The 144,179-nt window shown below is 39.6% G+C and overlaps 2 protein-coding genes and 1 non-coding gene across 6 annotated transcripts; 1 reads left to right on the top strand and 2 right to left on the bottom strand.

The window, feature by feature from the left end:
- Positions 1 to 16,734: 16,734 nt before the first annotated feature.
- Positions 16,735 to 26,075, bottom strand: LOC138426605 (tripartite motif-containing protein 64-like). The gene is made up of 6 exons (XM_069565316.1): positions 25,554 to 26,075; positions 24,955 to 25,050; positions 23,666 to 23,896; positions 22,885 to 22,907; positions 21,394 to 21,491; positions 16,735 to 17,441 (listed from the first exon to the last, which is right to left on the bottom strand). Exons 1-6 carry the CDS (start codon positions 25,962 to 25,964, stop codon positions 16,948 to 16,950), a joined length of 1,353 nt encoding a protein of 450 aa, XP_069421417.1. The 5' UTR covers positions 25,965 to 26,075; the 3' UTR covers positions 16,735 to 16,947.
- TRNAW-CCA (transfer RNA tryptophan (anticodon CCA)) lies at positions 18,738 to 18,809 on the top strand. Its single transcript has one exon. It is a non-coding gene; the product is annotated as a tRNA-Trp (tRNA).
- A 6,902-nt stretch (positions 26,076 to 32,977) lies between the features above and the next one.
- Positions 32,978 to 105,384, bottom strand: LOC138427298 (glutamate carboxypeptidase 2). Of its 4 annotated transcripts, XR_011251946.1 has the most exons (20): positions 105,122 to 105,384; positions 102,289 to 102,394; positions 95,812 to 95,998; positions 90,514 to 90,615; positions 78,797 to 78,922; positions 77,384 to 77,570; positions 73,068 to 73,161; positions 60,440 to 60,538; positions 60,086 to 60,171; positions 58,671 to 58,790; positions 54,510 to 54,592; positions 53,278 to 53,341; positions 50,163 to 50,230; positions 47,613 to 47,704; positions 45,102 to 45,192; positions 42,188 to 42,452; positions 41,841 to 41,922; positions 36,830 to 36,922; positions 34,304 to 34,890; positions 32,978 to 33,534 (listed from the first exon to the last, which is right to left on the bottom strand). XR_011251946.1 is itself a non-coding variant. In XM_069566643.1 (19 exons), exons 1-19 carry the CDS (start codon positions 105,237 to 105,239, stop codon positions 34,701 to 34,703), a joined length of 2,253 nt encoding a protein of 750 aa, XP_069422744.1. In that variant the 5' UTR covers positions 105,240 to 105,384; the 3' UTR covers positions 33,822 to 34,700. The 4 variants fall into 4 exon arrangements, 3 of the variants coding, with proteins under 3 accessions (XP_069422744.1, XP_069422743.1, XP_069422745.1); XM_069566643.1 differs by lacking the exon at positions 32,978 to 33,534 and having other exon boundaries at positions 33,822 to 34,890; XM_069566642.1 differs by lacking the exon at positions 32,978 to 33,534 and having other exon boundaries at positions 33,822 to 34,890; positions 77,384 to 77,582.
- Positions 105,385 to 144,179: the final 38,795 nt, after the last annotated feature.

Here is a 144,179-nt window from a genome sequence, read left to right on the forward strand (position 1 = left end):
TCTGTCTTATATACAACGCACAGAAACTACGGACAGAACAGTGATCCAGAATAGAGTCACTCTTTGTTTCACTCTTTGTTTCCTTCTACAGTGCATTTCCCAAAACTACACTTGGGAATCCTGGCAATACACACGTAGTGCTCTATGTACCATAGGAATATTTCCAAATCTCAAAATAAAACAGAAGAAAAACTAGAATCCAAAATAAAAATTCCTGAATACTTTCTACAGTAAAACTGAGTGAAAGTCCCAAAATAAGTGGAGATAAATCAGGGATATCTAAGATCCATGGGGCAACAATTTCTGTAGAGAAGGAAGCAAAAGGAAGAAATAGAGTAACTGGTCAATTTTAGAACCCCAAAACTTAGTGACAGAAATACATTGAAATGTTGGCAGGTTACTTTAAGAATGACTACTTAACCCAAGTAGGGTGAGTGGAAGCTGACATAAGGAATCCGCAGTAACATGTGAAGTGGCTGGTACTACCTGTTGAGGCCTGATAGAGGCCATGACTAAAATAGGCCAGAGCAAGCATCCCGGAAACAGCTGAGACACTGCCCAGGTGGGATCAAAATTACCCCCGCCGGTGACGGGAGGATTCAGCCTGTCAGCATGTTCCCCATAGCCTGGTCTGTGCCAATTGGGACAAGGATAGAAATCTCCTAAGAAAGCCCATGCAAGCAAAAATCTAGCCAATTAGTAGATGCAAAGAAACCCTTGTAACCAATCCAACCTTGCCAATTTCCTGTCTCTGTCCTAAACCTATAAATACTACTGTAATCCAGGGCTTGGGTCTCTGGCTTTATTCCACTGTGTTGGATGTGGCCGGGGCCCTGGCTCAAGCTAGCAATAAATTCCCTTTTTCGTTTGCATTGCCGTGGATGTCTTGTTCTCTCAGTTCTGGGGATTTGGACCTAACATTTGGGGGCTCATCCAGGATCCCCTGACTGAGAAGAAAACCTTCCAGGCATAAGGGAAGCCTCACAAGGAGGAAGTATATCTGGACGCCGGCATCAGGTCAGGGGGCGAAAGAGTCGCCCGGCCAGCATAAGTCCGAGGCCCAGCTTTCGAGCTGGAAGGCAGCTGGTTCTGTGAGCCGTTCTATAAAGGAATGGGGAAAAACGTTTTTCCTGATCCTGAGTCTGGTGGGCAGTGGACGCCCTTCGGTAAGGTAACTTTAGGGAACAGGACAACAGCAACCCGGGATAAACCTAGTTCAGTGTTTTCGGACGATATTTGTTTGTCTACTGTCTGTCGCTTGTCTCTGTGTGCCGGCGCCATGCTTGCTTTTTGTGTGCTTATTGCGGGTGTTGCCGTCATGGGACAGAGTTATTCTACACCACTATCCGTAATGACTGACCATTTTTCCGATTTTAAGACCAAGGCTCAGAATCTATCAGTGCTAGTAAAGAAGAGCAAGCTAAGAACCCTATGCTCATCAGAGTGGCCGACATTTCAGGTCGGCTGGCCGCCGGAGGGAACTTTCGGCCTGCCCGTCATCCAGGCTGTTAAAGAAGAATAATGGCTCCTGACCCTCGGGGCCATCTGGACCAAGCTCCTTACATCCCGGTCTGGGAAAATTTAGTAGAAGACCCTACAGTTTGGCTGAAACCCTTTATTCACAACCCCCCCAGTGCTTCTGTTCCACAGGTCCTGGTTGTGGAGGCCCTGAAGGAAGAAGACCATGAGGCATGGGAGAGCTGGAAGAAACCGATACTCCAAGAATCTTCTCTATACCCTAGTCTGATTTAGACACTGAAATCTTGCCTCCCCCATATATCCCACCACCCTTGCTCCCGCAGGTACCTCAGGTGTCATCCGGAGAACAAAGGGGGAACTCAGAACCCTCGGCTCCGCAGCAGGAGTGGGGGCCAGCCCAGAGAACTCACAGAAGGACCCAAGGGGGTGGAGACTCGTCCGACTACAGGAGCCGAGAGGTACCTTCGTCCACCGTTCCGGCGCTTCCTGTCCGTGTTGGGCCGGCAAATCCTGATGGGAAACGGACCTACCAATACTGGCCTTTCTCTACAAGTGACTTATATAACTGGAAAGCTCAAAACCCCTCTTTTTCTGAAAAACCCCAAGGCTTTATTGATCTTTTAGATTCTATCCTGTTTACTCATAACCCTACTTGGGATGATTGTCAGCAGCTGTTGCAGGTGCTTTTTACTACGGAGGAGCAGGAACGAACTTTTTGTCGGAGGCATGGAAACATGTCTTAGGAGTGAATGGAAGGCCCACAATGCAGTCCCACCTGGTTGAAAAAGGGTTCCCCTTATTGCGACTGAACTGGGATTTTGAACGTGCTGAAGGTAGGGAGCGTCTCCGAGTGTACCGCCGGACTTTCCTGGCTGGCCTCCGGGTAGCCGCCAGGAGACCAACTAATTTGGCTAAAATAAATCAAGTAAGGCAGGAGCCGAATGAGAGCCCGGCAGCCTTTTTAGAGAGGTTAATGGAGGCTTTCAGGCAGTATACGCCCATGGACCCTCAGGCTGATGAGTCACGTGCAGCAGTTTTGCTAGCCTTTGTTAATCAGGCAGCTCCTGATATCAGGAGGAAGTTGCAGAAGATGGAGAGGCTGGGAGAACAGACAATACAGGATCTGGTAAGGGCAGCTGAAAAGGTGTTCAATAACAGAGAGACCCCTGAGGAGAGGGAGGAACGAATTAGACGGGAGGAAAGGGAATGTGAAGAAAAGATCAGACGGGAAGAAAGGGAATACAGAGCTGAGGAGAACCGGAGGAATCAAAATGAACTGGCTCAACTCCTTTTTGTGGGGATGATAACGGGGCCCGATTCCCAGAGAACTAGAGACACCCGGTCAGGAGGAGGGGAGAAACCAGCTAGACAGGCCCTACGGAGAGACCAGTGCGCCTACTGCAAAGAGCAGGGACATTGGAAAAATGAGTGCCCCAAAAGAGACCTGAGGACAAAGACTACTAGAAAGGAAGAATCTCCATTGGGGACCCAAGTCTTACATGCAAGAGAAGATAGCAACTAGGGGGGTCAGGGCCTGGCACCTCTCCCCGAGTCCTGGGTAACTATTAATGTAGAGGGGAAACCGGTCAGCTTCATGGTGGATACGGGAGCCCAGTACTCAGTTCTCAATCAAAAATTTGGGCCGATGTCCAAAAAGACTAGCTTGGTCCAGGGAGCCACTGGGACAAAGAGATATTACTGGACTACTAAATGAAAAGTGAACTTGGGAGCCCAACGGGTGTCCCACTCATTTCTGGTGATCCCAGAATGTCTGGCCCCTTTATTAGGAAGAGACCTATTGGCCAAAGTCAATGCGCAAATTCACTTTGACTCTGGGGGGATAACAGTCACAGACGGGCTTGGACAACCAATTCACGTTTTATCCCTGGCACTGAGAGATGAATACAGACTATATTCACCAAAGCCCCCTGCAGCTGTGGATCCTGCTATGCGACAGTGGATTCAGAAATACCCTCTGGCCTGGGCAGAGATCGCGGGAGTAGGACTGGCTAAACAAAGACCTCCCGTTGTTGTTGAATTAAAAGCAAACGCTACTCCTGTGAGGGTGAAACAGTACCCCATGAGCCAGGAGGCCCGGCAAGGAATCATGCCACACATCCAGCGCCTCCTAAAGGCAGAAATTCTCAAAAAGTGCTGGTCCCCATGGAATACTCCCCTATTACCTGTGAAAAAGCCCTGGGGAGCAGACTTTAGACCAGTCCAAGATCTTCATGAAGTCAACAAACTGGTGAGTGACATTCATCCCACTGTCCCTAACCCATATACCCTGCTGAGCAGCTTGTCACCAGACTATGTTTGGTATACAATCTTGGACTTGAAAGATGCCTTTTTCAGTTTGCCTCTGGCTCCCCAGAGTCAGGAGATCTTCGCATTTGAATGGACTGATGAGGACAGCCAAACTGTGGGACAGCTGACCTGGACTCGCCTTCCACAGGGATTCAAAAACTTACCGACGTTGTTCAGTGAGGCTCTGGGCGAAGATCTCTGTGAGTACCGAACCAGCCACCCCAATGTTGTTCTGTTACAGTATGTAGATGACCTCATGCTGGCTGCTACTACTAAAGAGGTATGCCTAAAAGCTACAGGCTATCTCCTCCAGACTTTGGGGACATTGGGGTACCGGGCAAGTGTGAAAAAGGCCCAAATTGCTAGACAGGAAGTCATTTATTTGGGATATAAAATAAAACAGGGGCAGAGATGGTTAACTCAGGCTATGAAAGAAACTATTCTATGGATCCCAGAGCCAACGACTCCCTGGCAGGTGAGGGAGTTTTTAGGGACGGTTGGGTACTGCAGGCTATGGATTATGGGGTTTGCTGAAAAGGCCCGACCTCTATATGAAAGAAGCAGAGAAAATAGAGACTGGACTTGGACTGAGCCAATGAGGCGGGCATTTCAGGAACTTCAACAGGCGTTACTGGAAGCCCCAGCCCTTGCTCTTCCAGACCCGGCTAAGCCGTTTCAACTGTTTGTGGATAAAAAGCAGGGAGTAGGAAAGGGGGTCCTGATGCAACAATGGGGACCTTGGAGGCAGCCTGTAGCATATCTCTCTAAATGACTGGACCCAGTGGCTGCGGGATGGCAGCCCTGTCTCCGTATCATTGCGGCTGCTGCTCTCCTTGTCCATGATGCTGACAAGCTGACTTATGGACAGAGCCTCCTGGTCTACACTCCTCATGCGATAGAGGGGATCCTCAAACAGCCACCAGGTAAGTGGATTTCTAACGTTCGCTTAACCCACTACCAGGCCCTGCTGCTGGATGCTCCCCAAATATCCTTTCAGACACCTTGTTTTCTAAACCCTGCCACTCTGCTGCCCATCCCAGAGGAGGACGGGCCCCTCCATGACTGTGTTGAAGTGTTAGCTGAGGTAACCGCCATACAAAAAGACCTCAGCGACTTGCCATTAAAACAGTGAGCTGATATGGTTCACAGATGGGAGCAGTTATATAAAGGAGACAGAGAAAAGCAGAGGCAGCCATAGTAGACGACACTGGGAGGGTCATCTGGGCTGAGGCTTTACCCCCTGGAACATCCGCCCAAAAAGCAGAACTGATAGCTGTGATACAAGCACTAGAGAGGGAAAAAGGAAAAAGAGTCACGATTTATACTGACAGCCGATATGCATTCGGCACTGTGCACGTTCAAGGCCCTGTATACAAAGAATGGGGGCTTCTGACGGCAGAGGGGAAAGAGATTAAAAATTTGCCTGAGATTCGCAGACTCCTGGCAGCGGTCCACTTGCCCCAGGCAGTATCCATAGTACATGTCCCAGGACATCAGAAAGGAGAGGATGCCCGGGCCCGAGGGAACCGTGCTGCCGATACAGCAGCCTGTGAGGCAGCTGCTGGAGACTACAGGACCCCTGTACTGACTGTAGGATTGCCACTGCCGGGGATGGAAACACTTCCCCCAAGCCCCATATACTCCCCCTCTGATTTACGCTGGGTGCAAGATAATACCACGCGTCCTGCTGGTGAAAACGGATGGTATTGGGACCAAGATGACAACCTGTTGCTCCCTGCCAACCTAGGCAAGCATCTCTGTACCCATTTACATCAAACCACCCATTTGGGAGAAAAAAAGACTTTGACACTCCTACAAATGGTGCAGCTGCGGTTTCCCCAACAGAAGAAAACCATCCAGGATATAGTCCGCACCTGCAAGGCCTGTCAGATGATGAGACCGGGAAAAGGACAGCACGCAGGTATAAGATATCGGGGGGTGGGGGGGAAGGCCAGGACATCACTGGGAGATAGATTTCACTGAGGTAAGACCAGGCAAGTATGGGTATCGTTACCTGCTAGTTTTTGTTGATAGGTTTTCTGGGTAGGTAGAAGCTTACCCCACTAAAAAGGAGACAGTGGTAGTGGTGGCTAAGAAACTCCTAGAAGAGATTACACTTAGGTTTGGGCTGCCGGTATCTATCGGCTCTGACAATGGACCTGCATTTGTGAGTAAAATTGTGCAGGGACTGGCCTCAGTCCTGGGGACCAAATGGAAGTTACATTGCGAGTACAGTCCCCAGAGCTCAGGACAGGTAGAAAGAATGAATCGGACCCTAAAAGAAACTTTAACAAAACTGGCAATTGAGACTGGCGGGGACTGGGTGACCCTCCTTCCCTTTGCGCTTTTTCAGGCGCGCAATACCCCCTATAAACTAGGTCTGACTCCCTTTAAAGTTGTATATGGAAGTCCACCCCCCATTTGTCCAGTGTTTAAAGGAAAGAGTAAACCACCTCTTTCATTACGTGCCTTCCAACAGGAGATGCTAGCTTTGAGTAAGGTGCATAAACATATCTGGTCACTGATACAAAAAATTTATGAAAGCCAGAATAAAGGGATGATCCCGTCCCATGATATAGGACGGAGGGATTGGGTTTGGGTTAAGAGACATCAGTCAAAGACCTTGGAACCAAGATGGAAGGGCCCTTACGTTGTTCTCCTTACCACCCCTACTGCCCTCAAGGTGGACGGAATTGGACCCTGGATACACTGCAGCCACGCACGGTGGGCCATCCCCGAAAAATGAGAGGGCCCAAAGAGAATGGAAGCCGATACTGCATCCCTCCAATCCCTTAAAATTGAAACTCGCCCAGCAGCAGGTCTTGGATGGATCAACCTGACTCTTCTGATAATAGCCACCTTCCTGGACCCTGGGACCGTCAGTGCTAACCCTCATCAACCAATGAACCTGACTTGGATGATTCTGAGTGCAACTACGGGAGAAGTAATTAACTCCACCTCGGCCATTCATCCCCAAAACACCTGGTGACCGGACTTGGTGTTCGACCTCTGTATTTTGGCCGCGGGATCATGGGACATCAGCGAGTGGGAGGGAAAGATGCCCAGCAAGCCTGAATGTGGGGCTGGCATTAATAGATGTAATACTCGACCCCCCACTAACTCAGGGCCTGAGTGCAGCCACTTCATCCAACAGGGAAGCTTGTGGAAAACACCCTTCTATGTGTGCCCCGGAGGAAGACAGGACCAGGCGACCGTCAATAATTTCAGGGGGGCTAATGAGTTTTACTGTGCCAACTGGGGATGCGAGTCAACGGGGACAGTCCATTGGGAGCCCCCATTCGTGGGGACTTGATTACCTTGGGTCACATTCCAGGGCCTGCTGAGTTAACTGGGGGACATAGAAGGGGGTCCCTCATAACTGGGCCTTGTATAAATTTTCTTTGCAACCCGGTAAGGCTCAAATTCTCAACTGAAGGGAAGAGGTTCCCTGGTTGGGAAGCCCGACAATCCTGGGGCCTTCGGTTATATCAGTCAGGATATAACAGTGGGTTGCTGTTCACTGTCAGGTTAAAAGTAGGACCCATACAGATCTGTCCAACTCGGGGCATAGGGCCCAATTCAGTCCTAGTGCCACGAGAGCCTACCCACACTCCCATTAGGCCTGCACACACCCCCGCCCAAGCACCCACCCAAATGCCTTCTGGGTCCTACATTACTAATACAAGCAACTCCCCTCCAGTTAGCTGTACAGGACCTAGCATTAAAGACCGGCAGGACCCATTATTTAGTATGATAATCAACTCCTATCGGGTTCTAAATTCCACATGCCCGGATCTGACTAGCAGTTGCTGGTTATGTTATGACATCAAACCCCCTTATTATGAAGGTATAGCTGTCCCAGGAAGTTACAGTCCAACACCAAACCACACAGCTTGCCGATGGCAGCAGAAAAGAAATGCCAGATTAACCCTCCAACAGGCAGGGCCTTTGCATAGGAAATGTCCCCCAAACCTATCAACACCTCTGCAAGTCTATAAATTCTACAGTGACAAATAGGTACCTGGTGCCTCCTCAGGACAATTGGTGGGCCTGCTCCACAGGTTTAGCCCCTTGTGTTCACGGGCGGGTGTTAAATAATTCCAAAGATTTCTGTGTATTGGTACTATTAGTCCCCCGACTGTTCTATCACTCCAATAATGAAATCCTCCTGAAACTAGAAGCTTCACACCGGACTAAGAGAGAGCCAGTCTCAGCCTTAACCCTCACAGTCCTACTGGGGTTAGGGGCAGCCAGGGCAGGAACTGGGATATCCTCTTTAATAATGCAGAATCAACACTATTCTAGCCTAAGAGCAGCCATTGATCTTGATATTGAAAGGTTAAAAAGCTCAATCAACCACCTTGAAAAGTCCCTTACTTCATTATCAGAAGTGGTTTTGCAGAACAGGAGGTGCCTAGATTTGATCTTCCTGCAACAAGGCGGATTATGTGTGGCCTTAGGAGAAAAATGTTGCTTCTATGCAGACCACGCTGGGGTGATAAAAGAGTCTATGGCAAAAGTGAGAAAAGGATTAGCACTGCGCAAGAGAGAGTGAGAAGCCCAACAGGGATGGTTCGAGTCCTGGTTCCATCAATCTCCTTGGCTAACAACACTAATTTCTACCTTGCTCGGACCACTCATTATACTCCTACTCATTCTTACCTTCGGCCCATGTATTTTAAACAGATTAATAACCTTTGTAAGAGAACAGTATCAGTACAGTTCGGGTAATGGTATTAAGACAACAATACCAGGCAGTGAATGGAGAGGAGGATTCCTCTCCATGATCAAAGGACAAGGAGGGGATGTTGAGGCCTGATAGAGGCCATGACTAAAATAGGCCGGAGCAAGCATCCCAGAAACTGCTGAGACACTGCCCAGGCGGGATCAAAATTACCCCCAGCCGGTGACGGGAGGATTCATCCTGTCAGCATGCTCCCCGTAGCCTGGTCTGTGCCAATCGGGACGAGGATAGAAATCTCCTAAGAAAGCCCATGCATGCAAAAATCTGGCCAATTAGTAGATGCAAAGAAACCCTTGTAACCAATCCAACCTTGCCAATTTCCTGTCTTTGTCCTAAACCTATAAATACCACTGTAATCCAGGGCTCAGGGCTCTGGCTTTATTCCACAGTGTTGGATGTGGCCGGGGCCCTGGCTCAAGCTAGCAATAAATTCCCTTTTTGCGTTTGCATTGCCGTGGATGTCTTGTTCTCTCAATTCTGGGGATTTGGACCTTGGGCATAACACTACCCAATTCCTATAAGTCTCCAACATAACCAAATAAAACTCTTTTCCAGGATCAAACTCCATACTGAGGAAAAAAGTACTGGGAATAAAATATGTAGGGAGCAAGACTGAGGTGGTGGAAGCAGAGAAAGTCTCATGAAAGAAGTGGGAAAAGGAAGCAGGAGACAGCAAAAAGTGAAGAGTTTACATGACTGAACACCTTATTCAAACAACAGAGAACTCTAGACTGATGCAGTGAAGAAAGCTTTCTTGACCCTTGTTCACCTGATAGAAGTCCAGGGAAACTAACAGCATATGTACTTAGTCACTCAGTTGTGTCTGACTCTTTCTGACCCCATGGACTGTAGCCCACCAGGCTCCTCTGTCCATGGGATTCTCCAGGCAAGAATATTGGAGTGGGTTGCCATGCCCTCCTCCAGGGGATCTTCCCAACCATATATCATCAAAAGAGCAAGTTTTCCACTTCATATCTAGGAAATGTTCAGAGGAGAGAAAGTACCTTTCCAAATATAATAGGACTTGGTACTTACTGTTCATGAAGTGACTCTAGAGTCCGTAGTAGAGTCCTTGAGCCAGACCTCCGTGAGGACTGCACTTTGTCCTCCTATCTTGGGAGAACATGGCTCTGAGAGGCCCTCTCTGCTCCTCGGCCCCAGCAACCTGCAGCCCCACAGCCCCGTCTCCCCAGATCCTTCTCCACCGTGTGCGGGGCCACTTCCAGCTGTTCCTGAAGGTCAGTTCTGCAGCATTTCATTTCCTCTCTTTCACACACCGTCTCTAGTCCCTGAGGTCACTCCCTCTAAGGAACCATCTATAAGTCATTTTGTCCTGGCTTGGCAACAGCAAACTATTCTAAGAAATCATTACAGAAAAAAAAAAAAGTATATATAAATATATATATTATATATACACATATATAAAACCTCCCCTGAGGGCCCAGGCTTTCTTATTCCTAATTGTGGGCCACACACCCAGCTCTCACTAGGCTTTAATATTTTTCTGTTGAATGTGTGATGCAAAGGACCCAGATATGTCTGGGACCACAAGGTATTTCCAGTGATCTACCGTGTCTACTCCTGACAGAGTCATCAAACTTAACATTCCCCTGTGGTAAATTATATATTGTATATAACACCCAGATTAGACATTTTCAAACCCCATGCAAACACTAACAGGGAGGATAGTAATGGGTAGCTTCAGTCTCCAGGGTAAGGGTTACCAGATCTCTCCTCCTACTGATCCAGAAAGGACAAATACAAATAGGGATTTATTTTCTGCCCTTGCATTAAGGTGGCTGTCATTTTTCTGGGAACTGGCAGTGAGAGTTTCAGGAGACAGGACAGAGAAATTGAGAACACTGGGAAAGGGAAGGGAAGGGGAGGGGAGGGGAGGGGAGGGGAGGGGAGGGGAGGGGAGGGGAGGGGAGGGGAGGGGAGGGGAGGGGAGGGAAGGGGAGGGGAGGGGAGGGAAGGGAAGGGAAGGACTAGGACTCCCACCTAGAGTCTATAAACACTGTCCTGGCCCATTAACTTTTGTGACTGACTGTTCTGCCTCTCCTGCCTCATTCTCATTATTGCTTTCACTTCTTCATCTTGGCTCCTGTATCAGTCACCCTCTGTGTGTTGTGATGCTAAGTGTGTTTTGCATAGCTCTCTCAAATGACCTCACCATCCCTATGGATCCCATTATAATTCACTAACCCACATCTCTAAACAGAAGATATTCCTCATGGTCCTAATTTGCATTTTTAAATATCTATAGGGCACATCTTCTTCCTTGGTGGCTCAGTGGTAAAGATTCCTGCCAATGCAGGAGATGGGAGTTTAATCCCTGGGTAGGGAAGATGACCTGGAGAAGGAAATGGCAACCCATTCCAGTGCATTCTTGCCTGGGAAATCCCATGAACAAAGGAGCCTGGCAGGCTACAGTCCATAGGGTCACAAAGAATTGGACCCAGCTTAGTGACTAAACAACAACAAAAGTGGATTAAGCACTAACAAAATGATGATGAGAACAATATTTTATAGTATAGAATCAATGTGATATTTTACTAAAAGGTGATTTATTTGTGGTCTGTAAACCAAACCTTCATAACTCTCACAATCACATGGTGCCAGTCACATGACAGCTCCAGTGTCACCTCTGGTACCTCCAGGTTAGGATGACATGTTCAAAGCTAAGGACACAGAACAAATGTCAATTCATGAACATTCTGGAACAAGAGTTCAGGGCAGTCTCCTGGAACTGGACATGATAGGTTAAAAGGGTGGACTCCTCCTTCCTGATGTTAAGGAAAACATTCATTGTAATTCTCCAACACTCCCACTTTAATTCAAAGGTGACAAGATCTATTTCCCTCAGTGAAACATTATAAAGTATGGATTATAAAGCACTGGTATGAGCTTTGCTAATGTTGCCCCAAAATCCCTTATACATAGCAACCCTCTCACTCTTTTCTCCAACTCTCAGACCTTTCTTCTACTATAGTCATATTTGACCTGGAACAAATTCAGGAGTAAGGGTGACTGGGATTGCTCAAATCTGAGAAACCCCTTCACCGGTGCACTCTTGCGTGAATCAAATAGGTGATATCTGATTGCCTTCAAATTCTCTTTAATGTAGTGAAAATAGTTTAAGACTAAGTATAGTGTTAATGTAAATGAGATGTATTTGAAATGTATGTATTAATCAAGAAAAATCATATGATATAAATAGTACAGAATATACATTGTTTCTCATATTAATTTCTCAACTACAAACAAGTAAAAAAATCATTGATGGTTTATTGCAGATTAATGTCTAATACCAAAAAAAAAAAAGGCATTTTTTTTCTTCCCCAAAATTCTGGAAACTTTTCTTTTTATTTTCTGCCAACTACATCCTACTTCACCATCATGCTCAAGTTTAATAATCCATTTTGAGGATAATTTTGATCACTGGCACTGTATTATCTTTGTAATTTCAAACAATATGAGTAAATATTTATTCTATATCAGTGTTTTCTAAAAGTCTGTAAGTTACAAGAGGAAAAGACAAGTTTTGAGCTGTAAATGGTTATAAATGTAGACAAAAACAAATCTTAAAGTTTATATCATGGCATAAAATAATTCCAATCCCTGCAATTATAACTGTGTAAAAGAATAATTTAAAAAAAAAAACAATAATAAAGAAAAACGAAGCTCTCGGAAAAGTTTAGGAGTATATATTTTCAGAGAAAATTTTCCTTACTAGTTTTCCTAAATTTTCACATCATTAAACAAAGAAATAAATTGGAATGTGTTAGGATTCATAATCATTTGTATGGAGACACCATTGAAAATGCAAAGCAGTAATAAGAGTAGACATTTGACACATCTCCATCCAATAAATGACTCTATAAAGGAGACTCTATAAAATAGAGACCCAAAAGTCAATTAAAAAGAAGAAAAAAGTCAATTTGGTAGAAATATGCAGGGAAGGATGATTTGAGCAAGCATTTCACCAAAAGGGGGCGCATGGCTCAGACGGTAAAGTATCTGCCCGCAATTCAGGGGACCAGAGTTTGATCCCTGGGTTGGGAAGTTCCCTTGGAGAAGGAAATGGCAACCCACTCCAGTATTCTTGCCTGGAGAATTCCATGGACAGAGGAGCCTGGTACGTTACAGTCCATGGGGTCGCAAAGAGTCAGACACGACTGAGAGACTTATTTCACTTCACCAAAAGGGGGTATCCACGTGTCTGATAAACCTATGAAAAATTGTTCCACTGAATTTGTCATCAGGTCATTTCAAGCTAAAACCACAATGAGGGCTTCCCTGGTGTCTCAATAGTCAAGAATCTGCCTCTGCCTGTCAATGCAGGAGACAACGTTTGCTCCCTGATCCAAGAAGATTCCACATGCCACAGAGCAACTAAGCCCTTTTGCCACAACTAATGAGCCACCATGCTAGAGCCCATGAGCTGCAACTACTGAAGCCCACATGCCCTCCAGACCATACTCCACAACAAGAGAATCCACAGAAATGAGAAGCCTCCTCACTGCAGTTTGAGAGTCATTTCCCCACCACAACTGGAGAAACCGCCCGCAGCAAGGAAGACCCAGCAGCAACAAAGACCCAGCAGAACCAAAAAATAAAGTTTTTTTTTTAATTTCTAAACATTAATAAAACCACAACGAAAACACAAAATGACCAAAAAAATAAGACAGATAATGACATATGTTATCAAAAAATTGGAGGAAACAAAGTAATCATCGATTGCTTAAAAGTATGAAAGTTGACGTAGTCTCTTTGGAAAAATGTCAAGTATATGCTTTATGAGTCAACTATTTCACTCCTAGTTACAAACTGGGTATCACTTCTCTTTCAATAAAAAGGTATGTATAATGTCTTCATGATAGCAGAATCTATGCTCACTCAATTGGAAATGAACATGTTCTTCAGTAGTAGAGAGAGTCAACTGAAGTATATTCATAGAATGAACTATTATGAAACAAAATAATAAAAACGCTGCATGCAACCAAGTGGATGAATCTCATCAACATAATTTTAAAGAAAAGAAACTACACAAAAAAGAGTATATGATATGTGATTTCATTTATAAAAATTTTCAAAAATTGATAGTGTCAGTTCAGTTCAGTTCAGTCGCTCAGTCGCGTCCAATTCTTTGCAGCCCCATGAATCGCAGCACGCCAGGCCTCCCTGTCCATCACCATCTCCCGGAGCTCACTCAGACTCACGTCCATCGAGTCCGTGATGCCATCCAGCCATCTCCTCCTCGGTCGTCCCCTTCTCCTCCTGCCCCCAATCCCTCCCAGGATCAGAGTCTTTTCCAATGAGTCAGCTCTTCACATGAGGTGGCCAAAGTACTGGAGCTTCAGCTTTAGCATCATTCCTTCTAAAGAAATCCCAGGGTTGATCTTCTTCAGAATGGACTGGTTGGATCTCCTTGCAGTCCAAGGGACTCTTAAGAATCTTCTCCAACACCACAGTTCAAAAGCATCAATTCTTTGGCACTCAGCTTTCTTCACAGTCCAACTCTCACATCCATACATGACCGCAGGAAAAACCATGGCCTTGACTAGACGGACTTTGTTGGCAAAGTAATGTCTCTGCTTTTCAATATGTTATCTAGGTTGGTCATAACTTTCCTTGCAAGGAGTAAGCATCTTTTAATTTCACGGCTGCAATCACCATCTGCAGTGATTCTGGAGCCCTCCAAAATAAAGTCTGACACTGTTTCCCCATCTATTTCCCATAAAGTGATGGGACCAGAAGCCATGATCTTTGTTTCCTGAATGTTGAGCCTTAAGCCAACTTTTTCATTCTCCTCCCTCACTTTCATCAAGAAGCTTTTTAGTTCCTCTTCACTTTCTGCCATAAGGATGGTGTCATCTGCATATCTGAGGTTACTGATATTTCTCCCGGCAATCTTGATTCCAGCTTGTGCTTCTTCCAGCACAGTGTTTCTCATGATGTACTCTGCATAGAAGTTAAATAAGCAGGGTAACAATATACAGCCTTGATGTACTCCTTTTCCTATTTGGAACCAGTCTGTTGTTCCATGTCCAGTTCTAACTGTTGCTTCCTGACCTGCATATAGGTTTCTCAAGAGGCAGGTCAGGTGGTCTGGTATTCCCACCTCTTTCAGAATTTTCCACAGTTTCTTGTGATCCACAGAGTCAAAGGCTTTGGCATAGTCAATAAAGCAGAAATAGATGTTTTTCTGGAACTCTTGCTTTTTCCATCATGTTGAGAGACTACTATAAAAGGAATATTTTAGGGTTAGCAATGGGGAACTATATACTTTTATTTCATTTCCATTTATATGGTATTCAGATATGGTTCCCTGCTTCCAGTGACTTTTGTTTTTAACTAATCAATTTTTTTTTAATTGGAGGCTAATGACTTTACAATATTGTGGTTGTTTTTGCCATACATTGACATGAATCAGCCCTGAATGCACATGTGTTCCCCATCCTGAACCTCCTCCCACCTCCCTCCCCATCCCATCCCTCAAGGTTATCCCAGTGCGCTGGCCCTGAGCACCCTGCCTCATGCATCAAACCTGGAGTGGTGTTCTATTTCACATATGGTAATGTACATGTTTCAATGCCATTCTTTCAAGTTATCCCACCCTTGCCTTCTTCCACAGAGTCCAAAAGTCTGTTCTTTATCTTTGTGTCTCTTTCACAGTCTTGCATATAGGGTCATCGTTACCATCTTTCTAAATTCCGTATATATATGCCTTAATATACTGTACTGGTGTTTTTCTTTCTGACTTACTTCACTCTGTATAATAGGCTCCAGTTTCATCCACCTCATTAGAACTGTTTTTTTTTAATAGCTGAGTAATACTCCATTGTGTATATGTACCACAGCTTTCTTATCCACTCATCTGCTGATGGACACCTAGGTTGCTTCCATGTCCTAGCTATTGTAAACAGTGCTGCAATGAACATCAGGGTACACGTGCCTCTTTCAGTTCTGGTTTCCTCGGTGTTTATGCCCAGCAGTGGGACTGCTGAGTAGTATGGCAGTTTTATTTGGATTCCAGTGACTTCTAAGGGCACTTTTTCACCATATCATCACAAAAGAAGATAGGATAACACCACTGAACAGCATTTTCTAACCTGTGCTCAAATGGTCTCTTCTAATTACTTTGTTACTCAGTGAAGCCCATTTATTTTCCTTACTAAATGTGAAGTGTTGAGCTTAGTCTATTACTTTAGCTACATTTTAGAAAACCTTATCAGTGGTAGAATAATTCTTGTTTATATGAATTCCTTAATTCAGGCATTTTTCATTAATCCACCTAATACTTGAATTCTATATGCTGCATTGGGTAGTAAAAACATAAAAGATAAATATATAACATAATAGACATAAAATGCTAGGGATGATGTCAACAAAAGAGAGGAAATTGATTTACAGATTTACAAAAAATTCAACTATTTTGAGGTTTAAAATATTGACTGTATAATTCTATTTTAGGACATCTATTGTGGATCAGTAGATAAGAATCTGCCCTGCAATGCAGGTGAAGGTGGGTTCAACACTTGGTCAGGGAACTAGGATCCCACTTGCCCCAGAGCAACTAAACCTGCTTGCTGCAGCTACTGACCTTGCCTGCTCTGGAGCTCACATGCCACAACTAAGACCCAGTGCAGCCAAACAAATAAGTAAAGTATTTTGGAGCTTCCCTCATAGCTCAGTTGGTAAAAAATCTGCCTGGCATGCAGGAGACCCGGGTTTGAATCCTGGATTGGGAAGATCCCCTGGAGAAGGAAATGGCAACCCACTCCAGTATTCCTGCCTGGGGAATCCCATGGACAGAGGAGCCTGGCAGGCTACAGTCCATGGAGTCACAAAAGAGTCAAACATGACTTAGTAGCTAAACCACCACAAAAGGTAAATATCGTCTCTTCTTTCTTGGAAATTTCCATTAAGTACTAAAATTATCTACTAATTTGAGGAAAGTTTGCTCAGTATTATGATGAGATGGTATATGCTTAGAGGGTTTGTAAACATTAATGGGCATTGGAAATTTGGGGGGTGATTGATATGTTCTGGAATTAGATATTTCTGGTTTCACACATTTTCATATATTTCTAGAAGACATTGAATCATGTGGTTTAAATGCAGTGATCTTTATGGTATATAATTTTTAGTTTAATAGAATTGTTACTTAAAAAGGAAGAAAGGCAATAGATTATATTCTATTAAATATTCCATAAAAATTTTATTAAAAGAAAATTTAATTAACAAATTAATGCATAGAGCATGGTTATGCCATTTTGTAAACATACAATCATTATATTACATTAAGTAACAATGTGCTTGGACAGTCAGGTATCCTGTGGCCTCACATGAGGTTAAGGACAGCAATATCCCCAGAGAAGTAGTTTTAATAAATGGTCCCAGAAGTGGGCAACTCATGGAGACCTAAGGCAAAGAAAAGGCTTCAGAGGGGAGGAGAAGGGGGAAGGAAGGAAACTATATATGAGGGAACTCCTGAAAACATCATAGAAACTCACAGCTCCATTGTCATAATCCAGAAACACGCCAATCCTACCCAGAGGCCTTTTCACATACTGAACTGAGGGTCGAGCGTTGGTGAAGAGACTATATTGATCATTCACATTCATAGAAAAGAGAAGAAATGCTTCTTCAGAATCAATGCTGATAGTGGTATCACTTGTCAAGATGTTTTTACAGACTCCCAGAATCCAGTTGGAGGACTGCGTCACATCTGCCTCCCAGTAATGCCTCCCGGAGGTGAAGGCCCGAGCTCCCCAGGCCACAAAACTCTCCCTACCCCGGGGCTGTCTGGACATGCCATGGTCATCATCTCCAAACATCAGACTTGTATTATCCTCAGAAAGGCTCACATTATGAAAGGTCATTTTTTGACGCAGAACGTTATCCACTGCAGAGAGAACAAAAATCAGGTCAGCAACTGAGATTTCCATGTCATGAGAGATAGAATCTCTCAACTCAATAAATTCTTACATTTTCCTTCTTCCAAGGAAACAAAAAACAAAAAGCAGATGGAGTTCAGACTGGTTTTCTGTGAAGAATAATTATTATTAGTATCTAGAGCATATAGAAACATCTCAAATCAATTAGCAAAAGGAAAAAAAGACAGATATATGGAGAACTGTGTGAAATCTGATTTAATGTCAGTCTCTTGATACTTTGCCTCAGGACTAACCTAAACATTCTTTTTTCTTTTGTTTAGAAATCGTTTCTTATTTCCTTTGTCTTTAATAGCATGAAAAATGTGGATGACACGTTACTATCATATGGACATTTTTGGGTTTTATTCTGTACCAATTATTTTCAAAGGCCTAAAATTTTATGAAAAGGCATAAATGAATAATTTGGGACCTTCTAAAACTATGTTCTGAACTCATTCTATGAGGCCACCATCACTCTAATACCAAAACCTGACAAAGATGCCACACAAAAAGAAAACTACATGCCAATATCACTGATGAACATAGATGTAAAAATCCTTAACAAAATTCTAGCAATCAGAATCCAGCAACACATTAAAAACATCATACATCATGACCAAGTGGGCTTTATCCCAGGGATTCAAGGATTCTTCAATATCCACAAGTCAATCAATGTAATACACCACATTAACAAATTGAAAAATAAATGCCATATGATTATCTCAATAGATGCAGAGAAAGTCTTTGACAAAATTCAACATCCATTTATGATAAAAACTCTCCAGCAAGCAGGAATAGAAGGAACACACCTCAATATAATAAAAGCTATATATGACACCCCCACAGCAAACATTATCCTCAATGGTGAAAAATTGAAAGCATTTCCCCTAACAGGAACGAGACAAGGGTGCCCACTCTCACAACTACTATTAAACATAGTTTTGGAAGTTTTGGCCACAGCAATCAGAGCAGAAAAAGAAATAAAAGAAATCCAGATTGGAAACGAAGAAGTAAAATTCTCACTGTTTGCAGATGACATGATCTTCTACATAGAAAACTCGAAAGACTCCACCAGAAAATTACTAGAGCTAATCAATGAATATAGTAAAGTTACAGGATATAAAATCAACACACAGAAATCCCTTGCATCCCTATACTTTAATAATGAGAAAATAGAAAGAGAAATTAAGGAAACAATTCCATTCACCATTGGAACAAAAAGAATAAAATACTTAGGAATATATCTACCTAAGGAAACTAAGATTTCCCTGGTGGCTCAGAGGTTAAAGCGTCTGCCTCCAATGCAGGAGGCCCGGGTTCGATCCCTGGGTTGGGAAGATCCCCTGGAGAAGGAAATGGCAATCCACTCCAGTATTCTTGCCTGGAGAATCCCATGGGTGGAGAAGCCTAGTAGGTTACAGTCCATGGGGTCGCAAAGAGTCGGACACGACTGAGCGACTTCACCTTACCTTACCTAAAGAAACTAAAGACCTACATATAGAAAACTATAAGACACTGGTGAAAGAAATCAAAGAGGACACAAATAGATGGAGAAATATACCATGTTCATGGATTGGAAGAATCAATATAGTGAAAGAAAGCATACTACCCAAAGCAATCTACAGATTCAATGCAATCCCTATCAAGCTACCAATGGGATTTTTCACAGAGCTAGAACAAATAATGTCACAATTTGTATGGAAATACAAAAAAAAAAACCTCTAATAGCCAAAGCAATCTTGAGAAAGAAGAATGGAACTGGAGGAATCAACCTGCCTGACTTCAGGCTCTATTACAAAGCCACAGTCATCAAGACAGTATGGTACTGGCACAAAGACAGAAATATTGATCAATGGAACAAAACAGAAAGCCCAGAGATAAACCCATGCACCTATGGACACCTTATCTTTGACAAAGGAGGCAAGAATATACAATGGATTAAAGACAACCTGTTTTACAAGTGGTGCTGGGAAAACTGGTCAACCACTTGTAAAAGAATGAAACTAGAACACTTTCTAACACCATACACAAAAATAAACTCAAAATGGATTAAAGACTAAATGTAAGACCAGAAACAATAAAACTCGTAGAGGAGAACATAGGCAAAACATTCTCCGATATAAGTCACAGCAGGATCCTCTATGACCCATCTCCCAGAATACTGGAAATAAAAGCAAAAATAAACAAATGGGACCTAATTAAAATTAAAGGCTTCTGCACAATGAAGGAAACTATAAGCAAGGTGAAAAGATAGCCTTTGGAATGGGAGAAAATAATGGTAAATGAAGCAACTGACAAACAACTAATCTCAAAAATATACAAGCAACTCCTGCAGCTCAATTCCAGAAAAATAAATGACCCAATAAAAAAATGGGCCAAAGAACTAAATAGACATTTCTCCAAAGAAGACATACAGATGGCTAATAAACACATGAAGAGATGCTCAACATCACTCATTATCAGAGAAATGCAAATCAAAACCACAATGAGGTACCATTTCACACCAGTCAGAATGGCTGCGATCCAAAAGTCCAGAAGCAATAAATGCTGGAGAGGGTGTGGAGAAAAGGGAACCCTCTTACACTGTTGGTGGGAATGCAAACTAGTATAGCCACTATGGAGAACAGTGTGGAGATTCCTTAAAAAAACTGGAAATAGAACTGCCAAATGACACAGCAATCCCACTGCTAGGCACATACACCGAGGGAACCAGAATTGAAAGAGACATGTGTACCTCAGTGTTCATCACAGCACTGTTTATAATAGCTAGGACATGGAAGCAACCTAGATGTCCCTCAGCAGATGAATGGATAAGAAAGCTGTGTCACATATACACAATGGAGTATTACTCAACCATTAAAAAGAACCTATTTGAATCGGTTCTAATGAGGTAGATGAAACTGGAGCCTATTATACAGAATGAGTAAGCCAGAAAGAAAAACACTAATACAGTATAATAAAGCATATATATGGAATTTAGAAGGATGGTAATGATAATCCTGTACGCAAGACAGCAAAAGAGACACAGATGTTTAGAACAGTCTTTTGGACTCTGTGGGAGAGGGTGAGGGTGGGATGATTAGGAGAATGGCATTGAAACATGTATATTATCATATGTGAAATGAATCGCCAGTCCAGGTTTGATGCATGATACAGGATGCTCAGGGCTGGTGCACTGGGATGTCCTTGAGGGATGGTATGGGGAAGGAGGTGGGAGGGGGGTTCAGGATGAGGAACACTTGTACACTCGTGGCAGATTCATGTCAGTGTATGGCAAAACCAATAAAATATAGTAAAGTAAAAATAAATAAATAAAATATTATTTTATAAATAACAAATAAAATAAAATATTTTTTAAAAAATTAAAAAAAATTAATAAAAGTATGTCTGGCTAACCATGTTCACATATCCTTCAGCTGTTTTGAGATTGATCCAATAGCAATACAATTATTCTACTTAAGCCATTTTAGTCTTTCTTGTTGATTTTTTTTTCTGATAACAAATATTCTTTTACAATGCAGTTTTTTATAAAGGCAGTTATAACATAAAGCATATTAGAACCCAGCAAGGACATATTTAACTTTCAAGAGTGAAATAACTGAGTAAGCAAAATATTGATTGATATTTTGATTGACTGATCTTCACAAAACTAAATTCTATTTCTTTATAATCACATGAGCAACCTGGTTGCTCTTTTATTGCTCTGTCTATGACATAAACATATGTCTGGCTTTAAATCATCAGTAAACTCTAGGTTGCAAAGCTCAATTGTGATTGTATTAATATAGGCAGAAAATACGTAGCAACTTTGTAAAGTTATGTACTAACTTGATGTCAGAAAATGTAAAATAACAGAAGAAAGTTCCTTCCTAGGAAGCTCTCATGAAATGCAGTCCTGATCACCACAGGGATGACTCTTACCTCTGAAGTTGTTCAGTGTGTCTAGGATTCCAGTGACAGGCCAGCAAGTGAGCTCTGGGTTCACTGACTGAGGTTTCTGCATTTCTACCAAGTCAGTCCTGTAACAAATGACATCAATATATGTCAAGGCCAAAGGCTAATCATATGAACATTAAAAAAAGAAAAAAACAATTTTATTCCAGGATATGTTGTCAGAATTCTCTTATTTTTTGGTTAATTGCATATGTATTATATTCTACACACTTGGGAATATAAAAATGTTACTATATTCTTTTCTAAATGTAAGTTATGTCAAATTGCAACTTCCCCATTCTTCCAAGACATGATTTCAGTTTTCAAATCATTGAATTTCATTCCCTCCCTCTATTCCATCTCAGGTAATGCAAAGATCCTGGGCAGTTTACAGAGACACAGAAAATTCAGGAAATTCCTTTGAGACTTAAGATAGCAAGTAGTTATCAAGGATACAGTCTATTAATACAAGGAAGAGTTCACTGAGTGAGACACCTTTGTTCTTGTCAGCCCAGAAAGGGAATCCAATTAAAGCCTGGCTTCTCTGGTCCTGGAAGCCTAATATCCCAGAGAACACCAGGAAGTCCCTCTCTGAGGTCCTGCTTACAAGAGGGCTTGCTGTGATGAAACAGGCTGTCACTGCTACTGGTAGGAACAAAATCATAGCCCTTTTTTCCATTCTTAGGGAATCTCCCTCTTTACTCTCTTATTCATCTTCCAGCTCACTATGGTAGGTGCTTCCTTTTTGACAGCTTAGAAAATTCCCTTCACTAAAGTTTATTGTGAGCTTCCCAGATGGTGTTAGTGGTAAAGAACCCCCCTGCCAATGTAGGAGACATGAAACACGGGTTTGGTCCCTGGGTCAAGAAGATCCTCTGGAGTAGGGCATGCCAACTTACTCCAGTATTCTTGCCTGGAAAATTCCATGGAGCCTGGAGGGTTTCAATCCATGGGGTCACAAAGAGCCAGATACGGCTTAGTGCATATATGTCAATTCCATATTCTCAATCTATCACACTCAAACCATTCCTCCACTCTAGTTCTGAATGGAAAATGCTTAGAAAAAACTTTCAGAAAGTTCCAAAAGGTAAAACTTGAAAATGCCAAATAACAATGAACTATTTACATGTCATTTAAATTGCATTTATCTATTAGGTGTTGCCTTGAGAATCCCATGGACAGAGGAGCCTGGTGGACTTCAGTCCATAGGGTCAAAAAGAGTCAGACAGGACTGAAGCAACTTAGCACACACAAACATACACACATAAGTAGTCTACAAATGACTTAAAGTGTATGGGAACATGCTTATAAGATATCTGCAAATACTATGCATTTTCAATAAGAGATTTTTCATTCTGGAATTTAGATATTCAGGAGGAGCTGAAAGCAATTTCCAATGGTACCAAGAAAGAAATGTGTAACACACTTAATCAAACAGAGAAAGTTGATCAGAATTAAAAATCATTAACTTATACTCACATCTCTAATACATTTCCCAAGGCCTGCAATGGAAAAAAAAAAAGATGTTAATCATGAGAGTTCTGTCCTTCCACATCTTCTGTACTGTTCCTGATTGTTCAATAAGGTATTGTCTTTCTAATTTTCTTCTAAGGAACAATCAGAAGCCATGTTAATAACAGAGCTTAAAGTAAAACATGATGGGCTTCCTCAGGGCACATTAAGGAAGGAAGGAGGCCAGGGAGAGTGTGTTAAATGATGCAGCCACATCTAGGATTCCAATGTCACTCATTGCCCATGCTACTCCCAAGGAGCAATTTCACCATCTATGATAACAATTAAAGCAAAACAGGGAACCATGTAAGACAAACTCTAGAGTGCCTTGAAACTAATGACCAATTCTGACAATCTTGCTTAGAAAATGGGCAAAACCTCAGTGTCTGCACTAAGTTTGGGATAACAACCAAGTGACAAAGGTTTAGGATAACATCTACTGAGATTTATTCCAAGAAGTTAACTTGACCCCTGGTCACAAAATATTGCTGATTTTGGATCATCTGTCTGAATAGTACTCTGGATCAAACTGAACATATCTGGCCCTATGTTAGCTAGAAAAAGGGCAAAAATCTTCCTAAGATTACCAGGATATGATAAAATAGGAGATTAGACAAATATAATAATGGGGGTCAGGGAGCACCATCCCTTAGCTGAGAGTAACAGTATATGCAGGGAACATTTCAGTGTCACAGCAGCTCGTCTAGAAGAGTGTCTCTCTCTCTGAGGACGGACCCTCCTTTCTCACCTGGAGCAGCTCCATGTCCGGCTTGCGGCACAACTCACTCAGCTCTCTATACGTTTCTTTCAGACTTTCTCTCTGTTGAGTCATTCTGAACACACTCTCCTTGAGTTGGTGACAAATTTCATTTGCTTCTTGCTCCAGGGCCTCCAGGTGCAGTTGCTCCTCCCTCTGGAGCACTGGATGCATCCTCTGATATTCAAGCTTGATCATCTCTTTCCTTAAGGCCACAAACTTCTGATGGGATAGTGGATTCAAAGCATTGATTAAGTTCACATTTAAAAGAAAATCTCAAATATTATTTCCTAAATATTATCAAAAAAAGCTCTTGAAAAATTTTTGCCTCACACATCAAAAGGTCTTGAATACTTGTTGGTCCTTCTGGTCCATCCTTTCTCTTAGTGCTTAGTCTCTGCCTGTGTATAAATCAAGCTATCTGAGGGGTCCCTGGCTCTCTTCCTAGGAGAATTCTTCAGGGTTCTTCAGTCCAGTCCCTCAGTGGGGTCCAACTCTTTGCCACCCCATGGACTGCAGCACGCCAGGCCTCCCTGTCCACCACCAACTCCCAGAACTTGCTCAAACTCATGTCCATTGAATCAGTGATGTCATCCAACTGTCTCATCCTCTGTCATCCCCTTCTCCTCCAGCCCTCAATCTTTCCCAGCATCAGGGTCTTTTCCAATAAGTCAGTTCTTCCCATCAGGTGGTCAAACCATTGGAGTTTCAGTTTCAGCTTCAGTCCTTCCAATGAATATTCAGGACTGATTTCTTTTAGGATGGATGGGTTGGATCTCCTTGCAGTCCAAGGGGCTCTCAAGAGTCTTCTCCAAAACCTCAGGGTTCTTACTCTATCAATTATTTCCTTTCTAACCTGAATGTTGTTTTTCTCTTTTTTTTCTTTCTCTGATTTTTCCAAGTATTCTTCTATGAGGCAAATCCCACTTAGTAAAATTTTTTAAATATGCTCTATTTTCCCTCTAGGTACTACTCTCCTCTCTTTCTCAGTCACACTGAGTGCAATATTGTCTTATACTTCACATCTGAGAACATTCATTCAAACCTTCAAAACTTGCCCTAGGCATACTTTTCATGTTTTGGTTCTCCAACACACCAGTATTCTTCGAACTAGAATGCATTGGCCTGTTCTAATTGTGATTACTGATAGGTCATTTGAAAACAATACTTTTCCAAGAAAGAGACCAATATCCTTTAAGGGGAACTTATAGTGACCTAAATGTCTAAGCTAGCATTCTATCGATATCTATACAAATAATTAGGAACATTTTTATTCTTACCTTAAATGACCGAGCCTTTTTAGCTTCCTGATTCAGAATGAGTTGCACTTTTTCTCTCATTCCCCATAAATAATCCATTCTATTCAGAAGTTTCTCCTGAAAAATATCCATGAGATTTAGTGATATGGAAGATGATATCATAAGTTTTATCCCTTTATTCATGAGCAAAGGCAGTTGTTGGTAACACAGAAATCTTGAGTTAGAGTATTGTGGTCCAGTTTTCCCACATGAATCTAATTTGACTGGAACATTTCAGTGTCAAAGTGACAGAAGAGCATTCTAGAGAATTGGGGGGACTTTACAGATGATGAAATCCATTTCCTAAGAAATTGCCACTCAGACTCTAATACAGCACGAGGAAGAAAGCCTCAGGCTCCCATCAGAAGCCTATGTCCCTGGTGCCACCCACCCCGGGATGCTGCATTTCCACGTGTGTGGACATTTGGGCAACAACACTGAAAGGACACATTATATGTGAGGATCCACATTCAGAAATCCCACCTCCACTATCTCCACCCCCATCACCATCACAGCTTCCTCATCCTCCTCTCTGACTTAGGAGCCTCTAGATCCCAAACTGCTCGAGAGGCATCACCTACCCGGGACTCCTCAGCAGCCCTGGGTATCGGACTGTGGCTGTGAGCTGCGTGCTCGGGGCGTTCAGAGCAGGGCCCACAGAGCAGGGTCTGGTCAGCCTCACAGAAGAGGCCTTTGGCTTCCTGGTGTGTCACACAGATCTGCTCCTCAGAGCTGTGGTTGTGGTCAGCTCTGGCCTGTCTGGCAAGGGAAGCCAGCCTCTTGAGGGCAATGTTGGTTTGGAAATCAGGCCTCTCTGATAGTCCCCTGCACTCAGGGCAGCTCCTTGGAGTCTGGCCTTCTTCCCAGCAAAGGCTCAGACAGGGACGGCAGAAGCTGTGCCCACAGTCTATGGTGACGGGGTCCAGGAAGCAGTTCATGCAGATGGAGCAGGTGAGTTCACTCTGGAAGGCTTCCAGTGTGTCTGAATCCATGTTTCTAAAAATGAAAGAGAGAAATATAGAGTATAAGAGAGAGAAAGTCTTTCTTCTGCCCTGATCAGGGGAAATAAAGTCTTTGGACCAAGTCTTGTCTTGAACCCCTAATTAATTTCCATATTTACTTACCCCCCCCAATACAAATCTAGAAATGTTGAATAGAGAGAGGTTGGGATCATGGTTTGATACAAATGATGAAATTAGATAGAGAGCCCCTAACATCTTTTTTCGTATAAAATAAACCATGATCTCAGTCATACCTAAATTACATGGAAAAGCTAAAGATTAGATCAGAGGGTAAATGTTACGATGATTCCAGAGTTACTTTTATTAGCTGATTGGTGTAGAAGTACATATGTATTCTCAGTCTGTCTCCATCTTTCTCAACAGCTCTTCATGACTCACTGACTAGATCCTGAGCCTGCACACACTTCATCTCTATGCTGATGTTCTCTTTTGCTTTGAAGTATCATATGTGCTTTTTTTTTAAAGACAAGCAAAATTGTTTGCAAAGAATTTAAACTTAATATAATCAATGCTGGCTTTAATTTTGAAGTTCCAAAACTATAAACATTTCAGTGTTTGCTTCCAACTTAAATAGTAAAACTCCTTCCTTTAAGACAAAAAAGAAATAAAAAAATATGTTATTTCTAGTTCAGGAAAACTATTTTTCCTGGAATCAGTTTAGATCATCAGAGTTGGTCATATTTTGAACTAGTGAACATTCAAGCTACAACAATAATCACTAAAAATTAATCAACTGGTTTTTAAAACATAAGAAAAATGTTTGAATGTACACAAGGTTTCCTGTCTACACTAGAAATTCCAGAGTTGTAGTTAATGGAAACAATTTAATATCCTCTTTGTTTCTACTATTTCTCTCTTTGACAAATGCCACTTCTTGGGAATCCCTTTTGGTTGATTGGATCCACTCTGAAAACTGCAATTCCAGACTGCAAACTAATGGTTTTAAAAAGGTAACAATTATGACCTTTACAAGAAGGTATTCTGATTAATTTCACCCATTTAACTCATGCTATTCTTTGTAAAGACTACGAAATGTATACATCATTTTGAACATTTTAGGAGTTCTACAGATTTTATAAATACTCATGTCTTTAGGAATGTCTTTTAAGATCCAAACACATCTAATGACCTAAAAGGTAATGGAAAATATAAATTTTAGATTAAATAACTTAATATTACAGATAAAATATCTGCCACAGATATTCTCAATATTGGTGTCATCTTCCAAACCTAAGAAAACTACTTGCTTACTTGAACAAGAGCCAATCTAATCGTTAATTAAATTCAATATTTAATTAAAACAAATATTTAAATGGAAAATATTTGGATAAGGGAAAGTAAGCATGAAGATGTAATTTCAGTTATCACACATTGTAACTAAGTATTTGGTTTAACTACATGATTCTTGTTATCTTCCCTGTCTTTGAGAAGTTGAATGTAACAGGCTACTTCTTTCCAAGGCTGAAAATTTAGCTTTGGTCAAAAAAGACAGAAAGTAAACTCTTGCTTAATTGAACAATAACATCAGGTTTAAGATGCCTTTGGAAAAATTATGAGCAGTGATGTGCACAGTTATATTTATAGGTAAAAATTATTGACAGGGCCATTACAGACTTCTGATCAATGACTACAAAATGTTCAGTAGTACAGAACCTAACACCATGGACTAAAATGCCCATCAAATAAGGACATAGTTTGATGAAGAGGAAATACAGTAAGCTCAGTCACTTCAGTCATGTCCGACTCTGTGCAACCCCACAGACGGCAGCCCACCAGGCTCCCCCGTCCCTGGGATTCTCCAGGCAAGAACACTGGAGTGGGTTGCCATTTCCTTCTCCAATGCATGAAAGTGAAAAGTCAAAGTGAAGTCGCTCAGTCATGTCCGACTTGTAGCAACCCCATGGACTGCAGCCCACCAGGCTCCTCCATCCATGGGATTTTCCAGGCAAGAGTACTGGAGTGGGGTGCCATTGCCTTCTCCGTTAGAATGGCCTAGAAACTGGCAAAAAATTCATTATGAATATAATCACTTCTATACTGATAACATTAATGATCATGATAATATGAAAACAATAGGAGAACCTAATATGTGTTGCTTACTATTTCTAGGCATTGGATTAGCTCCTGTTATATAGGTTAACTATTTTAATTTTCTGAACAATGCTAACCAGTTTTCTATTTTTACCCCCAATCTGTAAGGAAGTGACTTGACATAGAGTGAGTAAAATAAGCAATTTGTTTACAAATCTCACATGGAATAAATGCTTGATTCAGTGATCACATAGAGATATTACTGTTGAAATTAAAAACAATCTTTTGTGTCCATAATTACCGTTACAGCTTACTTAAGTGAATATAGCAGAATCATTGTACCTTCATCAAACTCACCTTTGGGTTCTGTTAATGAAAATTTCCAATCTTATTCAGTAAGTAACTCTGTTAAATTCAGGATGGAGTTTAGGTGCTCACCTCCTTGTGGCAGAAACTCAAAAGTATCCACAGACCAGCCAACTCCAAACACAACAGCTCTGACGTCTGGAGAAAAAGAGCTTGGATCTTTGCTGGATGCTTTATATATGCTCTGAGGACCACACCCATTTCTTAACAAGCTATAGTTATGAGCCCTATAAAAAGGTATAGGTGCACATGATTAGATTTGGAAAAGTTGATTGATTAGATTTTGGATGCCATTGATTGAAGTCAAACCTTTGAAACCTACTTAATCCAATCCCCATGATCCAAGCTCTAGTAAAATGTAATGACATTACTTTACACTTGTAATCCATGAAGTTGTAGTTTGGGAAATAAATGAACTCCCCAAATATGAATTTCATCTCTCAATTTAATGAACTAATTATAGCCCTAACTGCATTGACTCATCACTCACTAGATTTATTCATCTGTCTGAGTTTGCCTGCGTTCCTTCGGTGACAATTCTTCAGAAAGTGGAATCCTTCACATTCCGTTTTTCAACCCCCAAGCTCCTCAATAACACCACTGCTCTGGTCCTTACAACCTTTCACTCTTTTGTGACGACTATTCTCAAACTTCTCTGAACTAAAATTCTCTCAAATTTTATTCTTTTCATTCAGTCCTCCATGAAATTCTTTCCTCTAAGATTTGAGTTTTTTTGTTTGTTTTGTATGTGTGTGTTTGGTTATGCACTATGGCCTTTTTTCTGTCCATAACTGCACACACAATAGGTGTTAATGACTGCTTTCTAAAACTGTCCCTTTACTTCCCTCCATATATGATTTCACTCCATTCAAGAATAGAAACATTGATACTATGTTGCAAAATTAGTGATTACATCATAGTTGTATACTATATGATTGACTAAGAAAGTCCTAGACAATTTGAGGAAGAAATATTATATTGACGGTTAAGTATGGGCAGCTATCTTTTAAGGTTTTCTCTATTTTTTACAGTGTTTTCATTCTAGCCTTCAAAAACATTTTCTTACTTTAACCCAAGATGGGTCATAGTGCTTCACTCAAGAAAGGAGAATAGACATGAAAATTTATTCACTTTAAAATTTTTATTGAAATATCATTGATTTACAATGTTTAGTATGAGGTATACAGCAAAGTGAATCATTTACACATATACATATAGCCACTTTTTAAAAGAAAATTTTCCCATATATATCAATACAGAGTAATGAGTAGAGTTCCCTGTGTGATACAGTGGGCCCTTATTTATTATCTATATATTATAATGGATATGTCAATCTCTCAATTTTTCTGCCCCTTCTTATAAATTGCTAATCATAAATTTGTTTTCTACATGCGTATCTCTTTTTTAAATAACTTCATTTGTACCATTTTCTTAAGATTCCACATATAAGTAATGTCATATGATATTTTTCTTTTTTTTCTCTGACTTCTTTTCTTCCTTGTCCTGACAATATCCAGGTCCATCCATGCTGCTGCAAATGGCATTTTGTTCTTTTTTATGGCTGAGTAATATTACATTGTATATATGTATGACATCGACATCATCTTTATCCATTCATGGAAAGGCAAAAATATATAACACTGAAAAATGAAGCCTTCAGGTCAGTAGGTATCCAATATGCTACTGGAGAGGAGTGGAGAAGGACCTCCAGAGCGAATGAAGAGGCTGAGTCAGAATGGAAATGAAGCCCGGTTGTGGATGTGTCTGGTGGTAAAAGTAAAGTCCTATGCTGTAAAGAACAATACTGCAGAGAAACCTGGACTCTTAGGTCCCTGAATCAAGGTACACTGGAAGTGGTCAAACAGGAGATAGCAAAAGTGAACATTGACATTTTAGGAATCAGTGAACTAAAAGGGACTGGAATGGGCAAATTTAATTCAGATGACCATTATATCTACTATGGTAGGTAAGAATCTCTTAGAAGATATGGGGTAGCCATCATAGTCAACAGAAGAGTCCAAAAGGCAGGATTTGGATGCAATCTCAAAAATGACAGAATGATCTCTGTTTGTTTCCAAGGCAAACCATTCAACAGCATGGTAATCCAAGTCTATGCCCCAACCACTAATGCTGAAGATGAGGCTCAATGGTTCTATGATGACCTACAAGACCTTCTAGAACTAACACACAAAAACAGATGTCCTTCTCATCATAGGGGACTGGAATGCAAAAGTAGGAAGTCAAGAGATACCTGGAGTAACAGTTAAGTCTAGCCTTGGAGTACAAAATGAAGCAGGGGGAAGGGTAACAGAGTTTTGCCAAGATAACACACTGGTCTTCCACCATCTTCCAACAATACAAGAGATGACTCTACATGTGGACATCACCAGATGGTCAATACCAAAATCAGATTGATTATATTCTTTGCAGCTAAAGATAGAGAAGCTCTATACAGTCAGCAAAAACAAGACTGGAGCTGACTGTGGCTAAGATCATGAACTCCTTATTGCCAAATTCAGACTTAAATTGAAGAAAGTAGGGGAAACCACTAGGCCAGTCAGGTATGACATAAATCAAATCCTTCATGATTATACAGTGGAAGTGACAAATAGATTCAGGGATTAGATCTGATACAGATCTAACGTAAGAGCTGAACCATAAAGAAGGCTGAATGCTGAAGAATTGATGCTTTTGAACTGTGGTACTGGAGAAGACTCTTCAGAGTCCCTTAGTAGCAAGGAGATCAAACCAGTCCATCCTAAAGGATATCAACCCTGAATATTCATTGGAGGAACTGATGCTGAAGCTGAAGGTCCAGTATTTTGGTCACCTGATGCAAAGAGCTGACTCATTAGCAAATACCTTGATGCTGGAGGCAGGAGAAGGAGGCAACAGAAGAGGAGATGTTTGGATGGCATTACCAAGTCAATGGACATGAGTCTGAGCAAACTCCGACAGATAGTAAAGGACAGGCTGTTGTCCATGGGGTCACAAAGAGTCAGACACAACTGAGTAACTGAACAAAAATCCTTAATATTATTCAATTAAAAGACTGTATCCGTTTTTTTTTTTTTTTTTAAATTTGTGCAGTTGTATAACAAATACATAGTGGAGACTGCCGTGGTGGTACAGTGGAAGAATCAACCTTCGAATGCAGGGGACACAGGTTGATGGGTCCTGGAAGATTCCACATGTCTCAGAGTGACTAAAGCCCATATACCACAACTACTGAGCCCAAGGTCTAGAACCTAGGAGCCACAACTCCTAAGCACGCATGCTGCAACTACTGACCATATGCCTAGAGCTTGTGTTCTGAAACAAGAGAAGTCACAGCAATGAGTAGCCTGTGTACCACAATGCAGAGTAGCCCCTGCTGCTGCTGCTGCTGCTAAGTCGCTTCAGTTGTGTCTGACTCTGTGCAACCCCATAGATGGCAGCCCACCAGGCTTCCCCGTCCCTGGAATTCTCCAGGCAAGAACACTGGAGTGGGTTGCCATTTCCTTCTCCAATGCATGAAAGTGAAAAGTGAAAGTGAAGTCGCTCAGTCGTGTCCAACTCTTTGCAACCCCATGGACTGCAGCCTACCGGGCTCCTCCATCCATGGGATTTTCCAGGCAAAAGTACTGGAGCGGGGTGCCATTGCCTTCTCCAGAGTAGCCCCTACTTGCCACAAATAGAGAGAAGCCCATGCAGCAATGAAGACTCAGCACAACCAAAAATAGGTAAGTTAAATTAGGAAAAAAATTTTTTTTAAGAAATGCATAGTAGGAGGAAAATAGATGTTGAGTGCCAAAAAGAATAAGCTGTCATTGCTGGGACTTGAATGTGTTCAGAATCTTTGCATATCTTCTCCATACTTTGTTCTTTATCTCAGGTAGCCAGACACTACAGCCTGAGATTGCAAAACTTTTACACAACTTGGTTTCCAGCAGGCTGTGGAACGACATTAGAGGGTAAGAGAAAGAGAGAAGCCGCTGTTATTTCTTCTCTTCCTCTCTACCTCAGGCACCATCTCCTTCATGGCTTCAGCCTGGAACTGACTCTGAGTCTGACTCTAAGGATAATTAATATCATTACCACCCTATCTCCACAGCCTAGTTTGGTGATGGCTTTCTTGCTGATGCTAATCTCTGGGTGGTTCCACTATCTCTTGTTTCTATTGTCGCCTCTTATTTCACCAGTATAACCAATCCCTTGCATTACATTCCCTCTTTTTTAAATGCCCCAGAATTTTTTTGAGCTTTACCGATCCATTTTGCATTTCATATTTTAGAGCCTCAAGACCACAAATTAAAATATGAATCAGGGACTTCGCTGGTGGTCCAGTGGTTAAGAATCCACCTTCCAATCAGAGGACCCTTAGTTGGGAAACTAAGATCCCACATTTCACAAAACAACTAAGACTCAATGCAGCCAGTAAATAAAATTTTTTAAAATGTTAATCGGTTCCAGGTAACAAATTATCCTTTATGAAATGAAGTAAATGTAACGTAAGAGAAGTAATCTCTTCTAAAATGGACTAAGTATGCCCTATTTGTGCTTCTCAGAGGAGAGCATAATCTTTTGTCTCTTTTTTGTTCCAGGGGTTTTTGTTTGTTTGTTTTAATTTTTATTTTTACTTTATTTTACTTTACAATACTGTATTGGTTTTGCCATACATTGACATGAATCCACCACAGGTGTACATGAGTTCCCAAACATGAACCCCCCTCTACCTCCCACCCCATATCATCTCTCTGGATCATCCCCATGCACCAGCCCCAAGCATCCTGTATCCTGCATCAAACATAGGCTGGCGATTCATTTCTTACATGCTAGTATACATGTTTCAATGCCACTCTCCCAAATCATCCCACCCTCTCCCTCTCCCTCAGAGTCCAAAAGTCCGCTCTACACATCTGTGTCTCTTTTGCTGTCTCGCATACAGGGTCATCATTAGCATCTTTCTAAATTCCATATGTATGTGTTAGTATACTGTATTGGTGTTTTTCTTTCTGGCTTCCTTCACTCTGCATAATCGGCTCCAGTTTTGATTTACATATCACTCAGAGCAGTTCCTGGTGGCTTCCTGATGGTTCAGACTGTAAACAATCAGTCTGCAATGCAGGAGACCCAGATTCAATCCCTGGGTCAGGAAGATCCCCTGGAGAAGGAAATGGCAACCCACTCCAGTATTCTTGCCTGGAAAAATCCCATGGATGGAGGCACCTGGCTAGCCCATGGACTAGCAGAGTTTAGCTGACTGAGCAACTAACAGTTTCACTTTTCATCGCTGTCAATCAGCAAGTTTAAATATTTGTTTAAACTAGCTAGAGAAGGGAATGGCAACCCACTCCAGTACTATTGCCTGGAAAATCCCATGGATGGAGGAGCCTGGTAGGCTACAGTCCATGGGGTCACAAAGAGCTGGACACCACTGCGCGACTTCACTTTCACTTTCAACTAGCTGAAATTTATTTAAAGGTACATCTATAAATTAAACATGTTAAAGATATATGAAGTATTGCATTTCACTACTACTTTCCCTATTGATTCAACTCAGTTATCCAGTTATATGAAACACTTATCTTTGCCTTTCAGGTATGGTGGGTGAACCAAACAAGATAGTCAGCCTTGTCCCCCAGAAAACATACCACATAGTTGTGTGTGAGTCGCTTCGGTCATGTCCTTCTCTGAGACCCCATGGACTGTAACCTGCCAGGCTTCTCTGTCCAGGGGATTCTCCAGGCAAGAATACTGGAGTGGATTGCTGTGCCCTGCTCCAGGGTATCCTCCTGACCCAGGGATTGAACCCACATCTCTTAAGTCCCCTGCATTAGCAGGCAACATTTACCTTCAGGGTGACTAGACCAGAGCTGCCCAACTACTGATCGAATACAGCAATCCTCTCAGCCCTGGGAGGCCAGGCAGACCCAGATCCCGGGCTTGACGAAGCCCTGTGGATTTTCCCCTGTGTTCTGTAACAAACTGATGCTCTCTACATGTGCAGTGACAGGAACAGATCTGGAAGTGTTGAAGGAGACATGATTCTCTGATAATGCCACCTAAGTGTATTAAAATTTTAGGCACTTCTTACTTTCATCATTTAGTTCAACTTCAAAATAACTTTCTATAATTTTAGAAGAAAAATATCTATCTTTCTTACTGATCTATAAGAAGAAGAAAAGAAACACCAAGGTAGATGTATGTATCTATCTATACCTATGTATATATATGTACACAACTTTACCTTTCAGTTTATCAGTACATCCAACATGATTCTTTCTGATACATCATACCAATTCAGTATGCGTTTTATGAAGAAATTTCTTAGGCGACTTCTCTCAGAGTCCCTGCTGCAGCCTGCACTGTGAAGGCTGCAATAGAAATCTGTCTTTTCACTTCTTCCCAGGCCTTGGATGGGTCCGCTCTGTTTTCAATATCAAAGAGAGCGTCGTAGATCCCGGGGAATGACTCCCCCATGTACTTGTTGTGGCTGCTTGGAGCATAGATGATATGCCTGTTGATAGAAATAGTTTGCTATCAGTTGCTCAAATTACATATACAAGGGAAGAAACAAGGGCGCTCTACAATTCATGGATTGTATAACTCTAATTGCCACTTGTCAACTAGACTTCCAAGTTCAATCTCCAAAGACTATGAAGTATGTGGTAATTAACTATATTTTGACTTTAGACAATGACCTAAAGTGGCTCAGAGCAACAAAAATGATGACAATGATAGCAACAGCAGCTTGTCACCTACTATGTATCACACTTAGCATTAAATTATTAACCTATAATTTTTCTAAAGGGTTTCCCTGGTGGCTCAGTGGGTAAAGAATCCACCTGCAATGCAGGAGACTGCCTGCAACACAGCAGCCCTGGGTTTGATCCCTGGGTTGGGAAGATCCCCTGGAGAAGGAAATGGCAACCCACTCCAGTATTCTTGCCTGGGAAATGCCACTGACAGAGGAGCCTGGCAGGCTACAGTCCATGGGGTCACAAAAGTTAGACATGACTTAGTGAGTAAACCACCATAAGTTTCCTAATTCTTGAAAATAAAGTCTACAAAATTGATATTAGCATCTTAAAGAGGAGGAAATTGAGGTCTGGGAGATGAACTGATGAATCTCAGTGTATACTGTAAAGAAGTGATGACTTCAAAATACCATTCTATCTTCTGAAATGCAGAATAATAGGGTCTCATTTGTGACCTAGCCAGTTATTGTATGGACTTCCCTGGTGGCTCAGAGGTCAAGAATCCGCCTGCCATTTCAGGATATGTGGGTTCAATCCCTGGGTTGGGAAGATCCCTTTCGGAGGAGGGCATGGCAACCCACTCCATGTTCTTGCCTGGAAAATCTGTGGACAGAGGAGACTATGGGGCTGCAAAGAGCTGGGCATGACTTAGTGACTAACAACAGTAATGACAACATGTCACTATGTTTTTCTCCTACTTAAAAAGGAAGTCGTGCTGCAATACGTAGCACCAACCGAGAATCATTAAAAAACAGTTTTGTAACATTCAACATGACCTTGGAAGAGGCTGCTGTTTTACTGAAGGAGCTAGTGAAAGTGAAAGCAAAGGTCATTCAGTTTGTCCAGCTCTTTGCAACCCCATGGACTGCATTCTTCAGGCCAGAATACTGGGGTGGGTACCCTTTCCCTTCTCCAGGGGATCTTCTTCCAGCTGAGTCACAAGAGAAGCCCAAGAATACTGGAGTGAGTAGCCTAGCCCTTCTCCAGCGGATCTTCCCAACCCAGGGATTGAACCGGGTCTCTTGAATTGCAGGCGGATTCTTTACCAACTGAGCTATGAGGGAAGTGCACATAATAACCTTGGAAGAGAAGGACAAGTTCCACAGTAAAAAGACAAAAAAGGAAAGGGGCACAGTGCTGCCACCAGGGGGAGACCATTCACTCTGTTTGGATGACACCCTTAGTCTTAATTCCAATTCTTCACAAATAATCCCTGCACATAAACATGGGATCATTTCTGGCTGGTGAATGATCCAATTCTTTCTGAATTCTTAGTAAGATCAACCTGGGGACAGTTGATGGTTATCAGAAATAATTAATGATTATCAAAAATTAGGGGAAAAATCTATTAACATTAAGATAATAAATAAGTATATATTTATTATGCCTTATGTATATGCATAAGTACACATTTAAAAGAAAATAAAAAGGGGCTAAAGGTTATGTATACCAAAGGGGAGATTTTTATTTTCTACTTCTGACTTCCTCAGTCTTCTAAATTTCATACAATGAGCATATACTCTTTTATATATGGAATCAATCAAAAAAGATAATAAAAACCTATACTAATCATTTTATATAAATTTACTACATATGTTTTGGAATTTTTTGTTTGCAAGAAATCAAATACATTTTTGCCACAATGCAAATAATAAGAAAAAATTTTATTAAAATGAAGAGCCATATTTTTATCCTTACCTATAGAAAGGCCTGTCTGGTAATCCTAAAGGATCAGTAAATGCTCGTTCCAAAAACATCAGTTGATCATTCATAATTCTTAATAATATTGGGCTAGAAAAGGAAAGGCATAAGTTGCAGCTTCACGAAAATAGGTGCACTACCCAGCAAACTAAACATTCAAAACACATCTAAACACAGCTAATTTTAAATTCCTATAACATGCAAATTAAGAACAGTAGCATGCATAGTTATATTTCTTTAAATCCCATAAAGTAATATTCTGCTGAGGCTTATAATTAGGTCAGAAAGAAAGAAAGAAATATCATATATTTAATCCATATCTGAGGAAACTAGAGAAATGGTACGGATGAACATATCTGCAGGGCAGTAACAGAGAGTGCAGGGAATGAAGTGTGGACACAGGGGCCTGGGCAGGAAGGCATGGATGAACTGGGAGATTAGGATTGGCATATATACACTACCATGGATAAAACAGACAGCTATTGGGAACAGCTACAAAGCACAGAAAGTTCAGTTCAGCGCTCTGCTGACCCAGATGGGTGGGACGGGAGCCAGGTTGAGAGGGAAGTCCAAGAGGGAGGGGATATATGTATACATATAGCTGACTCATTTCTTTGTACAGCAGAAACTAACACAACATACAATTGTAAAGCAACTATACCCCCAACTTAAAACACAAACCAAAACAACCACTAAAAATGTTCAGTGTGCCAATGGAAAAAATTATAGTAATTTTTATTTACACTGAAATCGCTAACTATAAACCTAGGTATTCAAATAATAGGCAAGACTTTTTCATTTTAAGTATCCTAATAATCTGTTCATAAGTCATTTAAATATTGAAATGGATTAGTATATTAATATTTAGTAGGGTGCCTAGAGACTTATATTTACCAAATGATGGCTAATAATATTTTATTGTTTTTAAAGACAAACCTACATGAACACAGGGATGTTGCTGATTTTGTCCTTTCAACGATATTTGAATGCCTGTCAGGTATCAGACTCTTCCTGCTTACAGAGTTCACATTTCAAAGTGTGCAGGAGAGTGTTACTGTAATAAAAATGCCTCAATATACCTGAAAATTTACCAGCAATCCTGGAGTAGGGCAGCAATATGTTGTTAAATTCAATATATTGTCATAATTTAATTAACTAATTAAAAATAATCACTACCATAAGGAATCAAATTACTTTATATAAAAATGAATTATCTCTAGCTTTGTTATGTCTTAGTTTTAATAAGAAAACCATGTGACCATTACTATTCTGAATGTTTATAAAATATATTCCTTTTAATCATCTAGGCAATCCTTCAAGTTATGCACGAATAGCAGCCCCATTCTATAGATGAGATATTCAGATTCAGTAGAGAAATAACTTGCCCAAGTTCACATCTAGAAAGTTTTAGAGTGAAATAGGAGCTCAGTGGGCTTCCCAGGTGGTACTAGTGGTAAAGAACCCACCTACTGATGCTGGAGATGTAAGAGACATGGGTTCTATCCCTGGGTCAAGAAGAGTCCCTAGAGGAGGGCGTAGCAACCCATTCCAATATTCTTGCCTGGAGAATCCCTATGGACAGGGGAGCCTGGTGGGCTACAGTCCATGGAGTCACACAGAGTTGGACCCAACTTAAGCGACCCAGCAGCAGCAGGAGTAGGAGGTCAGTACTATTCCTTCAACTGCAGTATGTCAACAAAAGGCAAATTGAATAATTAAAGGCCACAGAATTTGGATATGAGCTATTTTCAACATTCATTTATTTAGCATCAAGAACTCAGGTTAAGTGATAGTATAAAGGTAAACCGTGGGCACAGACTTTACCTGTGAACAGTCCACATTAACTAATAAAGAGGAAAATTGAATGAACCATAATTTGAAAAGGTATCACAACTTTCTGAACCAAATTCATAAAGCATTGCTAAGAACACTGAAGGGTTAATAGGGTAGCAGAGATGTGCCTGCAAACGGGTCTCTCTGCTCAGGCTGAGTGTCCTTGCATACAAGGCGTTCTGCCAGAGTCTGGACACAGCCTTGAGTTTAATGGTCCCTTGCAAACGAGGGAGCATTCCCTTCTTGAGATAAGAAGGAGATGAGGGCTTTGGGCAGACTCTTCAGTAGACAGAGATTTCACTCCCCTTTGCTGTACGATAACATGTATGCACCTGCACTGTGCTGAAAAGGCTTATTCTTACAGTCTGAAATTCTGCCTAAGGACGGCTTTATAATAATAAACGGCAATTAGTTTGCCCAGTTGTTCCTCTGGCCAGAGTGGTGTCCTGTCTGTCTTTTGTATGTCTTGTATGTTCTGTGTCATTTCACTCGTAGTAACCAACAGAACACAGAAACTCATGTGAATATACACACACACACCCCATTCGGATGTTCCTTGTTCAACACAGTAAGTCACTTGAGTCGTGTCTTACTCCGTGAGACCCTATGGACTGTAGCCTGCCAAGCTCTTCTGTCCATGGGATTTTCCAGGCAAGAATACTGGAGTAGGTTGCCACTTCCTACTCTAGGGGATCTTCCTGACCCAGGTTTCGAACCTGAGTCTCCTGCATCTCCTGTCTCCTGCATTGGCAGGCAGATTCTTTACCACTAGCGTCACTTTGCAGGTTTCAAACTAAAACATCCCTGGGAGATAAATACTCAGAGCACCAGACTTATGTAAACAGGATCTATTTCCACCAGAAGTATGCTGGCCTCCCTACGGAGACTGGAGGAGGCTAGGTCTTGAGGTTGAAAACTATGTTACCATAAAGGTACCAAGAAGTCAACACTCTGTTTTCTTCAATGGGTTAAGACATTGATTGAAGAAAAGCAGGATTCATGAAGTGTCTCTTCCACAGATTTCAAAGTTTGGTTAAGAAATTCTACATCCACTTTATTTTAGTCAGCACTTACTCTTATTATGTACAAACCACAGCTCCAGGTGTTTCAGGGTATGCATACATAATATAGAGATACAAATTGTACTTTAACTATCACCTAGAGATAATAAGATAAATCCAGAAATACTCAAGGAAGTGAAAGCCCAGTGTGCTAGATTACCATACTATGCCACCAGGCAGTTCCCCCACAAGGAAGAAACATCATTTATTTAATGAAGGAAAATCAGGCAGTTCCCCCACAAGGAAGAAACATCATTTATTTAATGACAGAAAATCAGGCAGTTCTCCCACAAGGAAGAAACATCATTTATTTAATGACAGAAAATCAGCTTTATAGACTGGAGTGGGTTGCCACTTCCTACTCCAGGGGATCTTCCCAACTATACAGTGTTTGACATTACTCTAAAATTTATTTATCATTGGTTATTTTTACTTAGATAAAAATTTGAAAAGAATTATAAAGTATAAGGGAAAAAATCTTCACATTCACCTAAGGATAACACGATTATTATACTAATTGCTTTTTTGTAATATTTTCTGTGTATTCAATAAAATAGTGTATATGAACAATTTTATGACCTTTTTGTTTGCTTAACATATTATTATACCTTAATAAATTTCTTTTATAATTATCAATTTTAATGTTTATAAAATGTTTAAATTGGTGGACATCCAATTGTTTAGTAATTTCTGTCCTGATAGGTATTACGGCTGCTTTGAGTTATTTGATATTATAATTTGATTTTTTCTATGAGAAGCCATTTCATTCTCTCAGACTTGAGACCCTTTCCTGAAGGAAAAAATTTCAAGAAATAGAAATACTACAGCAGAGTGTAAGAACACTGTCATTGCTCTTAATAGCAATTTCAATGCTATCAGAAAAAATAAAGCCCAACAGCATCAGCTTCAGTGTACTGCCTGCAGCAATTTGCACAAACAAATTTTAAATTGCTACTCACTTGATATGAAAATAATACATTTTTATTTGTGGTTTTGGAATTACTAGTAAATTTGAATTTTTTTCTATTTCTGTATAAATGATATGTTATTTTTTAATTCTCCTGTCTAGTGTCAATATTTTCCACTTTGTCTTTTGGATTCTCTAATCAGTTTTCAAAAACAAATTTCTTATAATATCTGTATTACCCCCATTCATATTTTCTGGGTATTTATTACCCACCATCCAAACTTCCCAGTCTTTTATCTTTGATTTGGATTATTAATTTTCATATTATTAACCATTTTAATATTCTCAAATCTGACTGCATTATCATTCCTAAACTTTGAATCTCATTTCTAAGATATTTCTATTTTTATTAAAAAATTCTTCTATACCTGTTGTTTATCTTTGCATAGAATGTGAAGTGAGATTTTGGATTCACTTTTTTTTTTTTTTACCAATTCCTGAAAGAGCTTATACAATATTATTATTATTGAATACTTTTCTCATTTGATTTTAATGTATCCTTCATTACAAATACTTCCTTATATATCACTGGTCTAACTTTTGATCTGTCTGCACTCTCTCTTTCCATGTATTCTTGCATCAGTCCCCAAGGATTTGATATTTATATCATCATTATGTATTTAATTGATATTCACTCTCAAAATTCTACCTTATGGAAAAAAAAATAATGGCTTTATCTTATTTGCTATTCTGGATATAGAGAATTTTTCCAGATGGCAGTGTAGATTATGAAGTGTTTGTGGGAGTAATGACATTAAGAAGAGGGAAGAAGAAGGTGTGTTTTGGGAAAAGAAGTGTTTGGTTGAAATATGATGTACAGATGTTGAAACAACAAGATAAAAAAAAAAAGCAAGAAAATTATAGTGAAAGACCCTTCAATGTTAAGGTGGAAATTTTGTTACTACTACTCAGTTCATAGTAATGGAGGCACCAGCATTCTCAACAGCACATATGTAACCTGAATGTCAAAAATATATCTTTAAGAGATATGGCAGCCCTGTATAGGGTGTGTTAAAATAGAAAGAAAGCAGAAAAACACTTTCCAAAGATAGTTCAACAATAAGACATCAACTAGTATTTCTTTTTTATTATATACAGTGGATGCATAGCACATCTATCTGTCTCTCTGTATATATGCAAAACATACTTGTTTTTATCCAAGTCTTGCAGTCTCTCACTGAAATTAGAAGCAATCTCTGTAAAATTCTTCACTGCAGAAAAGAGTGAATCTAAAAGAGAAATTAGAACCTAATGAAACGGCATTGCTCTATAGTTTAAACAAGGGGAACCATACAGGAAGCTGTTCCCTTTTGTATTTAACAAGGTAATTATATTTTGTATATTGCAAGATAGGCATCAGTGAGACAGAGGAAACATTTATATGCATAAAATATTTGATCATGTGGAATAGCAATAAATAATAAATGGACCTAAGGTAAGTCATTATATTTTAGAGATTAGATTGAGAGTTTTGAAAGAGGAAAGGTAGCATACCAAATGACACACTGTATGTTTTCATTTCTTGTGGATGCTTCATTGAAATATTGTAGATTTTATCAGCATACTTTCTTAAAACAACAGCATAATCTCGACAGTCGAAGGGCAGCACTATGGAATTGGCTATTTCGAAGATGATTCCACCTCGAACCTGGGCCACAGTGAGGTGATACTTAAATGCTGGATCGTAAAATTTTTCCACTAATTCATACGTTTCATAGATACTATGATACAGTGGATAGCTACTGAATGTGCTTCTTTCCTACAAAAAAAAAAATCCAAAATGTATCCCTTGTAAGATAACTTATATAAAATGCATAGTACCACAGTTACTGTTAGTAAGACTGTTTTTGTCAGTAATGAATAAAGGAAGTATCTAAGTACTTCAATAAGCCACTTACTAAATGTTTATTATTATATTATTAAAACCTGCCCCAGGTTTTCACTAGTAAAAAAGTATGTGTATATAACATAAACAATACTGTAAAAATGATCTTGGAAGAAACCTAACATTCTTGCCTTTAAGAAAACAGGAGATGTAAAAATCTTCCTCAAATAAAGACAAGATAATGCTGCATTTGTTTGAAAATAATTTAAGAAGACAGAGAATTGTTAGAGGCAAGAAAATAAGCATAACATATCATATACAGCAAGGGTGCAAATTATTTACTGACTGAAATTTCATGAATCAGTAATTTTCTGACAAGCAGTGTGCTGATGAGTGAGAGTCTAAACAGTGAGGGTTCAGTAGTAGGTCCTAAATCTCACTAAAGAGAGAAGCAACGCTCAGATGGTTATAAGAATACAAGAACATACACAAAAGGCAAGAGGGAACAACTTTTCAGATTCTGAGTTGCTGATTTATGCCTTTTGCCCACTTTTTAAAGATGCTTGCCTTTTTTTTTTTTAACTGATATAATAGAACACTTTATATAGAGGTGTATTGAGAGTGGGACTCTGGAATTAGCCTGCCAGAGTCTGAATCCAGGCTTCAGAACTTATTACCCCAAATAACTCTGGCCATTTATTAACCCCAGAATTACTAACCTTTCTTGCTGCAGTTTTCTCATGAGAAAATGTAGATGATATTTACATCTACCCTCAATACCAACGCCAGCGGTGAGCGATTTTCTGTCTAGGCAGAATAACCAACCCAAGACAAAAGACTACAGACCCTCAGTGTTAGCTGTCTCCCACCGAAGCAACTAGAACAGGCACCCCCAGTCCCTCTCTTGTGAAGCTTCCCCTTCAACACACACCACCTTGCATATGAGCTCTCTCTAGTCTCACTCCCAAACAAGCGAGATAGCCAAAGATGGCCAGGCATTTGAAGACACCTTTTAACTTGAAAGTTATAGATCCAGCCTGCAAACTAGAATAAAATCATCTCAGAGTAAGGAGGTACTACAGGGAATGGAGAAGGACATGGCAACCCACTCCAGTGTTCTTGCCTGGAGAATCCCAGGGATGGGGGAGACTGGTGGGCTGTTGTCTCTGGGGTCGCACAGAGTCGGACATGACTGAAGTGACTTAGCAGCAGCAGGGAATGGAGGAAAACTTAATAAATAATACTAATAATAAATGAATGGCATAGTTGAAGAAAACATTGCAGAATGTAAAAAATGACACAGATAGGAATGCAAGAGAACAGATAAAGGCATTGGAAAAGAATCCCCTAGAGGCTAAACAAATTCATAAGAGTTGAGAAAGAGAAAAGAGGGAATAATCAAAGAAAAAACATTTCCTCCAACTACAATCCATAAGTTTCCAGGATGAAGGGTATAACTTGTGCCCAGTTCAGCATATTAAAATATGACATAATACACATTTGTTCACCAAGGGCAACACAATCATAAAGAATAGATACTAAAATTTTCCTTTGAAAATAAAAAGCAAGAAACAACAGATCAGGGAGCAAATAACATCTCTCAACAGGCTGGGAGACAATAAAGCAATAAGATCAAAATTCTAAGGGTACAGAATTTGCAACAAAATTTTTCTTCCCAGTCAAATCATTGAAGAATTCTGTGTAGTGTAACAAGCATGCACGGTATTTAGCTTTCGTTAACTCTTTTCAAGAAGTGCCTGAAAGATGTGATCCAAAAAAAAAAGAGGTGAGTAAGTAAGAAAAAGGAAGTCATAAAATCTGGGAAACAGAAAATTCAAAGTATGAGTGAAATGAAGATGTTCTCAGCTTTCTTTTAAAATTTAGGCAAGAACTGTGCCACAGGCAGAAAGAATAACCAGAGAACCCAGAGAAGCAGAAGAGCCCCAACAGGGAAAATGAACTCTGCCAGATCACCTGATGAGTTTGTATATACTAGAAGTCTGTAGATACATGGAGGAAAAAAAAAAAAAAGCCTTCTAATCAACAAGCAAAGCACAAATATGATATTGAAAACAATGCCATGAAGGAAAGTATTTGGGGGTTGGTAGAGGATGCAACATAAGAGAACTGAATGCCTAGCTTCCCTAGAAAGAAGTAAATGGATAATAACTAAAACTGAAAAAGAAAGAAATAGCAGAAGTATATGATTGAGTGAAGTGAGTGAGTTAAGTCTCTCAGTCGTGTCCAACTCTTTGCGACCCCATGGACTGTAGCCCACCAGGCTCCTCCATCCATGGAATTTTCTAGGCAAGAGTACTGGAGTCGGTTGCCATTTCCTTCTCCAGGGGATCTTCCTGACCTGGAGATCGAACCCGGGTCTCCCACATTGCAGGCAGACGCTTTACCCGTCTGAGTAGACAGACATCAGAAGAAACCAATTAAAAATGGGAAGAATTCTAAGTTGCTGAACAAAATCAGGGATGTAGCAAGCATGGTGCTTAAGTCACTTTTTTTGATCTAGAATTATTTGTTTAGCTAAAATATATTCATAATTAATCCTAAAGAACTTATTAATAGACTTACCCAATCTTTAGTATACCTTGCTCTGCCTGAAGCAATTCCAAGTCTTTGGAAGAACACTTCAAAATCATTTCCAGATCCTAATTTGCTAATCCTTTTAGAGATAAAATACAGGATTATTTGAGTAACTTCTTCATTGACTACAGATCAAAATGAATTAAACTAAATTTCCACTCAATACTATAAATACAATTTTTAGATATACTGCCTTTAGAGAAGCAGCAAGAAAAAAAAAAGGGGGAATGTCATTTTTGATCACAAAATATCTATTTCCTGAAGACTATTTTGGGGAGGGGTTATCATTGTTCTTTTGAGTTTCTGGACCCAATTCCAACCTGTTTACGTGGGGAGGGGAGGGTTTCCCACACCAACAGCACACAATTCTCCAGGACACCAGCTGGGTGTTCTACAATTCTGTTCTACAATTCTGTTCTACAACTCAGTTCTGACACTGCCCACCTGGAGTCAGGTCCCAGACATGAAGGGCTTGCCACCAGAGACTGTCCCACCCCCCCCAACTCAGAATCGTGTGCATCTGACCAACCACTACAGAGAGGAGGGTCCCACAAACCCCTCCTTGGATTGGCTAGAGCAGCTCATAGAACCAAGAGAAGCATTTACTTACTAGATCACCAATTTATTGTGGAAGATTATAACTCAGAAACAGCCAGATACAAGAGATGCATAGGATGAGGTACAGGAAAAGGGTCAGAACGCCCAACCTTGTCTAGGCTCACCACTCTTCCAGCATCCCCACACGTTCACCAGCCAGGAAGCTCCCCCAAACTCTATAGTTTTGAGGTTTTATGAAAATCTCAGTACATGGTCATGATCAGTTAAGTTATTGGACACCAATGACTGAGTCAACCTCAGGCTGCCTCCCTTCCAGGGAGGTTGAGGGCCAGATTGAAAGTTACAACCCTCAAATCACTCGATTGGTTCTCCTGGCAACCAGTCCCCACGTTAAGTGTGGGTCTATGTTACCTCATTAATAAAACAAAACATACGTTTGTCCCTCTCACCTCTTACAAAATTCCAGGGATTTTAGGAGCTCTTTAAGAGAATCAAGAAGAATTCTATTTCACTATTAAAAATTCTTCAAGTTGGAAACTATTTTCCTTCACTGACTTATTTTATTATCTTTATTTGTTGTGCATGATACAGTTAAAAGAATCCAAAAATTTTCAGATAACTCAGATTTAAATCCTATCCTTAAAAATTTAAATTATTCATACCATTACCTTAATCTCAAACTACTGAGATATTTATTCCTCATCCCTTGCTTGTGATGATATGGCTAAACCTGATATGATGCTTATATTCTTCTCAGAGTAACCAAAATATTGCATGATGTTCAGAAAAAAAGGAAATTTATTAAGCAGCAAGAGGACAGACTTAGGTACCATGTGCATAATCTATTCAAAAGAGAACCACATTTTGATGGCCTATAGATTTAATTTCAAAACACATACCAATATTTGTAAACAGACAGGGTAGGGGGTCCCCAGAAAAAGAGAACTAGTTTTGGCTTTCTTGACATAAGACAACTCACTGTTGATCTAAGCCATTTTGTGATAAAGCCCTGGCCACAGTGCTTATCCCTGAACAGGTCTCAGTAATAAATAATTTTAAGGCAACAAGAAAATTTAGGAACAAATGACTTGGGCAAGAGAAGTAACAACAGCAAAGATAATAAGCCTGTTGTAAAGACTTTCAGTTCAGTTACAATGGTAAATATTAGCCTAAAGAACATTTTTGAGCTGTTCTTCAGAACGTAAACCCCTATGTGTGCTCAACCACCAGATCAGCTGGGAATGATGATGTTAACCTTTTCTGAACTCAGTCAACTTAAGTTTGGACTTTTTCAAATTTTGTCCCAATTTTATTATGAATTATTCATGGAGTCACAAAGAGTCGGACACGACTGAGTGACTGAACTGAACTGAACTGATACTCTGCTGAAGCCCCTTCATGAATGTGCATGTACTCTTAGCTTAAAACATCTATGATTTTACTGTTCAGGGAAATACTGCTTTAGGAGAGATCCCCAGTGTTTTCCAGGTTACCATGATGGCTCAGCAAGAATCTGCCTGCAAGGCAGGAGACACAGAAGATGCAGATTTGATCCCTGGGTTGGAAATATCCCCTGGAGAAGGAAACAGCAACCCACTCTGATATTCTTGTCTGGGAAATCCCATGGACAAAAAAGCCTGGTGGGCTACACCCCTGCAGTGGGTCACAAAGAGTCATACAGGACTGACTAAGCACAGCCAGTGTTTTCCAAACTTGATGCAAGTGATTCATCCTTCCCTCTCCAGGTCTTTGACTTGGTTGTGCCTTTTAGCTCTACACCCCTTGAGAGGCAAAACCAGTTTTCAGGTAACAATTTTATTCGTGAACCTAAGCATTGCTTAATCTTTATCAGAAGTTAGAGAATTTTAAACTTTTATTATTTATTAAGAGAAGCTATCCTTTATTTTTGACACAATTCCTTACAGAGTTCTGTTTGTTTACCTTGGCAAGTCACTGAATTCAGGGGAAGGACTTTTTTCATTCCAGCTCTCAAAAAGAGACTTGCCTTCAAAACCTTCATCAGGACTTCGGAGCTACAGGAGTTAAACAGGGGAAAAAAGAGAGTATACTTATAAATCAGATGTTTCAAAATCTAAATATCTATTAACCAGGGAATGAGTAGTTAAATCATATTAAGGAAAATATGAGAAATAATTCATACATTAGCAGTCATTAAGAATTACAGCACTGAGTTTCTGATGATATGGGAAAATGTTACTATATATAATACAACTATTATCATAAAAATACATGGAGTATATGGAAAGGAAGGGTACACTAAATTATTACCAAGCCATTAAATTCAGATGAATGGTCATAATATAAGATTTTTTTCAATCTATTCTTCTGAATTAAAGGAGGCTACTTTCAATGATCCATTCCTTCTCCTCTTTAAAAAAAATGAAAAGGAACAAGCTGGTTAAGGGAAGATTTTTGTTTTAACATTGCTTTGTGCCAACAAGGTTGTCAAAGTCATTAAATAATACATAAAAAAATAAATGCACTAATATTCTACTTAGTTGAGTGTATATTGTATTTATGTTAAACACAGGGCTTTTAATGAATATTTAGATTTTACAGATAAGAAAACTAAGGGAGTAAAATATGCCCTACTACTGAATGTGAGTTTCAGAACATTAAATGTTATGCCAAAACATTTAGCACACTAAATTGCAATTAATATTCAACTATTATTGGGAATTGACTAGTATATGGTATAAAAAATTTCATTTTATATTTAATAAAAGTCCTGTGATCTTTTCTTTTAACAGATTCAACTCAAAAAAATTTATAGACTACTTATGCTGTGGAAGACTTTTTGTAGATGCTAGCAACACAAAGAATAATAATACACATTACATATCATCTACTAGTGGGAACTGTAAATAAAAGTGTGGATTTCATGTGCTAGGCGCTATAACACAGGCATGTGCAATGGTCAATGGGAACACAATTAAATTTGCATAAGCATGAGGTAAAATGTCAGTATGTAAAGCAACAAAATAACTTCACTCAAGCTTATAAATTTACCCAAAACTTTTTGCTACAAATGGCAGAAACATTCCATTTATTTTAGGAAATATGAATTTTTGCATAATGTAGAAATATATTACTAGATGGCTTAGTTTATCACTAAAATTTGAAATGCTGCAAATCATCTTCTCAAAATAAACAAAACATAATTTTTAAAAATCCAAAATAACCAAGTATCACATAATTTCAAACCTAACCTAGAAGTAGTGTTTTCGCCTTTGTCACAGAGAACCACCAACCCACCTGGTAAGTAAATATAACCGCCAAGCTTCCCTGGCATTGGCTTTAAATTCCATAAATGGTGGGAATTCTCTGAGATGCAATGTTTCAAATATTTAATTTTGTAACAACAACACAGGAATTGATTAAAAACTGTAGATCCTGAAGGAACTCTTAAGTAACATACAAATAGATTGGTGCCAAATTAAACTTTTCCACTCCTACTGGAGATGCCAGTAAATTAAATTCCATGCTTGTTAAGCCAAAGCTTAACCATACGTTTGAAGTGAAGTGAAATGAAGTCGCTCAGTCGTGTCTGACTCTTTGCGACCCCATGGACTGCAGCCCACCAGGCTTCTCTGTCCATGGGATTTTCCAGGCAATAGTCCCGGAGTGGATTGCCATTTCCTTCTCCAAAATCCCTACTTGAGGGAAACAAATATTTTTCTTAGTAAATACCTTGCAGTTGATAATTCTGTTAGCCCTCTGTTAAATAAGCAAGTTTTTTTTTTTTTAATCTTTTTTCTGTTCACAGGAGGTAAATAGCAGTAAAAACAAAAATCTGCCATGCAAAAGCTCATTCATTATGACTAAATTTAGGACCAGAGGCTTTATGGGGCAAGAGAACTAAAATGAAGAGCTGCCTGCAGAAATTTCAGTCCTGCAGAAATTCAGACACCACCAGGTTCAGTATCTTGTGTTGCTGTCAGAAGGAATAAGGCAACTTTAGCTCAATGGACTGAAAGCCACAGCAGGAAATCATGAACTGAGTACATTCAACCCATGTACTCCAGTCTCTGTCCCAGGACTCTGCATGCAGTGATTTACTTATTCTTTCTCAACAAGTTAGAAATATCAACTTTTCCTGAGTCCTGAATTAATTGGTATCATATTAAAGAGTAAAAATCAGTTTTAAAACTAAGAAGTTAAACCACAGGACTCAGTCATGGTGCAGGTACTGAACCAGTTGTTTGACTTCAATGGCTAATGCTGTTTGAGCTCCGTTGTTTCATTTCAAATGGATGTGGCATACTCAATACTCCCCAAAGACTGCCTCAGACTGATGTGGGGCAAAACAGGATAGCGTGCATCTACCATTTATAAGACATTTCTAGGAGTGGATCTTTGCTATGTGGAAAAAAGAAGTTATAAAACAACAGTTGTTCAACATAATAAGCATAATAATGCCACCTCAGGAAAATATTTATAGAACTTAAAATTCCATGTAATTATTTTTACCTCCTTTGTTAGGTTATATACCAGGCTGTACATAAGTGGTGTACAATCAACTCTCAGAGTGTAGTTTCCTGAAAGACAAGGAGAAGATTGTTTTCTTTTTTTTTTTTTCTACATGCGTTCCCAAACATGAACCCCCCTCCCACCTCCCTCCCCATAACATCTCTCTGGGTCATCCCCATGTACCAGTCCCAAGCATGCTGTATCCTGCATCAGACATAGACTGGCGATTCGTTTCTTACATGATATTTTATTCTTCCATTCAAAGACCATTCCTAACTCCTTAGCCAGAATGACCCTTTTAAAATCTGACTGGGGACTTCCGTGGCAGTCCACTGGTCAGGACACTGCATTTTCACTGCAGGAGGCATGGGTCTGATCTCGACCAGAAACTAAGTTCCCACGAGCCCTGTTGTACAGCCAAAAATAAATAAATAGAATTCAAATCTGACCAAAACTCTCCAATTCATCCCTGGATAAAATTCATCCTTATCTTGACCCTTGCTGCAACACATCAAACAATCTCTAATCACCTCTCACCTTTCCAAATCTTCACCTTCTACTCTGCTAAAGCAAATGTTCTAATAAAAGTACTTCCCTCACATGATTACTGGGTCAAACAAATGTTTATATTTAAAGCTTTACTTTAAAACACTTAAAGTAAATGTTTATATTTAACAGCATTTCCTGTTGTTGGCACTTTGAGCTAAATTTTGTATGTGAATGTCAACACCCTAAACTGAGGATAGTAGTGTCTTTGGAGAGAGAGTTATATCAAACTGGTTTCAGTAGAAATTTTTTTCTTCATAAATTCTGCATCTTAACATTAGGAAGCCAATACATCATTTACTGTATTGTTTGAGAAAGGAACAGTTAATCAAATTTTAAATACAAAACAAAGTGAGATAAGCTGTGTTCCAATCACAGACTAATGGGGGGTGTTATTTGCTTTTGATCCTAAAAAGGATGGGGAAAAAACAAAACAGCATTAAGTCAGAGAATGACATGATCAGCAAAATCCACAGATTAAAAAAAATGCATTAAAATCTTAAAAAAAAACAGCAATAGAACGTTATTCTACTTTTGAAGAATATATGTTTGGAAAACTCATTCTGTGTGACAAGGTATTTCATCTTCATATGTGTTCAAACAAGGATGATAATAATCCAAGTTAACATTTCTGAACATCAACCCTGTGCAAGGGACAACTCTGGGAGTTTTGTAATTATTAACTTCCACCCTTACAAGAACCTTTGAGATATGTGATCTAACTTAGTAACTTTATTTAGAGCTGAGAAAACTGAGACACAGAGAGCAACAACCTGAGGTCACAAAATTAAGCAGTAGAAGGGCCAGATATAAGCCCAACCCCTGAGCCACTAACTAAGGAAAGTCAGAGGAAGGAGAGGAGGATGACCGAAATGCACTAACTAAATTAGGAGACTACGCAGCTCAGATACATGGACAAAGAAGAAAATGTAAATGCCAATGTGCCTCCATTATATGCAATGTCCCAACTGTTTCTGACATGGCAGACTTACTAATAAACTAAAGAAAATATTCTATAGTCCACCCTTCATTCATTTGTTGCACCCATGCAAATAACATTTATTTATTGAGACATGCAGGGATGGAGACGTATGATCCCACCTGTTCCTGGTGGAAGAATACAGTCTCGAAATGGAGGCAGTTTGTAAAACAAATAATTACTTAATAATGACAGTGATGAGTATTGCAAAGATACCGTTTCCTGGGAAAAAATGGCATTCCTAAGGAGACTCTAAGAATTAAACAGATGGTGTGTTGAACAGCAATCTGAATATACAGAACAGCAGTCACAGTGGCTGACAAGTTGCATGTGGTCAAGGAACAGAAAGAAGGGCGGGGCTATGGTGTAATGTGATTCATACCAGGTTCCCTGGTAGCTCAGTCAGTAAAGAATCTGCCTGCAGTGCAGGAGTCGTGGGTTTGATCCCTGGGTTGGGAAGATCCCCTGATGAAGGAAACAGCAAACCACTCCAGCATTCTTGCCTGGAAAATCCCATGGACAGAGGAGCCTGGCAGGCTACAGTCCATGGGGTTGCAAGAGTCAGACACAACTTAGCAACTAAACCATCACCATGGTGCAGTGAGTGACAATGGACTGTTTGGGTTTCAAGCTCGTCTTCATTTGAATCTCTGTTTATCAAAACAAACCCATTCAAAAGTCCTGTCTTCAATGCTTATCTCATTTCTCTAGCCTTTCCTGAAGTTGCTATCATTCTGTCCTCTGAATTCCAAAATCAGTACATTAATATCTTTCTGAGAGCACCTGCATATATCAGAATCCTAGACTGATTTATTTTATCATCTATACTAAATCTTGGGCTTCCCTGGTGACTCAGATGGTAAAGAATCCTCCTGTAATGCAGGAGACTTGGGTTCGATCCCTGGGTTGGGAAGATCCCCTGCATGAGGGCATGACAAACCACTCCAGTATTCCTACCTGGAGGATTCCCATGAACAAAGGAGCCTGGCAGCCTGCAGTCCATGGAGTCGCAAAGCGTTTGACATGACTCAAACTAAGCATATCATAGCACATACTAAATCTTAACTCTTGAATATTAGATTGTTCGTTATCAACCTCTAATTCTTTTGAAATCTTGGAAAGTTCATTGTATAGAGAGGAGCTTAGTAAGTATTTGAATTGAAGAAAAAAATTTAGAAGGAAAAAATCTTGGTGAAAAATGAAATCTTGGAAGCCAGTATCTGTCCTCAAAATTTGTATGCAAGATATGATAATGACAGGAGTTAAACATAATCATAGCTTTTTGATATCCCACTCTAAAATTATAGAAATCTCTAGTTCCATTAACGATTTATTCATTTAACAATCACTGAATTCCTACCATAGATACGGTATCTGCCAGATGAAACAAACAAATCAAAGGGTGCTGTTTCAATAGAGTCCAAATTAGCATCCTAGAGCTCACAGCTGCCGTGAGTGCAACAAACCAGCAGGAGATTCCCTCACCACCTGTCACCGGATTTCTATTCCTTGGCAGTGCATGATTTATGAACTAAACTGCTGCTCCTACCGAGATCATATATATTTTCCTATGAAACTGATGATACTCACCTTCTATAGAAGAATCAGCATTGATATAGGCCACACCACGCTCCTGAAGGAGTCTGGAATTTTCCTATAATAAATAAATAAAGTAAATGAATAAATAAACATACAGTCATAACTCCCTCCTTAAATGCACAAATACATTTACTGTATGGTGTGTGAATGAAGTTGGCTCAAGTTCACCCCAAATTTGACATATAAGACTTTCCAGATTTTCAACGTTAAAGAATTTGGCAAGAAATAACAAGCAAAACATTTTTAAGACTAAAATTTGAGATGAAACTGTCCACATTCTTAATATGGTGAGCAGAAAAGTTGAGTTCTTAATCACACATAACCCTAGAAGCTAAGTTCTTCTGTGTTATGGTACCACCTACTGGTCAAAACTTTAAAACTTTGTTTTCAAGTTTAAAACACTGCCAAAGAGTAACAAGATTTTTTTTGATAGAAGTGGATTCTGAACCTCGAAAACAAGCAATTTTCTGTGTCCTGACTATAAAAAATAAAGTGAAAAAACATGAAACTAAGTGAAGAAAACATGAAAGAGGGAAATCAAGATATTTCGGCTCTTCTTGACACCAGCATAAATCTTCATTTACAGGAACATCATTTTTTTCTTGGTAAACTTCAAAGAAAATATAAGTACACATGGCTTCTCATAATTTCAAGATAATAGGAGATAAGTAAATATTTATATCATGACTAGAAGTTAATGCAATAAATGTTATTTTTGCGTATATCTACTTTACCAGCAATGCTCTATTACCCACAGCCAACAATGTATGCAGGTAAAATTACTTTGCAAGAAGCCTCATAAATATCCTGTGGTGAGATTTTCCATCTCACTCTTAGCATGATTTAAAGTAGGCCATTATGATATGAGGAAGACAGTACAACCTCAAGGAGTATTTAAATGTGAATAGCTTTAGCAGCTAACCTGAAAAAACTGACCTGATATCTTATTATGATGTACAGTTTCTAGTCGATTTATTTAGCTACCAGCACATCCTCAGAAAGCAAAAATTATTTCCACAATTGACATTAAGTGGCTTTAAAAGTTCAAGTACAATTTAGTTCTCATGTGACAAGATTTTTGAACATGAATACGTTGTTTCAGACTTTTGAAAAAAATGTTTGAATATTTTCTTGCTAGATTGACATTATTCTTACATTCTTATGAAGTAAATATTATGTTTTGTTATTATGAAAATGTATCTTACATCGAACTATCAACTAACCTCTGCCCACTCAGTAGAACCAAAAAGACCAAATTCTTCTGCATCCCAGCTCGCAAACAGAATTGTTCTTCGAGGCCTCCATCCTGAAATATATGTGCATACTTAAGATGATGACTGCAGCCATGAAATTAAAAGATGCTTGCTCCTTGGAAGAAAAGTTATGACCATTCTAGATAGCATATTAAAAAGCAGAGACATTATTTTGCCAACAAAGTTCGGTCTAGTCAAGGCTATGGTTTCTCCAGTAGTCATGTATGGATGTGAGAGTTGGACCATAAAGAAAGCTGAGTGATGAAGAATTGATGCTTTTGAACTATGGTGCTGGAGAAGACTCTTGAGAGTCCCTTGGACTGCAAGGAGATCCAACCAGTTCATCCTAAAAGAAATCAGTCCTGAATATTCACTGGAAGGACTGATGCTGAAGCTGAAGCTCCAATACTTTGGCCACCTGATGCAAAGAACTGACTCACTGGAAAAGACCCTGATGCTGGGAAAGACTGAAGATAGGAGGAGAAGGGTACAACGGAGGATGAGATGGTTGGATGGCATCACCGAATCAATGGGCATGAATTTGAGTAAACTCCAGGAGTTGGAGATGGACAGGGAAGCCTCGTATGCTACAGTCCAGGGGGTTGCAAAGAGTTGGACACAATTGAGCAACTGAACTGAACTGATAAAAGCTGGGAAAAAATGCACAATATAGCCAAGACATCAGCATGCCCAACAGCATAACAACAGCAAAAATTTACTGGTTGCTTAGGAAGGGTGAATTATGGTGATAATTTTAATTTCCTTCCCAATGATTTTAAAGCTGATCTGTCAATACAAAGTAGAGCATTTGTATTGAAAAAGAGGGGGAATGCAGACATGGTAAAAATTCTATGAGATCCAAGGAACTCAAACAGGGGCTCTGTGACAACCTAGAGGGATGGGATGGGATGAGAGGTGGGAGGGAGGCTTAAGAGGGAGGAGACATATGTATACAAATGGCTGATTCATGTTGGTGTATGGCAGAAACCAAAGCAATATTGTGATTATCCTTCAATTAAAAATAAATAAATTTAAATAAATAATTTTAAACAAATATTCTATGAGTTCATAAAACATTCTAATAGGTTTACAATGACTGGCTAAGAATAGGAAGCCATCTGTGGTCTGCAGCTGCCTGGAGTGAAAGAAAGTGCTAGATGTAGACTATGCTCTTATAGCCAACAGAACTGAGAGAAAATCCTTTACAACTCTTCCGAGCTGCACTGGCATCACACAAACAATTGTTCAGTGTCAGTTGGTTGTGTGACTTCACTCCATTCTCTGCCAGAATTAGTCAACAGACGCTCCGTTTGCAACAACAGTGTCTACTGCTGCTGGAAAGTACACCATTCAGTAGGAAGGTCATATGGCTTGGAGTTGAAAACACTGACCTTGGAGTTTAAAAGATCTTAATTCAAGCCCTGGTTCTTTCACTTACTAGCAGTATGACCAAGGGAATGTTACTCAAACTTGCTAAATCCCTGTTTCATCATCTGTATACCAGGAAGAGCAGAGCAAAGATAAAGATACTCTTTGACTGTTGGGAGGATGAAATGGCATAACAGTTATAAAGATAGCACTAAACAAGTGTTCTAAACAGTGCAAGTTGTCATTGTTTCAGTACATATTTCATTTGTGCTTATTCAGACTGAATATCCCTCTGGCTATTGAGTCAAGTGCTTCATGTTTGTTAAGAGTATTAATAGATATTATTCAAATCCCCAAATAATTATTATTCTTCATCACTGCAGTCTGTAGGCATACTCCGAAACTGTCATAGTCATGTTTTATATTTACCACAGGGATCCTTCTTGCAAAATAATGAAACATTTCATAATAATATTAAAAACTAACTATGTAAATTTTAGTTTCCATAATTCTGTTTTCTTAAAGAATAAGAAAACTATGGTGAAAAGAATAGAGCACCCTTAGATTTGATTTCAAAGAGAGATGTCATGGTTTTTTGGACTGGGAGCCAGAAATCTGAATTTCAATCCCAGGCTCTGTTGCACACCCACTACACAACCTTGGGTGAATTGCTAAATCCTAAACACTTCAGCAGAAAGTGAAGAGGAACTAAGAAGCCTCTTGTTGAAAGTGAAAGAAGAGAGTAAAAAAGCTGGCTTAAAGCTAAACATTCAGTAAACTTAAGATCATGGCATCTGGTCCCATCACTTCATGGCAAATAGACGGGGAAACAATGTCAGAGTTTATTTTTTGGTGCTCCAAAATCACTGCAGATGGTGACTGCAGCCATAAAATTAAAAGATGCTTACTCCTTGCAAGGAAAGTTATGACCAACCTAGATAGCATATTCAAAAGCGGAGACATTACTTTGCCAACAAAGGTCCATCTAGTCAAGCCTATGGTTTTTCCTGTGGTCATGTATGGATGTGAGAGTTGGACTGTGAAGAAAGCTGAGTGCCAAAGAATTGATGCTTTTGAACTGTGGTATTGGAGAAGACTCTTGAGAGTCCCTTGGACTACAAGGAGATCCAACCAGCCCATTCTAAAGGAGACCAGTCCTGGGTGTTCTTTGGAAGGACTGATGCTGAAGCTGAAACTCCAATACTTTGGCCACCTCATGCAAAGAGTTGACTCACTGGAAAAGACCCTGATGCCAGGAAGGATTGGGGACAGGAGGAGAAGGGGATGACAGAGGATGAGATGGCTAGATGGCATCACCAACTCGATGGACATGAGTTTGGGTAAACTCCGTGAGTTGGTGATGGACAGGGAGGCCTGGCATGCTGCAATTCATGGAGTCGCAGAGTCGGACACAACTGAGCAACTGAACCGAACTGAACTGAACTGAACTGAAACACTCAGTTAATTTATTTTTGCTGTTTGTTTGCTTTTGGCCACACTTTGCAGCATGTGGTATCTTCCCAACCAGGGATCAAATCTGTGCCCCCTGCACTGGAAGCATGGAGTCTTAATCACTAGACCACCAGGGAAGTCCATCAGTTAATATATTTGTAAATTGAAATGAGAAATAACTAGGTAAACATCTCCCTGGTGCTATGTGTTCAAAACAGATACCACACATAATAAATAACATTGTTTCTCTGAGAAAATAGGTATCATGCAGACATAACATATTTTTACTAAGCATAACATATTTTCACTACTTTCACTGTTGCTAAAAAAAAGAAAAATTATGGATCACATTACCAGCCCATAGACACCTTGTCTGCAGGAGCAGTAAACACAGACCTTCTGTTCTCAGTGTGCAATGTTCATTTTAACAAACAACCATTTGAACTAAATTTTATTTTGGTTTCATAAAAAGGTTCTAAAATGACTGAAGTAATGGTCAGTCTAATAGTATAGTATAATCTGAAAGTCTGTGAGAGAAACCAAAGCTGGAGTGTGAGAATGCAGATATAAAACTTTTGAAAGCATCCTATTAAGCAAGAAGACCAGCATTTACCTGAATAAGCTTTCATCTCCTCAGTCACTCAGTGCCCTTGACCTGAGGCCTGAGGCTGGAAGAGCCCAAGGAACTCCTGTTCACATTTCTCAGGCCAGGACACAATGGCTTATAATCTAATTCTGGTGGCTATTCTCCAGGGAAGAAGCCCATTTCCATCTTCTTTGTTGCCAAAAGAAACCATGAACAGTATAATTCCTTTATTTTAGATTATAATTTAATGTCTAAACATAAGTAATGTGAATATTACATATAAAGGAATTATTACAAATAAATATACAAAAGAATAAACAATATTATTAACCAACATAAGGTGGCACAGTTGGTAAAGAATCCATCTCTAATGGAGGAGATGCAGGTTTGATCCCTGGGTTGGAATGATCCTCTGGAGGAGGATGTGGCAACCCATTCCAGTATTCTTGCCTGGAGAATCCCATGGAAAGAGGAGCCTGGTGGGCTACAGTCCATGGGGTTGCAAAGAGTCAGACACAACTGAGCAACTGAACACAAATAATATAGCTGCTAACTACCGAAAGCTACTCTCTGCTCCTAACCACTGTTACATATTGTATGCTACTACTATGATTTAATTTGCATGCAGCCTCTCTGCTGTTTCACACAAACCAGCGAGGTGGTAATTTTACACTCACTTTACTGAAGACCAAACAGATTCAGAAAAAATGGTCTGCTTACGTTACCTTCTTTTTTCAGCTTTCCAAAACTCCGGACAATTTCATGAACAACAGCTGCTCCACTCTGAGGGTCAATGCCACCAAATACCCAGGAGTCACGGTGACCTCCAAGGATGACATATCTGTCTAGAAAGCATCATTGCAAAATTACTTTCCATTCCAGGTCAAGAACAGAGCAAACAGCAAATGACTCAATAGCATCCAAACACAAGGCAGTAAGGACTCAAGATAGCAACATTCCTAAAGACTTACATAAATATATCACTATTCTGAATGTGATGTATGAAGAAAATATACATGCGATAAGCAAATGTAAATACTTCAATGAATTATAGTAATTATAACTATATAAGTAATGATAAGTGAATATAAAAGTATCCTTTTCCACCTCTTTATATAATTCTCTGTTACTCCTCTTTTACCAATTTACACTGCTTCCAGTATTTTCAGAGTAAAAGAACACAATGGCCATGTAATGAGTTCTCCACATTCTACTCTTTCTACTTAGTTTTTAAGGTACAGCTCAGAGATTCTACCTCTCTATAATCTGCTCCCATTTCTCCAGGGAGAGGAAATCACACCACTACCCTACTTTCAGGGCAGTCTTTTCATGTTGATAAAGCATTTACCACACTTAAATGTAGGGGGCTCCTTGTCCCTGGTCTGGGTCTTTTATAAAAATCCCTCCATCCCCAAAGCCTAGCACAGAGCTGGCACAAAACATGTACTCAGTGAGGTTCAATAAATAGTTGCATATCGCTTAGTGCTCACTGGAAGGCGTATCAATATTCTTTCTCCCTGAAAGAAAATACTGGCTGCTTGTATGAGAGATATGCAGTTTAATTCTATTTTGGTTACAAATTTACAGGTCCTAAGGAATCAAAACATAATAAAGTAAGATTATTTTCAAATGTATCACTGAGCAGGTCATCTGAAATTATACGGAAATCTCATGTCTATGTATTTTACCAATTTCAGTGTAAAAAAAAATAAATCCATGTACAGGATTCATTAACTTGAAGTTATCTTAACTGCATAAGAGTATTATTTATCATTATTATGAAGGTATTTCTCCATGCAAAATATGCAGTAAAGAAATCTGGAGTTCTTTAAAAAGAAAAAATGCTCAGATCAAACACCTAGAAACCATCTCTCCCTGCTCCTCCTCCCTTGTTCCTTTGATTGAAGCATGCATAGTTTTCCAGCAAGCTTGCTCATCTGGCCAATCTAGCCCCAACCTTTATTCACAACATGCATCACAATGCAAAATTACCTCCTATGGATCTGTTTTGTGTTTACATGACTTCCACTAGGACTAAGAGTTGCCTTGCTTTGTTCACTCTACATTCCCGGAGTGCAGAGCAGTATCTGGCACCAAAGAATTGCCCAATCCATATTTGCCGAACAAATGACTAAATTACCTGGCTCCACGGCCCCTCTGAGAGTTCCAATCACGTTGTAAATTCTTTCCACTTTATTGTTGGAATGGATATGCATCTTGACTTTTCTAACACAAAAATAGAGGACACAGGCTAACAACATTGGTTAACAGCTTGCCACCCACATTTTTTAAATCTTCCATTGTTTTGACTATTTCTAAATGCACATAAGCAATAATTGTCCAGTTGTGAGGATACAAGCATAATACCCTTTCCAACCTGTTGTTATGTCTCCTGCTGATGGTATATTTTACTTTTCAGTCATCCTTTAAAATTGCTTTTTGAAAAAAGGTTTCCTCCCCCTAAAGAGGGTTACAATAAAAATAATCTCTTAACTGTGCAGAAAAGTTTCCAATAAATCCAGGTCCAACATTGTAGGGCACTTTAAGGCCTCCTTTCCAGCTGTCATCTGGGGGTGCTAATCCACCCATTCTTCTGTCGAACATAAAAAAAATATTATTAGCTGATGGGTAATTCTGAGGTTATAAGTTAAAATGTCAAAGAACTTGCTTTCTGTTTTTGTTTGTTTGGCCACACTGTGCATCATGTGGAATCTTAATCTCTGACCAGGAATCAAACCTGCGCCCCTTGCACTGGAAGGCAAAGTTTTAACCACTGGACTGCCAGGGAAGTCCCTGAACTTACTTTTTGAATGCTCGCTTATAATAGCTTCTAGTACAGTTTGCATAGGATATACCATTTAACCCTTACACCATGGTGACTACAGATGTGAAATTAAAAGACGCCTGCTCCTTGGGAAGAAAGGCTATGACAAACCTAGACAGCATCTTAAAAAGCAGCGACATTACTTTGCCAACAAAGGTCCATATAGTAAAAGCTACAGTTTTTCCAGTAGTCATGTATGGATGTGAGAGTTGGACCATAAAGAAGGCTAAGTGGCAAAGAATTAATGCTTTTAAACTGTGGTGCTGGAGAAGACTCTTGAAAGTCCCTCGGACAGCAAGGAGATCAAGCCAGTCAATCCTAAAGGAAATCAACTCTGAATATTCATTGGAAGGTGAAGCTGAAGCTCCAGTACTTTGGCTACCTGATGGGAAGAGCTGACTTATTGGAAAAGACCCTGATGCTGGGAAAAACTGAAGGCAAGAGGAGAAGAGGGCAACAGAGGATGAGATGGTTGGATGGCATCATCAACTCAATGGACATGCATTTGAGCAAACTCCAGGAGATAGGTAAGGACAGGGAAGCCTGGTGTACTGCAGTCCACGGGGTTGCAAAGAGTCAGACATGACTGAGCAATTGAATAGCAACAATAACAAAGTTTCACATCAGACATGAATTTGGATCCCAGATCTATCATGTATTCTCTGAACTTTGATTTCCTTATTTGTAAAATAAGTTATTAGAATATTATCTCATGCGGTTGTTTTATGAGTAAATTGATAAAAAATATGTAAAGCATTTAGCACAGTGTAAGTGCTAGAACCTAATTTGTATTTTATGTACGTTAATGCTATTGTCATTGTCTTTATTATGATTGTTGCTACTGTCATAATCCTGGTAGTTACTCAGGGAGGCAGATAGAAGCCATATAATCACATTCACTTTAGAATAAAAGAGTAAAAAAGAATATTAAATTAAAGGTAAATTAAAATTTTATTATAACTCAAATTTCATCAACTTTTTATAAAGTTCTCAGCATTCCTGGGCCATTATATAACTCTATGTCTCTTTTCTTCTTAAACATTTATTAAGAAACTTAAACATTATATAACTCTATGTCTCTCTTCTTCTTAAACATTTATTAAGAAACTTTCATTTTATGATATATCTAATTTATAAAATACTGTCTTTTCTAATTAATTCACAGTATTACATTGCTAACCATTTGTGGGAATATGAGAATTGACCATCAGGGACAAGTACCACATTCCTTAATTATGCAGAGGGAGAAAATTTTCACAGTGAAATTCACAAATTGTATGTTCTTACATTTTTAATAAGATTAAATTCTAATCATGTATAGTGTTTCATTATACCTTACAAAGTATAAAATAAAGTGTTAGTTGCTCAGTTGTGTCTGACTCAGACTTTTTACTGTCCACCAGGAAAAGCCCTTACAAAGTATAGATATGAATGGAGAAATGGAAACTATCTTATTGCCTTTGTGTGTGCAGATCATTGCCTCCTTCCAAAAATTATGTTGTACTTTCCAAAATTTATTTTTAATCACTGTCTTGAATGCAAAGCATACTTCCATAGAGGTTATGATATTAATGACTGCATTTACAAAATGACTTACTAAAGCTGACTTAAACACATTTGGTAATTTTTTCATTAAGTAATTACTGTAGTAACACAGTTAGAGCACAGCCAAATTTGACTAGCTTACCCTAGTCAAATGGTAGACACTAGATTAAACAAACCTCACTTCTAATTCCATAAAATCCCTCCTTTTTTCCTTCCATGCATTCTTCTAACTACAATGATAATACAGGTTTACTTTTGTACAGCATTTAGGATTATGGACTTCCCTCGTAGCTCAGTCAGTAAACAATCCGCCTGCAATGCAGGAGATCCAGGTTTGATTCCTGGGTCAGGAAGATCCCCTGGAGTAGGGAATGGCTACCCACTACAGTCTTCTTGACTGGAGAATCCCATGGACAAAGGAGCTTGACAGGCTACAGTCCATGGAGTCACAAAAGAGTTGGACATAACATCACCAATAAACCACCACCATAGATATTTTTGAAACTGTTTTTCCCATTCAATACTATATTATAAGCATATATACACATCATTAAATACTCTTATACAATATATGTTTTAATAGCTTCATGTACTATCATAGTAATGTATTTAACTACTTATCAATGATTGAAGTTCTGTATTGTTTATAGTTTTCCACTGTTACAAATAATGCTATAATCACACTCATCTTTTCAATGTAATGAATATTTAGACTATATTTAGACAAATACATAGTCCATGGTGCCCTCTAAAGTTCTGCTCCATCCTGAGCCTTAACCCACATGGTAAAGCTAAGAGTTCAAAAGAAAAACAGACCAGGGTGCTGTTCCTTAATCTGCCCTTCAATGGAACATGCATGAGTGCATGCCAAGTCACTTTAGTTATATGCAACTCCTTGTGACCCTGTGGATCAGCCCACGAGGCTCCTCTGTCCATGGGATTCTCCAGGCAATGCTGGAGTGGGTTGCCATGCCCTCCTCCAGGGGATCTTCATACCTTGGGATTGAACCCAAGTCTCTTACGTCTCCTGCCTTGGCAGGTGGGTTCTTTACCACTAGCGCCACCTAGGAAACCTCGTTAAACAGGACAAATTCCTCCAGCTGTCTGATGACAGCCTCCTCACCTACAATGAGGGCACTGCACTAGGTCATGAAAAGTTTTCTCATACATTCTAAAATATAGTTATTAAGACTGCCTTAAATTCAAAGAAAAGAAATTAGCCAAATGCTTTGGTCTCTAGTGATAAGTCACTAGAGAAATCAGTGACGACTTCTTGAACCCTGCTCAAGAGTAATGGAGAAGAAAGGACAGGAAGACAGTAGAAAGCAGGACAAGAAAGAGGAAAGCGTTCCAACACCAGGCTAAACAATAACAACTTTGGAGAAGCTTCAGTGATGAAAGCAGAGGAGGAAGAGGAATGAATTGAGATGATAATCAAGGGAAGACGCTCTCAAAGGGTGTTATTCTAGGTCCATGAAAAAGTAGTCAATAAGAGAATTCAATAAGTAAGAGATTTATCAGGGGAAAGGCCAGTGAAAGAAATAACAAGGGAGCTAGGAAAGGCCAAGAAAGCCAGATAGGGAGTAAAAGAGAAAGAAAGAAGAGTGTTGGTGGCAGAATCCCAAGAGCCTTGCTCTCAGCCTCTCTAACCCTCCCATCAGAGGAGCCCGTGTCTCCCAGTAATGGGCCTCATTTAATTCCTTGCGGCATCTAGTTCCTCACTGGGAGCATCTAATGGAAGCATGGCCTTGACACAAATAGGGCAATAGATTTAGCACAATGCTTCAGCACAGTGGAGCAGACTTCCCTGGTGGTCCAGTGGTTAAGAATCCTCCTACCAATGCAGGGGATGTGGGTTTGATTTTTTATACCAAAAGATTCCATGTGCTGCAGAGCAACAAAGCCCATGAGCCACAACTACTGATCCTCGCTCTAGAGCCTGTGCTATTCAACAAGAGAAGCCCCCACAATGAGAAGCCCATGAACCGCAATGAAGAATAGCCCCCACTCGCAGCAACTAGAGAAAGCCCGTGTGCAGCAACTAAGACCCAGCACAGCCAACAATTAATTTTTAAATATGCAGTGTAGGGGCGGTCCCAAGATGGTGGAATAGGACAGGGAGACCACTTTCTCCCTGAAAAATTCATCAAAAGATCATTTAAATGCTGAGCAACTTCTACAAAACAACTTCTGAACACTGGTGGAGGACACCAGGCACCCAGAAAGGCAACACATTCTCTTCGAAAGGAGGCAGGACAAAATATAAAAGACAAAAAGAAAGGCAAAAGAGTTAGGGATGGAGACCTGTCCTGGGAGGGAGTTGTGAAGGAGAAGTTTTGACACAGTAGGAAACCATCTCACAGGCGGGTCTGTGGGGAGTTTTGGAATCTCAGAAGGCAACATAACTGGGAGGGAAAAAAAAAAAACCCACAGAATATGCACCTAACCACAACAGTGAGTGGAGAAGTAGCACAGATGCTCATGTCCACCACAAGTGAGTGGGGGCTGGACAGGGAGGCATGGGCTGCATGCTTAGGATAAGGACTAGGCCTGAGCCCTGAGGACAATCTGAGGGAGCTAACATGAGATAGTAACCCAAACTGTGGAATCACCAGAAAGAAAAAAAAAAAAATTGAATTTTCCTGTGAAAGGCTCTAACGCACAGCCTGGCCTGCTCACAGAACAAAGGACTGAATGAACACCGAAGGAGAGCTGGCCGGCTGCACACAGGCCCCTCCCCACGCTGGAAGCAGGGAGGCAGGTGGGCAACACCAGAGCTGGAAGGCGAGGGGCAATCTTGGTCCCAGAGATGGCATTCTCCACCAAACTGTGAGCAGGCTCCCAGTTGCTAACCACATCTTCCTGGGGTCATGGGTGGTTGACATCTGCCAGGAGGGTTGCAGCCTGAGATCAGCTCCCCACAGGAGACACATGGCACACCTGAGATGGTGCTCTCACAGCACACCCAGGAAACAGAGCAGCCAGGAACAGGAAGGTGATTAAGATGCACAGCCCACCTGGGACAGTGCACTCTCCAAGCACCTGGTCACCTTAGCTGCTCGAACCTGGGAACAGCACGAAACGCAGGCCCAACCGAGTCTGTGCCCTTCAGAGTACCTAAGAGCGGCTGAGTACCTGAGTGGCTTAGACCTGGGAAGTGCACAAAATGCAGGGCCCACTTTTGACAGTTCCCTTGCAGAGCATCCTGGAGCCTGAGCAGTGTAGACCCGGGAAGCACATGCTTCCATGAGCTGGTGCAAACCCAGTGTGGTCCACACACTGCGAGCACTCCCCACACATGCCAGCAATATTTGTTTGCAGTGTTCCTCCCTCCCCACAACACAACTGAACAAGTGAGCCTTGTGTCAGGGTGGAAATTAGACACCGAAGAGACTTGAAAAGAGAGGAAGCAAAATAAACAAAGAGGAGGTAATTGCTCTGGAAGTGACAGGTGCAACACATTAAAACCCTGTAGCTAACATTGACTAAGTGTTGGAGGGTTGGGCCTTGAGAAGAAGTACAAGCTGGAAGAAGGAACTCTATGAAACTGAACTCACCCCACACTGCCCACAACAGCTCCAGAGAAATTCCTAGATATAGTTTTACTACTACCACTTTTTAATTTTTTTAATTTAAGTTCTTTATTATTCCTTTAAATTTCATTTTTATAGCCTACTATTACCTTGCAAAAAGAAGACCCTATTTTTAAAGCAAATTTCATATATATATGATTTTTAAATTTTGTGATTGATTTTGCTTTGTATTTTTTATATTGTATTTTTGAGAGTCTAACCTTTAGATTTTTAATCTTTGCTTTTTGGTATTTGTTATCAGTTTTGTACCTTTAAGAATCTAATCTCCGGTATCGATTTTCACTTAGGGATGTTATTACTGCCTTGATTGTCCCCTCCCCTTTTGACTCTCCCCCAGGTCACCTTTATCTCCTCCCTCCCCATTCTCTTCTCTACTTAACTATGTGAATCTCTCTGGGTATTCCAGACTGCGGAGAGCACTTAGGGAATTGATTACTGGCTAGATTTCTCTCTCACCTTTTGACTTCCCCTCTTCTCCTCCTGGCCACCTCTATTTCCCTCCTCCCTCTTCTTTTATCCATGTAACTCTGTGAACCTCTCTGGGGTATCCTTCAATGTGGAGAATTGTTTCACCATTAACCTAGATGTTTTATCATCTATGCTGTATGGATGGAGAAGTCTTGAAGCTACCATAAGAGAAAGAATGAAAGTCAGAGGCAAGAGGCTTAACTCCAAAACTTGAGAACATAAGACAACTCGTGATTCCAGGGAACATTAATAGACAAGAGCTCACCCAAGTCTCCATATCTACACTGAAACCAAGCTCCACCCAAAAGCCAACAAGTTCCAGTGCAAAACATACCACACTAATTCTCCAGCAAAGCATTAAAAGCCCTGAGCATTAAAAGACAGGCTGCCCAAAGCCATGTCAAACACATAGACACCCTAAAACTCATTACTGGACACTTCATTGCACGTCAGACAGAAGAGATTCAGCTCCACCCACCAGAACACAGGTGCAAACTCCCCAAACCAGGAAACCCTGACAAGCCACTAGTCCAACACACCCACCAGGAGCAGGCTCCACAATAAAGAGGAAGCATGAATTCCAGCCTACACTAAGGGCACCCCAAACACAGCAATCCAAAGTGAAAAGGCAGAGAAATATTCAGCAGGTAAAGGAACACGATAAATGCCCACCAAATTTAAACAAAAGAGGAGGAGACAGGAAGTCTACCTGAAAAAGAATTCAGAATAGTGATAGTAAAGATGATCAAAATCTTGAAATCAAAGTGGAATTACAGATAAATAGACTAGAGACGAGGATTGAGAAGATGCAAGAATAACTGAGGCAGAAGATTGGATAAGTGAGGTGGAAGATAGAATGGTGGAAATAAATGAAGCAGAGAGGAAAAAAAGAAAAAAAGAATGTTAAATGCCCCAACATTCAAATCATAGGTGTCCCAGATGGGACAAAAAGAAAGGGTATGAGAAAATACTTGAGATAGTAGTTGAAAATGTTCCTAAAATGTGGAAGGAAATAGCCTCCCAAATCCAAGAAACCCAGAGAGTCCCAAACAGGATAAACCCAAGGTGAAATGCCCCAAGACACATAACAGTCAAACTAATGAAAATCAAACACAAAAAGCAAATATTAAGAGCAGCAAAGGAAAAGCAATAAATAACATACAAGAGGATCCCCATAAGGATAACAGCTGATCTTTCAAAAGAAACTCTTCAGGCCAGAAGGGAATGGCAGGACATATTTAAAGTGATGAAAGAGAAAAAACTACAGTCTAGATTACTATACCCAGCAAGGATCTCATTGAGATAGGAAGGAGAAATTAAAAGCTTTACAGAAAAGCAAAAGCTAAGAGAATTCAGCACCACCAAACCAGCTCTTCAACAAAGGCTAAAGGATCTTCTCTAGACAGGAAATAAAGAAAGTTTTATAAAATTGAACCCAAAACAACAAAGTAAATGGCAATGGGATCATACTTATCAATAATTACCTTAAATGTAAACAGGTTGAATGCCTCAACCAAAAGACAAAGATTGGCTGAATGGATACAAAAACAAGACCCCTATATATGCTAACTACAAGAGATCCACCTCAAACCAAGGGACCCATGCAGACTGAAAGTGAAGGGCAGAAAAAATATTTCACACAAACGGAGACCAAAAGAAAGCAGGAGTAGCAATACTCATATCAGATAAAATAGACTTTGAAATAAAGACCGTGTAAAGCAACAAAGAAGGACACTACATAATGATCAAAGGCTCAATCCAAGAAGAAGATATAACAATTATAAATATATATGCACACAACATAGAAGCACCTCAATACGGAAAGCAAATGCTAACAAGTATGAAAAGGGAAATTAATAGTAACAAATAATAGTGGGAGACTTTAATACCACACTTACACCTATGGGTAGATCAACCAAACAGAAAATTAGCAAGGAACCACAACTTTTAAATGATACAATGGACTAGTTAGACCTAATGGATATCTATAGGACATTCCACCCCAAAACAATGAATTTCACCATTTTATCAAGTGCACATGGAACATTCTCTGGGATAGATCACATTCTGGGCCATAAATCTAGCCTTGGTAAATTCAAAAAATTGAAAGCATTTCAAGCATGTTTCCTGATCATAATGCAGTAAGATTAGATGTCAACTACAGGGAAAAAAACTATTAACAATACAAACACATGGAGGCTAAGCAACACACTTCTGAATAACCAACAAATCACGGAAGAAATAAAAAAGGAAATCAAAATATTCATGGAAACAAGTGAAAATGAAAACACAACAACCCAAAACATATGGGATTCAGTAAAAGCAGTGCTAAGAGGAAGGTTCATAGCAATACAAGCTTACCTAAAGAAAAAAGAGAAAATCAAATAAATGCCCTAACTCTACACCTAAAACAACTAGAAAGAGAAGAAATGAAGAACCCCAAAGTTAGTAGAAGGAGAGAAATCATAAAAATCAGAGCAAAAATAAATGAGAAAAAAATAAAGGGGACTATAGCAAAAATCAACAAAACTAAAAGCTGGTTCTTTGAGACGATAAATAAAATAGACAAACCATTAGCCAGACTCATCAAGAAACAAAGGGATAAGAATCAAATCAACAAAATTAGAAATGAAAATGGAGAGATCACAACAGACAACACAGAAATACAAAGGCTCATAAGACACTACTATCAGCAATTATATGCCAATAAAATGGATAATTTGGAAGAAATGGACAAATTCTTAGAAAAGTATAACTATCCAAAACTGAACCAGGAAGAAACATAAAATCTTAACAGACCCATCACAAGCAGAGAAATCAAAAATATTCCAACAAACAAAAGCCCAGCACCAGATGGCTTCGCAGGCAAATTCTAACGAAATTTAGAGAAGAGCTAAAACCTATCCTACTCAAACTCTTCCAGAAAATTGCAGAGGAAGGTAAACTCCCAAACTCATTCTATGAGGCCACCATCACTCTAATACCAAAACTAGACAGAGATGCCACAAAAAAGAAAACTACAGGCCAATATCACTGATGAACATAAATGCAAAAATCCTTAACAAAATTCTAGCAAACAGAATCCAACAACATATTTAAAAGATCATACATCATGACCAAGTGAGCTTTATGCCAAGGAAGCAAGGATTCTTCACTATTCACAAATCAATCAATGTGATACACCACATAGCAAATTGAAAGATAAAAACCATATGATTATCTCAATAGATGCAGAGAAAGCCTTTGACAAAATTCAAAACCCATTTATGATAGAAACTCCCCAGAAAGCAGGCACAGAAGGAACATACCTCAACATAATAGAAACCATATATGATAAACCCACAGCAAACATTATTCTTAGTGGTGAAAACTGGAAAGCATTTCCCCTAAAATCAGGAACAAGACAAGGGTGCCCACTCTCACCACTACTATTCAACACAGTTTTGGAAGTTTTAGCCACAGCAATTAGAGAAGAAAAAGAAATAAAAGGAATCCAGATTGGAAAAAAAGAAACAAAACTCTCACTATTTGCAGATGACAAGATTCTCTGCATAGAAAATGCTAAAGATACCACCAGAAAATTACTAGACCTAAGCAATGAATATAGTAAAGTTGCAGGATATAAAATTAATACACAGAAATCCCTTGCATTCCTATACACTAACAATGAGATGACATAAAGAGAAATTAAGGAAACAATCCCATTCACCATTGAGACAAACAGAATAAAATACTTAGGAATAAATTTACTAAAGAAACAAAAGAACTATACATAGAAAACTATACAACACTGATGAAAGAAATCAAAGATGATACAAATAGATGGAGAAATGTACCATGTTCATGGATCTGAAGAATCAATATAGTTAAAATGAGTACACTACCCAAAGCAATCTATAGATTCAATGCAATCCCTATCAAGCTACCCATGGGATTTTTTCACAGAACTAGAACAAATAATTTCACGAATTGTATGGAAATGTAAAAAACCTCAAATAGCCAAAGAAATCTTGAGAAAGAAGAATGGAACTGGAGGAATCAACCTGCCTGTCCTTAAACTCTACTACAAAGCCACAGTCATCAAGACAGTATGGTACTGGCACAAAGACAGAAATATAGATCAGTGGAACAAAATAGAAAGCCCAGAGATAAATCCACACACCTATGGACACCTTATCTTTGACAAAGGGGGAAAACACATACAATGGAGAAAAGACAATCTGTTTAACAAGTGGTGCCGGGAAAACTGGTCAACCACTTGTAAAAGAATGAAACTACAACACTTTCTAACACCGTACACAAAAATAAACTCAAAATGGATTAAAGATCTAACTATATGACCAGAAAAAATAAAACTAGAGGAAAACATAGACAAAACACTCTCTGACATAAATCACAGCAGGATCCTCTATGATCCACCTCCCAGAGTAATAGAAATAAAAGCAAAAATAAACAAATGGGACCTAATTAAACTTTAAAGCTTTTGCACAATGAAGGAAACTATGAGCAAGGTGAAAAGACACCCTTCAGAATGGGAGAAAATAATAGCAAATGAAGCAAATGACAAAGAATGTCAAAAATATACAAGCAGCTCATGCAGCTCAATACCAGAAAAATAAATGACCCAATAAAAAAAATGGGCCATAGAAATAAACAGACATTTCTCCAAAGAAGACATACTGATGGCTAACAAACACATGAAAAGATGCTCAACATCACTCATTATCAGAGAAATGCAAATCAAAACCACAATGAGGTACCATTTCACGCCAGTCAGAATGGCTGCAATCCAAAAGTCTACAAGCAATAAATGCTGGAGAGGATGTGGAGAAAAAGAAACCCTCTTACACTGTTGGTGGGAATGCAAACTACTACAGCCACTATGGAGAACAGTGTGGAGATTCCTTAAAAAACTGGAAATAAAACTGCCTTATGACCCAGCAATCCCACTACTGTGCATACACACCAAGGAAACCAGAATTGAAAGAGACACGTGTACCCCAATGTTCATTGCAGCACTGTTTATAATAGCCAGGACATGGAAGCAACCTAGATGTCCATCAGCAGACGAATGGATAAGAAAGCTGTAGTACATATACACAATGGAGTATTACTCAGCCATTAAAAAGAATCCATTTGAATCCGTTCTAATGAGGTGGATGAAACTAGAGCCTATTATACAGAGTGAAGTAAGCCAGAAAGAAAAACACCAATACAGTATAATAACACATATATATGGAATTTAGAAAGATGGTAACGATAATCCTGTATGCAAGACAGCAAAAGAGACACAGATGTATAGAACAGTCTTTTGGACTCTGTGGGAGAGGGTGAGGGTAGGATGATTTGGGAGAATGGCAATGAAACATGTATAATATCATATATGAAACAAATCGCCAGTCCTGGTTCAATGCATGATACAGGATGCTTAGGGCTGGTGCACTGGGATGATCCAGAGGGACAGTATAGGGAGGGAAGTGGGAGGGGGGTTCAAGATGGGGAACACGTGTATACCCGTGGAGGATTCATGTTGATATATGGCAAAACCAATACAATATTGTAAAGTAATTAACCTCCAATTAAAATAAATAAGTTTATATTAAAAAATGTCTACAAACAATAAATGCTGGAGTGGGTGTGGAGCAAAGAGAACCTTCTTACACTGTTGGTGGGAATGCAAACTAGTACAGCCACTATGGAGAACAGTGTGGAGATTCCTTAAAAAACTGGAAATAGAATTGCCATATGACCCAGCAATCCCACTGCTAGGCATACACACCGAGGAAACCAGAATTGAAAGAGAAACACATGTACCCCAATGTTCATCGCAGCACTGTTTACAATAGCCAAGACATGGAAGCAACCTAGATGTTCATCAGCAGACGAATGGATAAGAAAGCTGTGGTACATATACACAATGGACTATTACTCAGCTATTAAAAAGAATGCATTTGAGCCAATACTAATGAGTGGATGAAACTAGAGCCTATCATATAGAGCGAAGTAAGTCAGAAAGAAAACCACCAATACAGTATATTAATGCATATATCTGGAATTTAGAAGTATGGTAACAATGACCCTATATGCCAGAGAGCAAAAGAGACACAGATAAAAAGAACAGACTTTTGGACTCTGTGGGAGAAGGTGAGGGTGGGATGATTTGAGAGAACAACATTGAAACATGTATATTATCATATGTGAAATGGATTGCCAGTCCAGGTTCGACGCATGATACAGGGTGCTCAGGGCTGGTGCACTGGGACAATCCAGAGGGATGAGATGTGGAGGGAGGTAGGAGGGGGCTTCAGGATGGGCTTCATGTACACCTGTAGCTGATCCATGTCAGTGTATGGCAAAAACCTTTACATTTTGTAATTAGCCTCCAATTAAAATAAATTAATTTTTTTAAACTAAAAAAAAAAAAAAAGCACAGTGGATCAAATGATTATTACAATCCCTGAAGTTGATGATCTGGAAAGACTCACTTTCATGATGGTATTTCACTTTAATAGCAGCGTTTAAAGCAAATCCCAGATTATAATCACTGTTGTATAAAACGGTGATAAAATTATATATTCCACCCACCACAGAGAACTTCGGTATGGAATAATGAAGATAAAAGCATGACACCTGAAGAATGTTGGTAAAGAGAATTACTCAAATAGCCATCTGCTTGTTTCTTACAAACTTACTCCAGGAGCTTCTGTGCATCATAGTATCCAATTGGATGAACAGGAATATTTGGAAGACCAACAGCCTCTGCCATTTCACGTCTATAAGCATATTCTGAAAAAGTTGAACATATTTCTAATAAAAATGGAGTCCCTTTCAAAACTCTGTAAATCACACTAACGTGAAAGTCACTGTCATGTCTGACTCTTTGCAACTCCAGGGGCTATACAGTCCATGGAATTCTCCAGGCGAGGATACTGGAGTGGGTAGCCTTTCCCTTCTCCAGGGGATCTTCCCAACCCAAGAATCAAACCCAGATCTCCTACATTGCAGAATTCTTTACCAGCTGAGCCAAATCACACTAAAACACACTTTTAAATTTCACATACTAAAACTGTTAAAATTAAAAAGACAGTGTCAAATGTTAACAAAAATGTGCTGCAACTGAAACTCTCTTACATTTCTTCTAAGAGTATATATACTCTTTACAATCACTTTAAACAACTTCTTTGAAAATTAATGTTATGCAGAAAATTATACCCTATGGCACAACAACTACATTCTTAGTATCTACCCAAGAAAGATAGAAACGTATGTTCACAGAAAGACCTGCACAAAACTACTCATAGCGGCTGAATCTCAGTAGCCAATACTGGGAACCATCCTGCTGTTCATAAATAGGAGAATGAATAAGCAATTTATAGAGGAGTCTCATAACAGAATTCTATTCAGCAAGTAAAGGGAAGGAACTATCAATACACACAATGACATGACTAATCTCTACTTGTTATACTAAGTGAATGCAGCAAAACAAATGATGAAAAAAACCACAAATTTTTCTATGACAAGACAATTAAACTAAGAAGGAAAAAGGATAACGTGCTCTGTTTGTGGCAGTCTTTGCAAGTGTGAAATGTGCGTCTGCAGAGTACATTAACCAGACCTCCTCAAAGTAGAATAATATTAACCTCTGAGATAAATGGATCCTTTCTTATGATGTCAGGATTGACACTTTAAGGTTAATATTTCTTTTTCACACCATACTGGAGTCGTATTGACCAAAGGCTTATTCTATACATGCGTTACTGGATCAAAATATCTTTGGTCAACTTTATGTACAAATCTAATCTGCCAGTATGATGCATAAATTCTTTTGTCAAAAACGGATAAAATTGCATCTCTAACTCCCGACCAGTGGAATAGTCTCAGAGCTTCTGAGAATCTGTTCCCTGGGTTATACTCCTCAGTTTGGCATAAATAACATTCTCTTTTCTTTCTTCTTAGCTTGACTGTTACTTGATTTTCTGTCAACACACAAAAGAACAGATATAATCTGAATCAATTTATATGAAGTTCAAAACCAAACTAATGAATGACAGAAGATATCAGAAAATGGCTGCTTCTAGGGGTGGGGCTATGGTAAAAACTGACCAAAAATGGGCACCAGAGAACTTTCTGAAGTCACAGAAATGTCCTATATCTTATTTCGAGTGACAGAGATACATACAACTTTTTTAATTTAGTGAATTAATGCTTGAGATCTTTGCATGTTATTACATGTAAACTCTACCTCAAAATAAAAACACACATCCTGTCATTTCTCCAGATTTAAGAAAAATAAAAGCTATTCTTCCATTTTTTTCTCCAAAATTTCAAATCACAAGAAATTTATTGTTAATGTTCAGCTGCTCAGTCATGTCCAACTCTTTGCGACCCCATGGACTGCAGTATGCCAGGTTTCCCTGTCCTTCACCAACTCCCAGAGCTTGCTCAAACTCATGTCCATTGAGTCAGTGATGCCATCCAATCATCTTGTCCTCTGTCATCCCCTTCTTCTCCTGCCTTTATTCTTTCCCAGCATCAGTCTTTTCCAATAAGTTGGCTCTTCACATGATATGGCCAAAATATTGGAGCTTCAGCTCTAGCATCAGTCCTTCCAATGAATATTCAAGGTTGATTTCCTGTAGGATTGACTGGTTTGACTTCCTTGCAGTCCAAGAGACTCTCAAGAGTCTTCTCCAACACTAAAGTTCAAAAGCATCAATTCTTCCACACTCAGCCTTCTTTACTATCCAACTTTCACATCCATTCATGACTAGTGGAAAAACCAAAGCTTTGACTAGATAGACCATAGTTGGCAAAGTAATATCTCTGCTTTTGAATATGCTGTCTAGGTTGGTCATAGCTTTTCTTCCAAGGAGCAAGCATCGTTTAATTTCATGGCTGCAGTCACCATCTGCAGTGATTTTGGAGCCCAAGAAAATAAAATCTGCCTCTGTTTCCATCTATTTGCCATGAAGGGGTGGGACCAGATGCCATGATCTTAGCTTTTTGAATGTTGAGTTTTAAGTCAGCTGTGTCACTCTCCTCTTTCACCTTCATCAAAAAACTTTTTAGTTCCTCTTTGCTTTCTGCCACTAGGGTGGTGTCATCTGTGTATCTGAGGTTATTGATATCTCTCCTAGAAATTTTGATTCCAACTTGTGCTTCATTTAGTCTGGCATTTCGCATGATGTACTCTGCATATAAGTTAAGTAAGCAAGGTGACAACATACAATCTTGATGTACTCCTTTCCCAATTTGGAACCAGTCTGTTATTCCATGTCTGTTTCCAAATGTTGCTTCTTGACCTGTATACAGGTTTCTCAGGAGGAAGGTAAGGTGGTCTGGTATTCCCATCTCCTTCATAATTTTCCAGTTTGTTGTGATCCACATAGTCAAAGGTCTTAGTGTAGTCAATGAAGCAGAGGTAAATGTTTTTCTGGAATTCTTTTGATGTAGATGATTGTAAAAGCTAGTCTTTTTATGGCAAAATGACGTAATAATACATTACATGGGATTTTTTTTAATTTAGAGCAATAATCAAAAAAGGGCAATGAATAGATAAAATAACATTGACAAAATGTATTCATTATCTCTAATTTTTTGTGTCAGAACTATTCCATAATAAAGAGTGAAATTAAAAGAAAAATAAGAAAGAATAGGGCACAAACGGGAATTCAACAAATAGAAGCCTCATAGGGATAACATTTCTACAATATCATCTTTTAAATCTGAGTATAGTAAACAGAAATATTCCAGTTAATCTTATTTTATGTTCATAATTTTAGCTTTGTATAACAAACAGAGCTTAGGAGAAGTTGCATTTTTTACAACTTGGCAATAAAAAGGCTAAGTTAGTAAAGTTCAGATAGACACATGATTTTATCACAGAATAATATGTATTGCTTAAAAAAAAAAAACTATGACAATGTACTATGTTCAAAAATTTACAAAGCCAAACACATAAGCTTTAAAGGAGTCTCCAATTAGATAGAATCCCAGATGAAAAATAAATATGGAAGTACCACCAATACTTTGGCAACCTACTTTATCCAAGTTATAAACCTTTATTAATTTTAAACCACACAAACTAAATGATGATGGATTTTTTAAATGTCATCAAATAGCTGAGTACATTAAAAATATGCTCCAAGTTCCCTTGTTAATGATCTACTATTATATAGCAGGGCATTTCAGCGTAAGACAAATACATGGACTCTGGAGCCAGATAATCTGAATTTGAATCCCCACTCCTCACTTAATGGTGCAATGAACAAGGCAGACTGTTTACTTCTTTCTGGTTTCACATTCCCCCTCTGTCAAGTAGAAATAATAACACAACAAAGCTTATAGGGTCATTAATGCATTTAAAAGCTAGAATTTTGGAAACACTCCTTGAAGGTGATCACTATTGTCTTTACACAGTAATGACACAAGAAGCATTTTCCAGACTCTGTATTCAAAATATGCCATTTCATAGATTTATATAATTTGTTTTACTGTCCCTTATCTACAATTAGAAATTTTTTACAAATGTGAAATCCATTAATTGGGAGAGGGCATTTATTAATACTTGGCAACAAAACATGATCTGATATAAACTAATTTGGCAGCAAGATCTGACTTGAGCAGACAGGAGGCTATTTATATTATTTATGTACCCTCTACTTAAAATGATTATTCATACATATGTTTTACTGTAAAATATTTACGTGCTTGCTTTCCACATTTTGTCCCAGCCTATGTGAATGCTATGCAGTAAGGTATATGCACCATCTTACTTTTAAATATCTAAAAACATCTGCATTTCAAAACCTACCAGATGCAATGGTTCCAAACAAGGGATAAGGGACCCAAACCAATAATTTTCCGACTTCAAAACCCTTTAATTTATTTATAGAGGCAAAGACAGTAAGAAAATGACATACTTTATCTTTTTGTCTAAGAAAATCTTTTGATAAAATCACTTCAAAATGTTAAAAGTTTCTGTGAGGATTGAAGCCTGATCACTCACCATTTGCCGGGTAGCCAGGTGTGAGAGGGTCCCCTGCACCATTAAGATTTAAGATATTTCCACGCTGAACACCACCTCCAGGAAGATTCCAACCATCCGGATAGGCCTCCACTCCGGGAGCAAAGTAATCAGCAGGATCTGAGTACAAAATGATCCCTCTGGCCCCAGCTAGCTGGGCATTTTTAACCTGGAAAACAGTCTTTCTTATTTTAGGTTGGTTATTTGAAATTACACTTAAATAAGTAGCTAAAACTTGTCTTCAGTCCTTACCTTTAATCCTTATGCTTACAACAAAGGACATCTCACAGACAGTTGGTTTTGTCTTTTTCTTATGCAAGCTCTAAGACCTAGTTTCCAGGGCTGGATTAGCGCTTGGAGCAGATTTTTTTAAATGTACATATCAGTGGTAACAGGTACCTGCTGTTTCCTTCCTCTCTAGTCTAGAAGCACAGTAAGCAAGTAGATTTCACAGACTAGATTCCCATTTCTTCTATGGTTGAAAGAGAATATTTTTTATATTAATGTCCCACAAAAGAGGGGGAAAAAAAATCAAGTGCTCTATGCACTCAGTCACTCAGTCGTATCTGATTCCTTGTGACCCCATGGTCTGTACCCACCAGGCGCCTCTCAGGTAAGAATACTGGAGTGGGCTGCATTTCCTACTCCAAGGGATCTTCCCAACCCAGCAATCAAACTCCTATCTCTGGCATCTCCTGCACTGGCAGGCACAATCCTTATCACTATACTACCTGGGAAGCCCCAGATCAAGTGCTGGTAACTTTCAAAACTGCTGTGTATAGACTGGCTTGTCTCATTACCTCTAACAAAGAATTAACACCAAAATTTAATTTAGTAAATATTTTCAAAGATAATATTTAAAGATACTAAAGACTAACAACAAATCCAATGCACGCTACTTCACAGACCACAGGGACAATGTGTAGGTATGGAAAAACCTGTGCTGTTCTCCTTGAACTTCTACACTGGCCAAATTCCAATGACCCAGTTTAAAACCTGCCTATAAACTAGCCCATGTACCCTCCCTATTAGGCGGGAATGGTAAAGAGTATGGGAAAATCATGGTCATCAAAAAATTGTAAGGATGCGGTTCTACCCATGCAAGATACAATATGGAAAACAGAAAGTGTTAGTCCTTCAGTCATGTCTGACTCTCTGTGACCATATGGGCTGCAGATCACCAGGCTCTTCTGTCCATGGGGTTCCCCAGGCAAGAACACTGGAGTGAGTAGCCATTCCCTTCTCCAGGGGATCTTCCTGAGCCTGGGATTGAACCCAGGTCTCCTGCATTGCAGGCAGATTCTTTACCTGTCCCAGCCACCAGGAAAGCCCAAGATACAATATAACTTTTTATTTTTATTGAAAAGAAAAACAAAGAGTTGTTATTGTTTTTACCTTATTTCCTCTGAAAATTTTCCCATATCTGGCAATCAGAATCTTCCCAGAGCAATTGATTTTCATGTCCCGCTCTAGTTTAAAGAAGTCTTCAGTTTGTGCATAGTTAACATACACTAGGTCACCCTGTTGAGAACATAGATGACTTAGTACAAGAAAGATTTCATAAAAGAGGTTTCTCAGCATGAAGACTGTTTTGCGTTTTTGAAAGAGCAAAGAAGCAAGACGACGTAAGAGGGTCAAAAAAGCCTCTGATAAGAGATTCAAGGGAGAAATGAACTTGAATTGAGAAGGCAATTAGCTGGATAGAGACTTATTAATTAAATATTAAGTTTTTTTATGTCAATGTCTCCTCCGTAGTGACTATAAAACTATAGAGAAGCATTCCCCAGGAAAATGCACATAAACATACACACTGTCCTATGCAATTTGGAGGGGGCCAGGTACCCTAAGGTTAAAAAGCCCTTCAAGAGAGCTTTATTGTCTTTGAAGTATATTCACAATGCATCTTCACACAACCAGGTAAGAAATAATTGTCAGGTAATGCCATTACTTTACAAATTTGGCTTCATATCATTATAATGATCACAAGCAAGTCATCTGTAAAATGGCCTGTTAGATTAGATCAGTGTTCTTCACATACTTTTTTTTTTTTTTTTTTTGCTTACCTATTTCTTAAAAATTAATTTGGAAAGCAATGTATCTCTCCTTTATTTTTAGGTTCACATCTGAAATTGTTTGTCATATCTTTAAGTTGCCATAAAGAATATAATTTCCAGAACATTATAAATATTAACATTTTCAGAAGCAATTTTACCTCTTTTATTTATATCCAAAAGAATTTAAGTAATATAATGATTTATTATTCAACATCATTCAACAACATTTAAAGCCACACTTTTAAGTCAGAACTTTATCATCAAGTTTTCTCCTTGAACTCATATTTTCCCCCTTGCCTAAAGCATCTTACTATATATACTAAGGTGATAGCAGGGTGTCCTGCCTAGATTCCTCTTCACTGAAGATGTCCTTGCTCCAGAGAAGAAGGCTCTCTGCAGGCCATCTTCAAAGTCAGCCCTTGCTCAAGACCAGCTACACACAGCCACTCTGCTCGAGGTCATGCCCTTCCAGACATGCTCAATGACTGATCCATGTGGGTCATCTCTGTCCAGTCCAGTCCAGGGCATTCTGAAGGGCTATTCTGACTCCAGAGCAGCCCACTGGGTCAGTTGAGGCTGTCCTTGAACTATCATTGACGTGCAATTTCTCCCTCTGTGTGTTCCAGCTTCCTTCCCCTCCCTGCCACAGATATTGATCCCAAGAGAACACTCCTTAATTAACATCTAGCATGGCAAATTCCATTTCAGTTTCTGCTGCCTAGAAATCTGGATAATGCTTGTAAATCTTAATCACTGCCAAACCTGCCTTGATTAAGAATGCATGTGTATAGTGTTTAAAAATATTTATTCCCTATGGTAAGCTGTACATGTTAGGAAAATTCTTCAAGTAACTTACTATTATAATTATTAGCAGTATCAAAGTGAGTCTAAGCAACATTACAAACTTTTATAAACAATGCCTAAGCATAAAATTTTGCTTGAAATACAATTTTCAGTGCTATGGGATGTTAAAACATTTGGTCATGGATCTATGGATGAATAAATTATTTCCAGAATAAGTCAGGACTATCAGTAGTTCTATTCACATTTCTCATTGTTAGACATATTTTGAGAAATTTTAGGATATGAATGAAAAAAATGTTGTTATGGAATTTTCCCTGAATTATTTTAACTCTTTCCAAGTTAAAACCCCTAAATCTCACACTGATCTGTTATCCAAGTTAATTCTAATGGTATTAGCTGGAAACTCAATTAGTCTCATCTTTAATTTTGTTCAACTATAAACAATTTAACTTGACAAATTTATGTCACCTAGCTATTAGAATCTTTTACTAGCATCTCTTTGTTTGGAGGCCTAGAGATTTTTTTTTCTACAACTCAGAGATGTTTCAGGATGGATGAGTGATATTTCTCATTCATAGAATAAGAAATAAATAATTGTAAATCAGGGAGGTGGGAACAGGGGACCAGCAGAGCCTTACCACAGGCTAGTTCTCAATTCCATGAAGGGTCCACTGAGAAACAAATAATGCGACTGTTTTATTTTAAATGATCCTATATCTGCCTTTGGAAAATCTTTACATACCCTAGTGTTTGAAGTCCCCATCCTACACTATTTCTAATATCCTATCCCTGTCTCATGCTATTTCTAGTATTCCATCATTTTATTTTGCTTATTGTTTTCCTCTTGACTATGTCTCATAACATGTGCACAACAAATTTATAATGTATTGCAATAAGGTTGTTTCCAAGATGACTCTCGGATTCCTTCCACAAATACGTTGAAGACATATCATTCTAGGAACTGCAGATACAGAGAATCCCTGTCTTTGAAGAAACTTACGTTCATGTGGAAGTCAGAGACAATAAATCATAAAAGTAATAAGCAAATTGTATACAATATTAAAAGGTGATGACTTCTATAGAGAAAAAAAATTAAGTTTAAATATAGTAAGCAAACGGACCTTGTACTCAGTTGCATGCAATTTCAAAAAAAAAAGAAGAGGAAAACTTATTGAGAAAGTGACATTTGAATCTTTGCTTCAGGAAAAGGATTACTTTTAGCTATTATTTTTCTTCCCAAGATTGATGCAAGATTAACAAAGTATTGATGATAGCACTGTATGTCTGGTTTATAATCATTAGCCTTCCCTAGAGCACACTTTTATGCCAACTGTGAATACACAGCCATTAACCAATTTGGTTCCAGTGAATTCTGTTTAGCATAAATGTTCTACTTGACATTTATTCATATTTAATATCACCAACTTTGGGAAAACTGACTACTTCTTTAAATGCCTGTAAATTGTAGCTACCTTTTAATCTGCACATCTCACAAGACAAATTAGGATGCAGAAGGGAGAGGAGAAGAAATTAGTTTGAAAATGACAGAAGACTTTGAAAATGAAAACAAGTGTGGGCAGACAAGTCCTCTTGGCACTTCACAAATGCAAGCTGTCATTGCTAGTTAGAAAAAATCTTTGTTTTCAGACAATGACCTTCTTGTAAAATTTACACTGCACAATTGTTCTATAACTGGAAATAATTAACAATGTTGCACTGTTAGAATTTTCCATTTCTTTCAAGCTCCCATCTTCCTGCTCTTGTTAATAGAGATAGAATTGGGACATAAGACCAATGGTTCTCAAAGCATGGTTCCTGAACCCAGAGTCAATACCATCTAGGACCTTACCAGAAACAAACCCTCAGGCTTCACCCAAGATCTAGTGACATTTAGGGGGTGTGAATCAGAATCTGTGTTTTATAAGCCCTCTAGATTATTGTGATACAAGCTAAGTTCAAGAACCACTGAATTAAACTATAATTACAGACACTGTTGAATTGCTAGTTTCAAATAACCTAAAGCAGAACTTCTCTGATAGCTCAGTTGGTAAAGAACATGCCTGCAACAGGAGACCCCAGTTCAATTCCTGGTTTGGGAAAATCCTCTGGAAAAGGGATAGGCTACCCACTCCCATATTCTTGAGCTTCCCTTGTGGCTCAGCTGGTAAAGAATCCACTTGCAATGTGGGAGACCTCGGTTCGATCCCTGGGTTGGGAAGATCCCATGGAGAAGGGAAAGGCTACCCTCTCCAATATTCTGGCCTGGAGAATTCCATGGACTGTATAGTCCATGGGGTCGCAAAGAGTCGGACATGACTGAGCCACTTTCACTTTCAGAGGATTCAGACGTAGATCCACAGACTGCGTGTGCTTAGTCACTTAGTTAAGAGCAGGATCCTCTGTCCATAGGGATTCTCCAGGCAAGAATACTGGAGTGGGCAGCCTATTCCTTCTCCAGGGAACTTCTCATCCAGGAATCGAACCAGGGTCTCCTGCATTGCAGGTGGATTCTTTACCAGCTGAGCTACATGAGATCCATAGATGCTCACACTGAAATATCCTAAGAACACATACAGACATACATAATTAAAAAATAAAACACTCCACTGCCTGGGTTATACGTAATCCAATGAAACACACCAGCCAGCAAACCATTTTAGTATTTGGACATACACAAGTTCTTGGAGATTCCCTTGGAGAATCACATGTATCTTCCAGTCTCCCACTAATGTAGAAGAGTTTAAATCTACTTGAAAGAAATGAGTTAATCATCTCTATAATATAATTTTCGTATGAGTAAAATAATTCTGTCATAACTGGACAGTTGCATTTCAAAGAATCAAACTGGACCACTTTCTCACACCATTAAAAAAAATTTCAAAACGGATTAAAGAGTTATATGTAAGACCTGAAACAATAAAACATCTAGAAGAAAACATAGGCAGCCCACTCTTTGACATCTGTCTTAGCAATATATTTTCTTTTTGGATAGGTCTCCTCAGGCAAGGGAAACAACAGCAAAAGTAAACAAATGGGATGACCTCAAACTAAAAAGTTTTGCACAACAAAGGGAACTAACTCTTAATACAACTAAAAGGTTGCCTACTGAATGGGAAAATGTATTTGCAAATGATACATCTGATGAGAGGCTAATATCCAAAATATACAAAGAATATAAACAAACAACCCGACTGAAAAAATGGACAGAAAATGGAATAGTCATTTTTCCAAAGCAGACATACAGATCGCCAACAGGCACATGAAAAGATGTTCAACATCATTAACCATCAGGGAAATGAAAACTAAAACCACAATGAGGGACTTACTTTCCAAGCAGTCCAGTGGTTAACACTCTGTGGTTCCACTGAAGGGGCACAGGTGTGGTCCCTGGTCAGGGGGGAGCTAAGATCCCACATGTTGTGAGGCACAACCAAAAAAAGAAAAAACACAGTGAGATATCACCTTACACCTATCAGAATGGCTATCACCAAAAAGACAACAAATGATGTGATGGTGAGGATGCAGAGAAAAGGGAACACTCTGGCACAGTTGGTAGGCTTCCCAGGTGGCTCCATGGTAAAGAATCTGCCTGTCAATGCAGGAAATACAAGAAAAGATCCCTGAGTCAGGAAGATCCCTTGGAGGAGGAAATGGCAACCCACTCCAGTATTCTTGCCTGGAAAATCCCATAGACAAAGACGCTTGGCAGGTTACAGTTCATAGGGCTGCCAAGAGTCAGACATAACTGGGCACACACACACACTGGCATGGGCAGTTGCTATGGAAAACAGCATGGTGGTCCCCTCCAAAATTAAAAATAGAACTGCCGTACAATGCAGGAATTCCACTCTTGGGGAATATCCAATCCTGGGGTATTTATCAGAAAACAAAAACACCAATTCAAAAAGACACATGCAACCCTATGTTCACTGCATCATCATTTACAATAGTCAAGAAATGGAAGCAACTTAAACTCCCATCAAGGAAGAGAGATAAAGAAGATGTGGTAAATATAATCTACAATGCAATATTACTCGGCCATAAGAAGAATGAAACCTTGTCATTTGCATCAACACGGATGGACCTAGAGGGTATTCAGCTGAGTGAAATTAGTCAGAATGAGAAAGACAAATACCTGATCACTTGACTTATATGTGGAATCTAAAAAACACATGAATAAACGAAGCAAAATAGGAACAGTCATAACTACCAACTAAGCTGGTAGTTGCCAAAGGGGAGGAAGTGAAAGGATGAGAGAAATACGTGAGGGAGATTGAGAAGTATAAACTTCCAGTTACAAAACAAAGAAACAGGTATGAAATGTACTGTCTGGAGAATATAATCAGTAACTATTAATATATCATCTTTGTGTAGTGATAGATGGTAACTAGACTCATTGTGGTGATCATTTGGAAATATACAAAAATAATGAATCATGTTGTATAACTGAAACTAATAGAGTGTTATGGGTCAACTGTACTTCAAAAACAAATGCATAGAGATCAGATCTGTGGTTACCAGAGATGGAGGGTGAGGGGTACAGGGTACTGGACAAAGGCAGTTCACGGGTATAAACTTCCAGTTAGTACTAGACTTGAAATGTACAACATGGTAGATAAAATTAATTCTGCTGTATCTAATATATGAAAGTTGTCAAGAGAGTAAATCCTAAGAGTTTTAATCACAAGAAAAAAATTTTTTTTCTGTTTCTTTGTATCTTTATCACTAAATTTATTGTCATAATTTTGTCATGATGTATGTAAAGTCAACTCATTATGTTGTGTATCTTAAGCTCGTTTAGCTTGTTTAGTTGCTGAGTCGTATCTGACTCTTGCCACCCCGTGGACTCTAGCCCACCAGGCTCCTCTGTCCATGGGATTCTCCAGGTAAGAATACTAGAGTGGGTTGCCACTTCCTTCTGCAGGGGATCTTCCTGATACAGGGATCGAGCCCATGTCTTCTGCATTGCAGGCAAATTCTTCACTACTGAGCCACAGGGAAAGCCCCAAACTTATATCCTATTCACATACCAATTACATCTCAGTAAAACTAGAGTCCCTTGGACTGCAAGGAGATCCAACCAGTCCATTCTGAAGGAGATCAGCCCTGGGATTTCTTTGGAAGGAATAATGCTAAAGCTGAAACTCTAGTACTTTGGCCACCACATGCAAAGAGTTGACTCACTGGAAAAGACTCTGATGCTGGGAGGGATTGGGGGCAGGAGGAGAAGGGGACAACAGAGGATGAGATGGCTGGATGGCATCACCGACTTGATGGACATGAGTTTGAGTGAACTCCGGGAGCTGGTGATGGGCAGGGAGGCCTGGCGTGCTGCGATTCATGGGGTCGCAAAGAGTCAGACATGACTGAGCAACTAAACTGAACTGAAAACTAGAAGAAAACAAATGAAAAAACAACAAGAAACAAAAAACAATGTACAAAAACTAATTGGGGAATTTTCATTGATTATAGAGTAAACCCACAAACTAATGAGCACTTATCTTATAAAACTCTGTCTTCCCAGCCAGAAATATGATCTTCTTTATACGTAATATTGTCACTGCTCAAAAAATTTCACTGTTCTTCAACCAGTTCACACTCATTTAATAATTTTTACAATTCATTTTATATTTGAGGGCTATTTTAATACATATTTGTTATATTTTCTGCTATTATATATCATTTTTCCTTATATTTAATTGGTAATATCAAAGCTATTTTTAAATAAAGAGTTATTAGTATTTTGGGGATATTCTGACTGTATCACTGTAAATAAAGAATGAGGAAATTAAGAAAGACCCAAATTGTGAAAATATAAAGAGAACACTGGACAATGTCACAATAAAAGAATTCTTTTTAGTAAAAAGCATTATAGACAACATGAACAAATATGAATAAAATTAGAAGCTGTTTGCAATATTTAAACCAATATGTTATGAGTAACTAAAATATTTAAAAAACCACTGAAGTTAGAAAGAAAATGGCCAGAAATTCAACAGGAAAAGATGGCTGGTAATCATTTCACAGCATTAAAAAAAAAAAAAACACACACACACACAAAAACAGAATAACTAACAAATAAGTGTGCTTAGATATGTATGATCTCATTTTTAATCAAAAATGTGAATCAAAATTAATTGAAACAATAACACAATTCAGTTCAGTTAAGTTGCTCAGTCATACTCAACATTTTGTGACCCAAAGGACTGCAGCACACCAGGCTTCCCTTTCCATCACCAACTGCTGGAGCTTGCTCAAACTCATGTCCACCAAGTCAGTGATGCCATCCAACCATCTCATCCTCTGTTGTCCCCTTCTCCTCCTGCCTTCAATCTTTCCCAGCATCAGAGTCTTTCCCAGTGAGTCAGTTCTTCACATCAGGTGGCCAAAGTATTGGAGTTTCAGATTCAGCATCAGTCCTTCCAATTAATATTCAGGGTTGACTTCCTTTAGGATTAACTGTTTTGATCTCCTTAGTGTCCAAGGACCCTCAAGAGTCGTCTTCTCTAGCATCACAGTTGGAAAGCATCAATTCTTTGGTGTTCTGCTTTCTTTACGGTCCAACTCTCACATCCATACATAACTACTGGAAAAACCATAGCTTTGACTATATGGACCTCTGTCGGCAAAGTGACATCTCTGCTTTTTAACATGCTGACTAGGTTTGTCATAGCTTTTCTTCCAAAGAGCAAGCATCTTTTAATTTCATAGCTACAGTCACCATTTGCAGTGATTTTGGAGCCCAAGAAAATAAAGTCTGTCAGTGTTTCCATTGTTTCCCCCATCTATTTGCCATGAAGTGACTGGAACAAATACCATGATCTTCGTTTTTCGAAAGCTGAGTTTGAAGCCAGCTTTTCACTCTCCTCTTTCACCTTCATGAAGAGGCTCTGTAGTTTCTCTTCACTTTCTGCCATAAGGGTGGTGTCATCTGCATATTTGAAGTTATTGATGTTTCTCCCAGCAATCTTGATTCCAGCTTGTGCTTAATCCAGCCTAGCATTCTGTATGATGTACTCTACATAGAAGCTAAATAAGCAGGGTGACAATATAGAGCCTTGACATAACTCCTTTCCCAATTTGGAACCAGTCTGTTGTTCCATGTCCGGTTCTAAGTGCTGCTTCTTGACCTGCATACAGATTTCTCAGGAGGCACGTAAGGTGGTCTGGCATTTCCATGCCTTTCAGAATTTTCCACAGTGTTTAGTGATCCACACAGTCAAAGGTTTTGATGTAGTCAATGAAACAGAAATAAGATGTTTTTCTGGAACTCTCTTGCTTTTTCTATGACCTAACAGATATTGACAACTTGACCTCTGGTTCCTCTGCCTTTTCTAAACCCATTTTGAACATCTGGAAGTTCTCAGTTCACGTACTGTTGATACCTGGCTTGGAGAATTTTGAGCATTACTTTGCAAGTGTGTGAGATGAGTACAATTGTGCAGTAGTTTGAACATTCTTTGGCATTGCCTTTCTTTGTGATTGGAATGAAAACGGACCTTTTCCAGTCCTGTGGCCACTTTTGAGTTTTCCAAATCTGCTGGCATTTGAGTGCAGCACTTTAACAGCATCATCTTTTAGGATTTGAAATAGCTCAACTGGAATTCCATCACCTCCACTAGCTTTGTTCATAGAATCACAGAAAGCTAACCAAGCTAATCACATGGATAATAGCCTTGTCTAACTCAATGAAACTATGAGCCATGACATGCAGGGCCACCCAAGATGAATGGGTCATGGTAGAGAGTTCTGACAAAACCTGGGCCACTGGAGAAAGGAAATAGCAAACCACTTCAGTATTCTTGCCTTGAGAACCCCACAACTAGATAGGCAAAATTTAGAAAGTTATATAACCTCAATTGTTGATGAAAATGTGAGGAAAAAGGAACACTCATATAGAATGTTGCAAGGAGCAATAAACTGCTGCAGTCTGAACATTGTGAAATGTAGTATTCCTTACAAACTGGCAATCCCACTACTGGTTTACTGTACACAGAGAAACCCTTGCAAGCCCATACAGGGACATGTATAAGCACATGCTCTCCACACTGTGGTAATTCAGATTTAGAGGCAAACCACATGTTTGCCACTAAGAGAATGGATAAGTTACATGTGGTGTGCACATAAAATGGGGTACTATGCAACAGTAAAAAGTAATGAACCACTCTGACATAAAAATAGATTTTTTAAAAATAGCTAATTGAAAATAGTCATGGACCAAGACTGAAGGTATAATATTATTTGCATATATTCAAAATATACCAATCACTAATAAGCCCATGTTTTTATAAGAATAGATACATTCCTAAAAGTATAAATACATTATGGATGGTGGCAGGGTGTAGGGGATGTAGAGAAAAGGAATGAGATTGAAAATAAGGATAAAAGATGAAAAGAAAGAAACTAAATTAGGAATCTTACATGGACCTATGATGGTAATGTGCCTTACCCAGAAGATAAAGTCTATGTAATTCTAGACACCTGAGATCTAAAATATATTATCTCTTCATTCCGTTTTTATATCCTTTATTTCTATGTTATATCAATTATGAAGTAACTACAATGACTATAAGGAAACTATTTATGTGCAAATTTGGGGGAGAATTTTTCTAATATTGCACCATTAACTATGATGTTAACTATTCATTTGAAACAAATTTTATACAACTATAGAAAATATTCCAAACCTGTGAGAGTTTTTAAATATGTTAATCAAATGCATTAGAAAATAATAAAAAAGAGTATGTTTTTAAACTTTACATATTAAAAAATATAGCATTGCCTAATATTAAATCATAGGTTTAATAATTAATTAAAAACATAGGTTTATTGCCTATGTTTTTACAATAAACATTAACTAACTGGTGAAGTGTTTTAGTCACTCAGTAGTGTCTGACTCCGCAATCCCTTTGACTGTAGCCTGGCAGGCTCCTCTATCCATGAGATTTTCCACATAAGAACACTGGAGTGGGCTGCTATTTCCTTGGAGCTTTAAATATTAATTCAGTTCTAAATGTAAATTTTTTACTAGGGATGTTTCTGATGATAGTCAAGTGTCTATCTCTCTACTGAGTGATACTTACCTCAATATTCCAACTTCTTGGAATATCCTAGGTGCCTCAAACTCTATATATGTCCAAAACTGAACCTGCTGCTGCTGCTAAGTCGCTTCAGTCGTGTCCGACTCTGTGCGACCCCATAGACAGCAGCCCACGAGGTTCCCCCGTCCCTGGGATTCTCCAGGCAAGAACACTGGAGTGGGTTGCCCTTTCCTTCTCCAATGCATGAAAATAAAAAGTGAAAGTGAAGTCGCTCAGTCATGTCCGACTCTTCGCGACCCCATGGACTGCAGCCCACCAGGCTCCTCTGTCCACGGGATTTTCCAGACAAGAGTACTGGATGGGTTGCCATCGCCTTCTCCAAAACTCAATCTACCTGATGTCAAATACTATAGCAAGAGAGGTAACATTTTAAAAGACATCAATAAATTATATTCAACTCTTTCAAGTTTAGCTTTCTTATAAAAAAAAACAAAGTACTATCCAAGAATCTGGGGATTTACTATGAAAACTCAGATAATAAATATGCACACTGCCTTATTAAGTAAACCATATAAATTTTCTAAAAAGGATATCTGTATTCTTCATTTGAAAATGGCAACAATTTCAAATTCTCATTCAAGTTCTTTATAAAATTAATCCAAGTCTTACAACGGTAGCAAAATATGTAGTATTTTCATATGGTGGAAAATAATTGGCAATAAAAAAAGAAAATCTATGGATAAGTGCAAAACGTGAATTTTCACAGGTCCTATACTTACAAATGCTATCAATTCCATTTATATGAATTTCTAGTGTAGGCAAAGCTAATCAAAAGTGGCCAAAAAAAAAAAAACACTGGAGAATGAGAATGACTGCCTTGGGAGTATGTGGCGATGACTGGGAAGGGGCTTAGAAGTACATTCTGAAGTGACAGCAATATTCTGTGTGTAGATGGTGCTTTCATTACACAGGTGTATGCATTTGTCAAACAAATGTTCACTTTGGATATCCCCATCTCAGTGCGGTAAATTTTATCCAAAAAAACACTATGAACACAAAATGTATATTCCTTCTTATTACTAAGACATTCTATTTCTTAAAATTAGGAAAAGATAAATTTGGATTGCATCAAAACCCTCCACAATACCCTTTTAATTATTGCCTGCATGTACAGGGAAGTTCTGTTTGTTGTTTTTATCACGTGCATGTTTACCTCTGGCATTCCTTGTGGGGAAAAGGCACTGAAGGGCGGCACAGCGCCTGAGACATTTTCATATCCCGGAGGAGGTGGTTCAAATAACGATGTGTTGAAAATCTGGAGAAGCAAACCATAATAATCAGAAGCAAGTCAGGTAAAGCTTAATTACTACAGTCAAGCAAAGAAATGCGTATCATCTCTTTCGCCAGGAGAGGGTTAATCAAGACTTTTTATTTTAAAGATGCAGATCAAAGAGCCAGCCCTGTGCTAGAAGCTGTGAGGAGTTCAAGAGGTGAATAAACTACAGACCTTCAGAGGGTCTACAAGCACCAGCTTTTGATTTAGAAGGAAAAGTTCACTTTCCAAATAAAAAAATAACATCACGTAGTGTTATTAGTTGGAGAAGGCAATGGCAACCCATCCAGTACTTTTGCCTGGAAAATCCTATGGATGGGGGAGCCTGGTAGGGTGCAGTCCATGGGGCCACTAAGAGCTGGACGTGACTGAGAAACTTCACTTTCACTTTTTACTTTCATGTATTGGAGAAGGAAATGGCAACCCACTCCAGTGTTCTTGCCTGGAGAATCCCAGGGACCGGGGAGCCTGGTGAGCTGTTGTCTATGGGGTCGCACAGAGTTGGACACGACTGAAGCGACTTAGCAGCAGCAGCAGCAGCAGCAGCAGTGTTATCAGTCACTTATAAAAATGCTAAGCTAATTACTTATAAACAAATTAAAGGTTAAATTCAATTCTAACCAAACATAATTTTTCAAGTGTATCACTGACACTGTTAAGTGGGAATCAATATTATTTTACTTTCCAAACTACTAAAAGAAATATAATTAATAAAATTAACCATTGCCCCACCCCCAAAAAAGAAGAAAAGAAAAAAAAAAGAGAGAGAGAGAAAAAGCAACATTGGGGGGAAAAGTAAAAGTAAAAATCATATAAGTATTATTACTGTAAGTCAGTAATAACAATTTTTTTAATTTTTTAAAAAAGCTTAGTATGTCAGACTAGATAAATTCAACTGTGTACCATTTTACAAGAAGCTACTTAAACATATGATCACAGTAAGTCTGAAAGTAACAACGCAGAAAAAGAAACACTAAACAAATACAGTTTATGTCTAATGGAAGAGCTCCAAACTACAGTAATTGACAGAATTCAAAACGGAAATAAAAATAATCCACAATTATGGTGAGAAAATCTAATATTCCTTTCCTAGTAATTAATAAAAATAGACGAAATGAGAGCACATCAAGGATAAAGGATATTTTAGCCAAACAATTAACAAATTTTAACTAATAAGCAAATATGAAAATATTAAATTCAAAATTGAAAATATTTTTTTCAAACAACAAGAGAACATTTATAAAAATTGATGACATAATAGACTGTAAAGAAATGACTGCAAAGGATTAGAGTCATACAAATTACAATTTTTGATCACAATGTAGTTAATATAGAAAATCAGATTTTGTGAGATATACTTGAAGGAGTTCTTAGAAGGAAATGTATGGTTTTAAATACTTATATTAGAAAAGAAGAAAAGCCCAACATCAATAAATTAAGCATTCAATTGAAAATTTACAAAGAACAGCAAAATAGAGACTAGGAAGGTAAAGGGGGAAGTTAAGAAAAAAATATAATATAAATAAATAATATTAGGAGTAGAAAAACAGGCATATCTATAGATCTTGCAAAAAAGATTGTAAGAAAATACTAGGAAGAACTATGCCAATAATTGAAAATTTAGATGAAATGGAAAAATGCATTTAAAAAAATTAAAACTGACATAACAGTGCATTTAAACAAATCTGAATACTCTCATAACTAAAACGAAATTGAATCAGTAGCTTAAAATCTTCCATATATCAAAGTATCAAAACCAAGTGGTTTTCCTTTGATCTGAAATACTAAAAGATTTTTTAAATACAACACAACCTATTTCAGAGATTAAAAACTCATTTTATAAGGCAAGTATAATTTAGAAATTATAACTGAATAAGCAAATTGCAGAAATACAGGCCAAACATGTTAGCAATAAATGTATACAGATATGAGTTGAAAACTCTACTACAGACTAATATTATACATTTCAAAATGTAAACTAATCTATTATATCATTTATTATAATTATCATTATGAAAAAGAAAACTTATATGTTCATCTCAAAAGTTATCCAGAAAAAGAAAAAATTTCTGATAAAATTCAATATAAATTCATGAGAAAAAAAAGTCTTAGTGAACTTGAAAAGTGATTTAGTGCATGCTGTGCTAAGTCGATTCAGTTGTCTCCAGTCTCTGTGATCCCACGGACAGAAGAGCATACTGGAGTGGGTTCCCATGCCCTCCTCCATTGGATCTTCCCGACCTAGGGATCGAACCCACGTCTCTTACGTCTCCTGCATTGGAAAGTGGGTTCTTTACCACTAGTGCCACCTGGAAAGCCCTGAATCAAGGTAACCTGACATAAATATCAAAATTAAGGTGAAACATTAAAGGCATTCAAGGCAAGGACCCCTGCTTTCTTCACTTCCTTTCAATATTAAACTATAGGTCCTGGCCAGTGCAGTAATTTAAAGGTGCTGGGAGATGGAGAGTGAATCTGAGCTGATATTATACTAAAGCACCAGTTACCTCCTTCAGATGCTAACAGAATCTAAAATGAAACCAAATCAACTACTACTCTTCAAAAATGCCCACATCTTCCATTTTTCCTGTAATTCTTCTCTGGTCCACATAGAGAACAAACTGAACTGAATCACTGGGGAAAATTCTAAGAAAAACTATGCTAAAGCGCAGTAAAAATCCACCTTGAGACAAAGTCATCACATCAGCAAGTCTTTCAGTCAAGGAAGCATTCAAGCTAGTCTCACTGGATTAGCCTTTATGGTAACCTTCTATTTTACAGCATCACTGAGCAGGTGGACTTCACATCAAGTTTATGAGTTATTCCAACAACTGGGAAAAGTTTCTTATGGTCAAGGAAATGACTTTGGGTGACTTCATCAAAGACAGACAATACACCAGTGAGCAATGTTCACTATCCAACATTCACTAACATAGCCTCAAACTATGTATTCTGAGTATAACTAAAATAATTTTGGTTTACAAATTTGTACTTAACTTTTGCAACATAAAAAGGCAATATATATATATATAGGTCAATCTATATGGCACATTATCCCTACATAAATAAAGAGAAAATAATGCATAATATGTATTGAAAACATTTCTGGTAGAATCTATAAAATATGAATCATATTTGTTATCTGTGGGAAGGGGAACATGTCTGTGCCATGCAGGGCAGTAAAGTTCGTAGTTTACCTAGCTTGGCTATGAACGGTCAGTCACATTAATTGATCTGGGAGATTGGGACCCAGTAAGAGAGCATCTGTAGTCGGGGCAGAGGGGTGAGAATAGAGCTGACCTGTCATAAGGTCAAAAGAAAATGCTTGAATCTGAAACACAAGCAATACAAGCACATCATTTAAAGAAACAGAAGCAAATATCAAAAGAATCAGCTCAGGGCTGAACAGTGATTCCCTCAGGGAAGAGGGAAATAGGGAAGAAGCAAGGCCCTTTGAAGAACTGTGTGAATATTTATGTACAGATATAACTTAGATAAAAACAAAATTGAATTAATGATATAATTTTCAAAAAAGTTAATAAGCTTTTGGCAGCTAACCCCATTCAGGAAAACCTCCAAAATAAAACTTCTACATTATATGTTTATGTTACGGGACAGGCTTTAGAAATTTCATAAATGCTTATAATAGGAAAAACAAATAATAAAATGGAATAAAAGCAAAGGTAGGGATGAAACTGGGAAATGAAGAGGAAGAAAAGAGAAGAAAAGTGAAAGTTTGTTACTTTCCTCATTGTATACAATCACCAAATTTGAGAAAGCAAATTTGGCTTAATGCATTTTTTTAACCTTAATATTTTTTTAAAAAAATTTTACAGTGTTGTTTTGGTTTTTGCCACACAACAACGCAAATCAGTCTTAATTATACACACACGTCATTACAGAGCACCAGACTGGGCTCGCTGTGCTACACAGGGACCTCTCACCAGCTGTTCATCTTAAACCAATAGTGTGTATATGTTGATGCTACTTTCTCCATTTGTCTCACTGTCTCCCTCCCCGACTGTTTCCACGTATTTTTTAATATTACTGGCATTTTACTATGTGATCAAATACTCTCCCTAAATGTACTTTTTAAATAATTATATAGATAATGTCACCACTTATAAAGGCTATGGAATTTTATGGAGTATATTGGTATTCCCCACACCAACCTTAAAAATATTTTTATAATTGTGAAATGATTTGAGAGTATTTTTAAAAGTTAAACTGTATTAACTACTATAATTTTAAAAGAGTGAATATGTAAAGTTTCAACTCATATTAGGAAATTTACCATGGGATTATATCACTGACTGCAAAATAGCATATTAATCATTAAGAAGCAGCTGATTCATCAGTCAATAAGAGGAGGTGATTAAAAATTTGTATGTACAAAAATCACATGATATTTTGTGCTGACCAATCAAACTGGATACATTTGAAGCTATATGCAATTTAGAAGCTCCAGAGAAGGGGACTCAAGAAAGCTATCTAGAGGAAAAGGGCTATTTTAGATATGGATATGGTAGCTCTAAGGCAAATAGTGATGAATATATGAGTTATATTTTATGAGCTTTCAAATTGAATATACATCATGCTATGAAATATCTCAACTACTTGTATCATCTTCTTTTCCAATTATGTGCCCTAACTAGCAAAGAAGACTGTAAATTTTTAGCATAGATGTAATTCTCTAGTGTTTCTCTCCAAACTCTCTTCTTTCCAAACGCCCACACCCAAGTTCTAGGTACACAGCTGAATACATGATCATAGGAAATATAATCATGAATTACCAATAAAACTCTACTGGCTCAAACAACACATCTCTCAATTTCCTAGCATCCTCAAATTGATGCATGATCTTTTATCATCTGAACCAATCAAAAGTGTATCTAATTTAGCTGTAGTTTACTAACATATATTTTGTTAGTGAACAATAGTTAAAAAGAAGAAAATAGCAACTGTCATGAAGCATCAATTTCTCAGAATCTCTTCAACATCACATTAAATTCAAACATCATTAAGAAAGAGTTGGCACCAACAGGAAGATCATTAAAGGCATCATTCACAACCGTCAATACTCATTTCTATCAGTGTTTGGAGATGGCACAGGGCATTCTTTTACAGAAGGCATTTCAAAAGAGAAGATGGGGGAGCTTATTTTTTCTTTCTTTTTACCTCATTTCCATCTTCATCAATTATTGAGATGTAGTTGGGAACAGTCTCATTTGGATAGGACAACAGGACATCATAATGGGCTAACTCAACAGAATCCAGGCCAAATTCTTTCCACTGAGCTTGAATTTCCTTTGCAAGCTGGAAGTTTTGTTCTGTTCCAGCCAAATGTGGTATCCGTGTAAAATTACTGTTGAACAAAAATTGAAAGTGGTTAGAAATTGTTTAGTTAGCCTTTGTCTTAAATCAACAACCAAATAAAGCAGATTTACATTAAAAAAAATACTTTTAAATGCTACACCTTAAAAAAGCAAAGTGGTACTATTATCAAGTCAAATAGATTTTAAAGTGTGTTTTAAAATCTTCATGCTCTAATTTGTACTCATTCAAGAGAAAAATCAGAAAAACTGATCTTCATAGAAAATTGGTAAGTGTACGCCTGTAGAGGATCTCTCCATATTAGATGAAGAAAGTGTTCTATTCTTTCCTTAAGACTCAGGCATATTTGAACTTTCATGGAATTATCTATTTATTTTACCTTGTAAAATATAATTGGAAAGTAAAAAATATTTTCAGCCAAAGATCAAGCTGTGACATTCTAAGAACTACTGATAATCACATTTATTTTAAAATAATGAACATTATAGCCAAGTGAGAAACCTTTTGACTAGCAACCATTTTAAATTGCCTTCTTTAAGAAGTAATTTGGACATATTTACACACGCTCAAACTGAATCTTTTGTACTCCATTCACCATGCATTCTAAGTATAATACTAAAAATCAACAATGATAATTAGTCTGACCAAGAATATCTTTAACAAATAACAAACTATGTGGCTAAAATTTTAGCTACCACAAGTATTTTCAAGAATAGACTAATTTCTCATTTAATATGTGTAGATACTGGGGCTTTTGTTTTAAAATTCTCTTTCTTGGAAATTTATTGTTTCCTTGAAGATTCAGTTCACTGTTATTTTCAATTTAAGTAGATTCAAAAAAAAAATCCCATATGACAAAGCATCATGTGTCATGAAATGACATTTATTCATTTCTAGCTTACAAATGTCTTGAGCTTCATGAGTTTGTCATTCTAATTATGTAGGTTTTTCTAAACTCAACCTACTTCCATTCTTACAGTGACTGAAAAAAAAAATAACCAACATAGCTATAGTCATCCTAATTTCAAGTGCTAAATCAACTGTGTATCTTACAAAAAAAATAAGGGAGGAAGGGGAGTCCTGGGATTAACTTTATAATTAGAGTAAAATCATTTAAATTTTTATTTACAAAAACAGTACTACAATTCTCATTCAATAAATATTTAGAAGTTTAAAACCCTACGTATGATTTCTAATGTGTATTTGCAAAATACAGTAATGAAAAGAACACAATTTTAAGAGGCAGCTGAGGCATCTATGCATTTCCTCATCGACCTGGAAAGAAAATATTACACAGCCAACATGTTGCTCTTTTATTCCCGATTACACAAATCCAAACTGTAACATAACTAAAATAGATGCAAAGTATGTAAATTTCCTGAAGTCATAGCTATACCTCTATTCTTACATGAATAATTCTTACATGAATTGTTACGGGGGGGCTTGACCCTGCCCACACAAACACACACACACAGGAGATCATTATCAGACTTTATTATCGAAATGACTCCCCTAAAACTAAATTCCCCTGCCAAGATCATGATGAATCTCTCTATCCAAAAAGCCTCATTCCTTTTTCTCATTCAGTCTCTATTCCTGTCAGGATTAAGGAGTGTCAAAGAAAAAGGCAGATTGAAGCCAAGTAGTACCTCGAAGGGCCCTCACAGATACAAAAGCCCCACAGAGCCCCCCCGTTTATATTTTGTAGTAAAAGGCTTTAATCTCCTAGGCCTTCCCTGAGTTCCAAAGAGCAGACACAAGCAATTACTATTATGGAAGTGAGCGAATACAGAAATAAAGGAAAAGTGGTAAAGCAAGAAAAGTAATGATAGTTTAAACAATATAACAATCTGATGTGTATCTTTGGGCTGTTCTGCAGAAACTGAGAACCCCACATAGCTGGAGTATGGTGACTACGTGCTGACCATAGGACATAGACCTGAGACTACTCAGAACCACAAAGTTGATGATTCAGATTTCTGAAACATCTTCTGGTTACCTCATCACCAACCAATCAGAAGAAAGTCCATGAGCTGCAACCAGCATCTCAAATGTTGTCTTTAAAAACCCTCCCCTTGAAAGCCATCTATGATTTCCGGTCGTTTGAGTATGAGGTTCTGTTCTCTCTGTTTGGCACCCTATAATAAACACCGTACTCCTTCACCTCAACCCAGTGGCAGTAGATTGACTTTGCTGCCCAGCACGCTAGCAGACCCAAGTTTCATCAGGTAACATGATGAGTGAAATTCCTGGTAAAAGTTTTGTTGTTATCAATTGACATACAACAAGCATGCTGTGATTAGCATTAGAATCCATTCATCTGGAGAAAAGTTGATCCTAAAAATGACGAGTAGGAAAAAAGATTTGTTTCCAAGGATAAATAACATCAATTGGCACAAAATCAGTGTACTACAGGTTTTGCCACTGTCTTGTTGTATGATCCTGGCCACGTCTTAAATTTCTCATTCATTGTGCGTGCTTAGCGGCTCAGTCGTGTCTGACTCTTTAAGACCTCCATGGACTGTAGCCCACCAGGCTCCTCTGTCCATGGGATTCTCTAGGCAAGAATACTGGAATTGGTTGCCACTTCCTCCAGGGGATCTTCGCAACCCAGGGATGGAACCTGAGGGTCCAGTGTCTCCTGCATTGCAGATGACAGGATTCTTGGCCCTCTGAGCCATCAGAGAAGCCCTCTCATTCATACAGAAGGAGATAATTGCTACCTCACTAATACACAAAGATCTGAGGCTCAATGAGACATCTGGTAATAAACAGAAGTTCCTATTTTTTTGTTTTAATCAATTGAGAAGTGTGCCACAATTTCTTGACCTACTAGAATATCAAGTTATTTTTAAATTTATTTGAATAACTTATTAACTATCCAAAATAGCTAACATTGTGCATTTTAAAAATAGGCACATACATCTCTGTCTGGCTAGAAAACTTTAAATATGTCCTAAGTATCATTATGTCATCTCAATTAATAAAGGGAGCTATTGATGTATGTTTTAATACACTACATTTGGTTTACGAGTGAACAATGCTTAGAGACATTAGGTGACTTAAAGACAACCAGTGAAAGGTAGAACTGGTATTCAAATGCAGATCAGTGAAATTCTAAAACATTCCTCTAAAATAACCTTGTCTTCCAGAACAGGTAGAGGAAGAATGCAAAACAATGAACAAATCTGAGACTTTAACCAGGCGTTACAAAACAAAAGGAAAACAGGGGACAACCTTGCACGCCAAGGTTAATCCTCCCAGTCAGAGCCAAGTAACTTTGTTGTTTTTTTTTTTTTAGTTATTTATTTTTTTAATTTTAAAATCTTTCATTCTTACAGGCGTTCCCAAACATGAACCCCCCTCCCACCTCCCTCCCCATAACATCTCTGTGGGTCATCCCCATGCACCAGCCCCAAGCATGCTGTATCCTGCATCAGACATAGACTGGCGATTCAATTCTTACATGATAGTATACATGTTAGAATGCCATTCTCCCAAATCATCCCACTCTCTCCCTCTCCCTCTGAGTCAAAAAGTCCGTTATACACATCTGTGTCTCTTTTCCTGTCTTGCATACAGGGTCGTCATTGCCATCTTTCTAAATTCCATATATATGTGTTAGTATACTGTATTGGTGTTTTCTTTGAAACAGTAGAGAATCTTTAGCAGTAAAGCGAAGGGTTAGAAAAGGGGAGAAGACAGATCTGAGCCTTTAATGACCTTTAATCCTCCCAGTCAGGGTCAAGTAACTTCTAAACAGTAGAGAATCTTTAGCAGTAAATCAAAGGGTTAGAAAAGGGGAGAAGACAGATTTGAGCCTTTATAACGACCCCTGACCTAAGGGTATAAATAGACTGAACAGCTCCAATGGACAAATGGCAAACTGGAATTATGGGGAGTTCAGGAGGCTTCTGGAGATTCTGTGGCCCTTGGAGGGGTGAGTGGGGGTTCTGTTCATCTCTTTTTGTGTTAATGGTGAAAATTCTTGAGTTCTAAATGATGCCAAGCAGGGCCCTGTGGGGTTTCAGGCATGGAGGCCTTTTTGTCCCCCACTTCTATAGGCAAGACTCTATGTTCATGACCTTCCCTGAGTTCCAAAGGGCAGACTCAAAACAGCTGCTAATCAAGAGAGGGACAACCAGGAAACCACCTGAGATATGGTGAGATTAAAGGAATCAGAAAAAACTCATCAAGTTTAGGAGACCCAACCACCTGAGACCCTGCACACATGCTAACCCTGTCAGTTTGCAGAAGAATGCTAATACCTTGATCCTTGTCACATAACCCTATCTGACTATTTAACCTCTTCCATTCTCCAGGGCTTCCCCGTTAGCTCAGATGGTAAAGAGTCCGCCTACAAGGCAGGAGACCTGGGTTCGATTCCTGGGTCTGGAAGATCCCCTGGAGGAGGAAACGGTTACCCACTCAAATATTCGTGCCTGGAGAATCCCCCTGGCAGGTCATAGTCCATGGGGTCACAGAGTCGGACACCACTGAGTGACTAACACTATACATACTACTCTCCAGGGAGAGGAGCACAGTTCTTGAGGTACTCCTCCTCTGCCTGCCAAAGAAATAAAGTCACTCTTTCCTCATCCATAACTGTCTCTATATTTATGTTCATCATCGGTACACAGAGATTGTGTACAAGATCGGTACAAGATTTTGGCTGCATACACAGGAGATCTTGGTCAAGGCCATGGAGAATAAGCAAAAAGCTGAGGGCCCAGAAAGTGAGAGGGAAGGTATTCATTTTTCTTCTTTGCTGGTCACTCCATGTCACAGAGGATGAAATGGTTGGATGGCATCATTGACTCAATGGACATAAGTTTGAGCAAACTCCAGGACATAGTGAAGGGCAAGGAAGCCTGGCATGCTGCTGTCTATGGGGTCCCAAAGAGTCAGACACGACTTGGCGACTGAATAACAACAACCATGCCACAGGTCAGAAAAGGAAAAGGGAAGCAGAGGTAGCACCTGTCTAGGAGTGAAGATTATGTCTACAGACTTCCACTTTCATTACATCTATTAGACAAAACTACAGTAAAAGACACGCAAGAGGCAGAAAAATTTCCACAAAAAAAATTTTAAATTCCATATCTCTCACCAGAAATGGCCCTTATAAAGACTTGACAGATGCCCTAGCAAATTTTATTCATAGTTTTAATTCTAAAGACTATGTGTATATTCTCTCTGGTGTTAGTTGCCTCATTATGTCCACCTCTTTGAGATCCCATGGACTGTAGCCCACCAGGCTCTTCTGTCCATAAATTCTCTAGACAAGATACTGGAAAATGTAGTCATTCCCTTCTCCAGGGGATCTTCCCAACACAGGGGTCGAACCTGGGTCTGCTGCATCTATCTATCTGTCCACTTGGCTGTTTTTATATAAAATTATAACTTGCATTCATAAAGGAATCCTTTAATCATTATCAGGACTTCAAGTATTTTGTTTTGAAAGAGTCTAAGTATTCCAATCGATTAGTCAATAAAAGTGTTTTATTTTTAGTTGTCTTGCAAATACCTTTTAAATTTACTCATTTACTCTTTTTCTCTATACCAGGGATAGCTATTTCAGGAAATAGGCAGCAGGTTTTTACACTAGGTCACGCATATGCTCCCTAATTTCATGCTCATCATAACAGTATCACTATTCCCATTTTATAGATGTGAAATGAGAGCTCAGGAAGGTTACATATTCAATTGAAGTTATGTTAATATCAACAGGCAAAGATGGAATTTAAACTTGTCAATGTCCGACTTCAAAGTCCAAATTTATTCTTTTGACTTAAATACAGTATCTTCCTCTAAAACAGGAGTCAGCAAACTATGTTTCACTGACCAAATCCAGATCACTTCCTTTTTTTTTTTTTGTACAGCCCACAAGCTAAAAATGATTATCATGTTTTAGATAGGTGAAGAAAACCAAGAGGAATAATATTTTGTGACATATTTATACAAGGTTCAAATTTTATTTTGATAATATAAAGTTTTATGAAAAATGACCCTTATTCCAACATGTATTTCCTATCACTTCTTTGGTGCTACAATAGCAGAGCTGAGGAGTTGTGACAGAGATCAGCCAGCCTACGAAAGCTGGCTCTTTACAGGGAAAGTATGCTGACACCTGCTTTAAAACATCTATCATGATAAAGTTCAGCTGAGGGTACAATCCTTTTGAGATGAAATGTGATACAAGATCTTCAATAATAAGACTTTTTTTTTAAGTCAGTTTCTGTTTATGAAATAGTGGATCAAACTTCTAAACAGAATAACAAAATTTTTCAACTTGATATAAACTTTGAAGTATCTGCTTACTACAAGAAGGTCTTGATGTTCTCTGCTTTCAACTCATCCAAAAACGCTTTCTTTACATTATGCTGTGGAATGTTAGTAGCTTCACTGGAGGACTTTATAAACCATCCTGCAAAAGACAAACAAATATAGGAAATGGGGTATGACCTTACAGACAGAGCCTATTTTTCTTTATTATTTTATTTATCATAGGTAAAACACAAATTGTCCATGACCTCTGGCATTAACTGAGATTTCCTGAAGTTTTCTCTTGCCTACATCCATTGGAAAAAAAATCATGCACACAGACTTAATTACAAATCAGTCACAATATATTTTTAATCTAATTTCATTATGTATTGCTGTTATTCTAAGAAATGCTTTATGATATTAGCACTAAAATTAAATACACTTCAACTAATGGGGAAAAGGAAAGCAGAAAGGAGATCTACCTTCTTTCTCCTTCAAGCTTCTATCCCCAGTGACTATTTCTCTGCTGACCCAGAAGAAACATTTAGTAGATGTTTAATGAATTAATTATGAACATATTTCATGTACATAAATCATTTCAAAGAGTTGAAGGCAATTCAGTCTTGTAATTTGTTCTGGTTCTGACACTAAAACAAAGTGTGATAAAATATTTTGTGCTTCCAGTTGAAGGCAGGCTTGAGAAGTCCAACTTCAGAGAGCTACAATCAAACTGCAAGACACCCAACATCTCTGCAAGACAAACAGAGGCTAGAGGCAACGGGCAGGCAGTTCTCCCAGGACCATGATCCCTTGTAGCTGGCTTCATGACAGATATTCAGCTAAATGATACGATTTGTGCATAAATGGTTACCAAAACCACCCAGCTAGCTTTCATGGAGCTTTCCGATTATTAACCACATCCATGTTACACGCATGCATATATATATGTGTATTGAAATAAATGGTTGGCAGCAAATGGAAATACAGTTCCACCAGTATGTTTAAAAAAAAAGGGGGGACTTGGAAACGACTTTAAGATCACGGCACACGAGGGATGAAATGCTTGAATCGAGATCTGAAAAATGAGTTAGATAAAGAGGATGGAGGCCTGTGGGAGGGAAGGAGCAGAGAATCCTAGGGGAAAATTAACATTAATAAAGAACACATTCTGTGTAAGCCACTGTACAGGGCCGAGAGCAACACTGGGTACACACTCAGTCGCTTCAGTCGTGTCTGACTCTTTACAACCCCATGGACTGTAGCCTGCCAGTCTCCTCTATCCACCGGGTTCTCCAGGCAAGAATACTGGAGTGGGTTGACATGCCCTCCTCCAGGGGATCTTCCCGACCCAGGGATTTAACCCGTCTCCTGCATTGCAGGTTGATTCTGTACCCACTGAGCCACCTGGGAAGCCCAAGGGCAACACTAAGAAGCACAAAATGCTTCTAAAAGACAGAGAAGACTTCCCTGGTGGCACAGTGGATGGGAATCCACCTGCCAACACAGGGACACAAGCTGGATCCCCGGTTCGGGAAGATTATACATGCCAGGGGCAACTAAGCCTCAGTGCCACAACTGTTGAGCCTAGAGGCCAAGAGGTCCAACTATTGAGCCGTGTGGCCCCCACTCCTGGCAACTAGAAAGCTCAAGCACAGCAAGACCCAGAGTGGCCAAAAAAAAAAAAAAACCATAAGCTCCTAATCTTCATGCTAACCTTGCCAAATGAATTTCCCACGTATTCAGTTGAGACAATTGAAACTCAAGTTGGCGAGTGTCCTTAATGAGCACACTTATCTCACCTTAGCCCCACAGCAACCCTGATATCCACATTAGTTATAAGCACAATGTGGTTCAAAGGGCACAAAGCAAGCAAAAAGAGACTGAGTTTGAGCCAACCTAGCAGCTTTATTAGAGAAGGAAATGGCAGCCCACTCCAGTATTCTATGCTGGAGAATCCCATGGCAGGCTCCTCTGTCCATGGGGTTGCAAGAGTCAGACACGACTTGGTGACTAAACTACTATTCCTAGCAAGTTTATGCCCTGGTCTTCTAAATCCCAGAAAGGGAGCCCAGAATTCATAGTAGGGGTAAACTACCTGGCGATACCTTACGCTAGTCTTGTGCATTAAAAGTACAATTAGAAGCATCTCCTCACCAGGAAAGAATAAAGTGCCAATTTACAATTCCCAGTAAGTTACAGCTATTGTTCTTACAAAGACTGACAAACTGAGGGTAAGAGAGACTCCCTCACTTGCTCAAGGTCAGGAAGAAGTTGCAGAGTCTTTAAGAAAAATCTCAGCGTTGCTCCCTGATTACCTTGGGGAGTTGGGTTAGGTCTGCAAATTAGTACAAAGGGGGAAAACTCGAAAGCACTGCTGTTAAAGTTCTGTTCAGAGCACTGACAATAAGGTCAGCCAGTTACTAACTGTTCCTCTATTACTTACTTCCAAAAAGAGAGAAAGGGGCTCCCGAGAAGCAATGCCCAGCGCTCTCCTCACTGTACACATGAAGCAGTATCAGATAAAGACCCCAAAGAGGTAAGAGTCGTTTCTTACAAAGCTTCTTGGACGACCTAGCAAATGTCCCCCAGATCCTCCGGAAAGGTGCCAATTTCTCGCAGGCCTGCAGCCGGTGGAACTTTCTCAAGTTCAGTTTCAGGGTTTCTGCACTCTCCTCCTGACCCTGGGAGCCTGTCCAACAGCAGCCCGTCCAAAACGCAAACGTGCACCGTCCCCGGCAACTAAGTCCCACCTAACTCGCGGGAGCTGGTCTGCGCGCCCCCCAGCCCGATCCCCGCCCCGGAGCCCAGCAGCAGGATCCGCCGCGGCAGAGGGACCCGGAGCCCGGCGGGCGGAGCATGGCGCGGACCCCCGTCCTCCCCCTCGTACCGAAGAGGAAGCCGAGGACGAAGAGGCCGGCGCCCAGCACCAGGGCCGCCGCGCAGAGCCGGCGCGGACGGGGCCAGGCCACCGAGGCCGAGTCGGTTTCGTGAAGCGGGTTCCACATCACGGCGCGCGGCGGCAGGGCCTCCGGGACCGTGCGGCGGCACCGGGACAGCCTCGTGGGCGGCGAGGCAAGCGCGTCTTTCTCCTCCCCGCGCCGATCAGCCCGGCCGCCGGGAGTGCGCTCCCCGCCCGGGCTCCGCGGACTCCGCCCCGAGCCTCGGTCCGCTAGACTCTCAACCAATCCGGGCGAGCGAGAGGCGGAGCCGCCCCGGAGCAAACCCCGACCCCGCGGAGAGGTGCTTAAAAAAGAGAAAGAGTGTAGCTTGAGGATTTCTAGCTCTTATTTTATAATGAAAGGAAAAGGAGGAACAAAGGGAAGGAGGAAGCGGAGGACAAACGCTTCTCCTTTCTGCACTCCCAGGCCACAGTCCTATGGACAGAAAGAAAACTGCTTCCCGCGGAATTCAATGGAAGGGTCCTGTATTTATTTCTGTCTAGGAAAATACATATTCCAGGCTAGTTGGTAGACTAAATTATTTCTCAAGAACTTTTTCTCGGACCTGAGATCCCATTCGACTCTTTGCGACCCCGTGAACTGTATGTATAGTCCATGGGATTCTCCAGGCCAGAATACTGGAGTGGGTAGCTGGTCCCGTCTCCAGGGTATCTTCCCAACCCAGACATGGAACCGGAGTCTCCTGCATTCTTTACCAACTGCGGATTCTTTACCAACTGCGCCATCAGGGGAGCCCCATTAAATACTATTACAGCCCTGTAATGAGTTGGTGATGTAGGGAGGCCTGGCGTGCTGCGATTCATGGGGTCGCAAAGAGTCGGACACGACTGAGCCAGTGAACTGAACTGAACTGAATGAGGAAAATCGAGTAGAAAACGATGATGCCCTATTTTGGCACTGATTTGGATTCAGGGAGTGAATTTTGATGTCAATGTGAGTTACCGCTGTGCAGTTTTTCCTAATGAAGATCAATGATATTAATAAACTATTAGGAAATTATCCCTGCCTTACATTACACAACCATTTATTTTAAGAAATGATACTGGTATTTGCTGAAGGTGGAGACTTTATCTCGTTTCATATCCCAGCTGCACTTGGCACTCTATTACATTGTGGGCGTGAAAATCAGTCTTTGTTCAATTAACCTGACAAGTCAATCACGCATAATTTTACCCTTGTTATAAATTCTTAAAAAATTATAACAAGAGTATCTAAAGGATGACAGTAACCACAGCCTTCATAAAATCAATGATGTTCTTAAAATCTATAAGGGAAACTGCATGAAAGGCCTTTAGCTAGGAGTGCTTAATGGGAACATTGTATTTAACAAATCCAGGAAATAGCAGACCTTGAACCCGCTGGAGATAACAAGAAACTTGGGGCCCTGGGAGCTGCTGGAGGAGTAGTCAAGGAAAAGCAGACAGGTTACTTTGGGAAAGGCAGAGGACAAGGAGAGAGTGAGGAGAGACAGGGCTAGATGATAGAGAATCTCAGGTACTTTATATAAAGAATTTCTGAGCTAAGTGAAGAGATATGGGAGAATTAAAATGTCAACAGTAAACCAAGTTGACTACTAGATGACCTAGGACAGGTTAGGGTTAGGAAACCCGAACCTTAACCCTTAATCCCTTTCTAACAATACCTTTTATTTCTTGAATGTTGCCTAATGTTCTTGTTGTCAAATCTAAGAATGGGGGAAGAAATACACACTGAGCACTTTCTAAACGAGACACTTTATATGTACATTAACTTGTTTAATCATTGGTACCTTTCATAGTTGATACTATCACTTTTCCCATTTTACACGTAGAAAAACTGAAATTTAGTTAGATGGAATAAATTACTCAAAGTTACAAAGCTAAAACATAATCCAATGCTTCAGTTCAGTTCAGTTCAGTTCAGTTCAGTCGCTCAGTCGTGTCTGACTCTTTGGACCCCATGAATATCAGCATGCCAGGCTTCCCTGTCCATCACCAACTCCCGGAGTTCACTCAGACTCACGTCCATCAACTCAGTGATGTCATCCAGCCATCTCATCCTCTGTCGTCCCCTTCTCCTCCTGCCCCCAATCCCTCCCAGCATCAGAGTCTTTTCCAATGAGTCAACTCTTTGCATGAGGTGGCCAAAGTACTGGAGTTTCAGCTTCAGCATCATTCCTTCCAAAGAAATCCCAGGGCTGATCTCTTTCAGAATGGACTGGTTGGATCTCCTTGTAGTCCAAGGGACTCTCAAGAGTCTTCTCCAACACCGCAGGTCAAAAGCATCAATTCTTTGGCGCTCAGCCTTCTTCACAGTCCAACTCTCACATCCATACATGACCACTGGAAAAACCATAGCTTTGACTAGATGGACCTTTCTTGGAAAAGTAATGTCTGTGCTTTTCAACATGCTATCCAAGTTGGTCATAACTTTTCTTCCAAGGAGTAAGCGTCTTTTAATTTCATGGCTGCAGTCACCATCTGCAATGATTTTGGAGCCCCCAAAAATAAAGTCTGACACTGTTTCCACTGTTTCCCCATCTATTTTCCATGAAGTGATGGGACCACATGCCATGATCTTCGTTTTCTGAATGTTGAGCTTTAAGCCAAATTTTTCCCTCTCCACTTTCACTTTCATCAAGAGGCTTTTTAGCTCCTCTTCACTTTCTGCCATAAGGGTGCTGTCATCTGCATATTTGAGGTTATTGATATTTCTCCCGGCAATCTTGATTCCAGCTTGTGCTTCTTCTAGCCCAGCGTTTCTCATGATGTACTCTGCATAGAAGTTAAATAAGCAGGGTGACAATATACAGCCTTGACGTACTCCTTTTCCCATTTGGAACCAGTCTGTTGTTCCATGTCCGCTCTACATATAGGTTTCTCAAGAGGCAGGTCAGGTGGTCTGGTATTCCCATCTCTTTCAGAATTTTCCACAGTTTCTTGTGGTTTCTCAAGAGGCAGGTCAGGTGGTCTGGTATTCCCATCTCTTTCAGAATTTTCCACAGTTTCTTGTGATCCACAGAGTCAAAGGCTTTGGCATAGTCAATAAAGCAGAAATAGATGTTTTTCTGAAACTCTCTTGCTTTTTCCATGATCCAGCAGATGTTGGCAGTTTGATCTCTGGTTCCTCTGCCTTTTCCAAAACCAGCTTAAATAGCTGAAAGTTCACGGTTCACGTATTGCTAAAGCCTGGCTTGCAGAATTTTGAGCATTACTTTACTAGCATGTGAGATGAGTACAATTATGCGGTAGTTTGAGCATTCTTTGGCATTGCCTTTCTTTGGGATTGGAGTGAACACTGACCTTTTCCAGTCCTGTGGCCACTGCTGAGTTTTCCAAATTTGCTGCCATATTGAGTACAGCACTTGCACAGCACCATCTTTCAGGATTTGAAATAGCTCAACTGGAATTCCATCACCTCCACTAGCTTTGTTCATAGTGATGCTTTCTAAGGCCCATTTGACTTCACATTCCAGGGTGTCTGGCTCTAGGTGAGTGATCACACCACCATGATTATCTTGGTCGTGAAGATCTTTTTTGTACAGTTCTTCTGTGTATTCTTGCCACCTCTTCTTAATATCTTCTGCTTCTGTTAGGTCCATACCATTTCTGTCTTTTATTGAGCCCATCTTTGCATGAAATGTTCCCTTGGTATCTCTAATTTTCTTGAAGTTATCTTACTCTAAATCACTGTCCAGTCTGCATTGAGCATTTGCTAAGAGCTTTGCTTATATTGGGAGGAGCACTGGGCTTGAAGTCAGAAGACTTGGACATAAGCTTTAGTTTTGTTCCTGTCTAAACCCTAAATCCTCAAGAGTGACATAATGTATCATCTCATTTGTGAAAAAAAAAAGATCATATAATAACATTATTAAGAACTGTTAATAAAGATGTTCTGAAGGTCATATGCGACTATAAATGAGGCAAATTATATTTATTAAGTACAAGAAGTGTTTTTGAACAATATAAGAACTACATGACAATTTAGTTAATACCCTTTATGATGAGGTAGGCTACATTTGACAAAATCCGAGAACAAATGATAGTTTGTCATCTTATAGAAAGGATTCCTTTTCCCCTCATGAAGCATACAGTTTAGTGGGAAAGACATAGCTTTTATGAGTAATCCATGACTAATTATTATCATGAGTACATTCTACATGGTAAGCACTTACTATATGCTTTGAAAGGTAATATTGATTACCAAGATTTTGCCTGAAAGAATTTGAAATCTCTAAAAAGTGATTTTACAAGCCACACTAGATTTTTCTATTGTCATTTTTATTGTTATTTCCCTTTTATAGCTGAAGAAACTAAGCTTTAATGAAATTAAATTACTCCCTCCCCTACAAAAACACATGTTTGCTTTGATAAGTGTTGGATCACATTATACTTCTTTCTTTGACTACTGAGGAAAGATTGTAGATGACCTTTATACAAGGACTTGTAGAAGAGTCCAAAATCCAGTGGAACATGCTCTTATTTCTCTTGATTATAACATTTATCATTCTGTATTGTAACTGTGTTGTATGTCTATCTTCCTGAATATTGTGATCTTTTTCGAGGTGAGGTACTTTATTTTAACACATGTTTATACCCATAATTTTTGGCACAAAATAACTATTTGATAAATATGCATTCATTAAACAAATAAATGAATGATTGAAGAACAATTTTAATGCTAAAAAGGAAAACCATTTGCTTGCTAATTCACTATGATTATGTCACCTAGTGACAAATGAAGATTCTGTCATCCCTATACCTTGCCTGGATGCCTATTTGAGTTTTCAAAAGCACTGATTTCCTACGATACTCTCCCCAACCCTGAACCACTTACTTCCTCCACACATTTATTATGAGTCACAAATTCCCAAGGAAAAACAAAATTTGTTGAATAATGCTTTATTTGAAAGTGTTCAGAATTGCAAAGGTACTCTTCTATTTGGATATCTTATTTCCACTTTTATATGCATAATATTTTCTCTCTTTAAAGAGCCTGCTTGAAATCACTTATGTTGTGTTCTTGATATTCATAGACATTTGCTACTGACACACTGATCTCTAGTTTTCCTTAATTGTATGTAACACATTTTGCCTTTTTTGCACATTTTGTTCCCTTTTTCCCTTTCAGGTTTTAAGCTCCTTGGTACCAGGAACAATATCATGTTCCCATCTATTTTCCAGAGTTATCACAATGCTTCCTATATAGAAACATCCTTTTGAATGACTGGATGACATTATACTAAGAGTTGAAGCAATTATGAGATATGAGAGATGATTTCTATTACTGAAGAACTTTATTGAAAGGGAGAAGATAGGGCCTAAATAGAAAGATAAATAACAATACCAGAAAGCAGAGATTATGAGCCAAGAAGAATAGCAATAGCTGATGTTCAGGAAGCATTATGGGCTCCACATTTATACCTAATGATTCATATTAACCTCATTAGTGTTTGTTTGAAGAATACCTTGAAATATTTCATAGTGTCATATGCCCATCCATACACACAAAAATTGTGTGGCATAGCTTTGTAGTATGGTGGATAAAATAAGCTAAAATTTGACCTGACCATCCTCTTCATCTCCCAGTGCATGAAATAATATATTTAGAATAGAAATATTAAATGAAGGAAACATAGCATGTGCAAGTATATTGTTTGTACATGCAAACGTAGTGTTTGCATCTGTATTAGTTACAGAACTCTTACAGCATCTCTCGACTGAAAACTCTGCCTGTTGGGCCTGGCAGAGTGCTTCTCACATAACGCGTGCATGCTGTCACTTCAGTCATGTCCAGCTCTGCAGCCCTATCAACTGTAACCCACCAGGTTCCTCTGTCCATGGGATTCTCTAGGTAAGAATACCAGAATGGGTTGCCATGCCCTCCTCCAGGGGAGCTTCCTGACCCAAGGATTGAACCTGGGTCTTTTTATGTCTCCTTCATTGGCAGCCAAGTTCTTTACTACTAGCACCATCTGGGAAGACTTTGTCACATAATACTTATACAATGAAAGCTTTTAAATGAAAGAACTGTACAGCAACTAATAGATGATGACTAGTTATTACCTAGTTACAAAACTCTTTTACACAATAAACAGTATGGTGCAAAATACAAGTATTTAATTCAGTAATGAGAAAAAGCATTTTTGTCCTTTACTATTATATGCTCATAAAGATATTTTATTCAATCTAAAAAGCATTTCTTAAAATTATCACCAAGGGCCAAGAACTGGCCTGGGTCACAAACACCAAACTAATAAGAATTTTCTTTGCTTCAGTTGAGATTTCTTACTCCTGGAACGTTGGCAAAAACAGGTTGCAAAGTCTTGTGAGAAGAAAAATTAAGTAAAATCTAAATCCAAGTATGTAATCTCTGTTGGTTATTAGATCTACAAGACTGTTATATGAGTTGCTATAGTGACTACACATAGAGCATTATAAGCACAATGTCTTGGTCAGCATTTCAGGTAAATATGCCAAACACGTAAGAGTATCCTTGAAGAATATATCCTTGAAGAATCTTTGAAATGACACCAGTGTTTCATTTTTGAGAAAGTAGATTTTAAACTCTAGAATATTTAGATTTAAACATAGAAATGTTTAGGTAATCAGATTATGTATTATTCCATTAGTTACTTAGTATTTCAAAACCATGGTTTGTAATATTTAAGAGAATTTGGTCTATTCAATTAGACTTGATTCTAATATAAGCTATATAATGGAATAATTCAGTTACCTACTATCTTAACATGCAGTTTTTTCCTGAAATATGTAAAATAAGTTAATATTCTCCATAGTTACAAATTAAAATTTTAGACTGATGAGAATTAATTTTAAGTACTAGATAAGATTTGTTAGATATTGAATTGCCTAAAAATTAACAGAATACATTACATGTATAAATGCTGTTTAAAATGTTTAATAGCATTTAATTAACTGTGTAAACATAATACTAAAATTATAAAAGATCCCAGAGTTATTGTTAAAATTTATTAGATTTATAAATGGAATAAGATACGTATGCAGAAAATAAGGAAGTTAAAGAACTTTTTTTTTTTAATTTCTAATTTCAATCAACTGAATAATGACTATAAAAGTTAAAGTAAAATTCTGAATAGATTTTTATATATATATAAAACCTGCCCTTAAGGAAATTTAAAAAGGTTTTTTAAATATTGCAACACAGATCCTCAGAGAGTTTAGTAAGTTGAAATGCTAGTTCCCCAGTGAACACTTTCTCTTCTGGACGAGATGACATCACTTCTCTTAAACTGTCTGGCATTCCTTCTCAGCTTCCTTTGCCAGCTCCTCCTTTACCGGCCCTTTAACTGCTAGGCTGCCTGAAGCCTCTGCCTTTGGCTCTGGGTTCTCTTCTTTCTGTAGCATCCCTTGAGGTGATTTTAAACTCCAAGCACCATCATGCCCTGGCAGAAACTGTTCACCAAACATATTTCCTGTTTCCTAAGCATACAGCTTAGACGACAAGTCTCATTCTCCCTTGAAGTTAGGTAGGCCTATATTACTGTGTAAGAGTTAATAAAATATAGAAGGAAGTGTTATATACCACTGCCAAGCCTACCCCTTAATCCTTCCTACATAATCCTCTCTCTGTTCACCTCAATTATGTGGTTGAATACACAAGATCCAGCAGAGATATCAGGGAATAGTATGGCCTCAAAACACAAAAAGCATCAGTTTCTGAATCACTGTTTGGAAGAATGACCAGCAATCAAGAATGTCCATTGGACTTTATTAAAAAAATAAATAACTTCTAATTTTTCAATCCAATAGATATATTACAGAAGTGAGTGTCACTAAATTTCACTTATCTCGATAGAATCCTCTAGTTTTTCACATTTGTTGTCTGCCAAGACTTCATGCCCAAGATCCAGAATTAAACATTCCATTGTTGAATTGAGATCTCCACCTGAGCGTCTACCCGGCCACTCAAACTTCACATGAACAGAGAGCAGCTGAGTGACTGACAACCAGTGTTAGTAAGGGTTCTACAGAGAAACAAAGCTAAAGGCTATGTAGAAACATACGGAAGAGGAGAGTTATCATGGCAATTGGCTCATCTGGTTATGGAGGCCAAGAAGTCCCACAGTCTGCTGTCTGAATGCTGGAGAGCTAGGAGAGCTGATGTTAAGATTTAGTCCCGGTCTGAAAGCCTGAGAAGGGGTGTGGGGGTACATCTCTAGTCTTCAAGTCTGAGGCCCAAGAACCACTTCCTCTGATATCTGAGAGCAGGAAAAGATGAACAAGAAGAAACTGACCATTCCTTCACCTGTTTGTTCAATTAAGACCCCAATCACCCTGGTAAAGGTCAATCTTGACTCAGTTTACTGGATCAGATGCTAGTCTCTTCCAGAGACACCTCACAGATACAACCAGTACTAATGTTCTGCAGCTCTGAGGGCATCCCTTAGTCCAGTTAAGTTGATGCATCAGCCACTTCACCACCACCCCCAACACCTTCACTTTCCACTCTCCGACATCACCCCATCTCCAACCATACTTCTTTGTCGGCTCTATCTGAATAAATGGCACCATTCTCCACTGTTGTTCAGGATAAATGCCGATGTCATTCTTTATCCACTCACTTATGAAATATTTATTGAGAGTCTCCTCTGCATCAGGAAGTATGCCAGGTAGAGCATATACAACAGTAAACAAAATGAACCTGGTAGCTCTTCTCTCTTTAAGTCAAACCTGACCACCAACAGCGTCCTCTTAAAACATAAATACAATCACATTTGATTTTTTTTAATATTTTATTTATTTATTTATTTTATTTGGATTTGCTTGGTCCTGGTTGCAGCACATGGGATTTCTTTTTTTTTATTATTTTATTATTTTATTTTTTTTTAATTTTTTTTTTTTTTAGCACATGGGATTTCTATTTGCAGCAAGTGGGACCTAGTTCCCTGCCTGCAGATTGAACTTGGGCCCCCTGTATTGGGAACTCAGAGTTTAAGCCACTGGACCACCAGGGAAGTCCTTCATGTTTGATTTCTCGCTTGAAAATCTTCACCTTTACTCTTTTTCTCTACAAAATAAAGTGTAATTTTATTTCATCAAGATATATATATATATATATATATATATATATATATAATTTTTCCCAAGACCTTGTACAAATCTATTCTTATAGTGGACACCTTGAAAACCTCATGCTTCTGGGTGCAGTTATTAATAGTTAAATGAAAAATAGATACCTAATTCAGCTTCGAGGAAGGTCTTTCTTTGCTGCAGTGTTGAATTGGAGATTGAGGTGGCTGGAAGTGTTATGTATATGACCAGTCAGCTTCTGGCTACCACATGTTCACAGAGAACTAAGGTTAACTAGAAAGTAGAATAAAGCACATGATCAGGGAGGAGCAGAAATAGTATTAGAAATGGAGTATTCCCTTATCTCCTGACCTTCAAGACCTTGATTCCAGGTTTTATTGAGACCCAGTGTTGTTTTTACCTTTGGGTTCTGAAATACTCTTATTTTCTCCTTGTAATAAACACCTGCCCCTTTGCCCAGTCTCTCTTTTCATGAAACAAGTTTATTTTACTTGCAACATTTAATCCTCAATAATTAAGCTCTCCAGCCATATCTCTTATTCAGCACTACTGCCCCATTCTCTTCTGCTATCACCTATCATAAAAAACTTGTCACACAGAATTGTAAGTGGTGTCTGAAACATTCTTGGCTGTTTTGTGGCACTGAACTTTGTAAAATTTGTCTCATTTGCCTCAAATGTCCATTACCACTTAACTTTCTGGGAGTGTCTGGTTATGTATTAAGGTTCTCGTCAAATGCCATCTCTGCTTTTCACTTTTTCTAGACTTTGGTAAGAAGATGTTTTCATTTTCTGTGTTGCTATAGTACTCCACCTACATATCTGTTACAGTGTGAAGGAAATGAAATCACTCTAGAAAGCTTTTCTTTCATATTAGACTAACTCAAGTGCAGGAATGTTCTCTAATTCTGAAAACTATTTGAGTTAGTCTGTATATTTTTGAAATAGTATATTAGAAATACTAATGTATAGAAATGTTTGTCTTTAAGCCAATCAAATAGAGTTCTTTAAAAATTAACTTTGGCAATATCATAAGTAGAAAAATATCACACACTTAAACATACATAGACATACATAAATGTACAGACAGACACAAACAGAGACCTTATGGTTCTAAACTTTCAGCCAAGAAGCAGATAGGGTAAGGATCCCTGAAGAAAGAAAACCAGACAAGGATTTCATGATGTAAGAAAAGCCATTTTTGTGATTGAAGCTTGGCCACAGTGCTTTTTCTTGGACAGGTCTCAGTAATTAATGATCTTATAAGAACAAACTAATTCTTGTCATCAGGCAAGAGAAGTAACAATAACAAAGATAATAAATCAGTTGTAAAGACTGTCACAATGGTAAATATTAACCAGAAACACATTTTTGAGCTGTTTTGCAGAATTCAAATCCTCTTGAGGATTCAATCACTTAATCAGCTGGAACCTAAGAATGATGACGTTGACCCTTTCTGAACTCCATCAACTACAACTTGGATTCTGTCAAACTTGCCCCAATTCTATACTGAATTGTCCTCTGCTCAAATCCCTTCATGAGTATGTATGTACCCTTAGCTTAAAAGTTGCCCTATTTTGCTGTTCGGAAAGAAACTTCCTTGGGAGGAAGATCCCCAGCATTCTGTGTACTTGCTGCTAGTAATAAATACTTCCTTCTCCCCACCCTTCACTCCCCACAACAAATGGTTGTGCCATTTGGCTGACTCCCACCAGGAAGTGAATCCTATTTTTTCGTTAACAATATAATAATACAAAACTCACAAGTTTAGAAAAGAGTAGTAGTTGGATCCAAATTGTGTTCAAACTCATTGGGTTGTTGTTTTTTTTTGTTTTTTTTTTTTTTTTTTTTTGCAGACCCTGGAGCTCTGCTCTATTTGCATTTTAAAATTTTCCGGTCTTTATTCAAGGGACCTGATTTTTTTTTTTTTTTTTTTTGAAGGCTTGGTCCCTTCTGTTAAAGGCTTTGCCTTTTTTGTGAGTACTCATTTGGCACTTTGACCTGACTCTTTTGAAACTGGGCTGCTTCTATTGGAAATGTGTGCTAAGCCTTTGGTCGGATTCCTTTGGAACCACTCTGTTCCTATAGAAACTATGCTGTTTAGGATTTTTCTTTTCTTTTCTCTAGAGTAAAACCTCTAAGAAATGGAATCCAAGTTATCTAAAAGTTTTGAGCTTTCTCTCTCATTTCAGAGACTCCAGCTGGTTTTATGAATAAAAACAATAGTCCCTCCTCATGCAAATTTCTATCTAAATGGACCTACTTAACCAAAAGTAATGCAGAACATTGATCTCCATTATGGGGAGCTTTTTGAATTCCCCAAACATACTTTTCTTAAACCTAAATTGGACAGCCATGGCTCTAAAACTGTCAGAACCGAATGGGATGCTTATTTCAATTGGTATTTCAAGGCTTCCACATGTTATCAGACACCTAAAATTGTCTCTCTGCAAAATACAATTTTTAAATTAACTGAGGCAAACAAATAGTTGAAGACAAGATGGCTTCTGAGGCTTCTCTCTCTGTCCCCCTGCCCCAGATCTTTTTATCCAGATGCATGGCCACCATATTTGTGCTCAGGCCTCCCTCTACTGCCATCTTTCTGCGCTGTCTCCACCTTCTCTATAACTTCTGCTTCTTCATTCCATTTCTCTCACCAAATTTCCCTTTTTTTTTTTCCCCTAAACCTTTCCCCACTTCCTCCTACTATGGACTTATTAGAACCTGTCCTTTAAAGTTAACTCTTCTGAGAAGTCAAACAAACACCAAGTTTTTTATGTTCCCTGGACTAAGGCCAAATTGTGAGCCATAATTAAAGAGTTTCCAAAAGTAACTAAGGACCACCCCCTCTTCAGTTTTGCTGAAGAACTTAACTTGGTTATCAAACTTTCCAACCTGTTTTTTGTTTGTTTGTTTTTTCTGATCTATGTCTGTTATTTTACATGCTTTTTGGCGAGAGTCAAGCTAAACATTGGATGAAATTTGTCCAGAGAGAACTTCCTGAAAGAGATTTAGAAAAACAAACTCCTAACTTTTGGCAAGAACCTAAAACATTCTCTAGAGAAATCGACCCAGCTCTTAGAGTAGCTTTCCTTAAGCCTATTGATTGGAACAAAATTCAGGTTAGCACACAAAAATCCAATGAACCATCTCATAGCTATTATAATCAACCAGATTTTTTTCAGAGAAAATTCTCATCTTCCTTCAGATGTTGAGTCTACTTGGGTAGCCTTTAACTCTATGTTTGTTAACATGTTGAACTGGCATCTTTCTTTTTAAGCTAAAAGGACCAGGGTGTAATGAGAAACTATGTCCACTCCAGATTTAGTTAAAATCTGTGAGCAAATGAGCAAAGTGAGCAAATCAGCTCACTTGCACCTGAGATGAGTCATCTAAGAAAAAGATTGCTGAAATTTTTAATTTTCAACTCCATCAAATGAAGATTCCCAAACCTGAAGTTGCCCAGACAAAACCAAAGTCCTCCTAATTTCTTCTATTATTGAAGCAAGCTAGGACTTTGGAAAACAGACTGTCACAAACTTAAAGTGTTGCAGATACCTTCAGCCGTCTAACATTTTTCAGTGTCGTCCTAATTCCCAATGACCCAAAGGGATGTGAAAGATACTATCTTCTTGATATCCAGAGCCACTTCAAACAATGGTAGGACCTCAGCTACAAATGAAGTGCAACCCACATTTCTGTTCCTCTATGCTGTGCTATGCTTATTTGCCCAGTCCTGTATGACTCTTTGCAACCCCATGGACTGTAGCCCACCAGGCTCCTCCATCATGGATTCTCCAGGCAGGAATACTGGAGTGGGTTGCCATGCCCTGCTCCAGGCTGTTCCTCTATATCCAGCCACAAATAAGGTGTAACTCACAGTTCTCTCTGGCTGTATTTGGGGGGCCCAACCTGACAATTGTCAAGCCAAGTTCTCAGGACACAAGACAAGACAGAAAAAAAGATGATAGCTCTTCCTGGGAAAGAAAGGACTGACAACCAGTGAGTATCTGAAAGCAAATTCAGGAATTAAAATTAAAAGATCTAATTCTTACCATTTTTTTCCTTCAAATATGAATTTGGAAAGGAAGTAACGATGTAAAATTTACTTTTCTTTCTACCAAGCACCACAGGCAGAGATATGAGAGAGCTGACTTAGGTAAGAATTCTCACCCTATGCTGGCTTCTGCCAGGTTTCCTAAAATCCCATCTACAGGCTCTGGAAATAATAGGATGTCCTAGCAGGTCCCATCCTGGTCACCAGAAATGGTAACAGGAATAAAAATGTTCCCTCCACCCTTTATGATGAGTTCTTGGCTGAGACCCCTTCTTCTCTAAGACACCGCATAAACAGATGAGTTTACCTAAATTAAACTCACTCCACTATGGTCACTGCACTTCAGGAGTCTCATTGGCAAGGTTAACTGCTTGTTCAGCCTTGGGACAAAATGTACTTATCAAAACTTAACTCAGACCCAGCCCAACTCCAGATCCAGTCCAGTTAGTCAAACCCATTCTGACTCTGGCCAATTTCTGGACCTGATCTGGAAAAAGAAATGCACAGATAAAATCTGGAAGCTAATTTTACAGAGCCACAGAGCTAGGATTAAAGCGGAGGTAAATATAATCTCCAGCTTCCCAGGTGGCTCAGTGGTAAAGAATCTGCCTGCTAGTGTAGGAGATGAGAGTTCGATCCTTGGGTCTAGAAGATCCCCTGGAGAAGGAAATAGCAAACCATTCCATTATTCTTGCCTGGGAAATCCCATTCCAATTCCAAAGAAAGGCAATGCCAAAGAATGCTCAAACTACTTTACAACTGTACTCTTCTCACACACTAGTAAAATAATGCTCAAAATTCTCCAACCCAGGCTTCAGCAACACGTGAACCGTGAACTCCCTGATGTTCAAGCTGGTTTTAGAAAAGGCAGAGGAACCGGAGGTCAAATTGCCAACATCCACTGGATCATGGAAAAAGCAAGAGAGTTCCAGAAAAACATCTATTTCTGCTTTATTGACTATGCCAAAGCCTTTGACTGTGTGGATCACAATAAACTGTGGATAATTCTCAAAGAGATGGGAATACCAGACCACCTGACCTGCCTCTTGAGAAATCTGTATGCAGGTCAGGAAGCAACAGTTAGAACTGGACATGGCACAACAGACTGGTTCCAAATAGGAAAAGGAGGACGTCAAGGCTGTATATTGTCACCCTGCTTATTTAACTTCTATGCAGAGTACATCATGAGAAACGCTGGACTGGAAGAAACACAAGCTGGAATCAAGATTGCCGGGAGAAATATCAATAACCTCAGACATGCAGATGACACCGCTCTTATGGAAGAAAGTGAAGAGGAGCTAAAAAGTCTCTTGATGAAAGTGAAAGAGAGTGAAAAAGTTGGCTTAAAGCTCAACATTCAGAAAACGAAGATCATGGCATCCGGTCCCATCACTTCATGGGAGATAGATGGGGAAACACTGGAAACAGTGTCAGACTTTATTTTGGGGGGCTGCAAAATCATTGCAGATGGTGACTGCAGCCATGAAATTAAAATATGCTTACTCCTTGGAAGAAAAGTTATGACCAACCTAGATAGTATATTCAAAAGCAGGGACATTACTTTGCCGACTAAGGTCCGTCTAGTCAAGGCTATGGTTTTTCCTGTGGTCATGTGTGGATGTGTGAGTTGGACTGTGAAGAAGGCTGAGCACCGAAGAATTGATGCTTTTGAACTGTGGTGTTGGAGAAGACTCTTGACTCTCAAGGAGATCCAACCAGTCCATTCTGAAGGAGATCAACCCTGGGATTTCTTTGGAAGGAATGAAGCTAAAGCTGAAACTCCAGTACTCTGGCCACCTCATGCGAAGAGTTGACTCATTGGAAAAGACTCTGATGCTGGGAAGGATTGGTGGCAGGAGGAGAAGGGGACGACTGAGGATGAGATGGCTGGATGGCATCACAGACTCGATGGACGTGAGTCTGAGTGAACTCCAGGAGATAGTGATGGACAGGGAGGCCTGGCGTGCTGTGATTCATGGGGTTGCAAAAAGTCGGACACTACTGAGCAACTGAACTGAACTGAACTGGGAAATCCCATGGACAGAGGAGGCTGGCATGGCTATAGTCCATGGGGTCACAAAGAGTTGGACATGACTTCACGAGTATACAACAACAACCCGCCATCTCTAGAGACACTGAGAAAGCAGATAGTTCAGGGGTCTCATCAGTTACCTTTGATTGGTTGGTTGCTTCTTGCTCCTGGGAGCTTTAGTTGAAGGGAATCTCCTTTGGTTCCCTCTTTTGATACCAGAACCATTAAAAGATAAACTCAGGTATATTAAAAATTTTAAGAGTTACTTTGAGCAAAAGTCAAATGCAATCTGGCAGCACCAAACCAGAATCGGTTAGGAATGCTCCACAGACAGGAGGGCAGGGAGAAGCTTTTCTAGAGAAAAGGTGGAAGTGAAGTAAGAAGATTACTCCTTGGGTATAGGTTGAGGTTTGCTCCTTGTTTATGACTGGCTGTGCTTAGCATTTTGATTGAAGCATTTATAGGGCTAGATTTGGCTTTGCTTACACGGGCCACCATGAAATAAAGCCACAAAGTCTAATGGCTTTCTGGCTTAATAAATTTAATACTGCTCATCTATCTGTTCAGGATTTTGGATTTTATTGCAAGTCAAGTCAGTATCAGGCAAGGGTCTTTTGCCAATGATATCTCTAATGCAAGTTATTTAGGATTATAAGGACTTTGTTATTGTTGTTGTTGTTGTTGTTTATCAAGCAATCATTTGGGGGCTTAGAAGAGGTTGTTTGTGACCTGTTTCACAGTTTTCTGATATATTGTGATACTCAATGCCCTCCTGCACTATAATACTTGATATTTTCTTCAGTAACATCTGTACTATGATTGAGTCCATTTCCAAAATGTACTATATCTCGGTTAAGAAATTTTATGAATTTCCATGCTTTCTTCCTCCAGCAACTGAACCAAACAAGAAGTGTTTAGAGCTATTGATTAATAATATGCTAAAAAAGTGTTCTTTGTGCATTATAAGTTTACTAGCTAGAATGGCTTTAGAGGAGAAAGACCTCTTTATCCTTTAGAAGTGGCAGGAAAATCAAGCTGTTCCTCAGCATTGGTTCATCTACCTGCGGCTTTGACATGATCATATGAAGTGATATTAATGAAATTTTTATAATCCAGATCATTGTTTTTTGCTCTTTCTTATGAAGAACTTAATCTCTTCTGTTCTAGCTCTTCCTTTTCATAGCAAGTGAGTCATAGGAGGGGGGGAGGAGTGGGGACTGTGACAAAGACTTGAGAGTGAGGTCTCGAGGTGACATTCTCTAGAATGGTTGAAGAATTAGGCCAAGTAACTGGACTTTGCTGTTTAATGAAAAGAACACCAAACCAGGAATCAAGAGCTGTGGTTTAAAAGAAGTGATAATGGAATAACGTCAGTTCCTCTCACTTTGTAACTATTTAGCCCTTAAAATTACTTAAAACTTCTTAGTATTTTCATTCTTAATTGTTTGCTTAACAAGCTGTAATAGCTGCAATAAATATTTTGATATAATCTTTTGAAAATAAAACAGCACATAGTAATGATAATATTTTTAATAACAGAAATAAAGATGTTATAACAGTTATTGCTTATTTTCTATGTGTCTGGGATTGCAATAAATCACTGACATGGGTAATTGAAAATAACTGAAATGTTAAGTAAGCAACATTCTAGATATATACGACAATATTTATTTGGCTACAGATTAAAATATAAAATAAAAACTATTATACATTTTATATTTTTATTATATAAAATAAAATTATAAATTTTAGATTTAAAAATTTTAATATATCTATCTTACGAAATAAAAAATTTTATATGTCTGTGAAATGTCAGGCAGGATGAAGCACAAACTGGAATTAAGCTGGAATCGAGATTGTTGGGAGAAATATCAATAATCTCAGGTATGCAGATGACATCACCCTTATGGCAGAAAGTAAAGAGGAACTGAAGAGCCTCTTGATGAAAGTAAAAGAGAAGAGTGAAAAAGCTGGCTTAAAACTCAACATTCAAAAAACTGAAAATCATGGCCTCTGGTCCCATCACTTCATGGCAAATAGATGGGGAAACAATGGAAACAGTGACAGACTTTATTTTCTTGGGCTCCAAAATCACTGCAATTGGTTACGGTAGCCATGAAATTAAAAGACACTTGCTCCTTGTAAGAAAATCTATGACCAACCTAGATAGCTTATTAAAAAGCAGAGACATTACTTTGCCAACAAAGGTCCATCTAGTCAAGGCTATTGTTTTTCCTGTGGTCATGTATGGATGTGAGAGTTGGACTGTGAAGAAAGCTGAGCCCAGAAGAATTGATACTTTTGCACTGTGGCGCTGGAGAAGACTCTTGAGAGTCCCTTGGACTGCAAGGAGATCCAACCAGTCTATTCTAAAGGAGATCAGTCTTGGGTGTTCACTGGAAGGACTGATGCTCAAGCTGAAACTCCAATCCTTTAGCCACCTCATGCGAAGAGTTGACTCGTTGGAAAAGGCCCTGATGCTGAGAGGAACTGGGAGCAGGAGGAGATGGGGACAACAGAGGATGAGATGGCTGGATGGCATCACCGACTTGAAGGACATGAGTTTGGGTGAACTCCAGGAGTTGTTGATGGACAGGGAGGCCTGGTGTGCTGCGATTCATGGGGTCACAATGAGTCGGGCATGATTGAGCGAGTGAACTGAAGTGAACTGAAGCACTGAAGTATTGATCCTTTTGACCTGTGGTCTTGAGAGTCCCTTGGACTGCAAGGATAGCAAATCAGTCAATCCTAAAGGAAATAAGTCCTGAATATTAATTGGAAGAACTAATGTGGAAGCTGAAGCTCCAACACTTTGGCCACCTGATGTGAAGAACTGATTCACTGGAAAAGACCCTGATGCTTGGAAAGATTGAAGGCAGGAGGAGAAGGGGATGACAGAGGATGAGATGGACATTAGTTTGAGCAAGTTCTGGGAGTTTGTGTTGGGCAAGGAAGCCCTGGCATGCTGTAGTCCATGGGGTCACAAAGAATATTGACTGAGCCACTGACTTGAAGTGCCAGGAACTGAAATAAAGGTTTATATTGTGTTATTTACTTTCACAGGCTTTTGACATGTCCTATAGAGATGGCTGGATGGCATCACTGACTCGATGGACGTGAGTCTGAGTAAACTCTGGGAGTTGGTGATGGACAGGGAGGCCTGGCGTGCTGAGATTCATGGGGTTGCAAAGAGTCAGGCATGACTGAGCTACTGAACTGAACTGATAGTTGTCTCAACTTACAGATGAGGATGTTGAAGACTGTTCAACCATTGCTTTGATCTCATGTTATTGTAGCAGAAACTATTTGAGGCACCTTATTATGTTAGCCCTTGTTGTTGAATATTGTTAGTCACTCAGTCATATCTGACTCTTTGCTCAGTCGTGTATCTTTGTGTATATATATATATATATATATATATATCTTTTTGTTTTCTTTTTCAATTTTATTTTCTTTTTTAATCTTTTCTTTTGTGTGTGTGTGTGCTCTTTATTTATTTATTTTTTATTTACTTTACAATACTGTATTGGTTTTGCCATACATTGACATGAATTCACCATGGGTATACATGAGTTCCCAATCCTGAACCCCCCTCCAACCACCCTCCCCATATCATTTCTCTGAGTCATCCCGATGCACCAGCCCCAAGCATCCTGTTTCCTGTATCGAACCTAGACTGGCAATTCGTTTCTTACATGATAGTATACATGTTTCAATGCCATTCTCCCAAATCATCTCACCCTCTCCCTCTCCCACAGAGTCCAAAAGTCTGTTCTATACATCTGTGTCTCTTTTGCTATCTTGCATACAGGGTTATCTTTACCATCTTCCTAAATTCCATATATATGTGTTAGTATACTGTATTGATGTTTTTCTTTCTGGCTTACTTCACTCTGTATAGTAGGTTCCAGTTTCATCCACCTCATTAGAACTGATTCAAATGTATTCTTTTTGATGGCTGAGTAATACTCCATTGTGTATATGTACCACAGCTTTCTTATCCATTCATCTGCTGATGAACATCTAGGTTGCTTCCACGTCCTGGCTATTATAAACAGTGCTGTGATGAATATTGGGGCAATAATTCTCTTTCAGTTCTGATTTCCTCAGTGTGTATGCCCAGCAGTAGGATTCTGAGTCATAAGGCAGTTCTATTTGTAAGGAATCGCCACACTGTTCTCCATAGTGGCTGTAGTAGTTTGCATTCCCACCAACAGTGTAGGAGGGTTCCCTTTTCTCCACATCCTCTCCAGCATTTATTGCTTGTAGACTTTTGGATAGCAGCCATTCTGACTGGCGTGAAATGGTATCTCATTGTGGTCTTGATTTGCATTTCTCTGACAATGAGTGATGTTGAGCATCTTTTCATGTGTTTGTTAGCCATCCGTATGTCTTCTTTGGAGAAATGTCTATTTAGTTCTTTGGCCCATTTTTTGATTGGGTCGTTTATTTTTCTGGAATTGAGCTACATAAGTTGCTTGTATATTTTTGAGATTAGTTGTCAGTTGCTTCATTTGCTATTATTTTCTTCCATTCTGAAGGGTGTCTTTTCACTTTGCTTATAGTTTCCTTTGTTGTGCAGAAGCTTTTAATTTTAATTAGATCCCGTTTGTTTATTTTTGCTTTTATTTCCAGTATTCTAGGAGGTGGATCATAGAGGATCCTGCTGTGATTTATGTCGGAGAGTGTTTTGCCTATGTTTTCCTCTAGGAGTTTTATAGTTTCTGGTCTTATGTTTAGATCTTTAATCCATTTTGAGTTTATTTTTGTGTGCGGTGTTAGAAAATGTTCTAGTTTCATTCTTTTACAAGTGGTTGACAAGTTTTCCCAGCACCACTTGTTAAAGAGATTGTCTTTCATCCATTGTATATTCTTGCTTCCTTTGTCGAAGATAAGGTGTCCATAGGTGTGTGGATTTATCTCTGGGCTTTCTATTTTGTTCCATTGATCTATATTTCTGTCTTTGTGCCAGTACCATACTGTCTTGATGACTGTGGCTTTGTAGTAGAGCCTGAATCAGGCAGGTTGATTCCTCCAGTTCCATTCTTCTTTCTCAAGATTGCTTTGGCTATTAGAGTTTTTTTGTATTTCCATACAAATTGTGAAATTATTTGTTCTAGCTCTGGGAAAAATACCGCTGGTAGGTTGAAAGGGATTGCATTGAATCTGTAGAGTATGTATATATATATATAGATAGATAGATAGATAGATAGATAGATATATAGATATATAGATATATAGATATATCTTTGTAGGTGTTGGTGTGTGTATATATATATATATATATATATTTCATGAGTCTTTGCAATCTCATGAAATATATAGCCCATCAGGCTCCTCTGTCCATGGAACTCTAGAGTGGGTAGCCATTCCCTTCTACAGGGAATCTTCCTGACTCAGGGATTTAACCCAGGTCTCCTGCATTGCAGGTGGATTCTTTACCATCTGCTCCACCTGGGAAGACCGCGTTAGCCTTTATTCAGCCCTTACTCTCTCCACCCATTCAAACTACAGATATTTGTTTTTCCCTCTCTTTCTTGCTTAATTGCACTGTGAAAATGCTTGCCCTCCAGTTAAAGTTGTACTGTGAGCCTGATGTTTAGCTCATCCAGGACAACATTCCCTAACACTCCTTTCTTCTGGGAGCATTCTTTTTTATTATTATTATTTTTAATTGGAGGATAATTGCTTTACAATGTTATGTTGGTTTCTGCCATACAGCAACATGAATCAGCCATAAGTATATGTATATCCCATCCCTCTTGAACCTCCCTCTCACACCCCCACTTCATCCCACCCCTCTAGATTGTCACAGAGCACTGGGATGAGCTCCCTGTGTTATACGGCAACTTCCCACTAGCTATCTATTTTGCATATATTAATGTGCATGTTTCGATGCTACCCTCTCAATTCCTCCTACCCTCTCCTCCCCCCACTGTGTCCACCACTCTGTTCTCTGTGTCTGCATCTCTATTCCTGCTCTGCAGATAGGTTCGTCAGCACTATTCTTCTAGATTCCTTATATATGCATTACGCATGATATTTGTTTGTCTCTTTCTGGCTTACTTCACTCTGTATAACAGGTTCTAGGCTCATCCACCTCATTAGAGCTCACTCAAATTTGTTCCTTTTTATGGCTGAATAATATTTCACTGTACATATATAATACAACTTCTTTATCCATTCATCAGTCAATGGATATCTAGATTGCTTACATGTCTTGGCTATTGTAAATTATGATGCTATGAACATTGGGGTACTTGTGTCTTTTTTAATTGTGGTTTCCTCAAGGTATATGCCCAGAAGGGGGATTTCTGTGTCATGTGGTAGTTTTATTTCTAGTTTTTTAAGGAAATTGTTTAGGAGCACTCTTCATTCTAGAAGGAATGTCATGAGATGGTAACCCAAGGACCACCAGAATCTGTTCTGGAATCACCAGACACCAGCCTTAATGGTCTCAATGCCCCTAGAAGGAGAAGAAGTGTGCAAGACTACATCAGCTCTGATCCTTATCTACAGCCCTATTTTCCATCCTAAAACCATAAGGCTTCTTCCAGCTTCCCAGGGAAGAGGGCACAGTCTTAGCATTAGCTTGCTATGGCCACTTTGCCTGCAAAGTAATGAAGCTACTCCTTTCTACTCCTCCAAAGTTCTGTCTCCATATTTCTATTTGGCACTGGTGAATAGAGGTCGGGTTTCTCAGCGACATTTTTATACCACACTACATGTCATCAAGACTGATTCAAAGGAATAACTATAATTTTAAGGAGCTCTCTAATTCCAATGCACTGTTTATTCCTGAAAGAGGGCCGTTCCCCCTGCTCCCTGCCATATAGTCAGAAGATAGGTTGCAAGCAGATTTTTAGAATACTCATTATTCCTAGATAAAGACTGTAAAGTTTACTTTAGAGTAAACGAAGGGAGAAATAGAACTTTGGCAAAATGATAACATGACCTTTAATGTGTTTTAGTATTTTTGTTGTTCGGTCACTAAGTCACCTCTGACTCTGTGCAACCCCATGGATTTCAGCATGCTAGGCTTGCCTGTCCTTCACTATCTCCCAGAATTTGCTCAAATTCATGTCCATAAAGTCTGTGATGCCATCTAACTATCTCATCCCCCAGCCCCCTTCTCCTTCCGCCTTTAATCTTTCCCAGCTTCAGGGTCTTTCCCAGTGAGTCAGTTTTTCGCATCAGGTGGCCAAATGATGTACATGCTAAAACACTGAGGCAAGAATGAATACAGGAGAATAGAATCCCTTAGGCCTTAATAAAAGGAAGATCCATATGAGAAATACAGGTGTATTAGAACGGCTTGATGTGCACAGGAAGCATCTGAGGAGTCTGTTAATAATTCCTATTTCCAGTCACTACCCAGGGAATTGTTGCTGTGAGGAGGCTTGAGACAATATTCTGTTCTCACTTAGCCAAGAGATTAGTGAAGCAGTGTGAACTACATTTCCTTCTTCACAGCAAGCCTTGGCCTGCAGGGACCAGAATTTATTCATCTTTTTATTCCTTTTTCCCCTAGGACTTGAGATCTTACTCACAATAACCATGTGGATGGATTGAATTGAACTGTCAAAGTGAAAGGCTCTTGTCAAAGAAGAATTATGAGAATTGTTTGAATTGGAAAAGAGAACAAATTCAAGAAAACACTATTTGTCCATCTGGGAGAGAGAAAACATGGGGTACAGGGATGGCTATATATGTCCAACAAAACAAGGTTAAATGAAATCTCAAGCCAATTATATTTGAGTGATCTGCTGCTCAGAGTGCATGATTAAGTTCCTAGCAGGTTTTATGTCTGCTGGGTACTTTTGCTCTACAGATTCTGAAAGCACTTTGAAAAGACTGCATCACCATTAGGAGACAACATAAAGCTCCATTTGAGTAGAGCCTCCCTCTCTGGAAACATGCAGGCAGCATTCTTTCTGCTGAGCGCCAAAGAAGAAGCAGAGAAGAGGGGGTTTTTCCCATTGAAATAGCAGAAAGACATGTAGAGAAGCACAATATGGTTTCCTGAGTTGGAAATTCACTAGAACGCAGGGATGTGAGTGTCTATCTTCTCTAAAACACACTAGAGTCCAACGCCTATGAACAGAGTGAAACATTACATGCAGGAGCAAACAATGGTAAAGCCCTCGCCCTCATTTAGTGACCTTGATGTATTTGGCATTCCAATAAATATCTGTGTCACAGGGAAGAACAAAATCTGACTCTGTGTTGGATCTGCTTCTTTAACTTTTGGTTACCGTTGCTTTTGTTTGCAAAAAGAATGCTGTCTATACATACATAATGGTCAGCCTCCAGGGATTCTACCTCTCTGCATGAACATATTCCCTCCTTGGAGCTGACCATTCAAAGAGAGATTTGCAAGATTAATGGCCTTTTTACTTTACTTTCTCACCTCCTCCTCTCTCTGTTCTGTAAAAGATACTGGCATCCAGACCCCCAGATGGTCTTTGGAGATTTTCATCTACCATCTTCTCAGTTTGCTGGCTTTCCAAATAAAGTCATTATTCCTTGTTTCAACATCTCCTCTCTGATTTATTGGCTGTTGTGCGGTGACCAAAAAAAACTTGGACAGGAACATTTGCTGGTATAAAGATATCAATTTTATATAAAGATATCAATTTATCTTTATATAACTTTATATAAAATATCAATTTAGGGCATACATGCTCTCAAGGGGTCACTGTTCCCCTTGCCTCTTCTGTCACAGGACCTAGACGTGGAGAGGTTATCTGACCTTCTTTCTCATACTGGACCCTTCCAGATAATTTTCCCTCTGACTGTCTTAAAAATCTCCCAACATGATGCTTGCTCATATCATCAGATTTTATTACTTTTACTTTTCTTTATTGCCTCAGGATTGTATCATGTGTGTCTTTACAACACTCCTGTGTGTCATATCAGGTTTTGCAACACTCCTGTCGTAAATCTGGATAAATGTCCATGGATTAAATTTCCAAAATCCTGACCTCTTCAGAGAACTTCTGTCAACTTAAAACATACTCACAACCTAACAGTTGAGAGTTTTGTTTTATTCAGCAGGAATTTTTAGGTCTTCAAGCCCAGGAGGCAGCATCTCAAGCAACCTTGAGAGAACTGCTCTGAGGAGGTGGAGGTGAGGGGTTGGGGTGAGGGCTCAGGTTATATAGAAGTTTTGCAACAGAGAACCGGTAGTACGAATGTCAAAAGGTTATTGTTATTAAAGGAAAACCAGATATCTCAAGTTAAAAAGTATTTAATGGTTTTCTATGTGTGTGTTGCAGTGTTCAGTCACTCAGTCATGTCTGACTCTTTGAGACCTTATAGACTGCACCACACCAGGCTTCCCTGTCCTTCAGCATCTCCTGGAGCTTGCCCAAACTCATGTTCATTGAGTCAGTGATGCCATCCAACCAACTCATCCTCTGTTGTCCACTTCTCCTGCCCTCAATCTTTCCCGGCATCAGGGTCTTTTCTAATGAGTCAGCTCTTTGCATCCGGTGCCCCAAGTATTGGAGCTTCAGCGTCAACATCAATCCTTTCTGTGTGTGGAAAGATGCAAGAGTCTGGACTCACTTGATATGCAGATAAGCTTTCTAGGACCAGTATCCTGTGTTCTCACGTCCTGAATTTCCTCAGGGCACACTGTAGGGAGTGGCAGTCTTCCTGGTTGGCTCAGATCCTAAAGAATCTGCCTGCAATGTGGGAGACCCAGATTCAATCCCTGGGTCGGGAAGATCTCCTGGGAAAGGAAACGGCAACCCATTCCAGTGTCCTTGCCTGGAGAATTCCACGGACAGAGGAGACTGGTGGACTACAGTCCAAGGGGTCGCAAAGAGTCGGACACAAATGAGCAATTAATATACACAGGAAGTGACTGAAGTCTGATGGCTGCTACATGGCAGGTATTCTTTCCCTCCTAAGTTCCCTTAGGGCTCACCAGCTCACCATTGGTGTTGGCTGCTACTGGTGGTGGATGCGATTGTTGATGACAGCGACAGGTTTTGTTTATTGATATGGCAGGGAACTATTCCGTTTCTCACTTCCATTCTACTTCAGTTACTCAGGTCCTTGGTTGTAACCTAGAACAACTGACAGATATCTCCTCTGTTCTGCTACCACCATGTCAACTAAACTGTCCTACGTGTATATTCTCTCTTCCTTCGTGTTACTGTGAATGAACTGTTAGGATCAAACAGACGCCATGACAGGCTTCAGGGGGCCAAGGTAGGCCTAAGTCTCCTTCACAGAGGGGCTGAGTTATTGCCAAGGAGGAGCTGAGATCATCCTCTGCCGGCGCCAGGACTTGACCAATCAGTGTACTCCCTGTAGCCTGGTTCAAGCTTATCAGGACGAGGATGAAAACCCCCTGAGAAAGCCCCTGTGCCCGAAAATCTAGCCAATTAGTAGATGCTAAGGAACCCTTGCAACCAATCTGCCCCTGACAACTCCCTGTCTTTGTCTTAACTTTATAAATACTGCTGTAATTCAGGGCTCGGGGCCCTTGTTCCACTCCGCTGCATTGGATGTAACTTGGGCCCTGGCTCGAGCTAGCAATAAATTCCCTTTTTGCGTTTGCATTGCTGTGGATGTCTTGTTCTCTCAGTTCTGGGGATTGGGACCTTGGGCATAACAGAACTAACCATGATCCTGTCTGCTAACATTTGTACACTGGTTCTCAATCCTTTCCACTTAGACAGTTACACTCTCTTCTTTACACAGTATTCTCTGTCTCAACCAGCCCAATGCAACGAAAGCTCACACAGTAGAAACCGACCGCAGCAGAAGTCCAACATGGCCGAAAGCGGCGGAAACCCAGTGTAGAGGAAGCCAAGCGCAGCAGAAGTGACAGGAAGCAGAACATTGCAGGAACTGGCAGAGCAAAAATGTGCTCAGTGAAAGGCTCCTGCAGCTCAGTCTCAGATTCCAGAAGACCTCTGGTTAAGAGAGGAGGCCCTCACCTCTATGGCTGGAAGGACCATATGGCTAACAAAATCTTAATTCCTTTAGAGTTGCTCATTTCTTGCCTCCTCGAACACTCAGCGAGCAGGTGAGCAGCTGTGGATGTAACCGAGGGACTCTGGCAGGGACTACTCCCCAGCATGTCCTGAAGGCCCCACTGTCCGTTGCACCCCAGTAGCTGTTGCCAAAGCAGGTGAGGGTTCTTCTGTCCTCAATCTCCCCTGTGCCGAGGTTCAGGCCAATGAAAACTGTGTGGGCACAGGTCAGTCATTTAGCCACTTTCCCGGCAGGCTGTGAAGGGGATTCCTCAGCACGGTCTTCCGGCTGCTTTCTCCTCCTGTCCTCCAGCTCCTCCCTCCATCAATACCACTGTCTGCAAAGCATTGGGAGGGTTATCCACTGCTCTTTTCATGAGCTCCGTCTGGACCCACTATGTTGCCTCTGCAACTTTCTGGCAGGACAACCAGAAAATGGTTGGCCCTTGGAAGGGAAATATTGTATAGTACCCAATCCCTCTAGAGAGTCAGGCCTTCACTTCCAGGTTCCCTACAACATGTACAAAGAGAGCATTTCTCAGTGGACCCGCTGGGCAGGTGGCAGGCACCCAATGCCTGCTAGAAGTCCATCTGCTGATGACATCCCTTGGAGGGCAACTGAGTTTCCAGAAACAATGTTTGCTGCTGTGGAAGTTATCTCTGCAGGCCATTTGGGCCCAAACCACTCTTTTCCTAAAACTCTGAACGTACCCCCTGGATGAAATCTCCACCCTAAACTGATCTTATGGAGGACTATGGGAGGAAGTCAGAGACATACATTCCTTCAAGGTGATAAAAGAATTAGTCTTGTGGCTGTTTTGCCAGGTTCCCGGTCTCAGGCCACAAGCTTAGATCGCTTTACATTATGCCATTTATTCCCATCCAGGTGGGCAAACCAGCAAAGAGTCAGGCCCATCCAACACCCCTCTACTGGAATCCCTGGGGACACCCAGTTCCTGACCTGGGGATGCCTGGCTCTGATTATAACCCCTTCATCCTTCCCAGCATGAGTTATGCTGGAGATCTTGGGGAAGCCCAACTCCAGCTCGGGGATCCCAGGACATCGACCTGCCGCAACATGCCCAGGGATCCAGTCCCTGGGAGGTTGCCATGCCTCAACCTGCTCAGGGATCCACCAGTCCAGGGGGTTCCCAGGAGGTCAACATCCCTCCACCTGCCCGGGGAATCAATTCCTGGGAGGCTGACCTGCCTTGACCAGTCTGAGGATTTGATCTCCAGGAGGTTTGTAGGCCACAATCTGCTTGGGGATCTGCACCCTGACCTGGGGACGTCTTGCTACCAGGAGGCAACAGTACTGGGTTGGATCAGCTTTATTAAGATGCACCCTAAGGAAATTCACCCTGTTAGGAAACCTATTAGTTATGGTGCTGTACCTGGGTCTCAGCAATAACTCATGACCCCAACCAGAACACCATTGACTCTCTGGAAAGGCTAAAAGAAGCCCTCCAAAAGTTTACCAATCTAGACTTAGACAGGGACAGGTGATTTTAAAGGACAAATTCGTGTCCCAGTGTGCATCAGACATAAGGACAAAGTTACAACAGCTATAGCAACAAGACCTAGCTGTCTCTTTAGACCAGATGGTCTAGAAAGCCACCAATATTTTTATAATAGAGAGCAGGAGAGGTAGGCTAAGGGCCAGGAAAGGGAGAAATGGAAAAGACAAGGCATACGCAAATGCTGGCTTCCCTCTAGAGCAGCCCTGTGGCAAACCCCGAGTCCCTGAAGGACAAGGCAGGAAAGAAAAGCCTAATCTGTAGACAGGTGGGGCATTGGGTCAAAGAGTGTCCAAACCATGACAAGTCTTCTAAAACGGCTTGCTACAAATGCCATCAACTGGGACACTGGGTGGCACTCTGCCCTTGGGACCCAAGAGCCTCAAGGTCAAGTGCCAAGGCTTCACTTATGATGGTTCAAAAGGATGGAAGCAGCCCGCACCAGCCAGCCCACCTGTCATGGATGACCATCAAGGACTGAATGTGGCAAGTAGCTCTGAAAATTTCTTTGTTGACACCCAGGGCTACCTACTCTGCCCTCACCTCCTACTCCAGAGCCTTCTCCCCACAAATCTGTACCATTTTGGGTACTACAGGAGAAACAATTACAAAAATATTCACCCAAGCCCCCTTTTGTTGCTGGGATGGACAGATATTATCCCATCAGTTTCTGATGGTCCTTGAGTGCCCTACTTCCTTTTTGAGAAGAGCTATACTCAGCAAGCTGGGGACCACCCTTGGGATGTGAAAGTTTTCAGCCCCTAGAGCCCTTCAACTCCTGGTTACTAGTGAGAAACCCATTATGCCCTCTCCAATAGAGAGGGACTAAAAACTACAGGAGGACAAAATTAACCCCCAAGTGTGGAACCAGGGGACACCTGGACAAGCCCATCAAGCTGAATTGGTTGTCATTATCCTCTGAGTAACACCTGGAGTAACAGGCAAATTTGGCCTTGGAATACGGAATGAAGCAGGGCAAAGACTAACAGAGTTTTGCCAAGAGAATGCACTGGTCATAGAAAACACCTTCTTCCAACAACACAAGAGAAGACGCTACACATGGACATCACCAGATGGTCAACACTGAAATCAGATTATTTATATTCTTTGCAGCATAAGATGGAGAAGCTCTATACAGTCAAAGAAAACAAGACCAGAAGCTGACTGTGGCTCAAATCATGAACTCCTTATTGCCAAATTCAGACTTATATTGAAGAAAGTAGGGAAAACCACTAGACCATTCAGATATGACCTAAATCAAATCCCTTATGGTTATATAGTGGAAGTGAGAAATAGCTTTATGGGACTAGATCTGATAGATAGAGTGCCTGATGAACTAGGGTTCATGACATTGTACAGGAGACAGGGATGAAGACCATCCCCATGGAAAAGAAATGCAAAAAAGCAAAATGGCTGTCTAGGGAGGCCTTACAAATAGCTGTGAAAAGAAGAGAAGTGAAAAGCAAAGGAGAAAAGGAAAGGTATAAGCATCTGAATGCAAAGTTTCAATGAATAGCAAGAAGAGATAAGAAGGCCTTCCTCAGCGATCAATGTAAAGAAATAGAGGAAAACAACGGAATGGGAAATACTAGAGATCTCTCCAAGAAAATTAGAGACACCAATGGAACATTTCATGCAAAGATGGGCTCGATAAAGGACAGAAATTGTATGGACCTAACAGAAGCAGAAGATCTTAAGAGGAAGTGGAGAGAATACACAGAAGAACTGTACAAAAAAGATCTTCACGACTCAGATAATCACAATGGTGTGATCACTCACCTAGAGCCAGACATCCTGGAATGTAAAGTCAAGTGGGCTTTAGAAAGCATCACTATGAACAAAGCTAGTGGAGGTGATGGAATTCCAGTTGAGCTATTTCAAATCCTGAAAGATGATGCTGTGAAAGTGCTGTACTCAATATGCCAGCAAATTTGGAAAACTCAGCAGTGGCTACAAGACTGGAAAATGTCAGTTTTCATTCCAATCCCAAAGAAAGGCAATGCCAAAGAATGCTTAAACTACCACACAGTTGCACTCATCTCACACGCTAGTAAAGTAATGCTAAAAATTCTCCAAGTCAGGCTTCAGCAATACGTGAACCATAAACTTCCAGATGTTCAAGCTGGTTTTAGAAAAGGCAGAGGAACCAGAGATCAAACTGCCAACATCCACTGAATCATGGAAAAAGCAAGAGAGTTCCAGAACATCTATTTCTTCTTTATTGACTATGCCAAAGCCTTTGACTGTGTGGATCACAAGAAACTGTGGAAAATTCTGAAAGAGCTGGGAATACCAGACCACCTGACCTGCCTCTTGAGAAACCTATATGCAGGTCAGGAAGCAAGAGTTAGAGCTGGACATGGAACAACAGACTGGTTCCAAATAGGAAAAGGAGTACATCAAGGCTGTATATTGTCACCCTGCCCATTTAATTTCTATGCAGAGTACATCATGAGAAACACTGGGCTGGAAGAAACACAAGCTGGAATCAGGATTGCCGGGAGAAATATCAATAACCTCAGATATGCAGATGACACCACCCTTATGGCAGGAAGTGAAGAGAAACTCAAAAGCCTCTTGATGAAAGTGAAAGAGAAGAGTGAAAAAATTGGGTTAAAGCTCAACATTCACAAAACAAAGATCATGGCATCTGGTCCCATTACTTCATAGGAAATAGATGGGGAAACAGTAGAAGCAGTGTCAGACTTTATTTTGGGGGGCTGCAAAATCACTGCAGATGGTGACTGCAGCCATGAAATTAAAAGACCCTTACTCCTTGGAAGAAAAGTTATGTCCAACCTAGATAGCATATTGAAAAGCAGAGACATTACTTTTCCAACAAAAGTCCGTCTAGCCAAGGCTATGGTTTTTCCAGTGGTCATATGAGAGTTGGACTGTGAATAAAGCTGAGCCCCGAAGAATTGATGCTTTTTAACTGTGTTGTTGGAGAAGACTCTTGAGAGTCCCTTGGACTACAAGGAGATCCATTCTGAAAGAGATCAGCCCTTGGATTTCTTTGGAAGGAATGATGCTGAAGCTGAAACTCCAGTACTTTGGCCACCTCATGAGAAGAGTTGACTCATTGGAAAAGACCCTGATGCTGGGAGGGATTGGGGGCAGGAGGAGAAGGGGACGACAGAGGATGAGATGGCTGGATGGCATCACTGACTCGATGGACATGAGTTTGGGTAAACTCCAGGAGTTGGTGATCGACAGGGAAGCCTGGCGTGCTGCGATTCATGGAGTCGCAAAGAGTCGGACACGACTGAGCCACTGAACTGAGCTGAACTGATCCTCTGAGTTCCCATTTAATTTCCAAGTAGAAAACAATACCTCTTCAGTAGAGAAACTTGGGAAGGACTACAGCCTCTAATAAACAAATTCCTTGCTTGTGGGCTACTGGTCCCCATCTGTTCACCATGTAACCTAATCCTCCCTGTAAAGAAAAAGGACTGGACCTGGGAAATGGTTCAAGATCTGCAGATCATAAATGAAGCTGTAGCCCCTTGCATCTCATGGTACCAAATCCCTATCTAATTCTGGGAGATATCCCACCCAATACCAAGTGGTTTACTCTCTTGGATCTTAAGGACATATTCTTTTGCATTACACTGGTTAAAGAATCCCAATATCTTTTGCCTGAAGTGGGAGGCTCCAGGAGAAAAACAAAAAATGACTTGGACAGTATTACGTCAGCGATTCAGAGATGCCCCCACCAGTTTGGACAGGTTCTTAGCTCAGATCTTCTAGATCTGGACCTGAGACCTAATGGGAAAATATTGCAATATGTGGATGACCTACTAATCTGGTCTCCAGATGAGGAAAATGCCCAACAATATGCAATTCAGGTTCTAAACTTTGTGGCAGAGAGAGGACATAAAGTCTCCTGTGCTAAGGCACAGGTGGTCTAGACAAAAGTCACTTATCTGGGATTTCAGATTACACACAGTTCCAGGAGGCTATCCTCTGATCCAGTACAAAGAATCCTCCAGTTGCCTTCCCCTGTGACTCAGAAACAATTGCAAGTTTTCCTGGGGCTAATCAGTTATTGTAGACTCTGGATACCTGACTATGGCCTAATCACCCAGCCCTTATATAAAAACTTAAAGTAACAGGACGAGTCAATCCCACTGACATGAGGACCTCCTCAAAAGAAGGCAGAGGCTATACTAAAACAGGCCTTAACCCAAGCACCACCTTATGTTGCCAGACCCAGAAAAAGCATTCCAACTGTATGTCTACAAAAAGGAAGGAAGAGCCTTGGGAGTGTTAACTCAAAGGCTGGAACCTGAGCCCCAGCCAGTAGCTTACTAATGCAAGAGGCTTGATCCAGCCACCCGAGGCTGGTCTCCCTGCCTTTGAAGTCTTGCAGCTATTGCAATCCTAATAGAAGATGTTGTAAAACTCTTTGGGGCAAGCTAACTATTTTTACTAGCCGCCAAATGAAACAACTTCTGAATGGCAAAGGCCACCTATATATGTCTGATCAAAGGATCCTCAAATACCAAGTAGTGCTGATGGAAAATCCTGTACTGAGTATATCCCCTTGTGAGGTTCTTAACCTATCCTATCCTGCCTATCCCCCTGAGGGCTCTTTCTCCTTTCACTGTTGCCTAGAAACTTTAGACCATCGGACAACCCCCCCCCCCCCCCCCCACCGAGGGATTATCAGAAGATCCTCTGACCAATCCTGAGGAAATCAGCACACTGATGGAAGCACCTTTGTCTTAGATGGAAAAAGGAGAGCAGTATATGCACTAGTCTCCAATTTCAAGACCATAGAGGTCTGGAAAGATGGGTCCAGAAAGGTTCAACTCCAGCCCAGTGGAAGGGCCCTTACCCTTTAATGCTTTCTACCCCCAGAGCAGTCAAGGTGCCAGGGCACACGACTCCTGGATTCACTAAGCAGGCATTAAGCTGTGGAAGAACACAGAAAAGGACACTCAATACACCTGCAAGCCCCTGGGAGAGCTCTGATGCCTATTCAGGACTACAAATAAGTGCCATTGTAATGAGCAGGCAAAAAATTAAGTTTCTGGGGATAAACTTTCTCAGGAGAGCTCTTGCTTCAGCCTGGGCTACATTGCTGTCTCTCTGTCTTAGCCAAGGAAACTCCCTTGTACTTAGACACCACTATAAGGACTCTCAGGCTTGAGACTAGCGAGAGGGGGAGGCCCAAAGCCCCTCACCATCCCAGCTCAGCAGGAAGTAGCCAAAGAGACCTCAATGCTCCTATTCCTAAAGAATTTGCCCTCCTATCTCTTGAGGGAGGGATGTTAAGTAGTTAGAAAAGGAACAAGGAGTCCAAAGTGGTGAAAACTAAAAGAGAAAAAAGGGGGAAAGCCCAAATAAAGGGAACAAAGGCGAAATCCGTGAACTGGAGGGGGGACCTCAGGCGAAACACACCCTCTTCCTGATCAATGGTGATTGCTAGCCCTAATTTGCATACAACAGGCAGCTGGAGCGGGGAAGAAGACAAAAAGTATAAACAGAGGGAACCAAGATGGGCTGAGGCCTTCCCTTCAGGATTGGTCTCCCCTCATGCCTTGGGGGTGTACTATCTTTTATTTACCAAATAAATCTCTGACCTGTAACTGAGCTGAACACTGGTCCACCAGTTCCTAATCTTTGTTGCAGAGAGACTGAACTGAGGAAATTATGCACTCTGCCAAACACAAACATACATAGTATCTTCTTGTTTTAAAAAATAACCCCTGGCTTTAAACAATCTCCAACTATTACCTGATTTCTCTGCTTCCTTATACATCAAAAATTCCTTGAAAGAGATTTCTTATTCTCACTTTGTCCCCTCCCTCTTCTCCAGCTCTCTCTTGAATCTACTCCAAAAGGGCTCCACACACGCACAAAAGGACCCATTCTCAAGTTTATGCGTGACATCCACTGTGCTAAATTCAATGGTAAATCCTCAGTCTCTCTCTTAATTAACTTCTCCATAGCTTAGTTTATGGACAGCAAAGCGATTCAGTTATATATATATTCCCTTCATATTCTTTTCTATATAGCTTATTATGAGATGCTGAATATATTTCCTGTGCTATACAGTAGGACCTTGTTGTTTATCTATCTTATTTACGCATGCATGCATGCTCAGTCAAGTCAACCCTTTTCCATGAACTGTAGCCCACTCGTCTCCTCAGTACATGGAATTTTCTATGCAAGAATACTGGAGCAGGTTGCAATTTCCTCCTCCAAAGGATCTTCCTTACTAAAGGATTGAACCCATGTCTCTTGCGTCTCCTGCATTGGCAGTCAATTTATTTACCATTGTGCCACCTGGGAAGCCCTCATCTTATCTATAGAAGTGTGTATATGTTATTCTGATCCTCCTAATCTACCCCTACCCACATTTCACTTTTGGTAAAAATAACTTTGTTTTCTATGTCTGTGAGTCTGTTTTCTAAATAGATTTATTTGTATCATATTTTAGATTCCACATACAAGTGATATTATATGATGTTTGTCTGTCTCCGGCTGACTTACTTCACTTAGTATGACAATCTCTATATCCATCTATGTTGCTGCAAAGGGCATTCATCTGTCAATGGACATTTAGGTTGCTTCCATGTCTTGATTATTGTAAGTGCTGCCCTGAAAATTGGGGTGCATATATCTTTTAGAATCAGAGTTTTCTCTGGATATATACCCAGGATTAGGATTGCTGGAGCATATGGTTTCTCTCTTTTCAGTTTTTTTAAGGAACTTCCATACTGTTTTCCATAGTGGCTGCACCGTTTCTCATTCCCACCAACAGTGTAGTAGGGTTCCGTTTTCTCCACACCCTCTCCAGGGTTTATTATTTGTGAATTTTTAAAATTATGGTCATTCTGACTGGTGTGAGGTGATATCTCACTGTAGACTTGAATTACATTTCCCTGATAAGCATGTTGAGCGTCTTTTCATGGGCCTGTTGGCCATCTGTATGTCTTCTTTGGAAAAATATCTATTTTGGTCTTCTGCCAGATTTTTGATTGAGTTCTAGCTGACTCTTTTCTTGAAATGCTTTCTTCACTTGGTTTCTGGAAATGCCTCTTTCAGTTATCCTATCCCCATTGGTGGCATCCTATAGCTCCCATTGTTCATTCTCATCTCTCCATTGAGGTTCACTGAGGTTGGGTTCTTAGATCTCTTCTCTATCAACACTCATTTGCAAGGTGATGTCATCCACTCTTATGACTTTAAATATTATCTGCATGTCAGTGTGCTCAAACGTTCTTTCTCCTGAGCTTATTTATTTTTGGCTATGCTAGGTCTTCATTGCTTCATGGGCTTTTCTCTAGCAGCGTCAAGCAGGGGTTCACTGCAGTGGCTTCTCACTGTGGAGCCTGAGCATGGGCTCTAGGGAGTCCAGGCTTCAGTAGTTGCAGCATGTGGGCTCAGTAGCTGTGACTCCTGGGCTCTCGAGCATGGGCTTAGCTGTTCTGTGGCATGTGACCTTCTCCCAGATCAGGGATCGAACCTGTGTCTCCTGCACTGTCAGATTCTTTACCACTGAGCCACCAGGGAAAGCCTTCCCCTGAGCTTAAGATTCTATTCAACTGCTACTGGACATCCTCACTTGCAAAGTATCTCAGATTTAGTATATCCTAAGTTAGACTCTTGAGAGTCCCTTGGGCTGTGAGGAGATCCAACCAGTCCATCCTAAAGGAGATCATTCCTGGGTCTTCATTGGAAGGACTGATGTTCAAGCTGAAATTCCAATACTTTGGCCACCTCATGTGAAGAGTTGACTCATTGGAAAAGACCCTGATGCTGGGAGGGATTGGGGGCAGGAGGAGAAGGGGACGACAAAGGATTAGATGGCTGGATGGTATCACCAACTCGATGGACGTGAGTCTGAGTGAACTCCAGGAGTTGGTGATGGACAGGGGGGCCTGGGGTGCTGTGATTCATGGGATTGCAAAGAGTCAGACACGACTGAGCAACTGAACTGAACTGAAGCTAGACTCTTGATAGCCAGCTCCTCCAAGCACGATCATACTGTACATTTCCTGATCTTATTTAATGTCAACTTCTTCTTCCAGTTGCTTAAGCAACTTGGAGTTACCCTCCCTCCCAAATGACTTTTCTTCTTTTCTAATACACATTCTACCCATCAGTCAAAACTGCTAATTATACCTACAAAATGTAGAAATAATCTTGTTGTTTCACTCCTGCACTGACTCCTCCAGGTAGCCCTGATCTGTTTCCTGGGTAAATACAATGCTCTCTTTTTGGTGTCTCTGATTCATCACTTGCCTTTCTTCTATGGTATGTTCTGCACATGGCAGCTAGATCAGATTGGGTAATGTCACCCTCGAACCCTAAACTCCACGACAGTTCCCTCTGATCTTCCTTACGATGGCCAAAGGCCCTACATGATCTGACCACATTTTTTTTTTTTCAGGTCTAATTTATTCTTCTCTTTCCAGGTCTCATTCATTAGGCACATGTGCTCCTTGGTGTTCATACTCAGTCCATGCTCTCCACACAGAGTTTTATTGTTCCTGCTACTTGGAGCACTTTCCCCCAAATATCCACATGTTTCCCTCCATGACCTCCTTCAGGTCTTTGATTAAATGTCAGTTTCTCAGGGAGGCATTCCAAGACTACCATAGTTAAAATAAATACCCTTCTTAGCACCATCTGGGGCTTCCCTGGTGGCTCAGTGGAGAAAGAATCTACCTGCAATGCAGGAGACAACAGTTCAATCCCTGGAGGATCCCTTGGAGGAGGGCACGGCAACCCACTCCAGTATTCCTGCCTGGAGAATCCCCCAGATAGAGGAGCCTGGTGGGCTACAGTCCTTGGGGTCTCAAAGAGTTGGACATGACTGAAGTGACTGAGCACAGCACTATCCATCTTCCATCCCTAGTAATATTCATAGCCATCTGACTTACTTATATTTTACTTATTTATATATTGACTGTAAGTGCAATGAGGGCATGGCTTTTGTTTACTAATTTAGCAACATGGAAAATATCTGATACATAATAGGCACTCAATAAATAACACTTGAGTATTTCAAAGTCAGACAACTCTGGTTTCTGTCTCCTGGCTCCTCTACTTACCAGATGTAGAGGTAAGAAATATTAAGTATACCAAGAATTCATTGACCAGAAATAATGGCATACTCTTGTTCTCTACAAAGATTGAGTTGATCAGTACTAAAGAAATATCAGTGACATTCAAACTCATGAAACCAAATGTAGTAAAAATATATTTAGCTGCTTTTTGTTACACTTGAGAGAATAAATGGAGGCATTTTGCTTTTTAAGAATTAAGAATTAAGTCAAAATGTCCCATTTTCTCTGAAAACTTCCTGACCTCCAGTCACTCCTTCCTCATCATATTTTGTATGTATCTTAATTTTAGCCCTTATAGGCCTGGCGTGCTGCAGCCCATGGGGTCGTGGAGAATCGGACACTATTGAGCAACTGAACTGATGAGTTTATTTCTTCCGATAAGCAGTGAGTTTCCTGAAGAAAGTGGTAATAGATATCTATCTTTGCATCCCTTGTTGCTAGAACTGTCTCTGTCATGTTATAAGTTTTCATAAATCTTTGTGGAACAGATTGTGTAGTTAGGCTGAGATGGCACAGTATTGCCCTTCATGGTGGCACAGATGGTAAAGAATCTGCCTTCAATGCAGGAGACCTGGGTTGGATTCCTGGGTCAGGAAGATCCCCTGGAGAAGGGAATGATAACCCACTCAAGTATTCTTGCCTGGAAAATTCCATGGACAGAGGAGCCTGGTGGACTACAGTCCTTGGGGTCGCAAAGAGTTGGACACAACTGAGCACACACGTGGCAACAATTCACTATTATTAAAAAGAAAATTACTATAAAACACAGCTCTGTTTATGAACATATTACTGAGCAGGCAAACCGTGAAAGACTATCTTCAAAAATTTTAAAATACTCTCCAAGTTTTGCATTTAATAACCAAATGTTATTAATGTTAATAACATAGTGTCAATAAACATAAATGCAGAAGTCTTTTTATTATTCCTGTTTTTTGTATTACCCAGATTTAGACACCAGATGTCACTAGGAGACCGTGGTCCATGTCTCTCTTTCTGTAAACAAGAAGGAAGCAAAAACTTGACATTGAAACATGAGGCAGAATCTTTCTTTGTAGAAACTCTTCTGAATGTAAATCCAAGTATGCTTAAGATTTTATTTTTTGCCTGATTTTGACATAGCTTAGGTTAGAATAAAGAACACTGGACTGGGAATTAGAGATCTAAGATCTTAGCTCCAACTCTGACATTTTCTAGCCCTTATTACCTGCTAAGTTTCTTCACCTTTCTGGTCTCTAAAAGGTTTCCTCATCTGAACCTAAGTATAGCCAGAGAAGATGATCCCCATAAATGCTCTCACTTTTGATGATTTTATTCCCTCCCTGTTACTTAGGAGTAGCAAGGATCTCCTCTCCTCCAGTGCGGACTGGGATGTCAGCTCACGTGCAAATTCGGGTACCTCTTACACATTAAGTTTTATTGTCAGTGCAGGCTTCCCTGGACTGTGACCTGCCGTGAAGCTGGAAAATATTTACATTCTCACTGCCACACAATCTCTAGACGTTGGTTGACATGTTGTGTGAAATTCCTTTTCCATCAGAGAATGTTCCATTTTTATTTTAAAAGCAGTGCACAGAATGTACTTAAGATGTCAATATGTAAATATGAGGCTACTTTTAGTAAGAATCATCTTCATTCTCACTGGGAAATGAATTCTTTACCTGAGGTATTCCTGAATACTAATGTGAATATTTTCTTTGTTACCAGTTCTCTGTACTGCCTACCTACCCACCTACCTAATGCTCTCACAGCTTAATCTTTTATTTATAGTGTTCCAAAGCATCCTGTGTTCACAAACCACTCTCATAAGACTCAGACGCTGTTGTTGTATGTGTTGCCTCATTTATCTCATTCTGTGAATATTTATGCTTGTTTGATATTAATATGTGCATTGCCTATAGTTCATTCAATGGAGAGGGTCTAGCAGTCTCAAACCATTCCTCTTAACTCTTTCATTACAGGTTAAACTACATGGTAGTATTTTCAAGAATAGTCTGAATTAGACAGAGCCCTTAAGGCTTAAAGCCACTAATCCACCACCCAAATTACACAGTTAACAAATGTTTATGTACAATTTATTGATTCCTGGAACATATGTTGCATATTTACTAAGCGCTTTGCGCTGTTGATGGTCTGAGATTTAAACAATGAACAACGCCCAGTGTAGCTTGGACACAGCATGGATATGTGTGGACCAGCAACGTGATGACAGATACAGCGGAGTTAAGTCAGCTTGCAGTGGGGGTGGCTAAAGTGCGG

Source organism: Ovis canadensis, chromosome 21 (genome assembly GCF_042477335.2).
Source record: "Ovis canadensis isolate MfBH-ARS-UI-01 breed Bighorn chromosome 21, ARS-UI_OviCan_v2, whole genome shotgun sequence".
In the NCBI taxonomy this organism is placed as follows: domain Eukaryota; kingdom Metazoa; phylum Chordata; class Mammalia; order Artiodactyla; family Bovidae; genus Ovis; species Ovis canadensis.

Bases quoted from the DNA above. Each gene is read 5' to 3' on its own strand.
- LOC138426605 (XM_069565316.1), bottom strand. From the start codon at position 25,964: ATGGATTCAGACACACTGGAAGCCTTCCAGAGTGAACTCACCTGCTCC. The intron at 25,051-25,553 runs GTAGGTGATGCC...GATATTTTTCAG, and splicing joins GGGCTGCTGAGGAGTCCCGG to GAGAAACTTCTGAATAGAAT. The intron at 21,492-22,884 runs GTGAGTATAAGT...CATTTGTTACAG, and splicing joins TTGGGAAATGTATTAGAGAT to GACTGACTTGGTAGAAATGC.
- LOC138427298 (XM_069566642.1), bottom strand. From the start codon at position 105,239: ATGTGGAACCCGCTTCACGAAACCGACTCGGCCTCGGTGGCCTGGCCC. The intron at 60,539-73,067 runs GTAAGTTTGTAA...TATGTTCGACAG, and splicing joins GATGCACAGAAGCTCCTGGA to AAGAATGGGTGGATTAGCAC. The intron at 42,453-45,101 runs GTAAGTCTATTA...TTTTTTTTGTAG, and splicing joins CAAGGTATACTAAAGATTGG to GAAAGAAGCACATTCAGTAG.